The sequence below is a fragment of the Enhydra lutris genome, unplaced genomic scaffold (genome assembly GCF_002288905.1).
Source record: "Enhydra lutris kenyoni isolate GAN:26980312 unplaced genomic scaffold, ASM228890v2 scaffoldscaffold40, whole genome shotgun sequence".
NCBI lineage: Eukaryota > Metazoa > Chordata > Mammalia > Carnivora > Mustelidae > Enhydra > Enhydra lutris.
The window spans coordinates 998,642-1,109,468 of record NW_019154124.1 but is presented as its reverse complement, the minus strand read 5'-3'; the positions used below and the strand labels follow the sequence as shown (position 1 = coordinate 1,109,468).

The 110,827-nt window shown below is 40.8% G+C and overlaps 2 protein-coding genes across 2 annotated transcripts; both read left to right on the top strand.

Annotated features, from left to right (window-relative positions):
• The first annotated feature begins 26,629 nt into the window (after nucleotides 1–26,629).
• Nucleotides 26,630–27,517, top strand: LOC111155205 (probable G-protein coupled receptor 141). Its single transcript, XM_022515302.1, has one exon. The coding sequence runs from the start codon at nucleotides 26,630–26,632 to the stop codon at nucleotides 27,515–27,517; it is 888 nt and encodes a 295-aa protein (XP_022371010.1).
• Nucleotides 27,518–38,495: 10,978 nt separating this feature from the next.
• Nucleotides 38,496–96,306, top strand: LOC111155237 (NME/NM23 family member 8). The gene is made up of 15 exons (XM_022515351.1): nucleotides 38,496–38,528; nucleotides 38,607–38,664; nucleotides 38,845–38,951; nucleotides 50,621–50,692; nucleotides 55,675–55,791; nucleotides 63,196–63,262; nucleotides 64,316–64,389; nucleotides 67,211–67,303; nucleotides 68,278–68,462; nucleotides 75,272–75,447; nucleotides 89,962–90,106; nucleotides 90,803–90,910; nucleotides 92,448–92,599; nucleotides 95,323–95,467; nucleotides 96,051–96,306. Exons 1-15 carry the CDS (start codon nucleotides 38,496–38,498, stop codon nucleotides 96,304–96,306), a joined length of 1,788 nt encoding a protein of 595 aa, XP_022371059.1.
• The last annotated feature ends 14,521 nt before the right edge of the window (nucleotides 96,307–110,827 follow it).

Sequence of the window (110,827 nt, the reverse complement as noted above, 5' to 3'; positions counted from 1 at the left end):
GCCTAACGGCAAATATGGCCCGTCGGCTGTTTTCTGTACATCTGTGGGCTAAGAATGCCTTTTACATTTTTCAGTGGTTAAGAAAATAAAGTATGCTTTGGAACACGTGCAATAACATGAAATTCAAATTTCGATGTCCATAAAAAAATAAAGTTTTATTAGAACAGAGCCATGCCCATTCCTCTATATGTCAAGCAACTTTCAGGCTACAGCAGTGAACGCAAGTAGTTAAAACAGCTTCCTTTATTCTCTTGAGCTGAGCTTGCAATTAAATCGAGGTTAGGAAACACAAAAGTAGCCTGTGCTAGACTGCAACCTCAAAATATTACCAAGACTTGGACTCTTTTCCTTTAAAGCTCACCAGGCTTTAGCACCCTGTAAGATTATTGTAAAATCTTTAAGGAAGTAATTGCATGAACTGTCAAACAGTGGGTATTAAACTGTTTACTCTATCTCTCTTTTTTATAGAGAGGATTTCATATTTATATTTCATATTTATACATGTAAATATATGTAAATATGTGTGTATATGTAAATATATGTATATATAAATTTTTAAACTATGGCAAGGAAGCCATCTTGTTATCTTGCTAGGCTCTTGGGGGCACAGATGGCTGGGTTGTGTACATCACAATGCCTGAAGCACGTAGTTCAGTTATGTTATTTATTTATACGATAGTTAAAAAAATGTATGCAACAAATTAAGCTTTAGAGATGTTTGGAAGTAACTAGTTCTGGAGTGATGCTTCTCCCCATTGTTAAAAAAATTATTCCTACACTTGTTGAAACTATAAGGAAGACCTTATTGAGGGCGATTGCTGCAGGTGTCAAGACTATTGCAGTAGGGGAGAGAGATTAGGCTCAACTACAAATACAACAAAGACAGCTGGAGATGTACAGCTAAAAAGCAGAGTGAGAGGGGTCAGTGGATAGAAAATTAGTAAGAGGGGACATCAAGGGTGGGAATGATTCTTGCTAAACTAATTTCACAGGATTCTTGCAGAGGAGGCCAGTGTAGTCGTACATCCAAGGAGAGGGATGAGGAATTTGATTAGATATCAAGGGTGGTCAGATAGAAAGGGTGGGAGGGTCTCTCCAAACTGACCTAGCAGGATTCTTACTAAAACTGGACTTGGCCAGCCAAAGACAGGGCCCAGGCAGGCAGCCTACCTGAGAGGAGGACTCACAGATGCCTAAAATTTGGTCAAACAGAAAGTCTTTGTCGCTATCTATTCTCCCCTGCTTTCCTTTATTCCTTAACTTAGTCAGCCTTCATGAAATATCTAGATTTTCCTCCTGTGTCAGGAATCTTCAAATAATTCTCAAGCCCTCCTTCTCCTTCTTTGCCTTTCCCTTCCCTCCCTGTTTTCCCGCATGCCTTTAACAATCGTGAAGTCTGATGATTCCTACTGCCAAATCTCTCTCATCTTCCCACTGCTCTGCGCTGCCATTTCCATCGCATTAATTTAGGCTTTAATCTTTAAGACACAATCTTATCCAGACGGGTTTTCCAGGCCATAACTGACCTCCAGCCCAGAGTCATTCTCTTCTGTTCTGACAATGTAATCTTTCTAAAGTACAAATCCAATCCTGTGTTGTCCCTGATTAAAAAGTCTTTGCTCTCACTTCATCTCCACAAAATAAAATGTAGGGCATGGTTGGCTGCCACCCCGCCACCCTTCCAGCCTTAACTTCACCACAGGCCCCTTGCTCTTTACCCTTTTTTCTGTTAACTAGTAAGGTCTGGCTCATTATACCTGTTCAAAGAATGTCTAGTCTCTCTATTTTTCAAGCAAAACTTAACGTTGTAGCCAAAATAAGTGTAGACATATTGCTGGGAAGTATTTCTCCAAATAACTCCAGTGAGGGATATGCCAGGAAATAATTTTAGAACAGTAGGTACTGTGGTAGGCAGAATAATGGCCTCTTAAAAAATGCTTATGCCCTTAACCTGTGAATATGTTATGTTCCCCAAACACAATAGACTTCTCCAAATACCTTGTGCCTTTTTGTACTTCAGTGCCTTTGTTTATGCCTCCTTCAAAACCAGAAACGCCCACAAAACCTAAATGTACTATTACCATACAATCCAGCAATCTCATTCCTTGGTATTTATCCAAAGGTGTTCAAAACTTATATCCACACAAAAACCACACACAGAGGCTTATCGGGCTTATGGCAGTTTTATCCATTATTGTCAAAACTTAGAAACTGCCAAGATGTCTGTCCTTCAATAGGTGAATGAACAAGTAACTGTGATACACCCAAACAATGGAATATTAGTCAGTGATAAAAAGAAGTGAGCTTCAAGCTATGGAAAGATGTGGAGGAACCTGCTTATTACTAAGTGAAAGAAACTGATCTGAAAAGGCTACATATTGTATGATTCCAACCATGACATCCTGGAAAAGGCAAAACTATGGAGGCAGTAAAAAGACCAGTGGTTGCTAAGGGTTAGGATTGGAGGGAAAAAGGAGTGAATAAGCAGAGCCCAAAGGATTTTTAGAACAATGAGCATACTCTCTATGATGCTATGATGGTGACCACATGTTATCATACATTTGTCCAAACCCTCAGAACGTACAACACCAACAGTGAACCCAAACTATGGACTTGGGCTTATTACGATGTGTCAGTGTAGATTCATTAATTGTAACAAATGTACCACTCTGACAGATGTGGATAATGGGAAAGGCCATGCATATATAGGGAAGAGGGGATAAGGGAAATCTCTGTATCCTCCGGTCAATTTTTCTGTGAATCTAAAACTTCCCTAAAAAAATTAAGTCTTCAAAAATTTCAAAAGAAAACCCAGAAAAGGCTTATCTTACTGCTTCATAGAGTAGATCATTCCTTCCATTTGTGCTTGCTTCTCCTAGAGCCCTTGGCTGCCCAGCACTGTATACATTCATTTATATGCCTATGAGTTTCCTGTAGGCGGGAAGTATAACAAATGGATTTATATTTGTATCCTCTGGATCTAGCATAGATACCTAGCAAATAGTAGACTCTCTAAAATTCTGTATTATTGAGGTGCCTGGGTGGCTCTGTAGGTTAAGCCTCTGCCTTCGGCTCCAGTCATGATCCCGGGGTCCTGATCGAGCCCCGAACTGGGCTCTCTGCTCAGTGGGGAGACTGCTTCTCTCTCTCTCTCTCTCTCTCTCTGCCTGACTCTCTGCCTACTTGTGATCTCTGTCAAATAAATAAGTAAAATCTTAAAAATAAATAAAATAAAATAAAATTCTGTATTATTGAATTGATTTTTAATTTTAGTCAACTTACTAGCTAAAAAATTTTGAAAATCGGTGATTCTTTTTTTGTTGGAAAAACTTTTAAAAGAGAATTTCAATTACTTTTTTTCATTTTTTTGAATTTAATTTCTTTTCAGTGTAACAGAATTCATTGTTGATGCACCACACCCAGTGCTCCATGCAATATGTGCCCTCCATAATACCCACCACCAGGCTCCCCCAACCTCCCGCCTCCCCCTTCAAAACCCTCAGATTGTTTTTCAGCTTCCATAGTCTCTCATGGTTCATCTCCCCCTCCAATTTCCCTCCACTCCCTTCTCCTCTCCATCTCCCCATGTCCTCCGTGTTATTTCTTATGCTCCACAAATAAGTGAAACCATATCATAATTGACTCTCTCTACTTGACTTATTTCACTCAGCATAATCTCTTTCAATTACTTTTCAAAAATGTTTGTTTAAAATTTTTATTTGAATTTAAATTACTTTCAAACAAAATAAATTCAGTTATGTGCAAAATAGGAGATTATCTTGTGTTTTTAATAGGAGACTACTAATATTTAATAGGCTTCAGGAAAACCTCATACTTGGAATAACACAAGATACAGTAATTGTGCAACCCCATTTTCCTTTGCTGCTAGATAAAATAGACAGCTGCATTGCTCCTGTATCATTGATTGCCTGTTTTCATTCTACTTACAAGATTTACTGATTGTCTATCTTAGATCTTTCCCTCCTGTAAACCCATAGTCAACCTTTTTTTCTATTAACTAGTAAGGTTTGGTTCATAATACCTGTTCAGAGAATGTCTAGTTTCTTTACTATTCAAACAAAACTTAATACTGTAGCCAAAATAAATGCAGACATATTGCTGTGAGGTATTTCTCCAAATCATCTCAGAAGAATAGGTACTGTGTAGGCAGAATAATGGCCTCTTAAAGAATGCTCATGCCCTTAACCTGTGAGTATATTATGTTACATGCCAAAAGCAATATGAAGAGGATACAGATTTTAAGAAAAGGAAATTATCTCGGATTATCCCAATCTAATCACACATTCCCCTGAAAGTGGAAAACTTTCTCAGGTTGAAAGCAGTAGAGATTTGGCAAAAGAAAAATTGGAGAGATTCATGGGTCGTAGGAGTGGCAGGAAGAAGTGGGGACAATTTAACCAGGAATACAGATGGCCTTAAGGAGCTAAGAGATGTTGTTGGCTGGCAGCCAATGAGGAACCAGGACCTCAGCCCTCTAGCTGCAAGGCACTGAATTATGCTAAAAGCTAAATTGCCTTTAAAAAAAAAAAAAAAGAAAAAGATTTTATTTGTTTGAGAGAGTGAGAGTGAGCCAGAGGGAGGGGAGGGGCCAAAAGAGAGGGAGAGGGACAAGCAGGCTCCCTGCTGAGGGCAGAGCCCCATGGCAATCCCAGGACCCCAAGACCGTGACTTGAGCTGAAACCAAGAGTTGTACACTCAATTGCTCAATCACTCAATTGTTCAATGAACTGAACCCTCCAGGTGCCCTGTAAAAGCTAAATTACCTTTAAAAGCGTGTTCTCCCCCAGAGCCACCAGATAGACGCTGACATCCTGGTTTTCACCACATGAGACCTGGAGCAGAGGTAACAGCCAACCCTATAGGCCTGGACTTCTGACCTACAAATTGTGACGTAATAAATTTGAATTGTTTTACGTCACTAAATGTGTGGTATTTTGCTTCAGCAACAGTAGGAAATTAATACAATTGCCTTTCTATTGTTTGAATTTACAAAAGCAAGGACTTCTCTGTTTTGATCCTTAGCATACAGGCCTTAGCAAGTAGGCATTTAGTAGGTACTCAGTAATATTGGATGGGTGCATCTCGAGTGAATTAGATTCACTGCCTCAACAATTATTTACGGCATGTTTGGTAAAAGCTTGAAGAACCTTCACAGAACTCATGGAGTAAGTTTAGGTAATTATACTACTAATGTGGAAAGAATTCTAATAGAGATATGCACCCGGTATTAGAAGAGCTCAGGGCAGAGAAACTTAGCCCAGCCTGTGGGGCTAGCAAAGGCTCACTTGGGGAGAAGACTTCTGAGCCGAGTCTTAAAAGATTTGTTAGCAAGGCAGATGGTAGTAGTGAGTGGTAAAGGTGTGGAGACAAGGGAGAGGGTTCACAGAGAGAGCAGACATGGTGGTCAAAGATGATAAAATAAGAATCCACATAGTCATTGAGTGCTCACCAGGGCTCGTGAAGGGACCTGCCCTCTGTTCCCTGTTGCTGGTCCTGGAAATGGGATGCAACCGTTAGGTGAGCAGGGAGACCGAGCTTGGCCTTGGTCATCTAGGCAATCAGAATCATTGTCAGATGTTAGCAAAAGAGTAATATGGTCAAATTAAAGTTTTGGCTTCTTGTGTGTGTGTGTGTGTGTGTGTGTGTGTGCACGCGTGTGTTTTGCGAGGGGGCGGTAGAGGGAGGAAGAGAGAGAGAGAGAGAGAGAATCTCAAGCACACTACCAGGCTCGATCTCAGGACTCTGAGATCAAGACCCTGAGATCGTCACCTGAGCCAAAAATCAAGAGTCAGATGTTCACTGACTGAGCCACCCAGGTGCCCCTGGTCGAATTTAAGTTTGAAGTAGATTCATTTTGGTATTGCGAGAAGGCAAAATGTGAAGAAGATGAGGAGCCCTGTTACCTTGTGTTGTTTTCCTGTTTAATCTATTAATAAAATCATCCTTTCTTCACCCCCCCTCCCAAATTGCCTTAAAGAATTTGCCTATCTATGTATGCAGTGAAGACCTCTTTACCAAGCTTGAACCAGTTTATCCAACCTCCTGCTGGGCGATTCCCAGAGTCGCTAAATCAGCTGTATGAAGTAATTTCCTGAGTGAAGAAAGAGTAGTAGTATTCAGAGACAAGTTGTATCACAGATTTTAGCATGAAAGTAATAACACAAAATTAAAATCTTAAGGACATATATAATTACGATTTTAAAATATTTATTTATTTATTTTAGAGAGAGAGAAAAAGAACATGAGCATGAGTGAGAGGGGTAGAGGGAAAAGAAAGAGAGAATCTTAAGCAGACTTTCTGCTGAGCGCATAACCGGACACAGGACTCGATCCCATGACGATAAGATCATGACCTGAGCCAAAGTCAAGAGTCTGACACTCCATCGACTGAGTCACCCACTCATCTCCATAATTATTATTATTTTTTTAAAGATTTTATTTATTTATTTGGCAGAGATCACAAGTAGGCAGAGAGGCAGGCAGAGAGAGAGGGGAAGCAGGCTCCCCACCAAGCAGGGAGCCCGATGTGGGGCTCGATCCCAGGACCCTGGGATCATGACCTGAGCCAAAGGCAGAGGCTTTAACCTACTGAGCCACCCAGGCACCCCATATAATTTTTTTTTTATAATTACATTTTTTAACTTGGTTTTGAACATAGGTTACATTTGACCTTTTACCTAATGCTTTTGTAGATTATTCCCTGTGTTAATACTTATTTATAGGATAGTGGGTTTTACTGCCAATGTTTTGTAGCCAAGTATCAGTATTTGTGTTGTGCAATTCAGAATTAATGCAGGGTTGGAGTGGTTGTGAAACTTTGGGCAAATAACCTGTGCAAGCTTCCCTTTCTCATCAGTAAAAAGTTCTTGGAATCTCAGTTCAGTCATCTAAAGGCACTGTGATCTGTGGCCAGGGGCTGAGGTACTTTGACTGGACATCATGGTCAGGCACCCTCAAACTCAACAGTGCCCTAGGGTGTTGGATCTTTCAAGACAACAGCAGCCCTCACAGAACCACAGAATTTGTCTGGAAGAAAAGTTTATCCCAGAAGCAGAGGAATGCAGGGAAGAAAAGGAAAAAGTTGGGGCCACACAGCAGGCGCAGAAGCTCTGGTTGGAAGGTTGAATGAGTCAGTACCCAGATGGGAGAGAGCATGTAGTTCTTTTCCTTCGGTATTCTTTAGGTAGAGTTGGTCAGGGAGGTTGGTCAGGGACTGATACCGTCTGGGAAATACAGTGCTTGTGGTAAGCAAGGACTCTGAAGTCAGGTAGCCTTAGCTCATTCCAGTTCTAACTTAGCCACCTACTTGAGCAAATTACCTTTTTTTTTTTTTTTTTTTTTTTTGGTAAAGATTTATTTATTTATTTTTGAGGTGGGAGATGGGAGTTGCAGAGGGTAGGTCTTAAGCAGACTCCCCACTGAGCATGGAACCTGGAGTAGAGCCCAATCCCACAACCCCAAGATCAAGATCTGAGCTGAAACCAAGAGTTAGAAGCTCAACCAGCTCATCTACCCAGTTGTCCCAAATTACCCACCTTTAAGTCTTAATCCCAATGCTTGAAAAATGCTTTCTTCTGTTTACAAGGACCTTTTCAAGGGTGCTTGAGTCCAGTTTGAGATAGCATGTCAGTTTTCAAAAGGCATCAATACTTGCTTGTATCATATCATAAAATCCTTACAAGTATGGACTTCAGAGATATATAAACTTTATTGTTTTATATCTCATGACATCTCTATTTCTTCCTCTTTTTTTAAGGTTTTATTTATTTATTTGACAGACAGAGACCACAAGTAGGCAGAGAGGCAGGCAAAGAGAGAGGAGGAAACAGGCTCCCTGCCAAACAGAGAGCCCGATGCGGGGCCTGATCCCAGGACCCTGGGATCATGACCTGAGCCAAAGGCAGAGGCTTTAAACCTACTGAGCCACCCAGGTGCCCCTATTTCTTTATTTTTAAAAAAGATTTTCTTTATTTATTAGAGAGAGGGAGGGAGAGAGAGAGAGAGAGAAAGAGAGCACAAGCAGGAGGGGGGACAGCAGGACAAGCAGACTCCCCACTAAGTATGGAGCCAGATGTAGGGCTCAATCCCAGGACCCCTGAGATCATGACCTGAGCTGAAGGCAGATGCTTAACGGACTGAACCATCCAGATGCCCCTCTCATGATCTCTTTAAATCTTACTTATCTCATCCCAAAAAAAGTGGGTCAAATAATACTGATCTTATAGGGTTTTACAGAGGTATAAATGACATAATACATTTGAAATGCCTAGTATCTTAAAAAAAATTATTGTACACTTTTTATGACCTGATCATTGTGTAGTTTTGAATATACATTGGTCAGTAAAAGAGATGTGGTTCCCAGCCCTTGTGAACTGAGCAATTCAGTAGTATGCACGTGAAGAATATACTAAGTAAATTTTTTAATATTATTAGCATATTAATACCAAATTAATGGGGCTGAAAAGAAGTGTATAGAATTCTAGATATTATCTGAAACAAGAGGCTGCCTGAACCAACGTAGTAGAATGCTTAATTCCATTCAGTAAAAATGACATTTATGAGGGGCACGTGGGTGGCTCAGTCGGTTAAGCATCCAACTCTTGAGTTCAGCTTAAGTCATGATCTCAGGGCTGGGAGAGTGAGCCCCACCTTGGGTTCCACACTGAGCATGGAGCTTCCTTGAGATTCTCTCTTTCCTTCTTCCTCTGTCCCTCCCCCTATTTGCACGTGCACCCATGGGCACAGGGGTGTGCACTCTCTCTCTCAAAAAAATTTTTTTAAATGACATTTATGAGTACTATTTGCAAAAAAGGGAGATTGCCTTCAAAATGTTTGTAAACTTATAGAAGAGGCAGATCTCTGAATTTGCTGCAAAACAAGGAAGAATGAAATATGTTATATAACAAAAGAATTGACAAAATTATGTGACAATTCAGAGGAGGCTGTGACTGATTCCAGAAAGGTGATAGGGATAGGGCCATCAGGTTTGGCAAAATAAATATTGCAGGTGACATACTTATACCAAAAAAAAAAATTTGTTGTCTATCTGAAACTCAAATTTAACTACGAATTCTATATTTTAGAGAATGTGTTGAAGGCCAAAGGTTTAGGTGATAGGATAGAAAATAAAGCTCTAAATGTTATAAAAAGCTAAATCATAAGCAACCTTAAATGGCTAGCCTAGGAATTTGCTCCTTTTGATGATGGTTATTTATACTGGGATATAATTCTGGTGAAATAGAAATGTAACATTTCATTCCATTTTTGAGTATTTACGTTAGGGATATAATGTGACTGGAATAACCAAAAACACCATAGAGGGGGCCAGGTAGGAGGGTGGCTCTGGAAAAGAGGTCCCAAGTGTTTACTGGGGAAGAATGGGACCTGAACAGAAGCTGAGAGTGACTTCAGATTAAACAAACAAACAAGCAAACCAATTGTTAATTAATTCAGATTAAATAATCAATGAAAATCTTCTTCTCAAGGTGTTTTCAGCTTGAACAGCTTGAGAAGAGGAGGAATAGCCCTGTCGAAAAGAAATGGGAAATGAGTTCTCTCCAGGAATATTAGCAAAGGCTTAGCCATGTGAGTTACGGTCTTAAGAATGGGCGAAGCAAGCTCCTATGCAAATTTAAGTAGTCAGAAACCCTAATGCACCTTCCAAGTCCCCAAAGATCAGGAAGTGAAACAATTCAAGGGAATCACAATGCGTGAGTCAAGAGAGCATCTCATCTCAACAAGGAAGCCCAAATGCTAGAGCTTCCTGATATTTTTCAGCCGAACATGTACAAGGCCGGGAATTTGGCAGCATGGGAGAAGGAGGGGCCTCGAAAGCTAATATGCCAACCACCACAAATAGAATTAATGATTTTAAGTTAATTAAACTATAGGAAAAAAAATTCCTCAACTGAAGTAAAATGGTACTCAAAATGTGAAGTATAATATGGAAAGAGATGGGGTGGTGGGCGGGCTATCCCAACAATCACCTGATGGAAACCATATAAGGATATTGGGGTCGGAGAAGGTTTGGAGGAAAGGGAACACTTGTGAACAGTTGATGGGAATGTAAACTGGTGCAGTCACTGTGAGAAACTGTATGGAGTTTCCCCTAAATTAAAAATATAACTACTATTCGAGCTAACAATTCCATTTCTGGATATTTACCCAAAAAAGACAAAAACACTACTGAATGATGTATATACCATGTTCATTGCAGCATTCATTATTTACTATGGTTAGGATAAGGAACGTAAGTGGCCATCGGTAGATGACTAGATAAAGCAAATGTGGTTTTTGCATACAATGAAATTTTGCCATTTGCAGCAACATGGCTCGACCCTGGGGCCATTACGCTAAGTGAAATAAGGCCGAGAAAGACAAATATTGTATCATCTCACTTGCATTTGGAAGCTTAAAACAAAACCAAAACAACCCAGCAAAAATAGCCCCTAGATACTAAGAAGAGATCCATGGTTGCCAGAGGCGAGGGGCGGAGGACAGGGGAAATCGGTGAAGGGAGTCAAAAGGTACAAACTTCCAGTTACAAAATAAATTAGGTCATGGGGATGTAATGTACAGCGTGACAACTGTAGTTAATAATACTGCATTGCATATTCGAAAGTTGCTAAGGCAGTAGATTTTAAAAGTTCTCATTACAAGAAAATAATTTTATAACATAAAGAGAAAAGAGAGAAAGCAATCCATTCAATCTTGGAAAAGGGGAATTTATAGTGTAATGGCTACCTCTGGAGAACAATTAAAAACAAAGGAATAATGTCAGTTCTCAGATCATCTCATTCTATCTGCAAAGAGATTCTTGAGGTGAGGGCTCGGTGTTCAGTACCGGCAAACTCCAGCCCGGACTCTATCTCCAGATAAAGAAAAAGTTTGGTTTTCTAGTTGGGGTGGATAGAGTCTCATGGCTGCTGTTGGTTGGAATAAACAGAGATTGAATCTCACAGAGAAGGTTTAGTTGTGAAGTAGAGCTAGATTCAATACAGTTTTTTCATTCTGTTTTTTTTTTTCTTATGTAAAATATTCCTTAAGTGCTTAACTGAGCATTCTCAGACACAGGACAAAAAAGTCCTAAAGTTAGGATACATATATTCAGTGTTTAAAAGAAGTTATGTTATAATCCTAGGGGATTAAAATTCTTTAAATATTACCTCCTCCCCCAAAACTGTTAGAATAAGGCATTAACCTTGGTGATTATCCTAAGTTGGTTTTCAGAAGCCAAAGTCAATCTGACCTGCTCAGGAGCAGGTCTGAAGCAGACACTGCTGGAGATGCCACCATCTGACCCACTCTTCCCCCTCCATGGAAGATGTCACTGGAGAAGGCCATCAGTGGGTAGTCTCTGCTCCTGGAAAGATGTGCTGGGAGTCACTTAGCATTCTATAGTGTTAAATTGCCACTTGTGAGACATCCTTAGGAAAGTGGCAACAAAATCTCCAACTGCTAATTCCCTAGCCAGTTTATAATCCTAAATCATTAACCAAGACCTTGAAGTGCCAGCTAGGATGCCCCGTTTGACCCAGAACACCCAGAGGCGAAGCCCACCCAGATACTGGAGGCAGCAGCCAGGACTTGGACCTCTCCCAACTCTGGGCATCTGTGTTCTTGGTCCCTTTACTCATGTCTCTCTGTGTGTTCGTGTGGGTGGCTCCCACCATTCTGTCTCATTCTCTCCCAGATGCAACATAACTTTCTTCCACAGAGACATGGGATTTAAAACCAGAAGGGTGGAGACAGACCATCCACATCCCTCCCCTCCATTTCACAGACAAGAGATGGAGGCCCAGGTGGGCTATTTTGTCCCTCTCCCCTGAGGAAGGTGACCCAAGCCAGCATTTCTGACCATCTTTAGGTGCCAAGCAAACTGAAGATCATCAAACCCATATACTTAATTTTTTAAATTTATGTTCTAGCATAGCTATTGTCTCAAATAATGAAACCAAAATCGGCATACAAAGGTCTTGGATGGTTGAGAGTCATACATGCTAGTCTTCAAACATGTATAAATGTGTACTTTGTCCAGGCAGAGTGTTCTCTACATTTGATAAAAGGATGAATGATTTTAAGTACAGCAAGAAAGACTGAGGTTAGACATTAAGAACGAGCTCTAGGGGGCGCCTGGGCGGCTCAGTGGGTTAAAGCCTCTGCCTTCGGCTTGGGTCATGGTCCCAGGGTCCTGGGATTGAGCTTGGCATCGGGCTCTCTGCTCAGCAGGGAGCCTGCTTCCTCCTCTCTCTCTGCCTGCCTCTCCGCCTACTTGTGATCTCTGTCTGTCAAATAAATAAATAAAATCTTAAAAAAAAAAAAAAAAAAAAGAACGAGCTCTAATGAGGGCAGAGAGACATTTACCCTGGCTCTCCTTTCACATGCTCAACCTTGATTCGTATTAACACCATGCTCCATCCCTGGGATTTATTTTTTGTTCCTTCAGTCCATCCAGGTCTTCGTGCATTGTGTCCTTTGCACCTGTGGATCTGTCTGCCAGGAGTGCTTTTCCCTCTTCTACACATCAGACTGCTTCTTACATTCAATTCTCAGCACTGATGCTACCTCCTCGAGAAAGCTGTGCGTGGCTGCCACAGTGATAGGCAAATTCTCGGGGACTATCTAATATCCTGTTTGAATTCTTTGCATGTGACTTCCCATCAGATCTTTTTATTGCTTAATTGGGCATCACGGGTTTATTGTCTGCAAGGATACTCTGCCTCCAGCACCACAGTATACTCCCCTAGCTTTTGGACCTTTAGATCGAACACGCCATCCTGACAGGTGTTTCAAAGTCTTGGTCAATGATTGTTAACAGGCAAGAGAATTCAGATTTGCTGATTTATTTACCACTTCCCTAAAGATGTGTTTCACCAGACCCTAACTAGATGGTTTACGGTTACTTCCCAGTGCCCAGAACAGTGCCTTGTATATTACACATTGAATGAATTCAATATTTGTGGAATGTATAAATGACATGATCTTCTAAGAGTGGCTAGAAAGAATCCTCCTTTTAAAGATAATTGTTCAATCATTTTGACTTCATTTTTATAAGATTTCCGTTTATCTAAGATTTTCTGGAATTGACCTAAAAGGGGCTCTTTTGAATCCACGTAGATCATTTCACAGGAGAAGAAACTGAAGCCAGAGAGGCAGCTAAGTTGAGGCCACACAGATACCCTAACCCAGAGACCCCATTTCCTGACCTTTCCTGACCTACTCTGCCTCCCTGCTGACCATCACCAAGGCCATTACAACTGGAGGTTCCCATATATTCCAAGGGTCTTGTCTCTTTTGAGGTGACGGTGTCACTGAACACTTTGGAAGCACCCTAGAACATGAAGACATTCAATCGAGAACGAGGAAACATTTCGTTCAACATAAACTTGTTCCATAATCTTCTTTCTAACTTCAGACCTCCAGATGCTTTGTATGAATCATCTCTTGTGCTTTAGGGTGCCAATCTGATTCCACTGGAGAAAAAGCCAGTTACCTCTTCAGAGGTTATTAACACTCTGGTTTGATTTTTTTTTCTCTGCTTTATTCTACTTTTTTTATGAAATGAAGATATCATTTCCTCGGAGCACAGAAAAGGAACTGGAGGTTGTACCACCGAAGAATGAGATACAATGCAGGTCAAGAGGTTAAACTCAACTGATTTCTGACATGATAATTATCTGAGTGTCCCAACATCTAGAGGTCATTTCAGTTAGGATGTGGTTAATAATCCATTTGATTAATATGTCAAGGAGGACTTGGTAAAAATTCACAGAAAGAAATTTCTTTAGGTATAATAAGGCCCAGAAGGGGCGCCTGGGTGGCTCAGTGGGTTGGGCCTCTGCCTTCGGCTCGGGTCATGGTCTCAGGGTCCTGGGATCGAGCCCTGCATCGGGCTCTCTGCTCAGTGGGGAGCCTGCTTCCCTTCCTCTCTCTCTCTCTGCCTGCTTCTCTGCCTACTTGTGATCTCTGTCTGTCAAGTAAATAAACAAAATCTTAAAAAAAAAAAAAAAAATAAGGCCCAGAAGCTGCACGAAGATATGCACAATGTCAGTGTAATGCTTTAAAAATGAGTCTTCCAAGGCAATGCTTCTCAGATGTTATTGTGCTTATGAATCACCTGGAGATCTTGGTAAGAGGCAGTTTCTATTCAACAGGTCTGGGGTGGGGCCTGAGACTCCGCTTTTCTAACTGGCACCCAGGTGATGCACTGGCTGCTGGTCCCCGGGCCACATTTCATGTAGGAAGACTCTATACTGCATTGTCCAATGTGGTAGCCATCTGCCACATGTGGCTATTTTAATTAAATTAAATTAAACTTAGATGTTCACTTCTCAGTCCCATTGGTCACATTTCAAGTGCTTAATTACAGAAAGTTCTATTGCACAGATACACTAAAGAAAGCACAACTTATTAAATAATGCCTAGTCCCCGTGATCTCACCTCCTCTCTTTCCTAGATAGCTTCCAGCTTTTAGGTGAAGAATAGCAAGTATTGGTTGGATAAGCAGGTATAGGTGACGAGGGAGAAGGGTGCTTGAGGAATCCAAAGAATAAAGGTATTTCAAGAAAGGTGTGGTCAATAGGGCCAAATGTTGCCAAAAGGACAAATAAGCTAGTGTTCAAAAAGAGTGCGTTGATGATGAAGTTGCAGGGAGTGTAAGAGGGCAATGGTTGGTGGAATACAGGATCAGAGGAGGATTTGTTATTATTTTTTTAAAGATTTATTTAATTAAGAGAGTGAGCATGAGCAGGAGGGGCAGAGGAAGAGGGAGAGAGAGACTCTCCAGCAGATTCCACACTGGGCATGGAGTCCGAGGCAGGGCTGGATCTCACAACTCTGAAATCATGACCTGAGCCAAACTCAAGAGTGGGATGCCTCAACCACTGAGCCACCCAGGCATGCCCAGATGAGGGTTTTTAAAGATGAAGACTCTGCTTACTTCAAATTGATAGAATTTGAAAATTCCCATCTTGGGCCACAAAGGACTGGCCATGGAGATATATCAGTTTTGGATTTTCAAGTCAAAATGGCTCTTGTGTTGACCTGGTTAATCCTTTAACTATTCAAAGAACTCAAATAGATGCCATTAGCCATCGAAGATTTCAGAATCTCCAAGTCTGCAGAGCGCATCTCAAGCCTTCCTGGAAACCTCACATTTCTTTCTGGCTCAGTAAAAAAAATAGTGATTTTTGTCTATTTTCCAGTGACTACAGAACCTATCACTCCTCACATTTTTGCAGGCTCTAGTTAGAATGAAGAGCAATTTCACAAATCACTTTTTACTCAAAATTTCACCAGACCCTTAGCAATAAACTTTTCTTAAGGAGAAGCCAAGCCGTAAGGGATTCTGCTGATCAAAATCTGACACCTTGTTCAGAGTGTGAAAAGCTGTTTTAATTAGATGCCCATGCCAACCTCTTTCTCAAGGAAAGAAAACTTCTTGATATTACAGTAATTACCCTGTTATTAGTAAATTTTAAAAAGAGCACAAAAGCTTATAGAAGTCGGTGATGAGCAAAGCTGAGTACATTTTGCCTATGGTACATACAGGACAAAAGCCCATTCGAGAAGGCTGGGTTGTTACCACAGCAGAGCACAGACAAGGCTTAATTTCCCTGGGGCCGGGCAATACTTCAGTACTGCCTTCTGGATGGCTCCACATTGCTAACAGACTATTGTGTCACTGCATTATGTGGAGGTGAGGGGAGTGGGCATGGTCCTTGAATTGGACACCTGGGCAAGCTAGACACCTGGGATTTAGTCTCAGATTGGCACCATGTGATTCTGGGCAAGCAACAGAATCTTTGATTCCCTTTATTTTTAAAATAGGCAGCATGTAATTTTTTCCCTTTCCTAAGAAGCTTTTGTTTTTTTGTTTTTTGTTTTTTGAGAGGAGCACAATGCAAAACTGACACCTCCATCAAAAGCACCTTGAGTTCCGAAGATATGCGTGCACGCTCCCAGCATCCTCTAAGTTTACAGCTTTTATTTTTCTTTTAAGGAATTAAAAAATGTCTGAGTTTCTTATGATTAACCAATGGATTTCAGTCATGTGGACGTGGGCTCAATGGGGACCTAGGGATGTCATAATTAATGTCGGCTTAGTTATGGGCCCTGGGGAGAAAGTTTGAGCCCCGAAAGGTGAAGCTGAGGGAATGCACTCCACCCAAGGGGCTTGCCTCATGGGGGCGGCTGGGCAGGCCAAGGGCATGCTCCAAGGAAGTGACAGATTCTGACAGGTTCAACCTGCTGTGAAGGACAAAGAGGCAGGAGGAATTCCAGGTGGTGGCTGTGACCCTAATCCAAACAGCCAGAGGCAGCGAAGCCCATATCATGTTGGTTCATGAATGGGCCCAGTGAGAAGGAGGCAGAGAGTAAGGCCCAAGCTTTCAGCTTCAACCCACATCAGAGTCACCGGGGCAGGTTATTAATAGGGTGCTTCAGGCTCCTGTGTGGGTGAAACGAAGCACCCACACTTTCAGCAAGCCGTTGGGTTATCCTGGTACAATCGTTCAGAGGACCACCTAAGGATGGTGAAAGCAGGCCTTATCCTTTCAGGTGTTGGTAGCCCACAGAAGGGCCAGAGACTCCCTCAGGGTCATATTGCTAGAAAGGAAGCTGATGTTCTCAAGAAGAAACTGTAGCCGGGTCACATTCTCAGGGAGCGACCACAGACTGGCAGGTAGGAAATGTCTAACTCAGGGGGTAGTCAAGCGTGTTTACCGCATACACATTGACAAAGCTTCCTGTCACACTTCCTGCCCTGATTATGGTCTGAGAGATATGATCTTTTTTCTTTTTTTTTAAATTTATTTGACAGAGAGAGATCACAAGTAGGCAGAGAGGCAGGCAGAGAGAGAGAGAGAGGGAAGCAGGTTCTCTGCTGAGCAGAGAGCCCGATGCGGGACTCGATCCCAGGACCCCGAGATCATGACCTGAGCTGAAGGCAGCGGCTTAACCCACTGAGCCACCCAGGCACCCCTGAGAGATATGATCTTAAAGGCAGGGCTTATCCAAGTCCAGGATGTGGGGATACGGCACATCTAGACTAGTTTCACTATATGTCGGTAGCCCTGGCTCCCATGTCCAGGTGTGGGCACAAATGTCTGATTAGAGTGCTGGGTCACGTGACTGAGCCCTGGCTATCAGTGCACGGAGGGAGAGGGTCTGGCCACTTATCTATTATAGTGGGAGGCTGGCCCAGCTTACCATCAAAGGCCTATTATCAGGAAATTCCATTACTTCTGAGTAATTTGAGTTATATACAAAACATAGAACCCAGAGTTAAACAATCATATCGTAGGAATTAGTTGCTTCTCCTTCAGAGGCAGTGAGGTGTTGTAGAAAGAGCATGAATTTAGGATGATCTTAGGTGTCGGATATCACACACGAATACGCACGCACACACACACACACACACGCACACACACACTGGGGAACAAGAGTTGTTCAGCTACAACTGGTCCTCCCCGACCTTATGAAATCTCAAGGGTCAGTTAGAGGTAGAGAAAAGAAATTAAAAAAACCAATTAGATTTTCAAGATCTGAAATAAAGAAAAAGGCACAGTATTTCTCTAGCTGCCAAAATGATATCTTCCTTGTTTCTCTGTAAATGGATTTATCTGGCTCCTAAAATCTGTTCTGGCCAGGAAATAATTAGCCATTTAATTTCCCTTTCTTATCCCCAAGTTCTACCCCAAACTGGAACTGTGGTGAGCTTGAAGGTTTTAGACACAAAATCAGATCCCCATGCTTCTCTGGTTCACGTTCCTACCCATCCAGGGCCAAACACAGATGGGGGTTGAAACTCAGCTCTAACACAGAGGCGAGGCTCAGTGTCGTCAGGTTCCCCTCACTTGTCAACAAAAGAGGCCATACTAGATCTGTGTTGCCTAGCCTACATCATACTGCAGAGCAGTAGGATATCGACATTCTCTGTAGCCCCCTCTGCTTCAGAAAGATGGGATATTAACAACTAACTCTGGGGAGGTAGGACAGATGTGGGTGGGGCCTTACTACTAGCGGGTGAGCACACGCGGCCTGGTCAGGAAATGATGTACAAGACATCATCAAGACATCAGGAAATGATGTATAAAGCAAGACGATGTTAGGCAGAGTGACCTACTTTACTCCCTAGAGAGACTGAAGAAGAGCTACTCCACCTTCCTTCATTCTCCCAAAGAGGAGAAAGAGCCTTTGTTCTCAACTGTTGGGTTGGCACCATGACTACCCCTCTTTCTGGGGGACTTCGTACCATCGTCTTGCCCATTTATCCCCCAGTGCCCCAGCCAGAGCCTTTCCCTCTAGGATTCCCCCTTTTATTTCTCTTGAACATTGTCCTCTGCTATCAGACATGTGAGGTCTACCCGATTCTCCCCCAGATGGAACTGTGGGGCTGCAGGTGTGATTTCTCAATTCAGGGTCAAGCATCTTCAAAACAATCAGACCCTTTCACCTCAAAGAGTAACCACCTCTTAGCACAGCCCCGTCTCTGTCCTGCACTTGAACCTGTGTCCCTACAGCCCTCCTTCTCTCATCCTGGTTCGAGATCATCCAAGTCCTATCTGTCCTGCCACATACCTTCCATGGCACCCACAGTGCAAGGGAGAGGCAAACCTGGAAAGACCCCAGTAGGATGGAACCAGACAGGAAGACAGGTCAAGGCAATAAAACTATGATTTGCCATGTGTCCCAGTACTCAGCAAAAGCAGACTAGAGCAGCACGTTGGCATGAGTAGCATGAGGTCCACTCAGGCTAAAATGGGCTTAAAACTACATAAGAAGTAATGTATTAATTATGGGAGGTAAAGTACTCCAAATTGCAAGGACTTGCATATATATATATATATGGTTCCCACATCACAACTGGTGTTGCCACATCACAGCTGAGGATTAAAAACCATTATCATATTGTTTGCAGCATTTGTTTGCAGACTATGATGACAAAGCCCCACATACTCACATGGTTGGAAATACTGATTTTATTCTGGAGTCCCACCCCAGGTCATTTAAAGAATCTCAGGAGTCACTTATAATTCTGTATTAAGTCAGTCCTCCTTCGTGCGTGCCTGCGGCTGCCACCTGTCCTGAGAGCACAGAACCAGCTGTCCCCATCACGGCTGACCTCTACCACTGCTGATTTCTGGAAGCACGGACAGGTGCCGGGCTCGGCAGGCATGCTGTGCTGGCTGAGATCCAGCGCGTGATAAACCTCCTGGACCAGACAGCTCCAAGGCCGGGCTCTTCGAGGCTGAGATATCACCATGGTAACCAAGGGCCCGGCTTCCTTGGAAACAGGGCGCTCTAGCGATCCTGTTTCCGGTGCTGTCCAGTGCTGTTTACAGCTGCTGATCCTGCAGTGTTTCCCTTGACTCTCTAATATACACCCCGTCAGGTGTCACGCAGCAAAAAACACGGTAGACAAACACAACTGCCTCTGGCCTTTAGACGCCAACTCTCTGAGTTTGTACACAGGCATCATCTTCCCATAAAAAGAAACAGTAACAGAAACGGGGTCTGCCTCCGGAGAGGGGTGCAGTCCCAGCCTTGAATCATGTCTCGATTCAGTCCTCCTCGGAGAATCTTTTGGCTCTGGTGTGACAGCCAGATCACCCCCCAGCTGTCCAGATCACCCTGGACAATGCGTTTGCTCTTCGGGTTTCCTGTTGGCTTTTTATGATAGCTGGTTTCATTGGTGACCACTCCAAACCCTCGAACGTGTTTTCTTTAACCGCTTCAAACCTCAAAGAGATATTTGTGTTCCATTTACCTTCTTCCCCTTCTTTGGCTGCTAGAAAAAAAAAAAGTTTAAATTGATGTATGAGGGATAACTTTCACCTATCTTCACAGATCAGAATTTCACCTATCTTCACAGATCAGAATTTTGAATCATGGAAGTGTGACACATTTCTTTCGGAACAGTGAGTACTTGACCTACATCACTAGAAGGGGTCACTGAGAGGACAAGGGTCTATATCAGTAAGCACAGACAACTATAGTCCTCCATCCTGCAAAAATAAAAAATCTGGTTCTCCCAAGCCCTAGGGAGAATGCTACTCTGGAAATGTGAGGGTTTCCATATGTGTTTAGGTTCTCCCTAGCAGACGCTCACTCTGTGTGCTCCCACAGACTCCCTCAGACATGATGAGGGAGCAAAAGGCTAGCTAAGGACAAGGCAGAGGCTGGCACCCTACACCCCTGTCCCCCTGACGTGTGTGACATTCCTCAGGCCCTCCTGGCTGCCCTAATGGTTACCTAATAGAGATCCCTGTCCTGGAGGACAGGAGTCTCCCTTAGTTTACAGATGTCCTAGTGATTTACAATTACCTGACTTCCAGAAGAGTCCCAACTGACTTCATATTGATCCCTCATTAGGAAAAAACAAACAAAACCCCTCCCCACACAGGTTGGCTTGACAATAACCAGGACTCTAGTGTCCTGATAGTCTTCTTTACCATATGTCAGCCCTTCTGAACACCCCCTTTGTCCGCACCTCCCCAGCTCCTGAGTATATAATCAGCCAGTCCTTGGGGTCATGGGGTAGCAGCTCTTTCTGCCCACGGGTCCTGTCCGTATGCTTTAATAAACTACCATTTTGCACTAACGACATCTCAAAAATTCTTTCTTGGTCATCGGCTCCAGACCTCACTTGCATTCTAAAACTTCATCAAACAGGAGAGCAAAGTGTAAAGTTATAGCTATAGCAGAGGAAATGTCTCCCACCCTGCAGGCTCCCTGAGCTTTCCCAACACATTTCCCTGGCTCTCAACCACTGAAGACTTTTCCGTGCCAACTTTGGTTTCATTATTTGAGACAATAGCTATGCTAGAACATAAATTTTAAAAATTAAGGGGGGCACCTGGGTGGCTCAGTGGGTTAAAGCCACTGCCTTCGGCTTGGGTCATGATCCCAGGGTCCTGGTCAAGCCCCGCATCGGGCTCTCTGCTCGGCAGGGAGCCTGCTTCCTCCTCTCTCTCTGCCTGCCTCTCTGCCTACTTGTGATCTCTGTCTGTCAAGTAGATAAATAATATCTTTAAAAATTAAAAAAAAATTAAGTATGTGGGTTTGATGATCTTCAGTTTGCTTGGCACCTAAAGATGGTCAGAAATGCTGGCTTGGGTCACTTTCCTCAGGGGGGAAAAGGGAGAGGGACAGATTGGCCAACCCGGGCCTCCGTCTCTTGTCTGTGAAATGGAGGGGAGGGATGTGGGATGGTCTGTCTCCACCCTTCTGGTTTTAAATTCCACGTCTCCTCGGAAGAAAGTTATGTTGCATCCGGGACAGAACGAGACAGAAGGAGCCACCCACACGAACACACAGAGAGACATGTGTAAAGGGACCAAGAACACAGATGCCCAGAGTTGGGAGAGGTCCAAGTCCCGGGTGCTGCCTCCAGTATCTGGGTGGGCTTCGCCTCTGGGTGTTCTGGGTCAAACGGGGCATCCTAGCTGGCACTTCAAGGTCTTGGTTAATGATTTAGGATTATAAACTGGCTAGGGAATTAGCAGTTGGAGATTTTGTTGCCACTTTCCTAAGGATGTCTCACAAGTGGCAATTTAACACTATAGAATGCTAAGTGACTCCCAGCACATCTTTCCAGGAGCAGAGACTACCCACTGATGGCCTTCTCCAGTGACATCTTCCATGGAGGGGGAAGAGTGGGTCAGATGGTGGCATCTCCAGCAGCGTCTGCTTCAGACCTGCTCCTGAGCAGGTCAGATTGACTTTGGCTTCTGAAAACCAACTTAGGATAATCACCAAGGTTAATGCCTTATTCTAATGGTTATTTGGGAGCAAAGAACTACATCTGAAGAAGAATTTTAACTTTCTAGGGTTTTTAAATGTACTTTTAAGGTTCATCACCAAAATAAGATTCTAGATATCTTAGAAAAGATGGGCATTGAAGCCCTGGATTGTTAATGGGCCTCTCAGAAATGATCTCAAGTTCACAACAGTATCTTGTGGTGTAGTGGACATGAGGGCTTGAAATGAGGTTATGTTTGTCAACCTTACCTACTCCCCAACTGGCCCTACTGCCTGTGGTAACTTTTTAAACTCTCTGAAAAGTGGTGGCTTCATTGGTTAATGAAAACAGTTGTTTCTACTCTTCCGGACTTGGTGATTTCTAAGCTCTCCTATTAAGGTTTTGTTATATATTTTTTGAAAATCTGGGCACCGCCGAAGGAAAATGAGCTGAATTCTAAGTATAGTGGGAAAAATATGGACTGCACAGTGCTGAAAATACAATATACACACATTTTAGTACCTTGCAATCCTTACATCATCCATGTGAGCAATAAATTTGTGTGCTGGCCATAGTCCCAAATTACACCTGAATTTATTTTTTTGTGCAACTCTTGGTCCCGCCTCCCTCATTTCCTGGTTAGTCCTTTGTAGACAAGCAACTCCTAAATATAGCATGGTTTCTATGGGAACATGCTTTATCCTGTGGATTCTAGGAACACATTTTATCTGAAAAACTAGGTCTGCCAGATTGAACCAAACTTAGAAATTAGAGTTTGTAATTTTGAAGGAGAGAAATTTAAAACTGGTTGAAATGTTGGTTCCATGTGAAACTTTTCCAGCTGAGTTGAGTTGGTATAAATTTGCTTTTGACAATAAGAGTTAGAAATCTCATCTTCTACTGAAAGGTTTTTTTTTTTTTTTTAAATAATTAAACATATGGTTCCATTACTTTAGATTCTTTTGTCTTTTATCTTTGGCCACAAGTGCTGTTGGATGACCATGTAGCAGATAGCACGGGTGGGGACAACACTCACTTTTCCAAAGTCAGTGAGAATTTTATCAGTTACCTAAATGTAGGCAGACAGGAACTTGCTATACAGGTGATTGAGTTTTTATCCTTTTGAATTCCTGTAGCTGAACAGTAAAGTGATTCGGGGCTGGATTTGCCTGCCACTGGAAGTCATGTTGGTCTCTTGCATCTTCATATGTCCTAAACCCAATGCTTCCTTATAAATATGTTTTGAGGTCTTAGCACAGCTGAAGATGACTATGAGGGTCAAAAGTGAGGTTGATGTGAGGAAAGGAAATGCTTTCGAGAAAAATGACATAAGCCCTCTTGTGGAAATTACAGCACAGAGGTTTGGGCTTCAAAAGAACCATATCTCTAAATACAGTTGCTGAGGGAAGGGAGTCTTTGAAAATTAAAATACAGAGCTATATTTTGAGCACACTGTTGAAGATATGAATGTGTCTGATAGAGAACTCCTCTAGGTCATTCTTATTTATTTATTTATTTGACAGAGAGAGAGAGAGAGAGAGAGAGAAGACGCTGAGAGAGGGCACACAAGCAGTGGGAGTGGAGGGAGAAGCAGGCTCCCACCTAGCAGGAAGCCCGACGCAGGGCTCCGTCCCAGGACCCTGGGATCACGACCTGAGCCGAAGGCAGAGGCTTAACGACTGAGCTACCCAGGCACCCCTCCTCTAGGTCATTCTTATATTCTTCATGTAAAACATGTGGGCTAAAACATACAAGTATGATAAGAGGCAGCTTTTGAAAAAAAGAAAACCATGGAAGTTTTTCAGGTTACTAAGAAAAATTTCTGCAATAATAACAGTAAAAATGAAAGTCTTGATGTATAAGAATGCTCTTTTATATGTTTAACCACGAGCTGTGGAGACCAACATCTGTTTGTGGCCCTCAGGAGGTTTATCTGGGTCCTCCATCTTGACTGTTCAACTTCGGAAGTCTTCAGTTTGAAGTGTGCTCGTCATTCATAGCTCACCCCAAGATTTCTCTTGATGCTTGTCATTGCTGGAGTCTTGATTCCAGCTACATGTTCTTGTTGCCCGCCCTGATGTGGATGACCCATAAATAAGCAGCGTGCCCTGAGTCTTCCAGCAGAACCAAATCCTAAGAGGAAAAAAGATCGCGTAAGTAGTCTGGGGCGTCGTTTGTTTCTGCCTAGAAAACAAGCAGAGAAATACCTAGAAATTACAGGCTATTGAAGGATAATGTTTGGTGAAGAGGTGGGGGCTGTGGCCTTAAGTCTTGAGGTGGGGCAGGGGGGGCCAGAGGGGGTAGAAACAGTAGAACATAGTCCCCATGCATTTAAATATTTTTAGGACAATACTGAGAAGTAACTACAGAAGAGTGGGATCTTGCTTTTGTGAAATATCCTTGTGTATGTTTCGGAGGGAGAAGAGGCGTTGGTACTTTGATGCCCTATCCTGTGTCAGGGAATCTGTTAGGTTCTTTACAGACACCATGTAACTTCTTACAAAATATGTGTTCTTATTCCCATATTTATAGCTGAAGAGACAGCTTTAGAGCTTAGCATTTGTCCCACAATTAGGCTGCTGGTGAGTGGCAGGGTACACTGTTTCCAAATGTCATACAGCCTGGGAAGGTGTGTGCATTGAAACTGTGCAACTGACAAATAATTTAGATTTTCCTTGCTTTAAAATAATTTCAAATTTGAACCTTGTCTTCTAAGACTTGGAGACTACCAAAATTTTAAACTAAATTGGTATCATATTTGTTCATAAGTTATATGAAACTCTTCTGTTTCACACAAAAATCACATAAGCATTATATATTTTATTTTATTAAAAATTTTTTTTTTAAAGATTCTATTTATTTATTTGGGAAAGAGAGAGGGAGCAAGAGAGAGCATGAGTGGGCAGAGGGAGAGAGTGAGGTAGAAGCAGACTCCCCACTAAGCAGGAAGCCCAATGCAGGGCTCGATCCTACGACCCCCGGAGCATGACCTGAGCCAAAGGCAGACACCCAGCCACTGAGCCATGCATGTGCCCCAGCATTATATATTTTAAATATGTACTTTGTGAAAGTGCATATCCTAGCACATAAAATTTGATAATCACATTTTTGAGTTGTAATAAAATCTTATTTAAATATGCCAGGTCCAATATAATGTTTCACAAACAAAGAAATTAGTTATTCCCTCTGAGGAGATGCTGGAGTAGCAGAAGAAAAATTCTAAAATATCTTAGACATTTGCTGTAGAATAGCTTCTCCCTCAGATACCATCCTTCAAACTGCTTCTGGCCAGGTTAGTGGTAGATACATGAGAAAAAGGGACACAGATCCTTCCGGACAGGGATGACTGACCTGTTGATGTCTGAGTCCCACACTGTCCAATCAAAGGTTTGAAAAAGTTTTTTATTTTTTACTGTCAGATATTCATAAATATCCGACATTCATAATATTCATAAATACTTACTGGTGCCATAACAGTTTTATGTGACTAAGTGTATATCTGCCTAGGTACATAAAGTAAGGAGAAAGGGGTAAATGTCTTTTCATTTCTGATCTTTCATGTTAAGCTTTTCTTGCTGTTGTTACCGAGCTATTTCAAGTGCACTAGCTCATGTAACTTTCCAATAACTGCTTCACGTAGACAGTAGGACCTCTCCCATTTCACAGCTTGAGCTCTGTGGAGCCAGGTGACTCACACACACTCCCACAGCGACCCAGTGACAGATCTGGCACTCGTTTACAGGATGGCAGATTGCTACGCAGTCACTGCTCCTTACACATCCAGCCTGAAAAACTTACATAAAACTTAAACATGGGCACCTGAGTGGCTCAGTCGATTAAGCGTGTACCTTCAGCTCAGGTCATGATCCGAGGGTCCTGCGGTTGAGCCCTGCATTGGGCTCCCTGCTCAGTGGGGAGACTGCTTCTCCCTCTCCTCTCTTTTGCTCTCTCTCTCTCTCTCAAATAAATAAATAAATAAAATCTTTTAAAAAATCAAACAAAAACAGAAAACAAAACTAAACAGAACTCACCCATCAACCCCAAGTTTTCACGGAAATGTAACATACTAGTCTAAGATTCAGGGTTAGCAAGAAGAAGAGTGCAGGATATAGTGTGGGCAGCTCCCTACTCAGAAGCTATTCATAGAAAATATTATATATTTATTTAAAGTAGGCTCTATGCCCATCATGAGTCTTAAACTCATGTTGCCAAGGATGAGAGTCACATGTTCTATGGACTGAACCAACCAGGTACCCCTAGAAGAAAATATTTTAAAATGTCTGATGCATCTTCTTACAATAATTGCACACAATTTATATGATCTTCTCTATGTTATCCCAAATTGGATTTCTAACAATAGAAAAAATGACCTTTGTAGATCTGAGATGAGTGTGACCTGCATGTATGCTGACTCTGCCTTTATTTAAAATTTTGTTATTTTATTCATCATGAGTTTTTTGCATTAATTTTGATTTTTTTAAAAAATTGCATTAAAATACCATTGATTTTAATTAATGAGTTTTTGGCCTTTCTTTAAATTTTATGCCACAGGCTAACATGTCCCATGCTAATTTCAGCCCTGGCATGTGAGCTTAATAGAATGACTGTCTACAGTTATGAATTTTATACTCAAACAGACTTATTTCTGTGATTTTGCTTCACTCTTTTTCTTCAATGTTTTGGTAATTAAGGGGAGTCCCTGACAATATTTATTGGGTCTACAGCTTGAGGTTTATAAACAGTTGGCTAGGATTGTAAAACTCAATATTATTAGTTAGTCGCTGTATAGTTTCCATATATCTGTTATAATTTTGTGAAACTTTTGATTTAGGAGTTTACGGTCTTCTAAGCATTTTATGGTGATACATGGAGTCCAACAATATGACCACCCTGCCAAACGCCTCAAACACAGAGCAAGGCCATTGCAAGGGACACTGCAGGATGATTTTGATAACACTCTACAGCATGGTTTTGCTTGGAGGCACCATGGGGACAGTACTGATGTCACGTATGATGTGCAAAAGGAAAAGCCAATCCATGATTGCCATGATCATTCTCAATATCATAGTGCTACACTCAGTTCTCCTGATCAGCCTCCCGTTTCGCCTCAGCTATTATATCTTAGGGGTGTGGGAGTTCGGATCCTTTCTCTGCCGACTGGTCAGCAGCATAATATACGGTCATATGTACTTCACCTTTGTTTTCTATGTGGCCATTGTCATACTCCGATTGCTCGTCTATTTTAAGACACTCCAAATGCAAAAGTTGCAAAAATACCACATGGTAGTATTAAGCATTGTTATTTGGACCATGGGCAGCCTTGTTTTTTGGCCAATATTACTTTTACAATATGGCATACATCCAAGCTACTCAGAAAAACCACGGTGCTTTGAGTTCTACAAAGATCTCAACCGGGGGGAACTCATTATCTTGAACTACTCTATGATTGTCATTATGATCTCAACAGTTGTTATACTCTTTCTGATAGAGATGGGTGTCATCGTTCAACTGATAAAAGCTCTCTGGCCTGACATGTGGGCACATCAAGACTATAGAGCTCAAATCAAGAGCTTCTTCTTCCTCCTAGTAATAGTGGTCTGTTTTATACCCCATCACGTATTCCGGGTACATTTTATTCAAAATTACTCAGAGATAGACAATTCTGAGTTAGTTCTTTATAATGAAATTTTTGTTGCTTTGACTACTGTCTGTTGCCTGGATATGGTGTGTTTCATAGGTGGGGTTATCCATTAAATACTCCTTGTCCCTCACTTTGTAATTGGTTTTTTACCATTGTGACAAAACAGTTTCAAATGAACAACTGCTACTATGATTTCAAAATTTTTCAAATTCTCAGCTCTTAATTGTCACCGGAATTATTTTTCCATGAAAAGGTAATGAAGACCAATTGTCCCCCTCTTCTTGGGTGATCTGTTCTCCCTGAACTGTATATTCACTTGCCATAGCTCTACCCAAGTTGACCCCAAACATCCTTTCCAGACTCAACTGCTACCTCTTTTTCATGCAGTACTTACTCCCGCTGAGCACAACCACGGGCCTTTCCTACTCAACAGTCCAGCCTGTTCTCTTTGCCTTTGTTATTGCTGAGCTTTGATCTTAGAATGTTCTTTCCCTCCTTCTCCAAACTATCTCTTCTTTAAGGTCTAGAGAATTTGAAGACATGGACTCTAGAGCCTTAACTTGTTCAACTTATGCTCAACCTGATATAAGTGCCTCTTGAAAATGACCGATAGTCAGCGAAGATATGGCAGCTGGCCATAGTATTTGGAGGAAAGAACTAAGTTTAGTAGTCAATAGACTTGACTATTGGAAGGAAACACTTCCAGGATTGCTGGAGCATTAATATGGCTTGATTCTGACTAAGACTTTGTAGATACTCAGGAAATAAAGAATGCCACCCAGATTGACGTTTCCAGATATGGATCCATTAAGCAGGAAAAGAAATTGGAAAAGGTGGAAAGCAGCTGGTCTTAGTCAAAGCATGCTATACTAGACTACATTAGACTCTATTAGAGCCCAAACTTTTGAGAGTGTGGGACTGTTTTTAAGCTTATCCAAGGCACCCTATATGAACAAGTAATATTACATAATGAAAATCAACTCTGGTATCAGTTAAATGCAATAGAAATAACCAAGACAAGCAACCTGGATTGAGATAAATAGAATACAAGTTGGTTGTCTTGGTTATTTTTGATAATAGAATTTATCAAATTATTTTTGATCAATAGAATCGCAGTTGGTTGTCTTGGTTATTTTTATTGTGTTAGTTGATACTTACCTGACATAGAAATTGAAATGCCCTTATTCTTTGCCTATAATAATGCTACCTTTGATATTAAATTTTAATGAATCAAATAACCAAACCCTTACTGGCTAACAAGACAGCATAGTTAATACAAAAGAATTTGAGAGTCATCCACACATGTGGATTCAAAGGTTTTGGTAACTATGGAATCATGGATGAGGTATTTATCATCTCTGAGCCCCAGTATCCCATGTTACAGGGTTTGGGTAAAGGTGAAACAAGATAGAAGCATGTGTTAAGTTGTGTTACAGTGCCAGGCATGTGATCCTCAGGATAACATTACCTATTTTCCAAATCCAGCGACACTTTTTATAAATAATTTTAAAATAGATTCAAAATGTTGATTCATGTAAAAATAGACTTTAGAGGCTCAGATGCTATTCGTCAATGTTAATCTCATGCTTTATGTAATTATTAAGTCAGTAACTTAATGGATGCTTATTCTTATTTTTGCCTATAAACACTTATTATTATTCTATTATTATTTATAATACTTAAAATACTATAGAAGAACCATTTTATAAACCTGCTTATAAAACAGGAACAAGATAAATAGCAGTGCACTTCAATTACATGTAATCACTTTTTAAGGGGATATGATATGTCCTGAGTAACTTCAAGATTGTGATTGATTGTGTAACTTAAGGATGTAGTCATTACTCGCTTACTACTTTGTTGGGTTCCATGATTTCCTTTTAATATTGTGGGCAGTGGAGCTAAGGAAGCCTCTGATAAGCTCTGCCTGATATTCCTGCCCCTGTGCAATCTCCCCTTTTACTACTGACTTCTTATGAATGAAATAGGGCAGAGCAATGAGGTATCATTTCCAGTTTTAGGTTATAAAAGGACTATGGCTTCCATCTAGGGCATCCTTTCTCTCCTTTGTGCTGTCTCTTGGATTGCTTTACCCTGGAGGAAACCATCCGCCATGTCATGGGGCAGCACAAGTGGCAAAGAGTCAATACCTTCTAATAACCACGTGAGTGAGCTCGGGAGTGGATCTCCTGAGACCTGCCAGTAGACATGCAGTGAGCTCAGAAGCAAATCCCCTCCTATTTGAGTCTTGAGGTGATGGCAGCCCTGGCTGGCATTGAGTGCAACCTCACTGAGAGACCCTGAGCCTGAACCACTCAGCTAATCTGCTCTTAGATTCCTACCATGAAACAATGAGACAATGAATGTTGTCTTCACCTAGTAAGTTTCAGAATAATGTATTACACTGTAATAGGTAACAAATAAGTAAGCGAGTTATTTACACCTGTGGAATGCTGCCACATAAGGCACTTGTGTCTGAGATTTACATCCACTTGTTAGTTCCTGCCTGTTCCAGGTGTTCATGATAACAAGAAATATCATTGCCTGTTTTCTAAGTCAATAAGAACTGTGTCTGGTATTGTATAAGCTTTGCTTCTACCCCTAAAGAATAGATGATATTACATGGAAATACACTGGAGTGGTTTTAGGGTGAAGACTGCAAAGGGGACAGCTGGGGAGTGGGTAGGAATTTCTCTTTGTTAGTCATACTGAGGTATGGATTACGGGCGCTCTGAGTGTGGTTCCTAGATCCCCACCTGCAGGAGCAGTATCTGGGACCTTATTAAAAATGCAAATTCTTGAGCTCTACCTGTGACCTACTGATTCAGAAATTGTAGATGTGGAACCCAGTGATTATGCGTTTTAACGAGCCCTCTAGGTGATTCTGATGTGAGAATCACCTAGATTCTCATGATGTAATATCATCTATTCTTTAGGGGTAGAATCGCTGCCCTAGATACCTTGATAGATTAAAAATGGACACAAATTCTTTGGCACGGCTTCCACTGTGAGATGGAATCTCTTCCCCTTCCCCTTCCCTGGGAGTGGAATTTGCGAATGTGCCAACCAACAGAACAGAGGAGAAAGGACCCTGCCATTTCCCAGAAGTGGGCCTTAAGAAACTGGAAACCTTCATTTCCCCTTCCTTGGAACACTTGCTCTTGGAGCCTGAACTGTCATGGAAGAAGTTTGACTTCCCTGCTGGGGAGAACACGTGGAGATGTCTATGATGGATGGCTGGAGATGAAGGGGAGATGAGCTCAGAGAAGCCCAGTCTTCCAGCCAAAGCACCAGGCATGGGAACGAAACTGCTTCGGCTCGCCAGACCACCCCGCTGCCGTGGAGCTGCCACAATGTGATCCCAGTCCCCTTCAGCTAGTGCGGAGAAATTGCCCACTCAGTCCTGCCTGAATTCCTGATCCACACAACTGAGAGATATAATGAAATGATTGTGTTAACCATATTAAAAAATGAAAAAGAAACAAGTGAAGTTGAATTGAGTTATATGATTTATGTGACCCATTCTATCCCAAATATTATCATTTAAAGAAACAATCAACATAAAAATTATTAATGAGATTTTTTTTGCATTCTTTTATTCCTATTAAGCTCTTCAGAATCTGGTGTGTATTTGAGGCTTGCTCTGAGTAGCTGCATTTCAGTGGTCACACATGGCTCATGGTCAATATATTGGACAGCACAGATCGGCATCACCCAGAGATCATTTGGAGATGTATCTGAGGATCCTTTTTCTTACAGGAGACTGGCCTTGTGTCTCTCTGAAATTCACTTTCCTCCCATGTGAAACAGGAATAATAGAACCTACTTCAGAATATAAAAATTAAATGGTATTGTAAGAGTACAGATAGCAGTGCACAGCAAGTACAAATTCTCTGTCTCTCCATATAGATACTATTGGTTCTGTTTCTGCAGAGAACCCTAATGCCTGTGTGAAGCAAGATATCCCTGCTATCACTAGCTTTTGTTTATAGAAAAATGTCATGTATGTTTGTATTAAGCAACTTAGGATTGCTCCAGCCCACAGACCTAAGGGCCTTTGGAAGGAAGCCTTCCTCTTGCAAATCCACATACAGGACCATTAGTGCAGCCACCACATGGGTCTGCCCTGTCCTTCCTCTCTTACTCATGCTCCTAGTTGGCAAAATCTTCTCTCCACAAAGTGGCACAAGATCTCCAATGTCCATGCCCAGATTCTCCCGTTCTTCCAGTGTTTACAGTCATCAAAACACAAGAACTCTGCTGGGCTCCAAGTCCATGGCTGGACAGAATGAATTGTCCCCAGTTCTACCTAGGTCCAGAGTCTCTAAACTGTCTTTCATCCTTCTGTTTCCTCTGGCCTTCATTCCATGTCTAGAATTTTTTAAGTCTCTGGATAAACATCCCTATCTGTCCCTGATCTTTTCCCCAACCCTATATGGAGTTCTCTGCCTGGCCCTGCTCCTGAGCACCAGGAATCCGCCCCTGATGCATGGTACTTTGGGTTTTCTTGTTACTGGGCTCCTGGTTGGATCTGACCACTGGGAGTTACCTGCAGGAGAGTTGGTCCAGAGGGAGGAATGAGGATGCGGCCTTGATTCTCTGCCCCTTCCCCACGTTGTTATCATACATCTAGCAGGGCCTGCAGCTCTAGGCTTCAGCTTTTACTTCACGGCCCTGCTCTCCCTGCATTCCATGGAGAATTCCAAGGTCTTTTCTTCCCTATGTCCCTCCAGGCCTGGACTTGGTGCTGCAATCTCTGTTTACATCAGTATCCCTTGTTGGCTCCCTCATTTCTGCTCACAGAAACGTACCTTCATTAATGCCTTTTCAGTTTTTCCATTGGAGTTGCATTCTGCTTCCTGCAGAGAGGTGGCTGATTCCTTAAGAACTCAAATCCGTTCCTGAAGGTGGAGTGGAAAGGGGAACTCCCATTCTCTGCATTTGCCTCGGTTTCCCCAAGCCAAACGTCCTCTTCCCCGTCTCACAAAAGGAAAGATTTCACAAATATCAACAGATTCAAATAAATAACGAGGTGGGGTGCAGAGGCGGAGACACTGACATAAATATTATCAGGGTAAAAGAGTAAACGTGGCCTTGGATGCATCCATAGAGAGGACTTGCCACGTCTTCCCCATTTCCCTGTGAGAAGGTCAGAGGCTTTAGCTTCAGGCAAGACAACTTCACGCCACAGCACTGAAGAATCCAGCAAGAAGTTCTGATGTGACTCTATTGCCCTCCAACTCATTCTGGATTTTGAAGAGAACTGAAAACCAAACCAAACCAACCAAAAAAACCCAAAAATTTTATAAATGCACACGTGTCTTGAAACTGCCTTTTGAGTTTCTGTTATTTCCACTCAATTTTCCACTGGGCTATTTCAGGTGGAAATGTCAAGTAGATTGCAGGAGAAAAATAATGGTACCCCCTTAAGAAGAAATGCTGCAGGGCTATACCGCGAGGTCAATATCATGCACCTGTGCCAGGGGGATTTTTTTTTTTTTTTAACTTTGTTGCATTTGCTTTAGGGCACTAGCCTCCATTCATTATAACAGTGATAGGGATTTTTGTGGAAAGGTATAGGTTTTAGATAGATGATGCCCACACAGGAGTACTAAATGGAATATTTTAGAGTTTTATCTCTACATGACAATAGATAACAATTATTGAGTACTCCCCTGCTGGAGACTGTTCTAAGCCTTACATCTACTTTAAATCATCCAATCCTCAGAAAGTGATTAAATAGGTTCTATTATTATCTCCAGGAAAGACACTAGACTATGAAGAGGATAAGAAACTTGCCCAAGGTCACAAAGACCCCCCCACTACCCAATACTGCCTCCTCACAGGGATTTCACAAAAAATATGTATGCTGGGGGGCAGCCAGAAAAGCCTTAATGTAATAAGCGTTATATATTCACAAATTACTGATCACACAGAGCAAGGGTGATCCTGCTATTATTACTCAAGGACTTTTGCCCTGTAACTTATTCCCTGGGAGTCACTCATTCTGTGGATCTTAATAATCCTGACTTAACAGTCAATAGTGGTGAGACTCATTGGTCTTCTCCTTCCACTGTGTCATCCTAGAATCCCTGAACTCATGATCTTCCCTCCAGTTCTAATAGTTCTTTTTTCCACCCTCACGTGAAAAATATCATTCACTCAGCCAAATCTTCAGGGTTTTCTGTGGATTCTTCTCCTCGCTCACTCCTATAAAGCACGCCTTCGTAAGTCCTATTGACACTAAGCCCAAGATATCTCATGCAAGTCTTTTTTGCCCTTGGCCTGTGTTCTCTGCCTTCTTGTAGGGCTAACCCTGCCCTCTCCTACTGCTACAATAGCTTTCTATCTTATTATCTCTCCTTTCACTACCCCAAACACATTTACTCCAATAGTCACACTGATGTCACAGCGGATTTTTCTTTCTTTCTTTTTTTTTTTTTAAGAATCAAAACCTTTTAATGTCATCCATCTGTTGTAAATCTTTCCATTTTAAATGCTGAGAAGTTTCCCACTGTTTTCCCATAAAGCCCACACCCTTGATCAAGCTGTGAGATCTTCTGTACGTTATGTAAATGAGGCTTGCGCTCCTCCTGGGGCAGAGATTTTGGCATTATAAGAGGTAAAAGTAGTTGTGTGGCATTCTAGAGATCACTCTACCTTCATTCTGTGCTGGCCTGAGTCAGGAGTTCAGCTCAAACTGGTCTGAGCGGGCTGGGTAGGCTGGAGGTCTGCTCAGCTCAGTTGTTATCTCTGGAAGGGATTTTGCTTTCCATTTGGCTGAGTTAAGAGCTAAGCTGGAAAGAAGAGCTCAGGGAACAATGTGGGACAAAGGTCAGTGAGAGCAAGCAAGTATGCAGTAAAGGTCAGGTCCTGGGAGCTGGGCAAGGTTGACTGGATAAAAATACAGCTTATGGATATAGACTTTTGAATGCTAACAGTTTTAAACCACAGGGAATCTCCAAGATACTTGTGTTGGGTCCCCCAATAATGGGTCCGTGATTAAAGGAGCGAGACTGATACAAAGTGAAGGTCAAGCAAAGCATTATTTTGCACCAAGCATCAAGAATCAAACCGACCCGCCGGGGCCACGCCTCTTACAGAGAGTGCGATCCCTGACCCCTCCCTGCTTCACAGACTAACTTTTATAGAGCAAAGGCCGTGTGCTTGGGCCTGGCCACACACAGGTGGCGAATGAGATTATAACACACAGAGAAAGGGAACAGTCATGCTAGGTCACACATAACTGACCAATTGAATTACAATTTACCTTATAGTAGACATTTGAATTAGCCTATCACCTTGGTGAGAATTGGCCCCCCCAAAAGGCAGGGCCCACACTCCTTGGTAGCTAGGGAGACAGTATGCGCGCTTTACTGATTGGATGTCTCAATCCCGACTCATCCCCGAATTCGGGCTGTTACCTCTACCTGACCTGACCCACCCTTGTATTTGGGCTTCTTTACCTGGGACTGGTTTCCCGGGCTTGCTTTTAAGTAAGTTCCCCGGGGGGGGGGGGGGGGGGGGGGGGGGTGGGGGCAGGGTCAATTTAAGTTTTACTGCATAAGCAACAAAATGGCTGTTCAACCCAGGTGGGGCTGCTCTGGCTGAACAGGCCCTTATATTTGTAATAAAAATAATTAAAGTCACTAAAAGCGTAAGATATTTTAATAACTTCATAAAAGAGAGGAAAACAGGATACAGAAACATGGTCGTATTTCTTTTGCTCTTGCTGGAAGGCGCGCCAGTCCTCTCATCTGAGCCTCGTTCCCTTCTGTGCCCTGCCATCTCTTCAAGCTCTATTTCTCTATTTCTTCAACCTTTGCTTTCCTGACTTTGAAAAATCACCCTTTCAATATGGTGTAGCCAACCTCTTCCACTTTATTGAAAGGTAGTTAAAACCAGCCCACAGTCTTGGGCAACGTCCCTTCTCTTCATCTTTAGGTTTCTGGAAAGAGCTGTTGATTCTCTTTGCCTCTACTTTCTGTCTTGACATTCTCTTTTCCAGCAACTTTCCCCAGAAGACTCCACTGAAAACATTCTCATGACATCAACATTGACTTCTTTGTTGTTTAGTCGACATAAGCAACATTTAATTTGACCTTTGTTTGTTTGTTTTATTTGACCACTTTGCAGCACTTAGCAATATTGACAATTGTTGGCTTTCCATCATCTCATCCTTTGATTTCTGTGACATCACCTGCTCTTGGTTCTTCTCCCATTTTGGCTATTCCTTCTCAGTTTCCTTCATTAGCTTCAATTTCTCTGTTCCTAAATGTTGATGTTCCTAGTGCACCCTCTTGGGGCCTCACTTTCTCAAATGCCATACTTTCCTGGGCCATCCAACTCTACTCTTCTGTCCTTTAAATATGCCAATTATCTGCAAATCTCTATCTCCTGCCCAGTTATTTTGTAGACATCTTGATTTTCTATCTAGTGGTCCCCAATGTATTATGCACACCCCTGAGGTGTGCAAAATAATCTGTAAGCTTCCAAGAAGTGATATTGCTGATTGTGTTTATTTTCTAATCTGAGATATGAGGATATTATGCTTTGTTATTATTTATATATTCATTATCAGCAGTGTCCTTGTTATGGAACTTGGACTGGATCCTGGCGGAAGAACCAAGTGGCACTTGGAGACCTTGGAGGATGGGAGGTTTATTTAACACCGGTGGGCTCAGAGGAGAATGATTTCCAAAGGTCTAAGCCCCAAGCACAAGCAGGGAGGGTAAATTATACCCTTCTACTTTCACATACTTGGTACTTTTGGCGCGAGCAGGAAACGGGGTAGGAAAGAAGAATCCGGAAGGGCTTTGAGACAGGGACTGGAATTCCCTTGCTGGTTTGGTCCGCCATCTTAGGGTACAGTTTTTCTCTTATCATCCTCAATGGCTTCTTTGTCCTCTCATTTCAGTGTTGCACAGTATATGTTTTGTCTCTTGGTTTCAACCACCCACCTATATGCAAAGGCACTGGGATCTCAAGTTCTGTTAAGTGTTTCTTATATGGAGCGGGTCACACATGGGCACGTCCCAGCTATGTGTGGCCATTGATTCTCCTCTCACCTTTCACCTTTAACTCCTGAGTTTTAGCAAATCCTAAGTCCAATTAGTATTCCTGAATGATGATGACAGGCTCACATGTCCACTCTAAAACCACTCATGGACCCATAGTTGCAGAATATCATTTATACTTACTTCATATACTCTGTAGTGTTGGCCAAGAAGTCACTACGGTGCTCCAAGAAGCTTGGGAAACAAGCATGTCATCAATCCAGACCAGCTGAGATTAGGCCATTCTATAGGTGTCACATTACACCCAAGCTGTTAATTTTATTAAAATAATAATAAAAAATCATGATCATAAAATAGGAGAATCTTCGCAATAGAGAGTACCTATGAAAATATTTTTCCCACATAGACTTTCAGTGGTTCTCTCATGGGAAAGCTTATTTTTATTTTGCAAAAAGAAAGTGTTTCAAATTTAAGGACATGCGCTCATCAGTATTTTGCTATCTAACATATATTTTAAAACATAATCAACATTATCTCTTTGTTCAAGATTACAGTGCTATTTTAGAGCAGTGAGAAAATTACTACTTTTTGAAACAACTCATGGTAAGGAGATAAAACTGTATGAAAACCGGTATTTAGACATGTTTTTGTATTTAACATGATTTTAATGGTGAACGTGGCCAAGCATTTATTCATGTTTGGAATCTGGCAAGTCGTGAATGAATTGCATGTATGAATTGGCTATGAATGCTAGACCCCAGCAAAAATCAATGAAAACATTCTGTAAAAATCTATTGGCTTTGTGGAATTTGCAACAGAATATTGTACACTTTATAATTATTCTTTACTTGTTGTCACACATTGTTCTTATTTATGCCAGTAAAACTTATCATGATTCGTAGTAATTTCCAAGAGAGCTAGTTGTTAACATCTACCAGCACACCAGTGATTATGTCTGTTGTCACCAGTCCGGGAGAGCTTCTGTCAACCTGCAGGTGGCAAACGCACCCGTAGCATAGAGGGCTGTCCGGCACTGAGCAAAGAGGTACAGGGGCTCCGGGCAGCGGACTCCCCCACCCTCCCACCCCTCGCCCCGCGCGCGGGAAGAGCAGCCGGACTCTAGCTTAGCGGTCCTGGACCTGCGCCCTGGGGCTTGGGGAGCCTCGAGGCACCGCCCCCGCGGGGGAGGGCCAGATTCACCGCATGGGTGGGGCGGCCGCGGACGTTGGCCCCTCCTCCTGATGTCGGTTCCAGGGTCCTCTTTCTGTCACTTTCCCGGGACCAGCGTGTACCGACGTCCAGACCGTTAGGTTTTTACCTGCTCCGTGCCCAGGTACTCGGACCTCTTGGATCCGTGCTCACAAAGGCCGCAGGCCTCATCCAGGGACTGGTTTGGATCCTCGGGGGCCTCTTCTCTCTCGTTCTTGTAAACGTCGGGGTGTAGCTTGGAGGAGCACCTGCTCTGTGCTAAGCTTGTTGGAGAATCCAGCACCTTTACCCGGGAGGGACTTTGTTTTGTCGTCCCGAATAACTCCTTTGTTTTGTGCTAGGCCCGCTGTCACGCGCGCAGGCCACCACACTGAGCGCCCCCGAGTCCCCGGAATGGGCCGTTAGGGCCTCACTGACTTAACTCTGCGGATCGTTGGTGATGTGCTTGCTCAAGACCACCCTAGGGTCTTCTTGTTCTACTCATTAAACCTCCGTGGAGAGGGACCCGAGGAGGATCCATGAGCTGGTCACAGACAATTAACACGTGTGCAAATGAAAATAGACAGAACACCCCGTGAAGCTTCAGGAAAAGAAAACTTTGTAAGGAACTGTACCTTGCAACATTCTTACCTTGCCCCAGAGTTACTGGGAGAGGAAGATAACAGGGCAGAGCCCCCTGAGGAATCCCTCGGCGACCTGGGCTCCTCTCTCCCTAGAAATGGGGGGAGTGTATATTCTGATACCGTCGAAGGAAATATTCTGTGGGGCATTAAGATACTGCTTGAATGCGTAGGGAATAACATCATTTAAATTTCATCTTAAACGTTTTCTATCTGTCTTCCCTTTTTCCCATGACAGGGGATAAATGGCGGGGAAAAAGCGAGAGGTCCCGTTACAGGTGAGCATGACCTACCAACAGTCTTTACGTGGGGTGTTGGCTCTTGGAGACCCCTTGACAGCGGCCTCCTTTTTGCAGGCAGTCGTCAATACTCAAAGCCTGTGGGATGAGATGTTGCAGAACAAAGGCCTAACAGGTACTGGGGTTCTCCTGGTTGTCCGGCCATTTGGGAACCTCAAGTCTGCCCCGCCCCTACAGAGTGCACCTCACCACTAAGAATGTAAAAACCTCCTTCATCTGCCGCGTGCAGCGTTGGGATGAGCTGCTATTTCAGATTCTTTGACTCTGTTTTTTCATAAATATTATCATCTTCTAGTGATCGACGTTTACCAAGCCTGGTGTGGACCTTGCAAAGCAATGCAAACTTTATTCAGAAAATTGAAAAATGAGCTGAACGAAGACGAACTTCTGCATTTTGCTGTAGTAAGGATTTCATTTCCAGTAAACGGTTATTTTCCTGATACTTCCAAGTGTTTAAATATTGTCTTTAAGGATTGTCTTATTTTGAACAACCTGCCAACTCTTCAAACATGGACAATATTTACTTGGCAGTTTTACTGTATGTCTAGTTCTACCGGATCTGAGACCATCACGATTTTTATCCTGTCTCCCACCGTGTTGAGGTTGTTTACTATGATTGAGAACATCAGAAAGTATACATATGAATGCCTGTTGATCTGTTTTTTTTCACTTGACTGTTCAGTGTGTGTCTTTTAGAATCTGGGCTGTAAATGCTGTTTACTGGATAGCATTGGGAGGGTCTCTGGGCACTTAACCCAGTTACCAGTTTTCCAGTGGTAGTGATTTTCCCTTCCTTTGTCACCGAGATGTGACGAGGGATTAAAATATTATGGCTAAACTTTCTGGGCTTCGTTGTATTGATTATTCAGTTTGTCCACATCAGGTTGCCATCTGCTGAGAGCTTTGTTGTCTGATACGGTGGCCACTAGACGAAAACGGCTTTTGAGCACTTAAGATGTGGCTGGTGACACTGAGGAACTGAATTTTTAACTTTAATTAATTTAAATTTAAATTTAAAAACTGATAACCAATTCAGGAATTATGAAATTTTTAAGTTGTTTGGGACAACTTGGTATGTACATCTACTTTTTTGGACTATACATTTTATAAACTCGAATTACAAATCAGTGATTTCTGATTCAAATTTAGCCCATAAATTGAGATGTACTCTAAATGTAAAATACACACCAGATTTTGAAGATTTGGTGTGAAAAAAAGAAAATGAATTATCTCATTAATAGTCTTTTACAGTGATTACTTGTTGAAATGACTGTATTTTGGACTAAGTAAAATATATTTTTACATTATTCTCACCTGTTTCTTTTTAGCCTTTAACTGTTATTACTAGAACCACAGAATTTAAAAAAATATGTGTAGCCCACATTCTATTTCTGTTGGGCAGAAGCAGCTCCAAACCAGCTAGAACTAAGGTGCAGAAGTGATAACTGGTTTCATATCTTTACTCCTTACACCTAAAATGCATAGTCCATAACGCAAACATGAAACCTCAGCCCCTTGCAGGTTTTCATGTGTAGAATCTCTCTGCGACCCTTCCCAACCCAGACCGTGGGATGAGTTTGTTGGTTGACCTTAACTTGACTGTCCATCCTCTTCTGGACATTCCTTTTTTTTTTTTTTTTTTAAAGATTTTATTTATTTATTTGACAGATATCACAAGTAGGCAGAGAGGCAGGCGGGGGGGGGAATGCGGGCTCTCTGCTGAGCAGAAAGCCCCATGTGGGGCTCGATCCCAGAACCCTGAGATCATGCCCTGAGCTGAAGGCAGAGGCTTAACCCACTGAGCCACCCGGGTGCCCTTACTTACTTTATAGGACTATTTTTCCTTAGTTCATGGTTACAGTTAAGCAGCCTAAGGCTTAGAAAACTCACCTCATTATTTTTTCTCTGCAAGAGAGTAGGTGGCTGTATACAATTATTAAATCTTTTTTTTTCTTTTTTAAAGATTTTATGTATTTGTCAGAGAGAGAGTGAGTGCACAGGCAGGGGAAGCAGCAGGCAGAGGGAGAAGCAGGTTCTCTGTGGAGCAAGGAGCTTATGCAGCATTTGGTCCTACGGCTCTGGGATCAGGACCTGAGCTGAAGACAGACACTTAACGTACTGAGCCACCCAGGCGTCCCTACAATTGTTAAATCTTTTTATCCAGAGGCTGACTTTGTCTTCTGAAGTAAGAGTGTTTCAGTTTTTGAAAGGGCGACCATCTGTAACAGCCTGCTTCATTCTGAGCCACCGGAATGGATCTGGAATATGATTTGAGACTCCATCCTTGGCAGGGAGGATAAATGGAGTTCAGAGGACACAGAATGGGGCCTAATGGAGATTGCCAGATACAGTAGACACAGGGTTGGTATAGAAGTTGAGAAACCATATCAGGAGGCTCTAACAGTTGGCAAATGGATTGAGAATCAAGGTAGAAAATTTTTTTGAGTCCTGGCAGTTGGCATAAGGGAACTTCGTCTGGGAGTGGCAGGAGTGCAAGTTCATGGGCTAGGAGCCATGGGAAAACTCCAGTGTCTAAAAGGGAAATGAGGTCAGTGGGGAGAGACCAACAAAAAGGTAGGCTCCCTGCACCCCTGTCAGGCTACCTGGAAGAGAACATGGGCATAGGAAGGTAAGGCAAGCAGTCCTTAGAGACTGAGAAGGTGTAACTTGATGCTGTGTTCCCAAGTGCTTTAGAGGCATTAAATCCCTCTTTGTAAACCTGGATATTATGTTCAGGCCAGGCACTGCTGTGGTGCTGGAGGGGTGGGTGTGGAAGGGGAATTAGAGCACATGATGTGTGGACACCCTATTTAGCTCACCTCAGAGCTGTGTGAGGATGTAGGTCTTAATGGTGCTCTCTCTCAGCCCAGTGACTTCCGACTGTCCTCCCAGTAGTACCCCAGCGGGACAGAATTCCTCAGTGGACTCCACAAGGAATCTTTTCTGTTACTATAGCCATCCCCCTGGGAAGTGCTAGTAAGTTCTTCCCAAAATATGTTCATATTACTCTCCATAAAACTAGCATCTGTTGAATTTAAGAACAAAGAATTTTGTGCCTCCCTGAATGGTTTCTCTGGTCATGTTTGACTGCACTCAACAATAGCACATTTGTATAAATTGATGCTGTTTTTTTGCTGTGGCCTGCCCATAAAGGATGATAAAAATGCATTTAATCTCAAAACCTCCATTGGGAGCAGCCTATGAGGTTGAAATCGCCCTAGGCCAAGTGGCCAGTATAATTTTTTTGTTGTTATGTGTCCTTTTAAAAGACTTGAACACTTGTATTTTTTTTTAAGATTTTATTTACTTATTTGACAGAGATCACAAGTAGGCAGAGAGGCAGGCAGAGAAAGAGAGGAGGAAGCAGGCTCCCCGCTGAGCAGAGAGCCCAATGCGGGGATCGATCCCCGGACCTGAGCCGAAGGCAGAGGCTTTAACCCACTGAGCCACCCAGGCGCCCCTTGAATTTCAATTTCAGAATATTCTTTATTGCAGTTCTTGTATAATATTATTAAGTGCTCTAATTGTTAATACTTTATTTAATATAAACATTGTAATGATGATGCCTAGACTACTTTTAAATATATACTTTAACTTATGTCCTTAAATATTATAGATTAGTACCTTTCCCCTCCTTCCTTTTTTTCCCCTAAACTATGGAAGCTTGAAAAAAAAAGAAAAAAAAAGCCATGTAGAATCCAATGTGCATAAAAAAGAGAGAGAGAGAGATTATAACACAGCTCCTCTGGCTGACAGGGCTGAGCGACCTTCTCTTGGCTTCCTTACAGTGGTTACCTCCAGAAATGCCAGTTTGAAAACAATTGCCTTAGGTTGCAAAAACAGTCTCTTAGAGAAGACCCTACCAAGTAATCTCTTTCTGACAGCTGGCCCAAAGGATGCTATATTAATGTTGAGGAATACACTATTATTAAGTATATAATTGTTTATAATCAGTGTAGGACAACTTGATATTTGTTTTTTTTTCCCCCAAGTTCATATTTAAATTCTAGTTAGTTGGGGGTCCTGGGTGGCTCAGTCAATTGTCACCATCTCAGGGTCCTAGGATCGAGCCCCGCATTGGGCTCTCCACTCAGCAGGGAGTCTGCTTCTCCCTCTCTCTCAAATAAATAATATCTTTAAAAAAAAAAAGAAAAGAAATTTTAGTTAGTTAACATAAGTGTAATATATAGTTTTGTGTGTAGGATTTACTGATTCATCACTTACAGACAGCACCAGGTATTCTCAGGTGCCCTCCTTAATATCTGTCACCTATCTAGCCCATCCCCCTGACACCAACCCTCCAGCAACCCTCAGTTTGTTCTCTATAGTTGAGTCTGTTTTATGGTTTGCCTCTCTCTCCTTTTCCCTCCTATGTTCATCTGTTTTGTTTCTTAAATTCCACATACAAGTGAAATCATATGGTATTTGTCTTTCTCTGACTGACTTCCTTTGCTTAGCATGACACTGTCTTGCCTTGGGGTGTCTGGGTGGCTCAGTTTGTTAAGCACCGGACTCTTGATTTCACAGGTCATGATCTCAGGGTCGTGAGATCCAGCCAGATTTGGACTCTGCTCTCAGTGGGGGTTTGCTTGAAATTCTCTCTCTCCCTTGTCCCCTCTCCCCTTCGTTGCTCTCTCTCTCTGTCTGTCAAATAAATAAATAAATCTTAAAAAAATACTCTCTACTTCTAGCCATGTTGTTGCACATGGCAAGATTCCATTTTTTTAAAAAAAGACTTTATTTGAGAGAAAGAGCACAAACAAGGGGGGAGTGGGTGGGGGCAGAGGGAGAGGGAGTAGAAGACCCCCCCATGAGCAAGGAGCTCAATGCAGAGCTTGATCCCAGGACTCTGGGATCATGACCTGAACCAAAGGTGAGATGCTTAACCAACTGAGCCACCCAGGCGCCCCAGGATTTCATTCTTTTTTTATGGCCTAGTAACATTCCATTGTGTATAACTTCTTTATCCATTTATTGGTTGATGGACGTTTGGCTCTTTCCAGAATTTGGCTGTTGTTGATAATACTGCTGTAAACTTTGGGGTGCGTGTATCCCTTCAGATCAGTATTTTTGTATCCTTTGGGTGAGTACCTAGTAGTACATTGCTGAATTGTAGGGTAACTTAATTCTAGTTTTAAGTTCTTAGGAACCTCCATGCTGTTTTCCAGAGTGACTGCCCAATCTGCATTCCCACCAACAGTGTAAGAGGGTTCTCTTTTCTCCACATCCTCATCAACATCTGTTGTTTTCTATGTTGTCAATTTCAGCCATTCATGAGGTGATAGCTCATTGTGGTTTTGATTTTTATTTCCCTGATAATGGTGATGTTGAGCTTCTTTTCATGTGTCTGTCGGCCCATTTGTCGGTTTTCTTTGGAGAAACATCAGTTCATATCTTCTGCGCATGTCTTTACCAGATTATGTATTTTTTGGATGTTGAGTTTGACCAGTTCTTTATAGATTTTTGATACTAGCCCTTTAACAGATATGTCAATTGCAAATATCTTCTCCCATTTCGTAGGTTACCTTTTAGTTTTGATGATTGTTTCCTTTGCTATACATAAGCTTTTTATCTTGATGTAGTCCCAATATTTCATTTTGCTTTTGTTTCTCTTGTCCCTGGAGATGTATAAGAAGATGCTATAGCCAGTGTCAAAGAGGTTGCTGCCTGTGTTCTTCTCTATGATTTTGACGATTTCCTGTCTTTCATCCATTTTGAATTTATTTTTGTGTATGATGTAAGAAAGTGGTCCAGTCTCATTCTTTTGCATGCTGCTTGTCCAGTTCTCCTAACACCATTTGTCTTTTTTCCTTCAGATATTCTTTCCTACTTTGTTGAAGATTAGTTGACCATAGAGTTGTGGGTCCATTTCTGGGTTTTCTATTCAGTTCCATTGATCTATTTGTCTGTTTTTGTGCCTGTACCATACTGTCTTGATCACTACAGCTTTGTAAACTAATTTAAAGTCTGGAATTGTGATGCCTCCAGCTTTGCTTTTCTTTTTCAAGCTTGCTTTGGCTGTCTGGAGTCTTTTGTTGTGATTCCATACAAATTTTAGGATTGTTTGTTTTAGCTGTGTGAAGAATGCTGGTGGTATTTCATTGAGATTGCATTAAATGTATAGATTGCTTTGGGTAGTATAGACATTTTAACAATATTTGTTTTTTCCAATACACGGGCATGGGATGTTGTTCCATTTCTTTGTGTCACCTTTAATTTCTTTCATAAGTGTTCTGTAGTTTTCAGAGTAGTATCTTTTACCTCTTTGGTTAGGTTTATTCCTAGATATGTTATGTTTTTTGGTGCAATTAAAATAGGATTGATTCCTTGATTTCACTTTTCTGGTACTTCATTTTTGGTGTATAGAAATGCAACAGATTTTTGTACGTTGGCTTTGTATTCTGCGACTTAACTGAATTTGTGCATCAGTTCTAGCAATTTTTTGGTGGTGTCTTTCGGGGTTTTTTACTAAGAGTATCATGTCAACTGTGAATAGTGAAAGTGACTTATTTCTTGCCAATTTGGATAAGTTTTATTTCTTTTTGTTGTCTGATTGCAAAGTTAGGACTTCCAATGCCATGTTAAATAACAGTGGTGAGAGTGGACATCCTTGTGTTGTTCTTGACCTAGAGAAAAAGCTCTCAGGTTTTCCCCATTGAGGATATTAGCTGTGGGGTTGTTTTGTGTATGGCTTTTATGATTTTTAAGAAGATTTTATTTATTTATTTGAGAGAGAGAGCGAGAGAGCGAGAGAGCAAGAAAGAACAGGAAGCCCACTGCGAGGCTCAATCCCAGGACCTGAGAATCATGACTTGAGCAGAAGGCAGATGATTAACCAGCTGAGCCACCCAGGTGCCCCAGTGTCATAAAGAGAAAAATCATAAATTTTAATAGGCCTTTATTCCTACTTTGTTGAGGATTTTTCTTTTTTTTTTTTTTAAATCAAGAATCAAATGGTTTGTCAGGTGCTTTTTCTTCATCTATTGAGAGAATCTTATGGTTCTTTTCCTTTCTTTTATTAATGTGGTATACCATGTTGATTGATTTGTGAATATTGAACCATCCTTGCAACCCAGGAATAAATCCCATTTGATCATGGTATTCTTTTAAAGTACTATTAGATTCCATTTGCTAGTATTTTGTTCAGATTTTTTGCATACATGTTCATAAGGGATATTGTCCTGGGTTCCCCTTTTTAGTGGGGTCTTTGTCTGGTTTTGGAGTCATGGTAATGGTGGCCTCAAAGAATGATTTTGGAAGTTTTCCTTTCATTTCTGTTTTTTGGAATAGTTTGAGAAGAATGGTATTAACTCTTCTTTCATTGTTTGGTAGAATTCCCCTGTGAAGATGTCTGGCTCTGAACTTTTGTTTGTTGGGAGATTTTTGATTACTGATTCAATTTCTTTGCTGTTTATGGGTCTTGTCTGTTAAAGTTTTCTATTTCTTCCTGTTTTAGTTTTGTAGTTTATATGTTTCTAAGAATTTATCCATTTCTTTCAGATTGCCCAATTTTTTGGCATATAATTTTCCGTAATATTCTCTTATGATTGTATTTCTGTGGTGGGGGTTGTGATTTCTCCTCTTTCATAATTTTGTTTATTTGAGTCATTTCTTTTTTATTTTTTGGTGAATCTGGCTGGGGTTTATCAATTTTATTAATTTTTTCAAAGAACTAGCTCCAGGTTTCGTTGATCTGTCCTACTGGTCTTTTGTTTGTTTCTATATCGTTTATTTCTGCTCTATTCTTTATTATTTCCTTTCTTCTGCTGACTATCAGCTTCATTTCTTACTCTTTTTCTTGCTTCTTTAGGTGTAAAGTTGGGTTGTGTATTTGAGATTTTTCTTGCTTCGTGAGGTAGTCTGTAGTGCTATATATTTCCTTTTAATAACCTCTTTTGCTACATCTCAAAGGTTTTGGACCATCACGTTTTCATTTTCATTTGCTTCCACGTATTTTTTAATTTCTTCTTTAATTTCCTGGGTAAGCCATTCATTTTATAGTAGGATGATCTTAAACCTGCATGTATTTGTCATCTTTCCCAATTTTTTCTTGGGCTTGACTTCAAGTTTCATAGTGTTGTGGTCAGAAAATATGCACTGTATGATCTCAGTCATTTTGTACTTGCTGAGGCCTGATTTGTGACCTGGTATATGATCTGTTCAGGAGAATGTCCCATGTGCACAAGAAAGAAATGTGTATTCTGCTGTTTTAGGATGAAATGTTTTGAATATATCTGTGAAGTCCATCTGGTCCAGTGTGTCATTCAAAGCCCTTGTTTTCTTGATGATCTTCTGCTTAGATGATCTATCTATTGCTGTGAGTGGGGTGTTAAAGTCCTCTACTGTTAATTGTATTATTATCAATGTGTATCTTTACTTTGGTTGTTAACTGATTGGTAGAATTGGCTGCTCCCAAATTAGGAGCATGAATATTTATAATTGTTAGATCTTACTGTTGGATAGACCCCTTTATTATGCTATAGTGTCCTTCTTCATTTCTTATTACAGTCTTTGGTTTAAAATCTAATTTGTCTGATAGAAGTATTGCTACTCTGGCTTTCTTTTTGACTTCCATTAGCATGACAGATATTTCTCCATCTCCTCACTTTTATCTGCAAGTGTCTTTAGGTCTAAAATGAGTCTCTTGTTTTTTATCCATTCTAACACCCTATTGTTTTTGATTGGAATATTTAATTCATTTGCATTCAGGGTAATTATTAATAGATATGAATTTAGTGTCATTTTATTGTTTGTTTTGTCCTTGTTTCTGGAGATTTCCTGTATTCCTTTCTAGTCTTTGTTGCTTTTGGTCTTTCTTCCCTACTCAAAGAGTCCCCTTTAATATTTCTTGCAGGGCTGATTTAGCAGTCATGAACTCCTTTGGTTTTCATTTGTCTGGGAAATTCTCCTTCTATTCTGATTGATAATCTTCCTGGATAGTACATTCTTGGCTGCAGATTTTTCTCATTCAGTACATTGGGTATATCATACCACTTTATTTTGGCCTGACAAATTTCTGTGGATAGGTCTGCTGCTAACTTTTTTTTTGTCTTCCCTTATAAGTTAGGGATTTCTTTTGTCTTGTTGCTTTTAGGATTTTTTTCTTTATATTTTGCAGATCGAACTACAATATGTCTTGGTGTTGGCCTATTTTTATTGATTTTGATGGGAATTCTCTGTGCCTCCTGGATCTGTAAGTCTGTATCCATCCCCAGATTATGGATGTTTTCAGCTATTATTCCTCAAATAAACCTTCTGCCCCCTTCTGGACTCCTTTGGTATGAATGTTACTATTTTTCATGGCATCACGGGATCATGCTTCCATGATCCAAGATTTTTCTTTCCCCCTTTTGATCAGCTTCATTATTTTCCATAATTCTATCCTCTGTATCATTTATTCATTCCTCTGCTTCTTCCATCCTTGTGGTCATTACGTCCAGTCAGTTTTGAATCTCAGTTCTTGTGTTTGTCATTTAGGCTGATAGGTTTTAAGTTCTTTTATCTCTGTGGTAAGGGACTCCCTGATGGGTTCTGTGCTTTTCTGAAGGCCAGCTCGTATCCTTATGATTGTTGCTTTAAATTGTGTGTCAGGCATATTGCTTATACCTGTTTCAATTAGATCCCTAGCTGTGACCTTTTCTTTTTCTTTCTTTTGGGATAAATTCCTCTGTCTTGACGTTTTGTCTAGGTTTCCGTCTTTGGTGTGTTAGAAAAGCTCATTTTGTTTCCAGCCCCTACGAGTAATGGCTTTATGAAGAGAAGGGGTCCATACAGTGTTCAGGACTGGTGTCTCAGGAAGTGACTCTGGTATATGCTGTGTGCACTTAAATACTGTTTTATGGCTGCTCTTTCCCTCAGGTCAGCTGTCTGCAAAGGCTCTCTTAGCCTGCAGTGAGGAGTGTTTGGATCTTGGTCAGAGTGTGGTGAGTTTTAACTAGGTGTGCTCCGGTCTGCTTGTTAAAAGAGACCGAGGCTCCACTGGAGCTGAAGCTTTGCAGAATCTGTGGTCAGTAGTAGTGTGTGTGTGTGTGTGTGTGTGTGTGTGTGTGTGTGTGTGTGTGTGTTGGGGAGGGGGTGTTGTGCTAGTCTTCTGGGGGAGGGACCTGCTGCCCTTGTTCTCAGGCGCACTTGCTCAAGAAAGCAGTAGCAGCAGAATGTAGGGGGTAGGGCTGGGTGTAAGCAATTTAGGCAGCCAGTGTTAGCACAGCTGTTTACTGATGATGGGTTATGCTGAGAGACAGGGGAACTAGCCAGCTCCTTTGTCCCTGAGGAGGAGAGTTCATGCTCACTGCTGTCAGGGTAGCCCTCCCAGAAGAGCAATAATTTCCCCCGTGTGTCCTGGGTGTTTTTCAAATCACTGTTTACACTGTGTCTGGGTTCCTTGCCTGCTTGGACCAGTGCAGTGCACTTTGTGTTCTATCGCAGCCAGGCTGGCTGAATTTTAAAACTCCAAACTTTAGGGACATGGTGTGACGGGGACCTGCACTGGTCTTCTGGGGGAGGGTCTTGCCACACTGGATTGATGGTTTGACCCAGAAGGGCTCACAAGCTTGGGGCCTGGGGCAAAGCACACAGAAGAGCCAGTGCCCACATTAGCTGCCTCAGCAGGTGTCTCTGCACCATGCTGATGGGTGGGGGAGGGAAATGGTGCCTGCTGGTTCTTTTGTCCCAGGATAGGCAATGCCCAGGATAGGCAATGCTCCAAGAAGGGGGATCTTTCTCTCCTGGTATGTCTCAGGTGATCCGTGGATCATGCTGTGGGTCCCTGGGTGACCTGCCTCCCTTCTCTACAGGAAAACTGCAGCGCCCTCGGGCTCTATTCCAGCCACAGCGCGGACCTCTAAAACTCTAGTCTTTGAGCCCTCCTGGTTGTAAAACTCAAAAAAATCAGCCTCTCTCATTTCCCAGCCAGTGGTTTTGGGGAAGTGTTCTCCCTGTGTGACCCCCTGTGTGCTCCTCTGTCTTTTTCTCTCCTCTGTCCAAGACCAAGACCTTTTGCAGCACCTGCGATCATTTTTTTCCCCCAGATCACATCTCTGCACCTCCTACTTTCTGCAGTGTAGCCTCCTCTCTTTCTCTCTAGTTGTGCAGTTTGTTCTGTCAGTCCTCAGCTGGATTTCTTGGGTATGCAGGATGACTTGATATTTATCTGGCTGTGTTCAAGGGATGAGGCAAACCTAGGGTGTGCCTACTACCTACCATCTTAGCTCCCACCAGGACAACTTGAAATTTGTGAGAAAAATTTAAGAAAATTGCAAACATTAAAAAAAGAAGGCCTTGAAATTTGACAGACAGTTCATTCAAGATGCATGTAAGATAAGCTCCTTTTTTTTTATTTTAATTTTTTTTCCTTTGGAGCCTACTTTCTCTCAAATTTTTATATAAGTATGGCCCCATGACTAATGCAGAAGGAGGGTGACATGCAAAGGGGAATATGAAACAGCATAGATCTGATCACAAGAAGTGAGATGGGGGGCGCCTTGCCTGGGCGGCTCAGTTGGCTAAGTGTCCAGCTCTTGATCTCAGCTCAGGTCTTGATCTCAGGGTTGTGAGTTCAAGCCCCATGTTGGGCTCCATGCTCAGCACGGAGCCTACTTAAAGAAAAAAGGAAGTGAGATAGGCCCATATGATGGTGGTACAATACTGAAAGGGACAATGGAGTCCCCAAGGGAAGGGCAGTTAAAGTTCCATGTGGAGCAGGAGAGGATATACAGTAGGAGGGAGCAAGACAGTTATTGGAGAAGGGAAACCTGACCTGGGTTGGAAAAGGAAGGACAAGAGCAGGTAAGGAGGGGGGAAAGTGTGGGGAACCAGAAGTAGATAAGTTTAGTTGCAGGTTTGGGTACCACAAAGGTGAACAGTGAGAAGTAAGTTTGAGGTCAAATGATGCATGGCCTGAATCTCCAGTGTATGCAGTTGGATCCTTAGAACAATTATAACATACTCAGAAAACAGTATAGTAAACATAAAAATAAAAATTTTATCTGATCTGCATTTTTTCAGCATAATGTATGTAGTGAGCTGGGTATAGTTTCCTCTATTATTATATGAAATTTTTATTTTTTTTTCAGGCAGAAGCTGACAACATTGTGACTTTGCAGCCATTTAGAGATAAATGTGAACCTGTTTTTCTCTTCAGTGTTGTAAGTATAATATTTATCACCTCAAATATGTGATCAGATTCTAATTTATAGTTAAATAGCAAGTAGCATTGTAAAATTACCATGGAACTATTTTCTGATTGTAGTAATCATAGATTTCTTTTGCCTTATCTTTGCTTGTCTATTTTTTTAAAATTTAATTTCTTTTCGGTGTAACAGAATTCATTGTTTTTTGCACCACACCCAGTGCTCCATGCAATACGTGCCCTCCTTAATACCCACCACCAGGCTTCCCCAACCTCCCACCCGCCGCCCCTTCAAAACCCTCAGATTGTTTTTCTGAGTCTCTCATAGTCTCTCATAGTTCATCTCCCCCTCCAATTTCCCTCAACTCCCTTCTCCTTTCCATCTCCCCATGTCCTCCATGTTATTTGTTATGCTCCACAAATAAGTGAAACCATATGACAATTGTCTGTTAATATATTTCATAACTTGTCCTCTAGGAGCATGTAATGGGTGCATCATGCACTGAATTGATCAGAGAAAAGAAAAATAAAATGGTATTTAGCTTTTCTGAGGAAATAATCAGAGATTTGTGTGATGAGTTGTTATTTACGGGAGTGAAAAGTTGGAAATTTCTTCACTACTCAGTAGCAGAGAATTGGTTCTAAGTATTCATGCATGCTAATACAAGGACATAGCTGTCTGATTACTATTAGTAATATATGTTCCTCCTGTCTCTGCATGTACAAATGTGTAGAAAGAAGAGAGGAAGAGCAGTTCCCAGATTATCAGTAGTAGCTTTCTGTATATGGGGAAAGGATGTAGTAGTTAAGTTTTTTTCTTGATACTTTTTTTATGTTTTCCCCAAATTCTGTGATGAATATACAATCTTCATAATCAGGAAGACATAATAAGTGCTATTTTCCAGAAGGAGAGTATTTACATTTCAAAGCTATGTGACACAGAGTGTAGCTGCTCTATAGAGCTAGAGAGTTGGGTATAGTAAGGAAAGGCTTCCCAGACAGGGCTTGGGCTCTTCTTTTACTATTGGATACTTGGATTATTATTTTTTTGTACTGGAAATCATTACTTTATTTTATTTAAAAAATTTTTAAGATTTATTTATCTCTGTCAGAGAGAGAGAGAACAAAAGTAGGGGAAGCAGCAGGGAGCCCAATGTGAGACTCAATCCCAGGACCCTAAGATCATGACCCTAGCCATAGGCAGATGCTTAATTGACTGAGCCTCCCAGGCATCCCTAGAAATCATTATTTTAAAAACACTTCTTGGATAGAACATTTTGCTTCTATGAAATAATGATTTTGCAACAATTTCAAGGAATTGAATTACTGGGTTAATTGAGTTTTAAAAATTGCATTGCAGGTTTTGCTCTAAGTCGGACATGTAGAATTTGGTGATTTAGGTGAGGGGTCATCCAGCTCTTTTGATAAAGGGCCAGATAGTATTTTCAACTTTGGCAAAATATAGTCTCTGTGCTGGGTCATTGTTTTCTCACCCTTGGCCTAGACATAGTTTAGGGAACCAGAGTGAGTAACATGCAAAAATAGGCTTGGTGGGCTAATATTAGGAACAGTGAGGAGACTAGTAGCAGTTAGGAGTGTGGGACTGAGGAAGAGAGACGGGGCAGGGGGACTATCATGTAGAGTCTGGAGCTCTGGGACCACCATCACCCTGCCTGGTTGGGTAGCTCTGATCAGGAGACCAAGCCCACCCTCCTTAACTGGCCCATCCAGTCCGCATTGTCTTATCTGCAATCCGTGCCTGGACTATAAGTCCTCCCTTCCTTCCAGCCCTGTATAGTTCATCCTTCTCATGCTCAGAATATTTTTTTCCTGACCAGTTCTCCCAGTTCTCTACCACCTTGCAAAGCCTTTCACTGTGTTACTTCTGTAATTGAGACGAGCAATTAGCACACTTTCTAAGATCTTTCATTATGGCTTTTAGCCTTTTACTCCATTTTGTTGACTTTGGTTAAGTGTCTTTACTTAGAACATACTTCTTTGGAGCCCAGAGTGATGACTGTTTTCTCAGATTGTGTGTCTCAAGGCCAGGAGTAGAATTATATTCCCTTTATTTCTTCTTACTTCAATAACTTTTTTTCCTGCTAATTAGAGGTCTCTTCCTTGCTAACTTAGCTATTCGGCTAAACCTCCTTCTCTCCCCCACCTCATCCCTGTCATTTACTGGTCTTTAGATCAATCCTATCGATGACTGAGGACTTTGGCATGAGGACTCAAACCCCTTTGAAAAACCCTGTCCTGCCATCCTCCCGGGGACCCTGGCAACCCTCCCACATCCTGGCCTCTCCATCCTGGCCTCTGCTGCCAATGAACTTTTCTCCAGGGCACCTTTCAGCCAGTTGCTCACGCAGTCATGCTCCATATCCACTTTGCTCCATATCCAAAGTCATTCATCTAAGAATCTCAGTCTGTGCCCACAAAGCCACCAGCAAGCCCATCGCTTGTTTATATGGATATTACCACAGTGGCTCTTGGTATTGCTCAACACACAGAGCTGACGACAAATTCATCCAGCAAGTTTCAGCAGGAAGAGCTTTTTCAAGGGACATTAGAAAGTCTCCAGAATTGTTGGAAGGTTCCTTCTGGTGGGAAATGGTAAGTAGATCGCAGTATTGATTCAAGCCTTTCTCAACTGGATCCTTCTCATTGCCCTTTGAAGGTGATGATCTATTTCCAGTTAAAAAATAATGCTTAAAAAAATTTTTTTTATTTATTTCTTTTCAGTGTTCCAGAACTCATTGTTCATGCACCACACACAGTGCTCCATGCAGTATTTGCCCTCCTTAATACCCACCACCAGGCTCACCCAACCTCCCACACCTTTCCCCTCCAAAAGCCTCTGTTTCTCAAAGTCCATAGTCTCTCGTGGTTCGTCTCCCCCTCCAATGTACCCCAACTCACTTCTTTTCATCTCCCCATGTCCTCCATGTTATTCCTAAGGAATAATGCTTCTTTTGGATGCCTCTCTCCAAGTACCACCCATCTCTCTCCTTTGTCTCACAGCTAAATTTCACAGAAGAGTTTGAATATTTATTTTTACTCCATTTTTTTCACATCCCATTAATGCCTCAACCCATTCCATCTGCCTTCTGTCCGATTATTCAAGCAGATTTGCTGTTGCTAGTGTACCCAATTACCAGCCTATTATTACATAAATGGCCACTTTTAGGCCCATCATGCTATACCTCTCAAGTGTATTGCATGTGGTGGCCATGCCCTAGGAGGGCATGAAACATTGGTTACTTTTGATTTCGTTACTTGGTTTCCCTGCGCCTACCTAGATGTTATTCCCCTCCATCTCCTTTGCAGATTTACCTTTCTTTATCCAGCCCTTAAATATTTATCTTATCATGCTATACATGCCCCTTAGAAAATTTCCTCCACACAGTTTCAGTTGTCACCACCTACGTATCGAGAACTCAACTTTATCTCTTCAGCTAATTCCTATACTTTGAGCTCCAGACTTGTATATCCAACTGATGCTTTGACTTCCCCTCTGTTGTCTGAAGGGCCTTTCATAAAGGATTGGTCCAATACCAGACCCTCCCCCCTCCGCCCTGCCAGGAAATGTGGTCTTCTAAGTGTCACCACATTGGTTGATTAATATCTTAATTTATCCACTTTCTTGACAGAAACAGAAAACTCAGCCTAGTGACATCTCTGTACATCACACCCAATCCATTCCAGACCTCAGACTTGTCAATTTCACCACCCAAGTCTTTCTCATACTCGTCTGTGTCTTTCCATTCTTTCTATCTCCATCACCAGTGCCACAGACTGAGCAACCATCTCTCTCACAGTCATCTCTAGAATAACTCCTAATGTGTATACAAGTATCTTCTCCCCTCTAACTCTTTCTAAACATGGTAGGTGAAATGATCGTTATTTATTTTTTAAAAAATATTTTTATTTATTTATTTGAGAGAGAGAATGAGAGAGGGAAAGAGAGCATGAAAAGGGGAAGGGTCAGAGGGAAAAACAGACTCCCCATAGAGCGGCAAGCCCAACATGGAATTCCATCCCGGGATTCCAGGATCATGACCTGAGCCCAAGGCAGGTGCTTAACTAACTGAGCCATCCAGGTGCCCTGAAATGATCTTTGACAATTAACAGTTCAAATTGTGGTCACTGGCTCTATTTAAACATGCCTAAGGCTTCCCACTGCAGTTAGGTTAAAAGCTGTATGATTCCGAGACCCACAAGCCTCTGCATGGTCTTTCTCCCCCTCGCAATTAGGCTTCATCTCATACCACGCATCCCCTCACTTTCTTGGCTGGTCTTCTCATTTGCCATATTCCCTTCTGGGGAATTCCTCAGGACTGTTGCATCTCTATTCCTTTTGCCTGGAATGTTCTTTCTTCTCCATTTTGCCTTGTTATCCCTTACCCATCCTACATGTTTTAACTGAAGAATCCCTTCCTGGTATCGATAAGCAACTTTGCTGATCTCCTTGACCAGGACACATTCTTGTAGATGCTCTCAGTGCTTTGTACTTGGTGGTACTTGTCAAGGTTGTTATATTACATATGTTTGTCTGTGTTTTTTTTTTTTTTTTCTCCTTTTTGGTAATTTAATTACGCCACATACCAGGATTGCTGTTCCATACCATCATGCTTGGAACAGTGCCAGTAAACAGGTTTTTGTGAATATGTGTTGAAAGATGGACAAAAGGGGGCATAGTGTAAAAAATAATTAGGGAAGGTAATATTGGGCGGCCTGTACAGAACCATCGAACATAATGCAGGGATGCTTTGCCTTTGGTTGTAGGAGAACAGATATCGTGGAGGGAGAATTCAAAGAGCTGGGTTTTTCAAATCAAGATGTAATTTCCTATCACTAATACTTTATTTTAAAATGGCTAATTATAATAGCTAGAAAGGATTGGTGGGGTGTAGGGCTGGGTGGGATGACTTCGTCAAGTTGAATACCAGACTTTTCCTAAAAATGGAAGTTTCCTTCATGCTTTCTTTTCCCGTATAGAATGGCAAAATTGTTGCAAAGATCCATGGTGCAAATGCACCACTTGTTAATCAAAAAATTATTAACTTGGTCGAAGAGGAGAAGAAAATTGCAGCAGGTGAAATGGTTCGACCTCAGGTAATTCTTTACAGTTTTATTCTTAAAAAAGTGCATTACATATTTTTTGTTGTATTTTCCCAAGTTTTATAACCATCTAGGTGTCTGAATGATACAGACTTTCTGGTAGGTATTTTGGCAATATGAATCAAAAGCCTTAAAAAACTCCTGTGTTCTTTGACTGAACAATAACACTCCAATAATTTTTCCAACAAAGATAATAAGACAAATATAGAAAACAGCACTTATAGCACAGTTGTTTGTTATTAAAAATTTGGTATCAGTCTAAATGTCGAGCCATCCCCAGGTGCCAGGGTGTTTCAGTTGGTTAAGCATCTGTTTTCAGTTCAGGTCATGATCTCAGAGTTTTGGAATCAACCAGAGAGCCTGCTTCTCCCTCTCCCTTTGCCCCTCTTCCCTGCTCGCGTGCTCTCTCTCTTTTGCTCTCTCTCAAATAAAACAATAAAAATCTTTAAATGTCCAGCATTGCTGAGCAAGTTCCATAAGATGTCTGTAATTCTTGTCATAAATTATACAAATCCATGCAGTGGAATATTATTTAGTGTGTTCTGGCTCAGTACTTACTGTTATGGAAAGAGGACCAAGATCGATTGGCAAATGAAAACAAGATATCACTTTGCTAGGACACTTAGAATAAGATCCTGTGTGGGAAGTGTATCATTTATGTAATGAAAGATAAACTATTTAAAAATTAAGAAAGAAGCTACAAAGCATGTGGAGGTATGAACACAATAGTATTAGAAAGGAAGCCACAGAGGAAAGTGATCAGAAATACAGGCAGATAAGGAAGAGCTATAGGTGTTAGGGAAATGAACACACCTGAGCTTGTGCACGTGCTCATGTGCACACACACAATACATCTGTGCACGCCAAACCAACCACAAGAGCAAGAAGGGAAAGTATGAACTTAAAAAGTGGAAAGTAGAGGCAAGAAATACTGAAAAATAGAAAGAAGAAGGTACAGGTTCAAGGTTGTATTAAGTATTTGTTATAAAAAGTTTCAGTTTAAATAAGGAAAGGATTAAAAAAATTTGATAAACAGACTTAGGAATATTGGGTTAGATCTTTGCATAAGAAATGTGTACCATTTTCTCATATCATGTACATAAATTACAGAGTTGGTTATGAAGAAACAAGCATGAAAGTATTAGAAGAAAGTACTGGTGAATGTTTGTATTGCTGTAGGTTGAGGAAGGCATTGTAAGCATAACACAAGAGATATCAAAAAAGGTAAAATTGATAGATTTGATTATTTAAAACCTTGAAGTGCACCCTAAAATGTAAAAGGAAAACAACAAACTGGGAAAAATTCTTGTACTCTATGTCAATGTGCTAATACCCATACCATGCACAAAGTACTTTTTGGGTTGAGTGTTAAGAAAAAAATGAACTTTTGGGGAATTTACATTTATAATAGTGATTTTTCATATCCAAAGACATTTTTCTTTGCTTTTCAGGTTTTCTTGTCAGGGAATCTTCTCCCTTCCCTTTTCTTTGTCTGTGTCTCCCTCTCACTGCTGCACCCCTCACCCCATTCCCACTTGTTTGTGAAAATTGTAATAACTAGGAATTACTGAGGAGCTGTTGCTTGCCAAGATTTTAAAAGAGATCTCCTCATTTAATTTAGACAGAAATCTTTCCTTCCTAGTTATATTGAGATATAACTGACAAATAACATTGTATTAATTGAAAGTATATGACATAGTGATTTAATATGTCTATACTGTGAAATGATCACTGAGTTTAACATGTGTCACCTTCCCTAGCTACAGTTTTTTTTGTTGTTGTTGTTATGATGAAGACTTTCAAGATCTACTCTCTTAGCAGCTTTCAAGTATACCATACAGTATTATTAGGAATAGTCACCATGCTGTGTGTTACACTGTCAGAACTTACTTATCTTATAACTAGAGGTTTATACCTTTGGGCACCTTCACCCAATTCCTCCACTTCCCACCCTCTACCTCTGGTAACTGCCATTCTGTTCTTTGTGTTTATGAGTTTAGGTTTTTTTTTTAGATTCCACATATTAGTGAGATCATATAGTATTTGTCTTTCTCTGTCTGACTGGTCTCATTTAGCATAGTGCTCTCTAGGTCCATCTGTGTTGTCATAAATAGTAGGATTTCATCCTTTGTTATGTCTGAGTAATATTTCATTGCATACATATGCCACATTGTCTTTATCCATTCATCCATTGATGGACATTTAGGTTGTCTGCATATTTTGGCTATTGTGAATAATCCTACAGGGAACATGGGTATGCACATAATTTTTTTTTTTTTTTTTTTTTTTTTTTTGAGAGAAAGAGACAGGGGAGGGGCAGAGGGAGAGAGAGAATCCCAAGCAGTCTCCAACCACAACTGCCTGGAGCTCCTGTGGGGCTCTATCCCACGACCCTGAGTTCATGACCTGAGCTGAAATCAAGAGCAGGATGCCCAACGACTGAGCCATCTGGACGCACTCACACTCTTTGAGATAGTGATTTCATAGTTGATCATAGTAGTCTCTTAAGATCCTTTGTATTTCATGTGGTATATCTTTTTAAATGTCTCCTCTTGCTTATCTTTTTCTTTTAATTAATTAATTAATTTTAAAGATTTTATTTATTTGACAGAGATCACAATTAGGCAGAGAGACAGAAGAGAGAGAGGGGGAAGCGGGCTCCCTGCTGAGCAGAGAGCCTGATATGGGGCTCGATCCCAGGACCCTGAGATCATGACCTGAGCCAAAGGCAGAGGCTTTAACCCACTGAGCCACCCAGGCGCCCCCGTCTCTTGCACTTCTAATTTTATTTATTTGAGTCCTCTTTTTTCCTTCACAGTCTAGCTAAATGTCGTTTTATTTTTTTAAAAAGCCAGCTTTCAGTTTCATCGAGTTTTCTATTATCTGTGTAGTATCCATTTTATTTATTTCTCCTCTGAACTCTGTTATTACCTTCATCTATTAACTTTGACTCCATTAGGTCTCTTTTTCTAGCTTCTTAAAATGAAAAGTTAGGTTGTATATTTGAGATCTTTTTTTTTTTCTTAATGTAAGCATTTATCACTATAAACTTCCTTCTTAGAACTCTTGTTGCACTTTGACAGTTTTGGTATGTAGTATTTCCATTTTCATTTGTCTCAGGTGCTTTCAAATTTCTCTTTTGATTTCTTCTTTTACCCATTGGTTGTTCAGTAGCCTGTTTAATCATCACAGATTTGTGAATTTTCCAGGTTTCTTCTTATAGTTGGTTTCTAGTTTCATACTGTTGCAGTGGAAAAAGATGCTTGATATGGCCTAACATGTGGTCCGTCCTGGAGAATGTTCCATGTGCACTTGAGAAGAATGTGTCTTCTGCTGCTTTTGGGTGGAATGTTTTGTAAATGTTAAGTCCACCTGGTCTAACATATAGCTTAAGTCCACTGTTTTCTTACTGATTTTTCTGTATGGGTGGTTTATCCAAATGTAGCTGGTTGCACTGAACCCAACAACTGAACCCCTCTGATGGCCGCTGTAGTCAGGCTGTAAGGGATGTGTCCTTTGGGAGCACCCACAAAGGCTGGGGTAGGTTGCCAGATGTGTGCTCAAGCCATCTTCACATGGACATCACCCACCTTCTGCAGGGCAGAGGGAAGGTGCCAAGATAGTGCTTGGTACCTGTCATCCTACCTGGTCAGAGAGGACTACAGTCAGCCCTAGATCTGTGTTCATTTATGAGCTTGCCTCTCAGCCTACAGCTTTTAAGAGTTTCAAATAGGCTTCTTTCAGAGAAAACTGGGCATGTCAGTGAGCTGCCTGTGCACTGAGCCCTGATGGGATAGCCACAGCCCGTCCTTATCAGCCTGTTAAGAACTGTTTGTTTACTCTAGCCTCTTGGGACTCATGGACACAAGCCATATTTGGCTTTCAGAGGTAGGGATTTGGAGGACCTAGCTCTCAAATGGAAGTCTTGAAATTTGGCACATTATAGGGTGAGTCTAAACCCAAGTGTGTGTCGCTGTGGTGATGGTGAAGTTGATGGTGAAGTTGTGTCTGAAACTCTTCTACTCTCCTACCCGTTTCAATATGGGTTCCCCCCCCCCCCAACTCATTTGCCTGACATGTGGGAGTTGCTTAGCCTTTCTCCGGATTTCTTTCAGGGGAAATTTTTTTTATATAGAGCTGTGGATTTGGTGTGTTTATGGGAGGAAGTTAAGTTCAACCTTTTATATTGCCATCTTGAATGGGAATCTCAAGAAATCTTATGAGAGATGGGGCACCTGGGGGGCTCAGTTGTTAAGCATCTGCCTGTGGCTCAGGTCATGATCCCAGGGTCCTGGGATCAAGCCCCACACTGAGCCCTGTATCGGGCTGCCCACTCGGTGGGAGGCCTGCTTCTCCCTGTCCATTCCCCTTGCTTGTGTTCCCTCTCTTGCTGTTTCTCTCTGTTAAATAAATAAATAAAATCTTTAAAAAAACCCCAAATCTTATGAGATAGTTACAAATAATAAGACAAGGCTTTAAAAACATTAAGTCATTTCCCCAAAAACAGACAGCTGGTAGGTGTTGAAACCAGAATTTGATGTCAGGCAGAGTAACTCCTAAATATATACTCCTAATTGCTATATTCTATGTACCTTTCTCTGTGTATACTCTGTTCTCTGGTTATGTTGTTGTTCTGGTTGTTCTTACAGAATGATATCCAGTTTTAATTAATAACAATTGAATGTAAGAAATGTATTAATATGTTTATTTTATATTACTCCACTTTGTTGAATGCTTCTGTTGTTTAACTTTCTTATTTAATTGACTGGTCTAGCACAGCCCTGTCTGATAGTAAAAAAAATACAACTCATGTTGTGAGTCACATACATAATTTAAAATATTCTACTAATCATATTAAAAGCAACAAAGAAAAAAGGAAATTATTATTATTTTTTCTTTTCAAATATTTATTTAAATTCTAGTTAGTTAACATATAATGTAATATTGGTTTCAGGAGTAGAATTCAGTGATTCATCATTTACATACAACACCCAGTGCCCATCACAACAAGTGTCCTTCTTAATGCCCATCACCCATCTAGCCCATCCCCCGCACACCTCCTTCCATCAACCCTGTTTGTTTTCTATCGTTGAGAGTCTCTTATAGCTTGCTTCCCCCTCTCTCTTTTTTTAGAAAAAAAGTGAAATTAATTTTTAATCCTATATATTAAAAAGATTCCCATTTAAATATGTACTCAATATAAAAAATAAGAGGGGAACCCTCTTACACTGTTGGTGGGAATGCAAGTTGGTGCAGCCACTTTGGAAAACAATGTGGAGATTCCTCAAGAAATTAAAAATAGAGCTTCCCTATGACCCTGCCATTGCAGTACTGGATATTTACCCCAAAGATACAGATGTAGTGAAAAGAAGGGCCATCTGTACCCCAATGTTTATAGCAGCAATGGCCACGGTCGCCAAACTGTGGAAAGAACCAAGATGCCCTTCAACGGACGAATGGATAAGGAAGATGTGGTCCATATACACTATGGAGTATTATGCCTCCATCAGAAAGGATGAATACCCAACTTTTGTAGCAACATGGACGGGACTGGAAGAGATTATGCTGAGTGAAATAAGTCAAGCGGAGAGAGTCAATTATCATATGGTTTCACTTATTTGTGGAGCATAACAAATAGCATGGAGGACAAGGGGAGATGGAGAGTAGAAGGGAGTTGAGGGAAATTGGAAGGGGAGGTGAACCATGAGAGACTATGGACTCTGAAAAACAATCTGAGGGTTTTGAAGGGGTGGGGGGTGGGAGGTTGGGGGAACCATGTGGTGGGTATTGGAGAGGGCACGTATTGCATGGAGCACTGGGTGTGGTGCAAAAACAATGAATACTGTTACGCTGAAAAGAAATAAAAAATTAAAAAAGGAATAAGGTATTCTGCAATCATTTTTTCTTTCTTTTTTTTTTAAGATTTTTATTTATTTATTTGACAGACAGATCACAAGTAGGCAGAGAGGCAGGCAGAGAGAGAGAGGAGGAAGCAGGCTCCCCACTGAGCAGAGAGCCCGATGTGGGGCTTGATCCCAGGACCCTGGGATCATGACCTGAGCCGAAGGCAGAGGCTTTAACCCACTGAGCCACCCAGGTGCAATCATTTTTTCATACTAAATCTTCGGAATGTACTGTGGAGCTATCGCTTATAGCACTTCTTAATTTGGACTAAGTTCATTTTCAAGTGCTGAAATAGCCTTATGTGGTTAGTGGCTGCTCTATCAGCCAGCACATGTCCAGCAAATATAAAGTCAGATCGATTTGAAGTTATAGCTGTTATAATTATCTTATTCCTGGTTATAATAAGAATGAGAGCTTCCAGTATAGTCATTTCCATACATTTTGAAGTCTTTATGTCATCGAGACTCTGAAATTATGCACTCTCTTGCCAGAAAAATGTATATATGTAAATATATAAACCTTTCAGATAGTTAAAACAGAATCACAGAAGCACTTTAAGGGCTTCTCAAGAAATTAAGGAACTCCCATCCCTATCCTTCCCAGTGTTTTACTTTATAGTAGAAAATTGGTTATTGTTTTGAGCAAGACAGTTTTTTAAAAGTTAAGGAGGTATTTTTCTGTTTCTAGTTTATTAAGGGAAATGGTCAGGATCGGATCTTGAAACTCATTGAATGCCCTTTTGATCTTTAACATGATAATTATGTATCTGTTGCTTTCTTTCTATTTATTTATTTATTTGAGAGAGAGAGAGAAAGCATGCAGGGGAGGGGCAAAGGAGAGGGAGAGAGAGAATCTCAAGCAGACTTCCCACTGAGCATTGAGCCCAATGTGGGCTTGATCCCATGACCCTGAGATCATGACGTGAGCCGAAACCAAGAGTTGGATGCTCAACGAACTGAGCCACCCAGGCGCCCCTAATTTATTGCTTTGTTATTACTTTCTGCTTCTTTCTTATTTTATTCCTTGTGCTCTTTCTAAGTTTTAAGGTTTTTTTTTTTTTAAGATTTTATTTATTTATTTGACAGACGGAGATCACAAGTAGGCAGAGAGGCAGGCAGAGAGAGGTGGAAGCAGGCTCCCCACCAAGCAGAGAGCCCAATGCAGGGCTCAATCCCAGGACCCTGGGATCATGACCTGGGCCGAAGGCAGAGGCCTTAACCCACTGAGCCACCCAGGCGCTCCAAGGTTTTTGGTTTTTAATCAGTTTCCATATGTATTATTTCTGATAACCTTACCATCCTAATCATTTTAAACATTCCTTTTTTTTTTAAATTTCAGTGGAAAGATGGGGAAAAGTAGTGTTAGATATATGTGGGCACATTTCCACTTTACCCTTTATCCCTTGGATTATAAATATTTATTAGAACAAAATTTCTAAAAACTCTTTTCCTATCATATTAAAATGTAACTTCTACTTGCATTTCTCTTCCACAGTATCATGAAATTCTGTTTGTAGACCCAGATGAGGATAATGGTGGGGATGCACCCAGTGAAAGTGTTGGTAAGTAAAGTTCCTGCAGGGTAACGGCAAAGGATTTGTGTACAGGGATGTTCAGTAGAGCACTAGTTGTAGGACCAGAAAAGCTGGTGGTGACCGCAATGTTATTGTTACGGGACTGGCAGGATAATACTAGACTCTGTTACTAACAAGCAAACCTTTTGCTCCCCTTGCCTTCCCTTTGGTCTCTGTGCCTGCAGCCTTCAGAGGTTACCCAGGACCAGGGGTTCCTGTCTCCTGTGACTAATGAGACAGCAGCCTCCTCGTATTTCATCCTTCATCTTCTTCTAAAACCTTGTGAAAATAATTTCTTCCTCAATGACCCACATGTCAGTTTACTTTACAGTTTAAAACTTTCCTCCTGGATTGTCTGCATAGATGTGTGAGTGTGTGTTCTTACTTAGGAGGGAGCAGAGATGGTGTCCTCAGTGGGCTGTCGTGCACTAAAAGCTCATCATAAGAATGTGTAGATAGGGGTGCCTGGGTGGCTCAGTGGGTTAAGCCTCTGCCTTCAGCTCAGGCCATGATCTCAGAGTCCTGAGATCAAGCCCCGCATGGGGCTCTCTGCTCGGCGGGAAGCCAGCTTTCCCCTCTTTCTCTACCTGCCTCTCTGCTTACTTGTGATCTCTCTCTCTCTCTCTCTGTCAAATAAATAAATCTTAAAAAAAAAGAATGCATAGATAAATGTAGATAAATCTGTAGATGGTGAAATCCATCAGTCTGTTGTGTTTGCTTGTGTTGAAACTCCACTCATCAGTGAGTGATACTATGATTTTAATGCATGTGAATTATATTAAAATAACTAGTGCCCATCTAACTCTTTTTTTTTTTTTTTTTGCCTCGGGACCACCAATTTTTGTGAATGTTTCTCCTGCATGCAAATACAGGAACTGCACTTTGATTCTAAGGAGAACCTTTGGTAGTTGGAGTGCCGTAATAACAACTAAGCTGTCAATGAAAAAAAACTCACTGCACCTTAATAATTTACATTTCTAATTGCCAAAACCTTCATTTTCTAGACTTCCAAGAAAATGAAATTCTCTTTTTTTCCCCTAGATCAACTCTACTGTATTGCTATTATCAAACCTGATGCTGTGATTAGTAGAATATCTCAAGAGATTAAACAAAAAGTAAGTGATATTTCCCCACAATACTTTAAATTAATTGCAACATAACAACGTCTGGACTGTCAGTTTGGAGACAAACTTATCATTTAGAGTGAAATGGAACATAACAAATTTCTGGTGCTAGGTACCTCCAAAGGCTTGGAATGTTTTGTCTTGACAAAAGTCAGACTTACTCAAGTATCTTTATTTAAAGAACTCTGCTCTACCAGCGTCTAATATAAATGATAAAAATTACAGTTGTTATATTGGATTATAACAAATGTTCTTCCTGCTTAGTTGTTAACGATGGAAACTTGTTATAAGTTTACACTGGCTTGTTTTGTTTTCTGTATGTTGTGACAAACGTATGGTCTTTTTTAGATACATGGTAGAGTAAGGAAGCATTTAATGTTTTGGCTTGCTTTAGAGCTAAAATAAATTTTTGTAAGAGGAAAACTGTATTCTACTCCAAAGATCCGCAGACTTTTCCTAGAAAGGGCCAGAGAGTAACTGTTTTCAGGTTTGTGGGGCATATGATCTCTGTCACCACTGCTGAGCTGTCATCACATTGAGAAAGCAGTGTAGGTAGGACGGAAATGAATGGGTGTGGCCACGCTCCAATAAACTTCATTTCCAAAGGCAGGTGGTGGGCCAGATGTTGACTGCAAGCTGTACTTTGCCGACTCTTTAGCAATGACTTTGTGTTGACGCAGCAACAGTAAATTGAAATTTGAAAGACTGTTGCCTGGAGAATAGAGGAGGTCACCTAGGGAGATACCAGGAGGGGTTGGCCATCCCTTGATGAACTTCCCATCATGCACTCCTTCTTTAGCTACAGCAGCACGATCACTGATTAACCTATGAGAAGGTCGTTGGTTCATGGTCATGGGATGTATGGTCTCTTCTTTTTGTGCATTGATTTAATAATATCACTCTCTAAGGATAGCCCTTTTCTTCCAGATTTTGGTGTATGTGTGGGGGCATCAAACCGCACCCCCACCCCCTATGGATTACTTATACTTTATAAACTTTTTTTTTTTTTTTACTTTATAAACTTTAAAAAAGTAGTATCACATAGTCATGGTTTACTGTTCCTTATTCGAGCACATTTTGATTAGCTAGGACAGTAAAGCTTTTCAAAGTTATATAGTTCTTTCAGTTGGGGCAATTCTATTAAGCGTAAGTTCACCTGCAACTGCCCCTCAGAACAATGTATTACTTAAAATATAACCCATGGGAAATTTTACTAGTTACCAAGCACATTTAGATATGGCCGTGAGAAAAACACATACTGGCAACAGGCCTTTGGGGGAGAGGACGATACACGGCCTTGAAGCTGAGCAGCTGGGAACGCCCGCCCGCTCAGGGCGCAAGGCCGCCTGCTTCAGTTTTCCCTTATCTCCCCTTTATGCCCGGAGAGCACCAGTGGCTAATTAGATAAGTCCTTTAAAGGTGCTTGTTCCACTATAAACTTTATACTGCTTGTAGAGACATATTTTGCCCTCCTTCTTGTTTATCTACAAGGCCTATGACCAATGTTTGTCTTTCTTCGGCTCTTCTGTGGGTTACCGACCATTTCTATCTAATAAAAGCGAGACTGAGCAATTGTTCAGGGCAACAGTCTTTTCTACTGTCGTCCCCTGCTCCCTTTCTCTTGCAGCTGACTTGTTTGTGCCTCATTCTTCTCCCGTGTGCCGACAGGAAGTGGCATTCATCTTAATATTTTTGTTTTGAGATAGAAAATAACACTTCAGAGATGTAAATTATGAATATCTCCTGAATATCTCACCTCTCTGGAATACGGTAATGGGCTAACAGCCAACAGGACAAAAAAAAGGGAGAATATTTTGAATCGAAATAAATGAACACACTACATATTTAAATTACAGTAAAGGAAAGCTTATTGAGTTTAAATATTGATTGTTTGGGTTTTACTTTCTGTTGTCAGACACTAAGTAATGTAAAAAGACATGATTTGAGTATTTGGAAATTATTCAAATTAGACTGGCAGGAGAGGGTTCAGAAGGATGTACATAGTGCTCTGCCGTATCAGAAGACCAGTGGAAACCAGTACAGTATTTAGTTTCATAACAGAAGCAGGAGGCACCTGGTGCTGGATATGCCCGTCAAGCTGTAATTACTGAGTTGCTTTGAACCTGGATTATACTTACATTATATTATTTGGTACCTCAGTAGACTTGTCATATTTGCTTCAAACTTCTCCTTGTTACATTTTACTGTACTTGACATGCAAACTGGATTTGTCTTTACGTTTTTTGTTTTTTTTTTTGTTTTGTTTTGTTTTTTGAAGATAGAGCATGGCTAAATCTTAAATTCTGGCCTTTCCCATAGTTTGGATAGTGGTTTTTTTTTTTTTTTTGGCGATGAAGTGTAAAATATACTAGATTATGAGTGACAGCCTCAACAAAGGAAAGCTTTTTAAGAACTAATGTTAAGAAAAAATAAAGAACTAATGTTAAACCAATTTTGAAGGTAGATGGTTAAAAGCGCTTATAAACGTGTCTTTGTGACTGATTCAGAAAGTACGGTATCTTCCCTTGGAATTTACTTAGTTCTTTCATGTTTTGGGGCAATTCACTTAATGGAAATACTACAGAGTCTCTGGTTTGAGCTTTGAAAACTTATAGACCAGGAGGTATGATGATGACCTTCTTTGTTTACGTAGTTTTGAGCCTCTTCAGACCTAGTGCCCTATGGGTCGTGCTGAAGTCATTACCTGAAATGTGTTCAAATCTGGATGGTTTGTTAAACACAGGGAAGAAATGTCCTTGCCTTGTCTTACATGTGCTCCCCTCTGCGCCTGGATCCGACTCTCTCTGTGAAGATCATCAAGGCAGGCTTTGTCATAGAAATGGAGGATAAGAGATTGCTCACTGAACAACAAGTAAGGGACTTCTATCATCGGATAGCAGACCAGGTAAGGAAATTAGACACAAACGAAAAGAAGCTGCTGTGTTTTCAAATGCAGCCGCAAAACAAGAGCGGATGGTCCGACTGGTCTTTGTTGGAGTGAAGCTCTGTTCGGCTTACGTACTCTCAGACTCCCTGCATCAGCCCCTGGACGTGAACATCCAGGCCTTTCCTATAGATTTTTATCCCCGGATGAAAGCTCCTTCTCATAACCCTCATAGGGAAGTCTTCATCCTTTCCTTACCTAAAGGCCTATGTCCCAAGTTCTGTTCTTTTCTGCCTCGGGGAGTATAAGAAAGGAGTGCTGTGTATTGGAAAGGGCAGTGGTTTGGGGGTCAGAAGACAGAGTTTCTGGAAATCTCCTGCCCAGTCTGGTAGCCATCAGTTACGCGTGGCCATTTGAATTTAAATTCACTAAAATCAAATCAAGTAAAACAAGATTGAGAGTTTTCGGTTGCACTGGCCACGTTTCAGGGGCTCAGTAGCTGCACGTGGCTACACGTGTTGGAGAGCCCAGAAAAGCATATTTTTCATCAGAGAAAGTTCTAGTGAACGGCACTGTGTCAGCTGGCTGTGAGACTCAGGCCGCCTCTGTTGGTCCCAGGAAAAGGTCGGACCCTCTGGCTCAACATCATGTGGGAACTTTTGAGTCAATCCACTTCCAAAGCCCTCCCCTCAACCTCCATGGTCCTGAACTCTGGGATTGGGCTTCTCAGTTCTGTGTTTTAACAAGCCCGGCAGAGGATTTGGAAGCATCCTGAAGTTTGAGAATGGTTATTAGACCATCCTTAAGGTCAGTCCCTGTGAGCTCTGAATTTCCATCCTTCCAACGTGCGACTATTCACTGGGGGCTGATAGAGCGAACATTCCCTTGCCTTGTGGTTGGGAAGGGGACGATGTTGCTTGGGTCGGGGAATGGCTGCCTTTTTAGTCTTCTATCTCAGAAGCCTGAAGTAAGCAGTTTATCATCTTATTTTGTAGCCTGACTTTGAAGAGTTTGTCCTTTTTATGACCAGCGGTCTGAGCCATATTCTAGTTGTATCTCAAGGAAATGAAGAACAGCCCACCCTGGGAGAAACTAGGCCCAATCCTGAGACCGAAGATGAAATACATGAGGATCACCCTGATGTGGTCATACCTCCAGGGATGAAGAAGAAGAGGGACAGGTAGCTCGAGACCAGGAAACCTACCAGTAGACATTGGGTTAGTAGGTAATGAAGTGTAATATCCAAATGTCTCAAAATCCAAGAACGCACTTTTTAAAAATATTTATTTACTAAAGAGAAAAAGAGAGATCACAGAGGGAGGGGGAGAAGCAGCCTCCCGCTGAGCAGGGACCCAGATGCGGGACTCCATCCCAGGATGCTGGGATCATGACCTGAGCAGAAAGCAGACCCTTAACCAACTGAGCGCCCCCCTCAGGAACTCCCAAGAACACACATTTTTACGTTGGATGCACAAGTGTTTCTTCCTGTTGATCTAAAAAACCATATATACAGCAAAGCTGAGATTTCCCTGAAAGTTTATGTCAAGAGGATTAGAAAGGGAAAAATGTGTCCTGTTTGTCTTTCTAAAGCTGGACACACCAGTCTGGCCTCCCAGCCTGGGGCCCTCCAATAGATTGGGACCATGTGTTATTCCTGCCAGGTCTCTCTCCTCTCCCATCTCCCCACATTCACTCCCACCTGCCTTGCGTCCTACTAAAGACATTGGAAGTACGCTCTCCCCTTTTTTACTTAAGGCAGTTAGTGGTTATAAATTGCTAAGAACCTAGTGGTTGCATATTTTCACTAATGGGTTTTTAAATATTTGAAAATGAATGTAAGGACTAGACATAGTGCTGGTTTCATGCACTGCCATTGTGTCTTTTATTCCTCGGAAGACTCAGAAAGTCCAGTTTACCACAAGAGTCATCAGGGCTATGCCTGAAACGAAGGTGGGTGAGTAGGAAGCTGAGAGGAGCGGAGTCTTGAGAGTCCATCATGTGTCTCTTCCCGATGGACAGTGCATCTTCACTGGGTTTTCTGTCAGGCATCTCCAGAACTTTCCTTGTGGTCTTATTAATGTGTGTAGTGGCTTTTCTTGAGCTATATCTGCTATATAGCTATATAGCTATAACCAGCTATATCTGCTGGTTCCTACTGGTGTCATACGTTTTAGGTAGCAGGGTGACCCTACAGTCATTGGTTCCAGGTTTTAAGTGGGATTGAGGGGCTTAGAGTTACATCAACTGCCAACATAGGGCTTCGTGAACAGTAGTACTTCATTTTACAATCTTAAAGGGGGATGATAGTCAGTGGTCAGAGGGAAGGTTTGGGTGGGGAGCGTCGCACTCAGAAAGGTACCAGACTTTATACCGGAACTTTTGAGCTCTTTAAAAGATGTTCCATGAAGCATTCATTGAGGCAGCTTGCGTAAGAGAAGTCAGCATCCCGCCCGTGCCATCGTTCGGTGAGTCTTCATCACACCTGACCTTGAAAAGCAGTTGTCTCTGGTTGTTGAATACCAACATAATAACATGAAGAGTTTAGGCCATTGGTGGAGTGGGTGTGGAGTGAGATGTGTTAATCTTGCTTTGGAAAAGTCTGCAGTATTTTTTTTTTTTTTTGAACTTAGAGACTTAGAGGCTCCATTTTCCTTTGGCCCATGTTTTTCCTGAGCAGTGGCCCCAGGCAGGCAGCATGGAGTGGTGGGGAGTGTGTTTGTCTGGGAATCTGTTTGCACAGCTTGCGTTCTGGAAGCACAGTATAACACGTGTCAAGCACTCCTACTGTCGTCTTTTAAGTAAGCCCAGAACCCAAAGGATCAAGGACAAGAACTCTCATGAGTGATTTACCTGTCTGTTCACTTTCTTTCTTTGTGGCTGCCTCTCCGCTATCTCAGAGCCTCCTCACCTTCCTCCCTGGGTGGTGGTGGGGCTGGTCCGTGAGGAAGAAAGGAAATTAAAAGCAGGGCAATTAGAGTGGGAGGGGGAGGTGGCTCCTTCTGTGAACAGGAGCAGAGCTCCCCTTCTTGGTCAGGGTGGTCGTCCCCACAGAGAAAAACTCACATGTGAACACACATGGTCTGGGAAAACTTTCTGTACATCAGAAGTAGCCCACGGGACTCAGTGGCTGGCCGGCAGGAGGACCCAGGAAGACAGGACACAGGCAGCCGTAGTTTTCATCCAGATCCCAAATTTGTCCATGATGACTTTTGATCACAGTCTGTTATCTGTTTGCTTGTCTCCTTAATCAGGCTGCGTATTAAGAACTCAGAGGTCAGAGTCTTTTTTCTTTGCTTTCCGGTGATTCTACAGAAGAGGAAGGTGTGGTTCTACTAGCTATGTTGTTGGGAGTCAGATAAGCGGTTACTGGAAATCTTCACTCACTCGCTCATTCACTCATTCACTCATTCATTCTTTACGCATCCTTCTGTTTACTTAATATTTATTAAATCCTACTATGTGCCAAGTCCTGGGCATACAAAGATGGGAGGAAATGAAATGATCTCTAAAGTTCCTTTCAGCCCGAATCTTTATGACTTAGTGAAGATGTCAGTGCCTACCCACTATAATTTATTGTGTTTCTCTCTCCATACAAAGTGTATATTCTATTCTTGGTAACCAATTTATCTCTATACATGTCATAACTGTAGAGAGCAAGTTTTTCTTTTATAAAACTCTCATTTAGATTGAAGATAATAGATACAATTCCTAAAATAAAACTCTCATTTAGATTGAAGATAATAGATACAATTCCTAAAATAATCTTTAAAAATATTTCTGGGTTCAGAGCAGTCTGAATTGTATACTTTTACTTTCTACTCCCATCTCCAGAGCTTCTTGCCTTTCTAGCATCAAAGAGAACCTGTGCTCATAAGCATCTGGCCCTAGGTGAGACCTGGAGCTCTGTTGGTTCAGAACTAAGGAGAAAGGGAGGGCAGTGTCGTGCTTTCTCCACTGACAGGGAAGTGTCTGAGCTCAATCACTGGGGATAAGAACCTGGGGATAACCAACAAACAGACTTGTAACTCCTCAAGGCCAGGTTGATACTGGACTACACTGGGCCATCCTGAACCACCCCCTACTGAAAGCCCAAGATGGAGCTGAGCAGAATTACAAAAATTGCCTGCCTTTGAGGACCAGCTCTATAAGGGCTCTTACCATTTGTTCCCACAGGGGAGTGACACCCTGCTTGCTTGTAGTCTAGAGGCCGTTTTTGTCTTTCAGCTATACGGTTTCCAACACCTCATATACCAAAACCCAGATGTAAGCCCCAATAAACCAACCAAAGAAAATGGCTGTCCACCTGAGGGAGCCTAGCAGCCAGAGAAAGGAAGCTCTACACAAAAACAAACATAAGCCCAGTGAAAAAGAACTGCTCGGGCTGGAAAAATCTTTAAGTAAAATAATAGTACTAGTACCACTACTGCTACTACTAATAACATATAACTAATAGTATATAACTACTACTACTAATAATACTTGAGATGCAAGTGCTACATACACGTAAAAAGAGACGTTCAAATTTGAACCATAAAATAGTGATTTGAACTCTAAATTCAGTGGAGAATTAGATGGTGTGATAGTCGTTTGAGACTTGATTTTAATGACTTAGAAAATCAGATGAAAGAAATAGCTTACAGTACAGAAATGAGACAGACTTCATGAGAGCAAGAGAATAAGCAATGTGGAGAACATACTGGGAAAAACCCATCTGCTAGTAAGAGAAATTCCATACAGAGAAGAAAGAATAGATGAACAAGCTATAATTCGACAAAGAATAGGGGGAAAAATTCCCTGAAATGAAGAAATAAATGCATCTGCCAATTGAAAGGGCTTACAGTCACTCAGCCTGGACTGATGCACGAAAACAGACGGGGGGATATCCTGGGAAAAAGCACTAAATGCCATTTCCAGAGAGAAAGAACAGACAGTGATGTGCTTAGCATGTCTGAAACCCCAAGCAGGTAATTGTCTTAACACCCCTCTCCTCTATATGATAGTATTATTTTTAGGGCTAATTATTGAACAAGGAAAATAATGATGGCCAGGAAAAAAACATAAATAATGAAAATTGTCCTTTGTGAAACATATAAGCAAAAAAAGAAAAAAAAGGAATATTCTAATACCAAAAATGAAACAAATAATAGGCTAATCCTGTTTAATTACATTAATGTGTTTTCTTAGAAAGGAAAAAAGCATTCATACTTATATACGTATTAGTCTATCACAGTAATAAGGTGCGAATTTTGTCTGTTAGCCTTAAATTTTGAAGATTTGTCAATGGCTTTCTCAAAATTGATCTTTACTATATATTCATGTTAAATAGAGATACATAAAATTCCTGTTTCACAATAAACTCCAGAAACTGCATTCTGCCAATAGCTTTGTTGTTTTAGTATTGATTCTTACATGCAGAGTATAAGCTACAGTACACTGTTGATTAAAGATAAGGAATGAAAATATGCCAACTTGAAGCCTACACATATATTATTAAAATTTAACGCTAACCACAGGAATTATTTAGACAAAGTTTTTTTCAAGGAGGAGTAAATTTATCACTAACGTTGTTTAGAATCACTGGTGATGCTAAAAAACAGCCCAACTTTTAATTTAAAATTGGGTTAAGATTTGTTAGAGGCAGTGCATCCCCCAGTGACTTGCACTTGGTTCCCTTCCACCAACGGCATGGTTGGCAGCATTTGAGAACAAGTTTCTTACAAGGAAAAATTCTCCCACTGGCATGGGACTTGTCATCAGACCACTGAGAGAAACCACATATGCCCTGCATCCTCATGAAGCTGGTATATCCTATCTACCTGGAGAAGTGAAGGACGATATGCTCAAGGACATGCTTAGGAATATGTGGCCTGAAAAATATTTGAAAGGAGACTTGACCAAACAAAAAATGAAAAGAGACACTTCAGCATGAGGGAGAAGAGGGAAGGGAAATGGTTCTTCTCAGAGTGGAGAGAAGAGAGCTGAAATGAAGAAGTGACACAGTATTTTAAAGTTCTTTTTCAAGTTTAGAGAAGTGGGGATGGGTAGGATGATAGAGCCGAGAAATAGTGTGCCAGAACGTTAAGAAATATTTGGAACACATGTTTTTGGTTACAGAAGCCGCTAAAAGATGGTGAACATCAGTGCCATGGGTAAGTATAATAGAACTTCTACATTAACAAGGGGAACACATGGGATGGATAGCAACTTGCTCAGACCAGAAAAATAAGGGAAAGAAAAAAAGAAAAAAGTACAATTTAAAATAAATAGTGTATATATAAAGTCAGATGGAAGGAAGGTAGTTAAGTATATGGCTATTATACTAAATATGAAAAGGTTAATTATCCCATTAAATACAGAGATTACTATTAAGGTTAAGGTAAAAAAAGGTACATTAAAAAACATTATAGTAACAATGGATCATCAATGGGTACTAAAACCATTGCATGAAAAATATATACAGTTTCAAATAGTGTTCTCACAGATTTCTTTTTATTTACAAGGTGGACACTGTAGCTTTCCAGAGGAGCAAAGAGGAAGATACCACTTTAACCACATTAATACCATTAACAATGGGAAAAACTTAAATTGTGTACATCATATTGTGGTGTATGAAGGTTACAACATCACTTAAATAATACTCCTGCCAAAGATTTTATACCCTGAAATTAATAGGAAACTACCGGTCTGTCTAATTGTTTGAAACCATCCTAAATGAGGAAAACTCTGCAAAACAGCTAAGCTGGACTTTACAAAATGTCAGTATCATGGAAGATGAAAAGGCTAAGGCCTTGACAGAGACTCAAGGAGACTAGGGAGCTAGGACAATTACAGGCAATGTGTGGTCCAGGATTAGGAAAAATTACTATTGATGGGACATACTGTAAGGTTGGTGAAATTTGAATATGAACTATTTATGAGATAATAGTTTTGTATCAATGTGAACTTTCCTGAAATATTTAGGAGGGTGAATGTTTAAAATATCTGCAGCCTGCTCTTAAATGGTTCAGTCGACATACACATAACACACACACACACACACACACACACACACACACGCACACGACAGGAGAGGAAGTGAGAGGGACAGAGAGAAGAAATGTGGCAAAATGTTAACAGTTGGTGAATCTAGAGTTCATTATCCTTGTCTTGCAACCTTCCTGTCAATGGAATTATTTTCAAAATAAAAAGTTTCAAAAACTGCACTTATCTATATTCTGTTCAGAAGAAACACACAAAAGAAATAAAATAAAAATAAAGGGATGGCAAAAAAAATATAACCAGGCAAAATAAAGTACTAGAATTGAAAACACCGAAAGTACTAAACGGGGCTGCCTGAGTGGTGCAGTTGGTTGAGCATCTGACTCTTGGCTTCAGCTCAGGTCGTGATCTCAGGGTCATGGGATTGAGCCCCATGTAGGGAGGGCTTCATGCTCAGTGTGGAGTGTGCTTGAGATCCTTTTCCTCTGCCCTTGCTTCCCTTGCCTTTGGCGATGTTCCTAGGAAGAAGTTGCTGCGGCTGAGGTCGAGGAGGTTGCTGCCTGTGTTCTCTTCAAGGATTTTGATGGATTCCTTGAGAGAGAGAATCTTAAGCAGGCTCCCTGTCCAGCCCAGAGCCTGATGCAGGGCTCTATCTCATAACTCTGAGCTCATGATCTGAGCCAAAATCAAGAGTCAGGTGCTTAACCAACTGAGCCCACCCAGGTGCCCCAAGAAAAACATTTTTAACTGCATTTTATGTTGGTCTTCTTTATCCTCCCATGAAGTCAAGCATACATGATTTCATGTAATTGATTTTTGGATTGGTTCAACAAAAAGTTAGATACATATTGTCTGATTTGACAGAAAAATACAACTTATCTTTCTATGACATTCAGTTTTTGTTTATTAAATCACAAAATATTTGTGAACTTATTATCAGTTTTAATTTTTTGGCATGGTTATTAAGCTTTACCTTACATTAATCTTAAATTATATTTTGGATTTCCACAGCTTACAAGAATATCTGGAAAGACAACATATATCTCAGTTTTGTGATGTTGAAGAGACTGTAACTAATGTTAACCATTTCATTGATGTGTTCTTCCCTGATTTTAAAAACATGAAAAATCTCAAATTAGAAAAGATCCTGGCATTACTTTGGCCAGCTATCTTTCAAGAAAAGAAAGGTAAGAAATAAATATAAATACACCCTAGTATAATTATTTTAAAAGATACTATTTTAAAATTTAACATTGAAGAAAAGCACCTGTTTCTTCATGTATGAAATTCAGAAGATTAAAATGAGGGGTGCCTGGCTCAGTCAGTCAGTGGAGCATGTGACTCTTGGTCTCAGGGTCATGAGTTTAAACCCCATTTTGGGAGTAGAGCTTACTTAAAAAAAAATGAGAACATAAAGTGCCTGGCATCTAAAGAGTGCTAGTTATTTTTAACCTTTTCCCATGTTCACATAGCAGACATACAGACCATAAGTTCACATTATAGATGGTATATGGAAATACAATTGATACGTGTATATTGACCTTATATTCTTTGACTTGCTGAACTCAGTTCTAGAAGCTTTGCTGTAGTTCCTTGGGAATTTCTATGCAGACCAAGGTTTCTCAATTTCAGACCTACTTACATTTGGGGCTAGATAATTTTTTGTTGAAAGAGGTTATATCTGTGGCACCTGGGTGGCTCAGGCAGTTAAGTGACCGACTCTTGATTTTGGCTCAGGTCATGACCTTAGGGTTTTGATACTGAGCTGTGCCTTGGGATCTGTGCTGGACGTGGAGCCTGTTAAGGTTCTCTCTCTCCTTCTCCTGCTGCCCCTACCCCCTCTAAAAAAAAGAGGCAGTGTCCTGTTGCATTGTAAAATGTTTGTAATATCCTTGGCCTTTACTCACTACGTCCTCCACACCCCCAGTGTGATGACCAAAAATATCTCCAGACGTTGTCAGTTGCATCCTTGCAAGACAGAATGTCAAGCTGAGAGCCAGTGATGTGAGCAATAAGTATCACCTGCAAATTGAGAGAGTTTTTCCTCTTTCTTTTGAATTGGTATGCCTTTTATTTCTTCTGCTTGCCTCATTGAACTGGCTAGAACGTCCTCTATGATGCTGACAAGAGGTGACGCGCCTGCTTTGTTCTTGACCTTATAGCAAAATAATTCAGTCTTTTCCCATTGAGTACAATATTAGCTCTATAGACCTTTATTTAAATTTTTAAAAATCTGATCTATTTCTAGTTTGAGGAGTTTTTTTTTTTTAATCATAAATAGGAATTGTATTTTCTCAACTTTTTTCCCCTGTATCTAAAGATAATGATTATGTTTTGTTTTCTTGAGTTTGGTAATATGGCAGTTGCTTTGATTTTTTAATATTGGACCAGTCTTACTTCCTCCAGATAAGTCACATTTGGTTTTATATTGTTCTTTTTACATATATCTGGTTTTGATTTTTTTACTGTTTTGTTGCCTTTTGTGTCTATATTCATGAGAAATATTTGTTCTTTTCTTTTCATGTCTTTATCTGGTATTGGTGTCAGGGTAATGTAGGCCTTATTGAATGAGATGAGAAGTAGGTACTCCCATTTCTCTGAAGAAAGAGTGTGTTCATATTCCATCTTCCTTAAATGTTTATTAGAATCTACCAGTGAGGAGGGAGGAGTCAAGATGGTGGAGAAGTAGCAGGCTGAGACTACTTCAGGTAGCAGGAGATCAGCTAGATAGCTTATCTAAAGATTGCAAACACCTACAAATCCAACGGGAGATCGAGGAGAAGAAGAACAGAATTCTAGAAACAGAAAATCAACCACTTTCTGAAAGGTAGGACTGGTGGAGAAGTGAATCCAAAGTGACGGGAAGATAGACTGCAGGGGGAGGGGCCAGCTCCTGGCAAGTGGCAGAGCAACGGAGCACAAAATCAGGACTTTTAAAAGTCTGTTCCACTGAGGGACATTGCTCCAGAGGCTTAACCAGGGTGAAGCCCACGTGGGGTCAGCGTGGCCTCAGATCCTGCAGGGTCACAGAAGGATTGGGGGTGTCTGAGTGTCGCAGAGCTTACAGTTAGTAGAGAGGGGAAGCCGGCTACAGAGACAGAGCCAAGGAGTGAGCTCTCAGCTCAGGGTTACCTTGAACCGGTCACAGGCTTGGTCAGCTCAGAGCATGGCCGAAGGCCAGGGTGATGGGAGTAATTGGGCGCTGTTCTCTGAGGGCGCACTGAGGAGTGGGGCCCCGGGCTCTCCGCTCCTCCGGGCTGGAGACAGGGAGGCCGCCATCTTCATTCTCGTCCTCCTGAACTCTACGGAAAGCGCTCAGGGAACAAAAGCTCCCGAAAGCAAACCCGATCGGATTACTCAGCCCGGCCCCTGGTAAGGGCGGTGCAATTCCACCTGGGGCAAAGACACTTGAGAATCACTACAACAGGCCCCTCCCCCAGAAGATCAACAAGAAATCCAGCCAGGACCAAGTTCACCTACCAAGGAGTGCAGTTTCAATACCAAGGAGAGCAGCGGAATTCCAGAGGAGGAGAAAGCAAAGCATGGAACTCATGGCTTTCTCCCCATGATTCTTTAGCCTTGCAGTTGATTTAATTTTTTTTCTTTTTCAATTTTTTTTCTCTTCTTCTGCCAAATTTTCTTTAACTTTTACCCTTTTCTTTTTTAACGTTTTTTAACTAGTTTATCTAATATATATATATATATTTTCCTTTTTATATTTTTTCTTTATTCATTTTCATTTTTTTTTAATTTTTTTTTTTTCTTTCTGAACCTCTTTTTATCCCCTTTCTTCCGCCTCACAATTTGGGATCTCTTCTGATTTGGTTAAAGTATATTTTCCTGGGGTTGTTGCCACCCTTTTAGTATTTTACTTGCTCCTTCGTATACTCTTATCTGGACAAAATGACAAGGCGGAAAAATTCACCACAAAAAAAAGAACAAGAGGCAGTACCAAAGGCTAGGGACCTAATCAATACAGACATTGGTAATATGTCAGATCTAGAGTTCAGAATGACGATTCTCAAGGTTCTAGCCGGGCCCGAAAAAGGCATGGACGATATTAGAGAAACCCTCTCGGGAGATATAAAAGCCCTTTCTGGAGAAATAAAAGAACTAAAATCTAACCAAGTTGAAATCAAAAAAGCTATTAATGAGGTGCAATAAAAAATGGAGGCTCTCACTGCTAGGATAAATGAGACAGAAGAAAGAATTAGCGATATAGAAGACCAAATGACAGAGAATAAAGAAGCTGAGCAAAAGAGGGACAAACAGCTACTGGACCACGAGGGGAGAATTTGAGAGATAAGTGACACCATAAGACGAAACAATAGAATAATTGGGATTCCAGAAGAAGAAGAAAGAGAGGGGAGCAGAAGGTATATTGGAGAGAATTATTGGAGAGAATTTCCCCAATATGGCAAAGGGAACAAGCATCAAAATCCAGGAGGTTCAGAGAACCCCCCTCAAAATCAATAAGAATAGGTCCACACCCCGTCACCTAATAGTMAAATTTACAAGTCTTAGTGACAAAGAGAAGATCCTGAAAGCAGCCCGGGAAAAGAAGTCTGTAACATACAATGGTAAAAATATTAGATTGGCAGCAGACTTATCCACAGAGACCTGGCAGGCCAGAAAGAGCTGGCATGATATATTCAGAGTACTAAACGAGAAAAACATGCAGCCAAGAATACTATATCCAGCTAGGCTATCATTGAAAATAGAAGGAGAGATTAAAAGCTTCCAGGACAAACAAAAACTGAAAGAATTTGCAAATACCAAACCAGCTCTACAGGAAATATTGAAAGGGGTCCTCTAAGCAAAGAGAGACCCTAAAAGTAGTAGATCAGAAAGAAACAGAGACAATATACAATAACAGTCACCTTACAGGCAATACAATGGCACTAAATTCATATCTCTCAATACTTACCCTGAATGTTAATGGGCTAAATGCCCCAATCAAAAGACACAGGGTATCAGAATGGATAAAAAAACAAAACCCATCTATATGTTGCCTACAAGAAACTCATCTTAAACCTGAAGACACCTCCAGATTTAAAGTGAGGGGGTGGAAAAGAATTTACCATGCTAATGGACATCAGAAAAAAGCAGGAGTGGCAATCCTTATATCAGATCAATTAGATTTTAAGCCAAAGACTATAATAAGAGATGAGGAAGGACACTATATCATACTCAAAGGAACTGTCCAACAAGAAGATCTAACAATTTTAAATATCTATGCCCCTAACATGGGAGCAGCCAACTATATAAACCAATTAATAACAAAATCAAAGAAACACATCGACAATAATACAATAATCGTAGGGGACTTTAACACTCCCCTCACTGAAATGGACAGATCATCCAAGCAAAAGATCAACAAGGAAATAAAGGCCTTAAATGACACACTGGACCAGATGGACATCACAGATATATTCAGAACATTTCATCCCAAAGCAACAGAATACACATTCTTCTCTAGTGCACATGGAACATTCTCCAGAATAGATCATATTCTCGGTCCTAAATCAGGTCTCAACCGTTATCAAAAGATTGGAATCATTCCCTGCATATTTTCAGACCACAATGCTCTGAAGCTAGAACTCAATCACAAGAGGAAATTTGGAAAGAACCCAAATACATGGAGACTAAACAGCATCCTTCTAAAGAATGAATGGGTCAACCAGGAAATTAAAGAAGAGTTGAAAAAATTCATGGAAACAAATGATAATGAAAACACAACGGTTCAAAATCTGTGGGACACAACAAAGGCAGTCCTGAGAGGAAAATATATAGCGGTACAAGCCTTTCTCAAGAAACAAGAAAGGTCTCAGGTACACAACCTAACCCTACACCTAAAGGAGCTGGAGAAAGAACAAGAAAGAAACCCTAAACCCAGCAGGAGAAGAGAAATCATAAAGATCAGAGCAGAAATCAATGAAATAGAAACCAAAAAAACAATAGAACAAATCAACGAAACTAGGAGCTGGTTCTTTGAAAGAATTAATAAGATCGATAAACCCCTGGCCAGACTTATCAAAAAGAAAAGAGAAAGGACCCAAATAAATAAAATCATGAATGAAAGAGGAGAGATCACAACTAACACCAAAGAAATACAGACAATTATAAGAACATACTATGAGCAACTCTACGCCAACAAATTTGACAATCTGGAAGAAATGGATGCATTCCTAGAGACATATAAACTACCACAACTGAACCAGGAAGAAATAGAAAGCCTCAACAGACCCATAACCAGTAAGGAGATTGAAACAGTCATCAAAAGTCTCCAAACAAACAAAAGCCCAGCTCCAGATGGCTTCCCAGGGGAATTCTACCAAACATTTAAAGAAGAACTAATTCCTATACTGTTCCAAAAAATAGAAATGGAAGGAAAACTTCCAAACTCATTTTCTGAGACCAGCATCACCTTGAACCCAAAACCAGACAAGGATCCCATCAAAAAAGAGAACTACAGACCAATATCCTTGATGAACACAGATGCAAAAATTCTCACCAAAATACTAGCCAATAGGATTCAACAGTACATTAAAAGGATTATTCACCACGACCAAGTGGGATTTATTCCAGGGCTGCAAGGTTGGTTCAACATCCGCAAATCAATCAATATGATACCACACATTAATAAAAGAAAGAACAAGAACCATATGATACTCTCCATAGATGCTGAAAAAGCATTTGACAAAGTACAGCATCCCTTCCTGATCAAAACTCTTCAAAGTGTAGGGATAGAGGGCACATACCTCAATATTATCAAAGCCATCTATGAAAAACCCACCGCAAATATCATTCTCAATGGAGAAAAACTGAAAGCTTTTCCGCTAAGGTCAGGAACACGGCAGGGATGTCCATTATCACCACTGCTATTCAACATAGTACTAGAAGTCCTAGCCTCAGCAATCAGACAACAAAAGGAAATTAAAGGCATCCAAATTGGCAAAGAAGAAGTCAAACTATCACTCTTTGCAGATGATATGATACTATATGTGGAAAACCCAAAAGACTCCACTCCAAAACTGCTAGAACTTGTACAGGAATTCAGTAAAGTGTCAGGATATAAAATCAATGCACAGAAATCAGTTGCATTTCTCTACACCAACAACAAGACAGAAGAAAGAGAAATTAAGGAGTCAATCCCATTTACAATTGCACCCAAAACTATAAGATACCTAGGAATAAACCTAACCAAAGAGACTAAGAATCTATACACAGAAAACTATAAAGTACTCATGAAAGAAATTGAGGAAGACACAAAGAAATGGAAAAATGTTCCATGCTCCTGGATTGGAAGAATAAATATTGTGAAAATGTCTATGCTACCTAAAGCAATCTACACATTTAATGCAATTCCTATCAAAGTACCATCCATTTTTTTCAAAGAAATGGAACAAATAATCCTAAAATTTATATGGAACCAGAAAAGACCTCGAATAGCCAAAGGAATATTGAAAAAGAAAGCCAAAGTTGGTGGCATCACAATTCCGGACTTCAAGCTCTATTACAAAGCTGTCATCATCAAGACAGCATGGTACTGGCACAAAAACAGACACATAGATCAATGGAACAGAATAGAGAGCCCAGAAATAGACCCTCAACTCTATGGTCAACTAATCTTTGACAAAGCAGGAAAGAATGTCCAATGGAAAAAAGACAGCCTCTTCAATAAACGGTGTTGGGAAAATTGGACAGCCACATGCAGAAAAATGAAATTGGATCATTTCCTTACACCACACATGAAAATAGACTCAAAATGGATGAAGGACCTCAATGTGAGAAAGGAATCCATCAAAATCCTTGAGGAGAACACAGGCAGCAACCTCTTCGACCTCAGCCACAGCAACATCTTCCTAGGAACTTCACCAAAGGAAAGGGAAGCAAGGGCAAAAATGAACTATTGGGATTTTATCAAGATCAAAAGCTTTTGCACAGCAAAGGAAACAGTTAACAAAACCAAAAGACAACTGACAGAATGGGAGAAGATATTTGCAAACGACATATCAGATAAAGGGCTAGTGTCCGAAATCTATAAAGAACTTAGCAAACTCAACACCCAAAGAACAAATAATCCAATCAAGAAATGGGCAGAGGACATGAACAGACATTTCTGCAAAGAAGACATCCAGATGGCCAACAGACACATGAAAAAGTGCTCCACATCACTCGGCATCAGGGAAATACAAATCAAAACCACAATGAGATATCACCTCACACCAGTCAGAATGGCTAAAATTAACAAGTCAGGAAACGACAGATGCTGGCGAGGATGCGGAGAAAGGGGAACCCTCCTACACTGTTGGTGGGAATGCAAGCTGGTGCAACCACTCTGGAAAACAGCATGGAGGCTCCTAAAATGTTGAAAATAGAACTACCCTATGACCCAGCAATTGCACTACTGGGTATTTACCCTAAAGATACAAACATAGTGATCCGAAGGGGCACATGCACCCGAATGTTTATAGCAGCAATGTCTACAATAGCCAAACTATGGAAAGAACCTAGAGGTCTATCAACAGATGAATGGATAAAGAAGATGTGGTATATATACACAATGGAATACTATGCAGCATTCAAAAGAAATGAAATCTTGCCATTTGTGACGACATGGATGGAACTTGGGGGATATCATGCTTAGCGAAATAAGTCAATCGGAGAAAGACAAATATCATATGATCTCCCTGATATGAGGGAGAGGAGATGCAACATGGGAGGTTAAGGGGGTAGGAGAAGAGTAAATGAAACAAGATGGGATTGGGAGGGAGACAAACCATAAGTGACTCTTAATCTCACAAAACAAACTGAGGGTTGATGGGGGGAGGGGTGTTGGGGGGTGGCGTTATGGACATTCGGGAGGGTATGTGCTATGGTGAGTGCTGTGAAGTGTGTAAACCTGGCGATTCACAGACCTGTACCCCTGGGGATAAAAATATATTATATGTTTATTAAAAAAAAAAAAGAATCTATCAGTGAAACTATCTGGGCTTAGAGTTTTCTTCTCTGGAATGTTTTAGTTTTGTATTATTTGCCTTCTTAATGCTTCTAAAATATGGATATATTTTTTAAGTGAATAGACCATATTTTAGAACAGTTTTACAGAAAAATTAAGGAGGATAGTGGTTTCCATATGTCTGTCCCCTCCACAACAGTTTCTCCTATTACCATATTATGGTGATATATTTTTATAATTGATGAACAAATATTAAAATGTTATTAACTAAAGTTCATAGTTTATAGCAATGTTGGCTCTTTGTTTTGTATATTTTATGGGTTTTAACAAATGCATAATGTTGTGCATCCCCTTTACAGTATCATACAGAATAGAATCACTGCCCTAAAAATCCCCTGTGCTTCCCCTGTTCATCCCTCTTTTCCTTCCTCCTAACTCCTGGCAATCATTGATCTTTTTGCTGTCTCTATATTTTGCTTTTTCTAGAATGTCATATAGTTGGAATCATAGAGTATGAAGCTTTTCAGACTGACTTCTTTCACTTAATTATTATCAAGTGATAATATTTTAAGCATTTAAGGTTTCTTCCTGTCTTTTGTTGATATTTATTGATGGTTCATTTTCTTTTATCACTGAATAATTTTCCCGTTGTATGAATGTACTTAGGCGTGTCCGGTTACCTATTGAAAGGTATCTTGGTGGTTTATAGTTTTTAGCTACTATGAATAAAGATGCTATAGGCATTCATATGCAGTGTGTGTGTGTGTGTGTGTGTGTGTGTGTACATGTTTTCAACTCAGTTGGCTAAATACCTAGGAGCATGATTACCAGATCTATGGTTAAACCATGTTTAGCTTTGTAAGAAACTGCCAAAATGCCTTTCAAAGTGGTTGTATCATTTTCCGTTCCAAACAGCAATGAATGAAAATTCCTGTTGCTCCACATTCTTTTTTTTTTTAAGATTTTATTTATTTACTTGACAGAGAGAGAGATCATACGTAGGCAGAGAGGCAGGCAGAGAGAGGAGGAAGCAGACTCCCCGCTGAGCAGAGAGTCCGATGCGGGGCTCGATCCCAGGGCCCTGAGATCATGACGTGAGCCTAAGGCAGAGGCTTTTACCCACTGAGACACCCAGGCGCCCCTGTTGCTCCACATTCTTGTCAACATTTGGTATTTTAGATATTTTTTCCTGTTCTAATAGATATATCATGTTATCTCATTCTTTTAATTTACAATTCCTTAGTGTCATGATGCTGAGGATCATTTCATATGCTAACTTGCATCTGTACATCTTCTTTGGTGAGGTGTGTTTTCAGTTCTTACACCAATCTCTTTCTTTTTTTTTTTTTTAAGATTTTTTATTTATATATTTGACGAAGAGCAAGAGAGCACAAGCAGGGGGTGCAGCAGACAGAGGGAGAGGGAGAGGCAGGCTCCCTGCTCAGGGTTCGATTCCAGGACCCAGGACCCCAGGATCAAGACCTGAGCTAAAGGCAGATGCTTAACTCAGTGAGCCGCCCAGGCTCCCCTTTTTGCCCATTTCTTAATTAAGTTGTATGTCCACTTATTGTTGAGTTATAAGAGTTCTTTGTAAATGTTGAATATAACTCTTTATGTAAATACAATAATATATAATCCTTTATATAAATATAATATAAAATATTTATACAAATGTTTTTCCAGGTTTTGGGCTCTGCTTTTTTTTTTTTTAGCAGTATTTTTCACATCAAAGTTTTTATTTATTTATTTATCTATTTTAAAGATTTTATTTATTTGACAGAGACACAGCAAGAGTGAGCACACAAGCAGGGAGAGTGGGAGAGGGAGAAGCAGGCTTCCTGCTGAGCAGGGAGCCTGATGCAGGGCTCCATCCCAGACCCTGGGTTCATGACTTGAGCCCAACGCAGATGCTTAACTGACTGAGCCACCCAGGTGTCCCAGGAAAGTTTTTATTTTTAATATAGTCCAATTTACCAGTTTTTGGTTTCGGATTCTTCTTTTAGTGTTGTATCTAAAAAATAATTTCCAAACCCAAGGTCACCTAGATTTTCTCCTCTGTTAATTTCTAGAAAGTTAATGATTTTGTGTTTTAAATTTAGGCCCATAATCCAATTGGGCTGATTTTTGTGAAAGGTGTAAGGTCTGTCTAGAGTAATTTTTTTTTTTTTTTTTTGCAGGGGCGATACCTCATTGCTGCAGTGCCATTTGTTGAAAATGTGGTCATTGCTCCACTGCTTGTCTTTCCTTATCTGTCCTAGATCAGCTGAGCATTTTTGTGTGGGTTTTTTCCCGGGTTCTCTATTATGTTTAGTGGATGTTAGTGTCTCTTTTTCACTAGTTCCACGCTGTCTTGATTACTGTATCTTTATATAGTAATGTAGTATCCATCTTCCAACATGGTTCTTCTCCTTCAATATTGAGTTGATTATTCTGGGTCTTTTGCCTTTCTGTAGAAACTTTACAATCAGTAGAACTGACATATTAACAATGTTGAGCCTTCCTATCCGTGAATAATGAATAATGTCTATGTCTCCATTTATTTAGATCTCTGATCCCTTTCACCAGTTTCGTAGTTTTATCTATCTATCTATCTATCTATCTATCTATCTATCTATCATCTTAGCTTCTATTTAAATTCCATTTAGTCTGGGCACCTAGGTGACTCAGTGGTTTAGGCCTCTGCCTTCAGCTCGGGTATGATCCCAGGGTCCTGGGATCGAGCCCCACATCAGGCTCTCTGCTCAGCGGGGAGTCTGCTTCCCCCCCCCCATCTGCCACTCTGCCTACTTGTGATCTCTGTCAGATAAATAAATAAAATCTTAAAAAAAAAATTCCAGTTAGTTAACATACAGTGTAATATCAGTTTCAGGTATACAATATAGTGAATATACAATATAGTGAATCAACACTTCCATACAACACCTGGTGCTCATCAGCACAAGCACGCTCCTTAATCTCCATCACCCATTTGACCCATCCTCCTATTCCCCACACCTCTGGTAACCAACAGTCTGTTCTCTACAATTAAGAGTTTGTTTCTTGGTTTGCCTCTCTTTCCCCCCACCATATACATCTGTTTTGTTTCTTAAATTCTGCATATGAGTGAGATCATATGGTATTTGTCTTTCTCTGACTGACTATTCCTTATTTAGACCCTATACAGATTTTGTTGGATGTCTACTGATGTAGTTCATTTTTTGTGTGCTCATGTAAATGGTGTTGTTTTAAATTTCAAATTCGTGTTCATTGCTGGTATAGAGGAAAATAATTGATTTCTCTATATTAATTTTAACCTGAAATTTTGCTACAGTGGTCTCTTATTATTTTCAGGAGTTTCGTTGTTATTGTTTCTTTGGAATTTTCCGCATAGATATTGATGTCACTAGAAAACAAAGACAATTTTATTTTCTCCTTCCAAATCTATATACTCTTTTATTTCCTTTTCTTGTGTTATTTCACTAGCTTGGTTTTCCAGGATGATGTCACATGTCAAATTGCCTTCTTTCCAGTCTTGGAGACAAGCATCTAGTTTCTCTCCATTAAGTATGATGTTAGCAATAGGATTTTTGTACATGTTCTTTAATAAATTGAGGAACCCTCTATTCCTAGTTTGCTGAGAGTTTTAATCATGAATTGTTGTTGAAGGGGCACCTGGGTGGCTCAGTTGGTTAAGTGTCTGCCTTCTATTCAGGTCATGATCCCAGGGTCCTGGAATTGAGCCCCATTCTGGGTTCCCTGCCCAGCCAGAAGTCTGAGTTTCTCCCTCTCCCTCTTCTTCTTCCCCTGTTTGTGCTCTCTCTCTGTTAAATAAATAAGTAAATAAATAAATAAAATATTTTTTTAAAAAAGAATGGTTGTTAGAGTTGTCCTATGCTTTTTCTGTATCTATGATAGAATCATATGATTTTTCTTCTTTAGCATATTAATATGCAAGTTGTGTCATTGGTTTTCAAAATTTGAACCAGTCTTGTATGCCTGGAAAAAATCCTGCTTTGCTGCAATGTATACTTTTTTTAATACATTATTAGATTTGATAGATAATATTTTGTTGAGATTTTTTCCCATAGTTCATGAGACTATCTTATGTGACAGCTAGTATGTGTTTCTACTCCCCACCCTTTTCCAGGACTCATAAGAAACTTGAAGTATGCAACAGACACATTCTGGCTAATCCATTTGCTAGCACTCTTACTACCAAGTCACTAGAAAAGAACATCCCACCAATAAGAAGTAATAACCATTAAATCCATAGATGATATATGAGAATTAAAATTGCCTGTCTTCAGTATGAGTTGGTAGATGGCTGTTGCCTCATTCATATTGGGTACAGATATGAGATGAGTTTGCATCGGGGGTCTGACTGGCCTCTACTGGATATTATCTCAGGCAGTTTTCCTGGTTCTTTCATGTGTCCGGAAGCCTCAAAAGAGTGGATCACCTCCAAACAACTCTGTCATGTAAGGCAAATCCTCAGACCAGAGCTTCCTTGGAAATCAGACCCTCGTACCTTTTATTCATTGTTTTTATCTCCTCTGGGACTGGTTTAGTCATCTTCTCTCAGTTTGCATCTAGCTTGTCAGAATCATTTCCATTGTTGCTTAAAGTCTCTCTTTTCCAGTGAGCACAGAATATCGTCTTTTCAAAAACCCATTCTGATAATCTTTATCTTCTAATTGCTATGTTTACACCATTTACATTAAATGTTATTCTGGTACATTCTGTTTTCTCTTTCCTGCTGTCTTTTGGAATTTAAATGCTCTTTCAGTGTACCATCTTAATTTACCCATTGGCTTCTTAAGTATATGTATTTTGTCCATTTCTTTTAGTGGCTGTGCTTTGGGATAAAATATATGATGTGCATAACTTTAAAATTGTTTAGAGTTAATATTTTGCCACTTCCCCATACAGCCCCACATATCCTTTTCCCCTTTGCCCTATGCGGTGTAGTCACTGGTGTATTAAATCTACATGTATTGAGAACTCCTGCAGACTATACTGTAATTTTTTTGCTTTTCAACAGTGATGAATTTTTTAAAAAAACTTAAGAGGAGGAAAACATTTTATTATATTCACCCGGATTTACTATTCACCCAGATTTATTTACTGTTATCTTCTATTCCTTTCTGGAGTTCCAGGTTTCCCTCTGATATCATTTCCCTTCCACCCAAAGAACTTTTGTACTTTTTTAAGAGCAGGTCTGCTGGCAACAAATTCAGTTTGTTTTCTTTCATCAAAGGATGTCTTTATTTTCATTCCTGAAGGATATTTGTACTGATACAGAATTCTGGTTTGCCAGTTTTTTTCCTTTAACACTTTTTAAAAAAATTTTCAGCGTAACAGTATTCATTGTTTTTGCACCACACCCAGTGCTCCATGCAATCCGTGCCCTCTCCAATACCCACCACCTGGATCCCCCAACCTCCCACCCCCCACCCCTTCAAAACCCTCAGATTGTTTTGCAGAGTCCATAGTCTCTCATGGTTCACCTCCCCTTCCAATTTCCCTCAACTCCCTTCTACTCTCCATCTCCCCTTGTCCTCCATGCTATTTGTTATGCTCCACAAATAAGTGAAACCATATGATAATTGACTCTGCTTGACTTATTTCACTCAGCATAATCTCTTCCAGTCCCGTCCATGTTGCTACAAAAGTTGGGTATTCATCCTTTCTGATGGAGGCATAATACTCCATAGTGTATATGGACCACATCTTCCTTATCCATTCATCCGTTGAAGGGCATCTTGGTTCTTTCCACAGTTTGGCATCCTTTAACACTTTAAAAATGTTGGGCCACTACCTTCTGGCTTTATTGGTACCTAATGAAAAATCCAGCATCATTCAAAGCATTTTTTACCTGATATGTAATGTGCATTTTTATTTGTTTATTTATTTGGGGGGTTGCTTTCAAGATGTTTTTCTTATCTTTGGTTTTTAGCAAATTATTATGTGTATAGGCACACTTTAAAAAAAAAGATTTACTTATTTATTTGAGAGAGAGCAAGAGAAAGCATGAGTGGGAGGGGCAGAGGGAGAAGGAGAGAAAATCTCAAGTAGACTCCACACTGAGTGTGGAGCCCAAAGTGGGACATGATCCCAGGATCCCAAGATCACAACCCAAGTGGAAACCAAGAGTGGAATGCTCAACCAACTGTGCCACCGACGTGTCCCTCAGTATACTTTTCCTTGAGCCTATCTTTGATTTTGGGGTTCCTTAAACTTCTTGAATCTATAAATTAATATTTTTCACCAAATTTGAGGAATTTTCCACCATTATTTCTTTAAATTATTTTTTCTGTGACAGCTTTTTCTCTAATCCATCTGGGATTCCAAAGGTATAAGTATTAGATATTTGACATTGTCTCACAGGTTCCTGAGGCTTTGGACACTTCTAAATTTGTTTTCTGTGTGTAATTCTAATTGGAGCATTTCAATTGTGTTAGTTTTAAAACTGAATTCTGTGATTTCCTTGTTGGCATTCAACCCATCCAGTGAATATTTTATTTTGGTTGTAATGTTTTTTCAGTTTTACACACCTTGTATATGTATAATAAAAGTTGGAAATAACATCATAAGTCACAATTTGGTATGTGAAGAATATTATTCACCTTAAAATCTAATAAGCTATTTTTGAAAACTTCTAAATTTCAAATAAGGATGAAATGCATAATAATACATTCTGTATGGTATGTATAGCCAATAATCTATCAATTTAACACTTGTTATGTGGCTTTTTATTTAGAGGATGTTTTGAAGATTATTGAAGATGAAGGCTTTAAAATACTGATGCAAAGGCAAATTGTATTATCAAAAGAGGAAGCACACACACTGTGCAAGGAATATGAAAATGAAGATTATTTTGGAAAGCTTATAGAAAAAATGACCAGGTAAAGTAGATTTTCAGGTTTAGAAGGCACAGTCTGATTTAGTTTTTAATCATTTAGGTGTTCTTTGAAGACCTAATGCCATGTGGCAACTGCCGTGGTCAAGTTGCCACACTTCTCAGTTCTGTAAACATGTGCTGAATCTACTTCTTGGCCTGTCTCACTCCTATCTCAATTCTCTGTTCAACTGTCCATCTTCTCTCATCCTCTTGGGACGTTACTGGAGCAATGGAAAGGCCTGGGTGAGTTCCTGGGGTCCATTGAGTTGAATGCCAGAAATCTAAGTTGTGTAACATTAAATCCAAGTGGAGAACATACGGACTCTCAAGTGTTTTGGTAATGCTGAAGATCACTAGTCCTAGGGGAAGACTGAGGGGCTAGAAATCTGTCAGGTTTTTTAGAAGAGTAAGTGAAATAGCAGCTGTGACAGAAATCCAGCAAGGGTGTATAAATCAGCAGGAATCTGGGAACAAAATAGGAACTGATCTATCAGAATAAAGGCCCTTCTCTTCCTTTCCTTAAACTACTTCCATCCTTTTATAAGGTGTTTAAAACACTCAAGAATACACCAATGGGAATTCATCTTAGACTTGATAAAAGGATTATCTTGACATGTTTTTGTCTATTTAACAAAACTACTTGTATTATCTATATATAATTAGCTACTGAGCCATACTTTTGGTCTTTTTTTTCTAACAGCGGTCCATCTCTAGCCCTTGTTTTAGTAAGAGACCATGGTTTACAACACTGGAAAGAGTTAATTGGACCAAGTAGTGTTCAAAAAGCCAAAGAATCTGTTCCAGAGAGGTAGGATTCATATCATGGGTCCCAAACTTTTTTCATGGGAGACATTTTAATTTCTTTTTGGATGTGGGTACAGGAACCACAGCTCTAGTACGAGGAAAGCTCTCAGGAGGAGGAGGTCCTTTCCTTTCACACATGCTTTTCCCCCAATAATCATGTCTAACAGCACCACAGAGGGGCAGCTTGTAGTTCTCTCCATTGAGCAAAGGTAACTTCTGGTGATACCTTTGCTGTGCAAATCCCACACCCCTAGCAATCACAGGCTCCAGGGGTCTTGGGCTACAAAGGTCTTCAAGTCAGAGATATGAGAACCATCAAGGGTCAAGTGGAAAGGTCAGATTGGATAAGGCAAAAAGGAAATCTGGGAATGCATCAGCAAAAGCAATGAGGTGAGAAAGGGGTCTAAGGAGAGAAAGCCAAGTTACCAGTGAAGTCAGTTTATGAGCAGGAAAGCAACTTATTCACTATGGCAGGATTCTGTGGATTGGCAGTTCAGGACTATGCGTAAAGGGCAGAAAATGAAATAAGTGGAGAGTATATCCTCTACTGAAATTTATGTGGATGAAGAGACGGGGGGAAGGGCTACTGAAAAAAACATCAAGGAACAACTGATTTAGGAAATTTTATGTATTCATCTATTGTAGAGGAAGCAGAACCAGGATAAACTGCCTAGCCCAGGGGCCCGTGGGTGGCTCAGCTGCTTAAGCGTCTGACTCTTGGTTTCTGTTCAGGTCCTGATCTCAGCCTCTTGGGATCCAGCCCTGCACAGGGCTCTGGCTCAGGGGGGAATCTGCCTGAGATTCTCTGTTTCCCTCTCCCTCTAACCCTCCTCCTACTCACACACTTTCTAAATACATAAAATCTTGAAAAAAAGAACGTGCCTAATGCAACATGTCCAGTATCAGGCTCACTCCTGCCCCTTTACATGTGGCCAGCCCGTGTGCTCCACTCTTAGCTCTCTGCTCGCCCTGCTGGAGGGCTCCTTTGCAGTGTCTCCCGGACTCAGTGTTTGTCATTTGGGTTCTTTGGTATAGAGTCAGGTGCCATCTCTAGTGCTTGGTAATATTTAGTAATGAAGGAAGGGATAGGAGTATTTACTGACAACTTAATAGGCACCATATATTTCAAATGTATCATCTGATTACATCCTCAAAATCTCCTTCCAAAGCAGTTTTATTATCTTATTTATATCTGACACAACTAAAGCACAGAGAAGTTTGGTAATTGCCCAGTGCAGTAAGCATTCTACAGTCTGTGCTTTCTCCCTGTACCAGGGTACAGTTCCTTCTTTCAGAATTATCTGTCGATAGTCGCATCGTAATTATTTCACTGTTCATGTTCTTCCTAATGGCTGTGAAGCTTCCTTGTAAGGAAGGAGTATGCGCCAAGCCACTCTGTAATTATTGCCTTTTACACAGTGTCCAGATCAGGAATGAGCTGTTTGATGACTTTTGGACAATTTATTCAGTGTTCTGTTGTCTTAGATTATACTACATTATGTTACACTCTAACAGTGCTTACCTTGACTTCTTTTTCAAAGTTTGTGCGCACGATTTGCAATGGAAGGTTTGCCCATCAACCAGTTGTATGGAAGTGATTCATTAGAAGCGGCTGAGAGGGAAATACAGTATTTCTTTCCTCCTCAAAGCACTTTAGCACTGCTTAAACCTCATTTAACACAGGAACAAAGAGGTAAATATTTAGAAATAAAAATTAATGTGTACATTTCCTTCAGATTTTGTGAAAACTTTCAAACTATGGAAAAGCTAGAAGAATAATTCAACAAATGTCCACATCAGTCTAGATTTAACAATGAACTTTTGTCATATTTGCTCTCTCGTCCTACTTCCCTCTTCTTCTCTCTGTCTCTCTTATAATCAAAATGAAATTGAATTTTGTTGAAGTCCTTTTCAGAGTTGATGGAGATGATAATGGTTTTCTCCATGGGTATATTAGTAGGAAAAATCATGTTCATGATATTTCTAATATCAAGCCGTTCTTCCGTTCTTTTATAAACTTCACTTAGTCCTGAGGTATTTATTTTTTTTATTTTATTTTTTTCAGTGTTCCAAAATTCATTGTTTATGCACCACACCCAGTGCTCCATGCAGTATGTGCCCTCCTTAATACCCACCACCAGGCTCACCCAGCCTACCACAGCCCTCCCCTCCAAAACCCTCAGTTTGTTTCTCAAAGTCCACAGTCTCTCATGATTTGTCTCTCCCTCCAATTTCCCCCAACGCAGTTCTCCTCTCCATCTCCCAGTGCCCTCTGTGTTATTCCTTATGCTCCACAAATAAGTGAAACCATATGATAATTGACTCTCTGTGCTTGACTTATTTCACTCAGTATAATCTCCTCCAGTCCTGTCCATGCTGATACTAAAGTTGGGTATTCATCCTTTCTGATGGAGGCATAATACTCCATAGTATATATGGACCATATCTTCTTTATCCTGAGGTATTTTTTAAATGTGCTTTTAGATTCTATTTGCTTGTATTTTATTTAGGATTTTTCGCATTGGGACAGTGAGATTGGTCTGTCCTTTTCATTTTTTGTGCAAGGTTTAGATAACAGTGTAATATTTCATTAAAAAAGGTGCATGTCTTCATTTGCGGTACTCTGGAGGAGTTTAAGAAGCAGTGGGATTGGTATTTGAAGATTTGGTAGAGTTTTCCTGTGAAAACATCTGGGCCTGTTGCCTTTTTTTTGGTGGGATAATTCTTTGACCACTTTCTCTGTGGAGAAAGTCTTCTATGGAAAACCATCTATTTAAACTTTTTACCTCCACTGTGGTTAATTAGAGTTAATTTTGCTAAGCTGTATTTTCCTAGGAAATTATCCATTTTGTCTGTATAGAGTTCATGGTCTCTTATTATCATGTTTAATTTCTTCATTCAGTGGTTATTTCCACCCTGCTATTTCTTCATTTGTTGTCTTTCAAACAAACAGAATTTGATTTATTTATGAGTTTTATTTTCTGTTTTAAAACTCATTACTTTCGTTTCTTTTTAAAAATTTTTGCCTTTAAGTCTCTAATAGTTTTTAAAGTGTTCTTCTAGCTTTTAATTTTTAAAATTATTTATTTATTTATTTATTTATTTTTAAGATTTTATTTATTTATTTGACAGAGAGAGAGAGAGAGAGATCCCAAGTAGGCTGAAAGACAGGCAGAGAGAGAGGGGAAATCAGGCTCCCTGCTGAGCAGAGAGCCCGATGAGGGACTAGGTCCCAGGACCCTGAGATCATGACCTGAGCCGAAGATAGAGGCTTAACCCACTGAGCCACCCAGGCACCCTTCTTCTAGCTTTTTAAATTGGATATTTAATTCATTTATTTCCATTATTTTTGTCAGTATAGATTTTTGATTACTGCTTTAATTTCTTCTGATTACCCCATAGATTTTAATGCATAGTGTTTTCATTAACATTATTATTATTATTATTATTTTTATTTATTTATTTATTTATTTATTTATTTTAGAAATTCTGCACTGTGCCTACAATGTTGTTTCTCTATTTGTCTGCTTGGTGATCATATCTTATTTTTACTGTACTGAACACAAAGGTTGGCCTTTCTGGAAATCATATCTGACCTTCCCGGAGCATTAATAGTTTACTTGCCTGTGGTTCTGGGAGCCTTTTGCATTGTTCTTTATAATAATGACAACCTTTTCAAGCTGTGTTTCTAGGCCGGGCCCTCTAAGCAGACAAGACCTGGAAGAAATGGTTAATGTTCCCTTCATATTTGTTCCCACAGCGCCTCTCATAGGGTGCATCCTATGATGCATTGCTGGACTTTGCAGAAGTCCAGCCTTCTTCAGGCTTTCTATGGGTTATGCTCAAGGTTGATCTGTAAAGACCAGCAGGGCAGCACAGCACTTCTAAGTGCTTTTGGTCTGGACCAAAGAAAAGACTGTTTTACCAGAAAGCTCCTAATCCCTCATTCGATTCCCTGAATGTAGCCTTTAACGTTTAGGCTGTTGTGAGATTTTGACAAGATTTACTTTAATTCCCTCAAATAGTGCCTTGCTCTGTCAGGGAGCAGTGTTCAGATAGGCTCTCCCCTTCAATCCATATCTAGCAAGGACTTCCTTGACGTTTGCTGTGTGGATGTGAAAACACGTCTTCACTTTCAGCCCAGAAGCACACCCCTCACAACCTCCTTATAGTCAATGAGACGTTTCCAGTGGGTTCTGGAAAGGTGCATCTCAGAGACTGATCATCTGTGTTAATGTATTCACGTTGCTCTGAATGTTGATCTGATGCTTTTCAGTTCAATTTAGTTTAGCAGAGTTTTAGCTTTTTAAGCCACAGTAGGCAAGTAAAATGACTTTCCTTAGTTATTTCAGTCTATTTGAATATGGAACAAAAGTGGAGGCACTCTGCAAGGTTACCAATATCTGCTTTCCCTAGAGGAGATCCTGAAACTTATTAGAGAGGCTGGCTTTGAAATAACACAGATGAAGGAAATGCTCCTAAATGAAGAAGAAGTAGAAAAAATTTACTCAAAAATAAAAGGAAAAGACTTTTATCAAGACGTAGTAGAAATGTTAACTGAGTAAGTTTCTGATACATAGTTCTTTGCATTATATAAGTAGCAAATATTCATTATAGAAAATGAAAAATACAAAATGTAATTTAAAAAATTCCATTCATTAAGAGACACCCTATTAATATTTGGGGTTCGTTTCTTTCCTATTTCCTTCCTTCCCTACCTTCTCCTTTCCTTCCTTCCTTCATTTATTTAGGTCTTCACATTAGATACAGAGGTGATCTGGGTTCTAATCTCTGCTTTTAAATCCCTGCTCTGTCAACATACTTAATCTGTGCCTCAGTTGCCTCATCTTTAAAATGGAGATAATAATAGTATCTATCTATTTGTTTGTTGTGAGGGGTATATAATTGATACATTAAACATACTTGGAATAGTGCCTAGCATATATTTCTAGAATTAAACTATAGCACTCTTCTAGCACAACAACCTGTTGGAAAGGGAAGAAATGGAAAAACAGAAAGCACAAAAACACACTGATAAGAACAGAGAATAAAGACACCCAAGCGTGGTATTCCGTCCTTAGCTGTATATGTAATCTCTATAGGTATAAATAGCCCAGATAGTCTGAAAGCATTCTTATTTGCAGGGGTCCATCTTTGGTCATGGTTCTGACCAGATGGAATGCTGTTTCAGACTGGAGACGATTGATGGGTCCCGTAGAACCAGAGGAGGCAAAACTACTGTCCCCAGACTCTATCCGAGCCAGGTTTGGAAGAAGCGTTTTGAAAAATGCTGTCCACGGGTCATCTAATACCTACGAAGCAATGGAGAGCATTAATAGAATTTTTGAAGACTTCGTTCCTGAGAATCCTGAGAGAAACTTAAGTACAGTACCTCTTTAATTATAGTTTTCTTTTCTTTGCTTATTATTGTGACTGTGCCCAGGACAAGACTGTCCCAGAAAGACCAGAACTTTCCCCATATCCATGAATCAAACTTTATTTCTTGCCAAAGCAAGAAGCAAAGCTGTTCCAAAGCAAGCTTGAAGCTACATAATATGTATATGGATTGAGTTGATTTAGCTGTTGATAGAAAGTTTGGAAACTTTTCTGTCCTGGGTGATGTGGGAGACAACATGAGCAAGGTGGCTTTTCCCATTAAACCTACTTTATTTTCAAAGAGCACGTTCACAAATGTGTATTTGTGAGGCTCTGACAGCTGACTGGAATATGAGGAGCTTCTTCTCAAGGTGTCCCCACCCTGAGCCAAACTGAGAATCAGTACCCAGAGCATAAGGAGAAGGTGATATTAAATGGAGAAACCCCTCCACGTCCACCCAGGTTCCTAGGGGAGAGAAGTGTATGTTGTTCCCTTAATATTATCATTTAGGCTGTGATGTCTGCCAGTATAAGAACATTGTAGCGAAATATCAAGTCATAAAATAAAAATAAACGTGGGCACTGCTCATTCCATAAGTGTCACTCAAGTATAGACAAAGGCATGAGTACACAACCCATAAACATTTATGTTGGGAGACTACGAATTGTGTGGCTGCTTGGACTGCAAATTCTTGGTTAATACAAAAGTGGCTGAATGGAGGTTGTTGCCTTCAGAAAAGTGCAAATTGAATGTGGAGGCAAAACTCAAAGAAACAACATCTAATTATAATCAATATAAGACAGTACATTATTAAACATGCCAGTGATACATGACTAGTGGAAAAGGAGGTGAGTGGAACTACGTTCTGTTTATAGCATCATTTAGCAATATGGTATAGATACATGCTAACATCACACAGACACCCCCCCCCCGTTTTTGGTGAGGGGAGCATTATGAATAATTTGGGGATTTCACATTAGTGTGTAATTAAGTGCTGAATTGATAGGTATATGTTTGATGGTTAGGCACTGGAGAAGGTAAGGAATGAAATCGATCTTGGAAAGTAGGGAGAATTTTCAAAATCAGAGGTAAGGAAGCAAGAAAGAGAAGTCAGTTTAAAAGCTTTTAAACCATCACATACATATATGCTTGATGCTTATCTATAATTATATATCTATTGCTGGTTTCTTACTATGGCTATAGTGCTGTATCTACTATACTCTACCATATCAGTTTAAGGTATTGTTGGTCTGTTTCAGACACTCAGGAATCATTTGTTCAGCTCTTGCTATGTGCCGAACATTGTTGCAATACTGAATATACACAGTCCTTATTCTAAAACTCTAGAACTCTAAAAGTAGGATATAGAAAATTAACATGTGTTCTAGGGCTTTTAGGGGTAAACACAGAGTGCTTTGACTGGATGCATATAGGAGGAGGAGAAGGAAAATGAGAGGCAGCTATCCAGGCTGAAGGCATTACAACAAAATGAAAGATTACAGCAACCTTAACTAATAATAGAAATGGTGAGTTGGTGATAAGTGGAATGATGAGAGGATTCTTAGAAAGCTACCTTACAGAACTTGATGACTGACAACCAAGTAAGTGGGAAAAGATAAAAATTCCTGGCTTGACGCAGCAACGTCTTCCTAGGAACATCGCCAAAGGCAAAGGAAGCAAGGGCAAAAATGAACTATTGGGATTTTATCAAGATCAAAAGCTTTTGCACAGCAAAGGAAACAGTTAACAAAACCAAAAGACAACTGACAGAATGGGAGAAGATATTTGCAAATGACATATCGGATAAAGGGCTAGTGTCCAAAATCTATAAAGAACTTAGCAAACTCAACACCCAAAGAACAAATAATCCAATCAAGAAATGGGCAGAGGACGTGAACAGACATTTCTGCAAAGAAGACATCCAGGGACGCCTGGGTGGCTCAGTTGGTTAAGCAGCTGCCTTCGGCTCAGGTCATGATCCTAGCGTTCTGGGATGGAGCCCCACATTGGGCTCCTTGCTTGGCGGGGAGCCTGCTTCTCCCTCTGCCTCTGCCTGCCTTTCTGACTGCCTGTGCTCGCTCTCTCTCCCTCTCTCTCTGACAAATAAATAATAAATCTTTAAAAAAAAAAAAAAAAAGAAGACATCCAGATGGCCAACAGACACATGAAAAAGTGCTCCACATCACTCGGCATCAGGGAAATACAAATCAAAACCACAATGAGATATCACCTCACACCAGTCAGAATGGCTAAAATTAACAAGTCAGGAAACGACAGATGCTGGCGAGGATGCGGAGAAAGGGGAACCCTCCTACACTGTTGGTGGGAATGCAAGCTGGTGCAACCACTCTGGAAAACAGCATGGAGGTTCCTCAAAATGTTGAAAATAGAACTACCCTATGACCCAGCAATTGCACTGCTGGGTATTTACCCTAAAGATACGAACGTAGTGATCCGAAGGGGCACGTGCACCCGAATGTTTATAGCAGCAATGTCTACAATAGCCAAACTATGGAAAGAACCTAGATGTCCATCAACAGACGAATGGATAAAGAAGATGTGGTATATATACACAATGGAATGCTATGCAGCCATCAAAAGAAATGAAATCTTGCCATTTGCGACGACGTGGATGGAACTAGAGGGTATCATGCTTAGCGAAATAAGTCAATCGGAGAAAGACAAATATCATATGATCTCCCTGATATGAGGGAGAGGAGATGAAACATGGGGGGTTAAGGGGGTAGGAGAAGAGTAAATGAAACAAGATGGGATTGGGAGGGAGACAAACCATAAGTGACTCTTAATCTCACAAAACAAACTGAGGGTTAATGGGGGGAGGGGGGTTCGGGGGGTGGGGTTATGGACATTGGGGAGGGTATGTGCTATGGTGAGTGCTGTGAAGTGTGTAAACCTGGCGATTCACAGACCTGTACCCCTGGGGATAAAAATATATGTTTATAAAAAATAAAATTTAATAAAAAAATTTTTTTAATTAAAAAAAAAAAGGTTAAACATAGAATTACATCTGACCCAGCAATTCTACTCCTAGGTATATATCCAAGAAAATTGAAAACAGGAATACAAACACTTACTTGTACACCAGTGTTTGATAGCAGCATAATTCACAATAGGTGGAAACAACCCAAGTGTCCATCAATGGAAGGATAGATAAACAAAATATGGTATATACCTACAATGGGATATTATTTAGATGTAAAAACGAAGTATTGACAACATGGTAGAACATGGGTGAACCTTGAAAACATTACATTACGTGAAATAAGCCAGACACAAAAGGACAAATATCATATGATTCCACTTCTAAGAGATACCTTGGATAGACAAATTCATAGGGACAGAAATTTGACTAGAACTTAATAGATACAGTTTCCTTTTAGAGTGATGAAAAGTTTTGGGAAAAGATTGTAATGGTTGCAGATCATGTGAACATAACTAAGACCACTGATTTGTACACTTGAAAATAGTTAAAATGGTAAGTTTTATGTTATATATATTTTACCACAATAAAAATATTTTTAAAATAAAATGAAGAATAGTTCCTCAGGAAAGCACAGAGCTCTCTCACAGTAGAGTTCTCCAAAAGCTCTCCTAAAACTATATAAAATTAGGCATGTCTGATAGTACATTTATTTTTATTATTTTTTTAGATTGAGTATAGAGCATATGCTTATTTTTTTCTTCATTTTTATTTAAATTCCAGTTAGTTAGCATACACTGTGATATTGGTTTCAGGAGTAGAATTTAGTGATTCATCACTTACATACACCATCCAGTGCTCATCACGAGTATCCTCCTTAATCCCCATCACCCATCCAGCCCATCTCTGCCCCCCCCACCTCCTGTCTAGCAACTCTCAGTTTGTTCTTTATAGTTAAGAGTCTGTTTTATGGGGACACCTGGGTTTCTCAGTTGTTGAGTGTCTGCCTTTGGCTCAGGTCATGATCCCAGGGTCCTGGGATCGAGCACTGCATCGGGCTCCCTGCTCTGTGGGAAGCCTGCTCCTTCCTCTCCCACCCTCCCTTACTGTGTCTCTCTCTGTCAAATAAATAAATAAAACCTTAAAAAAAAAAGAGTCTGTTTTATGGTTTGCCTCTTTCTCTCCCCCCCATGTTCATTTGTTTTGTTTCTTAAATTCCACATATGAGTGAAATCATACGGTATTTGTTTTTCTCTGACTTATTTCACTTAGCATAATATGCTCTAGCTCCATCCATGTCATTGCAAATGGCAAGATCTCATTCTTTTTTATGGCTGAGTAATATTCCATCATGTATGTATAACACGTCTTCTTTATCCATTCATCAGTTGATGGACACTTGGTCCCTTGCTATAATTTGGCGCTTTTGCAACACATTTAAAAAAAATGCATGCAATTCAAACAGTAAAATCCATAAATGAAAGTAAGCTTTTACTAAAGTTTCTTGAAGAGATACTAAATAAAGGAGGTTTTTTTTTCCCCAAACAAAATATAACACAACACCAAGAAATTCCTAAAACTCTTCATTGGGCACCTCTGTCCTCAGAGTCCCCCTGGACACCGCAGCTCCTTCCCCAGTCATTCTGCCACAACTCCACCTCTAGCCTCTCCCATCATCTTCCGTAAAGTGCTGCACTCTCAGTCCTGTGTCTTTCTCAGTTCCTTCCAATTCTATTCCCCATCTTTGGCTTGACTAGCAATTCTGAATCCTTGAGAGGATTGAGTAGGAAGCTGTGGTTACTTAGAGTTAATATTTTTAACCGTGTCAAAAGAATTTGTTCATTAACTTATTGGGTTGTAAATCCTTGCTGATTACTTACTTGCTGAACCAGGCAGTATTATCTGTAAAGAAAAGAGACCATCTCCCAAGCTTGGTGATTCTACCATATGTCAGGGATTTGTGTGCAAAATGGAAACTCATAACTGCTTTAAAATTAGCTTTGTAATGTATCTTATCAACTGTATTCTTTCTTTTCTTAGAACTTTGAGAAGATAATCTGTGTAAGTTCACACTGGCATATAACCACGTGGCACAGCTTTCCGGGAGGAATAAAAGGAAGATATTCTTTGGAGGAAAACTTGGTGTTACCTTAAGTTAAAAACTCACCTCAAGGTGAAAAACATGGCTGTGCATAATAATAAATAATAATAATAATAATAATAAATAATTAAAAATGTGACCTTCAAACAAATCTTAATGTTTCTTTTTACCCTGTCTTTCAGAGAGGATTTAGGGTGGCTTATTGATTGATTGAAAAGATTGAACAAAATAATTGGGGAAGAACATGGATTATGTGGAAGAAGAGTGTGGAATGGGTCCAGGGAAACCAGGAGGGGAGTTATATACAAAATGCACAGAAAGCCCTAATGTGTATTTATAGGTTGGCCAAAAATTTGACTCTAACCATTTCAGCAATAAACTCCGAAAAGGTGTCATATTGATTTACAGAATTTGCAGTCTAATTCCAGGACGAGTGCAGGCTATGTACTTCCTATCCTGACACTAAGACAATGCAAATCTCTCCAGGGATGAAGTTGATGATAAGCCAAAGTTTGCACTGGCTTTGGCATGTTCCCCTCTCAAGATGTAATCTGAGGATGTTTACTACAGTGAAGCCTTTCAGCTTTTAGCCAGAGTTCTGTGTAACTCCCAGCATGTTGGCTATGACACCTCCTTTTCATCCCACGCAAGAGAACATACTGGAACGCACGCGAGTGAGAATGATGCTCTTGTATGATTAACTTCCCATCCTAATTTCTAAACTCTAATGTTAAGGTACTCACGAAATTTGATTATTTATCTTATTGTGATATGAACACTGAACGCCGAGCTCAATTCTCTTAACAATTTTTAAGGGTACAAGGCTTTATTGTTGACTCTAGGCACAATGTTGTATCACTAGAGCATATTCATCTCACTTAACTGAAACTTTGTGTCTATTGATGAATACTGTCCCCTCCCCCACTCCCCAGCACCTGGTAACCACCATTCCTGTCTTTGATTTTATGAATATGACTATTTTTTTTTATTTTTTAAAGATTTTATTTATTTATTTAACAGAGAGAGAGATCACAAGTAGGCAGAGAGGCAGGCAGAGAGAGAGGGGGAAGCAGGCTCACCGCCTAGCAGAAAGCCCGATGCAGGGCTTGATCCCAGGACCCTGATATCATGACCTGAGCTGAAGGTAGAGGCTTAACCCACTGAGCCACTCAGACTCCCTGAATATGACTATTTTAGATACCTCATAAAAGTGGAATCATGCAGTTCTTGTTTTCTGCGTCTGGCTTATTTCACTTAACAGAATCTCCTCAAGGTCCATCCATGTTGTCACATTTTATAGAATTTCCTTCCTTTTTAAGGCTGAATCGTATTGTATTGTATGCCTACAGCACATTTTCTTTATCCATTCATGTCAACAGACATCAGGTTGTTCCCATATGTTTATTATGGTGATGAGTGCTGCAACGAATATGTGAATATTAATATTAAGATCCTGTTGTTAATTATTTTGGATATGTACCCAGAAGCGGGGGTCCTGGATAATCTAGTAGTTCTGTATTTTTTGGTAGCTCTGTTTTTAAGTTTCTGAGGAGCCGTCATACTGTCTTCGGTAGCAGCCACGCCGCTGTGCATTCCCAACAACAGAGCGCAAGGGCTCCATTTTCTCTGCACCCTCACAAACACATACACATCTGCCACTCTGACAGCTGCGAGGTGGCATCTCACTGTGACTTTGCCGTTTTCCGGATGGTGAGTGATGATGAACATTTCTTCACACACCTTTTGGACATTTGTTTGTCTTCTTTGGAGATGAGTCAATTCAAGTCCCTAGCCCATTTTTTAAGGGAGTTACTAGGTTTTCTTTGTTATTGAGTTGTCTGAGCTCCTAATGTATTATGGAGATTATCTGGCTAATTAGATGTATGGCAAATATTTTCTCCCATTCTACAGCTTGACTCTCTCCCTAAAAATTTTTAAAAGATTTATTATTTCAGAGTGCATGCATGAGAGCACGCAATTAGAGGGAGGGTTAGAGGGAGAAGGAGAGAGAGAGAATCCTCAAGCAGACACCCGGTTGAGCACAGAGTCTGACACGGGGCTCGATCCCAGGACTCCGAGACATGATCTGCGCTGAAACCAGAGTCTTTTGCTTAAACAACTGAGCCACCCAGGCGCCCCTACAGCTTGACTTTGCACTCTGTTATTGCTTTCTTTACTGTACAGCACCTTTTTAGTTCGATTTAGTCTGCTTGTTTAGTTTTGTTTTTGTTGCCTGTGTCATTAACGTCATATCTATGAAATCACTGCCAAGACCAATGTCATGAAAATCTCATGAAGATCCCCTCCCCCTTTTTTTGTTTGTTTTTTAGTTTTGCTTTTCTTTCTTTTTTTTTTTTTCTGGGAGTTTTACATGTTTGTGTCTTATGTTGAAGACTTTGTTTTTGAACAGGCTGGACCTGGGCAGGGTGTGGCTCGCAGGTGCCCTTGCTGGCACCTCAGCCTGTTGTCTCCACCATGCACACATGGGGCTGGGGACCTGGGCTCCCTGGATACTGACAGTCACGTGGCATGTGCTGTGCAGTTTGCTCCCTGACACCTGGTCTCAGGTACCCACGCCCTCCAGGCCTGTGTGACCAGGGCCTCCCCCCATGCCTCCCCCTTAGCGTCTGCCTGGGGCAAGTGGTTCCCCCCACCATACCCTTGATATAGAGGCTGGGTAGATTGTTAGGGCCAAGCCCCATGTAGCACCAACTGCTTTTACCAGATGCTTCTCTGCAAACCTGGACGTTCTCATCTTCACTCCCTGCACTGGGAAGAAGGGGAAGCTACAGTTTCTGCCATCTCAAGCTGCCATGTCCGCCCTCACCTGGTTGTTGGGCTGTGGTTGATCCATCCAAGCTCTGAGACCCAGGTTTGTCCTCTGAGATCCCTCTCAGGAAAATTGGGGCACTGGACATGCAAACCAACTGCTGGGAGAAGCCAGGCATTAGGGGGGGTTCTTTCTGATTGTATGGTGCTATGCTGGGGGCAGGGACTTGGGTCACAGCATGTCCCAAATCTCCCTATTGGCATCACTTGAGACTGGCTTTCATGGTCACCTAGAGTGGGAGCTTTTCACTTAGTTTCTGGATTTCTTGCAAAGGAGTCTTGTCCATGAACTCTTGTTGAGTTGGTGAGTTTGCAGAGGGAGGGCCCAGGGCTTCTTACTCACCATCTTGTTGACATTACCTCTTGATTTTTTAGTCTTAGTAACACATTGCTCATCTCAGATCTCTAGTGTTCCAACATTATGTCTGAGAAGCACCTGTAAATTATCAGGAGGGATATTTCTCAATTTTTCTTCAGAATGCATTAAAAAAACACTAGGGTAAATCAATAACTGGTTATTGTGCAGAAGACTAAATATAGTAAAAATCTTTACCTTACTTTCTTCACGTTCCTCACTCCTTCAGATCAAATACTATTATCTGCCGCTTTATATGTCTGGTTGTATTTGGGTATTTGTAATAGAATTATGTCCAGTGGCACACTGGACCCCTCAGAAATGGTGCAGAACTTCTGAAGCATGAGGAGAAGGGAGTTGAGGGAAATTGGAAGGGGAGGTGAACCATGAGAGACTATGGACTCTGAAAAACAATCTGAGGGTTTTGAAGGGGCCGGGGGTGGGAGGTTGGGGGAACCAGGTGGTGGGTATTAAGGAGGGCACGTATTGCATGGAGCACTGGGTGTGGTGCAAAAACAATGAATATTGTTACACTGAAAAGAAATTTAAAAAAAACACACACCAAAAAAAACCCCCCAAACTCTCTTGAAATTGATAACACATTTCACCAGCAGATGGCATGTTTCACTCAGTTGTCCATATACGTGTACCTATCTGTATCACGATTTTATAAGCAAGACTAGGGAAAGGCTATTTCCTTAGGATTATAGAATTAGTTTTGAGCTAAATCACCAGAAATCTGATAACCAATGTCCAAAGAGATATATTGAATTAAACCTTAATTTGTGTTGGTGTTGGTCTCGAGATTGAACTTAGTGGGTGGAATGTGGAAGCACGAGGCAGGACATGGGAGCCAGGGTTGGCAGGACCAGTGAATGTCTTTTCACTCCTGGGGAAGAAGGTTACAGAAGAGGTTAGCACCTTGTCAAGGCCCCAGCTAAGTGGGCTGGTCTTGAATCTCAGCTGGATTTACAGCAGAAAACACATGTCTTGAGCCACTGTGGCCAAAGCAACTGAAGACTACAAAATGGGATTATGAATTCTAAAGAGGATGTCCATAAACAACTTCTTTTCTTTAGGACTGCGTCACTCGTCCATCTTGAAGCCAGTTTTTTTGTTCGCTCCATTTAGTCCCCGTAGCCACCTTCCAAGACCTGAAGCATTCTTGGTTGGAGCCCAATACTTTGCAGCATCCCCTCCATGGATCCAGTTCTCTGTAAACAGATGCCCTGAAGAAAACGGACAGATTTCCTAAAAGACGCTTTGCCCTATACTATGGCTCTCTTCCTGGATTCTCTTGTTGCCCTTTCTGCTCCTGGAGTGGATGCTCCGACACTGATTCTTGCCTGAATTGTGTTTCTACTTGCTCATCCCTTGGAAACTACTTTGGATGACCTCCAAAGTCAGTTTCTTAATCCTTTTAATAAAGGGAGAAAGTTGACTAAGCAATTGTCCATGTGATTTTCAGCTGCTGAAATATTGCAGAGATATAATAAATATTTGATATTATTTGAAGACTAAAAATGTTAATGAACTTTAAAATGCATCACTTTGATTCAATGACAGCATTTTAGATATCCCTCGATACATGACGGAATCTTATTCATAATAACATTTTTTGCTTCATCTCAAAGTTCTTTACGCCACATCATGTTATTCATGTTATTTCAACTTTGTTACACTTAGAGTCAGCCCTTTGGTTATGAGTCTTCTCTGTTAGCTAAATTCAATTGCTAATAAATTATGCTCTTTTTCCCTTTCACAGTACATCACTCATGTGATCCAAATTCGCCATTATAAAGTGGTCTCACCTATATATTGCAGCTACATATTTTAGGATTATCCAGTCATAAAACTGATCTCTTAAAAATATTGAGCTAGATATGCCTATGCTTACACTGTGTAGACCTTTAAAGGCAAAATTACACATCAGGGAATTGATTCCTGCCACGAATGGCCTCATTAACTACCTCATCACTGCCATTCCTTACACTCTAGTACAAAGAGACCTCTCTTGGGTAGAAGGGTAAATACCGTTATGATCGGTGCATTTTCTCTTCAATAAATTTGAAATAAAACAGAAAAGACATCAAGAAGACATGAAGAGGGGCGCCTGGGCGGCTCAGTGGGTTAAAGCCTCTGCCTTCAGCTCAGGTCGCAATCTCAGGGTCCTGGGATCGAGCCCCAAGTCGGGCTCTCTGCTCAGGGAGCCTGCTTCCTCCTCCCTCTCTCTCTCTCTCTCTCTGCCTACTTGTGATCTCTGTCTGTCAAATAAATGGAAAAAATCTTAAAAAAAAAAAGACATGAAGATATTAAAGTTTTGGGGTTTCACAGATTCAAATAGTTTAGAGATGACAATTACAGAAGTTGACAGACGTCGCTGCTTGACACCAACCACAGGAATCGTGACTAACCAGGTCTCCAGACACTACAGTCTGAAATGCATTGTGAGCGTTGTGCCAAGCCAAGGCTGCCATGGGCTGCTCCCCTTCCGTGGCTGAGTATGGTAGGACAGGAAGGCAGAGCTGCCCCTGGGAGATGAGGGACTGGCTTGTCTCAACACTTCCCCCACAGCCTTGCCCAATTCTCCTTAAGACATGAAGGAAGTCTGAAGTGGTTCCCCCCAACCTTCCTTCCCTCACACTGTCCACCCTACCAGCCCTGTTTACCTCTCTTCGGTTCTCTCTCACAGGCATTTCCTCAAACGGAATCCTTCCACAGTTAAGTCCGTTTTGGTCTTGCTCATCAGTTAAGCCACAAAGTTGACAACGAGCTAAAGTTTTTGGTTGGCATGTCTGTCCCTGTGACACAATATATCTTCCAGCGTAAGATGCTTTACAAACAAATATTTTCCCATTAGGAACTATGGTCAATATTGGCATATATCATGCTATGACCAGAAGAGCTAATTTGTTCTCTTATTGCTCTTTCTGTGGTGGATAACATGAGGCTTCCCTCTAACAGCCTGGGTTTATGTTACTGACAACGCAGAGCCCTTTGATCTGTTAAGTTAAAATTGAGTAACTTTGGGATCCCAGATCTTCCTCTGACTACACATGAGGCATCAGGCAATCCCTGGTGTAGGTTTCTCCTGAAGGCTAGAGTATGACTTCTTTTTTTTTTTTTTTTTTTTTTAATTTATTTGACAGATCACAAGTAGGCAGAGAGGCAGGCAGAGAGAGACAGGAGGAGGCAGGCTCCCTGCTGAGCAGAGAGCCCGACGCGGGACTCAATCCCAGGACCCAATCCCAGGACCCCGAGATCGTGACCTGAGCCGAAGGCAGAGGCCTTAACCACTGAGCCACCCAGGTGCCTCTAGAGTATGACTTCTAAAGTACCATTCAATTTTTGCGTTCCACAATTCTGAGTAACCACTTTTGTTTTTTGAGTCAGTGCTAACAGCAGGTAGAGACTTGTGATAAAAAAAAAGTACCCTTATTTTTTAAATTCAGGGACTGCTTCCACCAAAACAGATGTACCCTACAGCTAGTTCAAGAAAAAGGGTTTTATTGTAAGGTTGCAATAGATAATTCTATAAGCATCCAAGGACAGGAACCAAAGGTGTGTTCACACTGCATTGGTTTCTTCATTTTCATTTTCTTCCTTCCTTCCTTCCTTCCTTTCTTTCTTTCTCTTACTTTCTCTTTCTTTCTTTGAGCAGGAGCGGGGTGGGAGAGGGGCAGAAGGAGAAGGGAGAAGAAGACTCCTCGCTGAGCAGGGAGCCCGACATGGGGCTCAACGTGGGGCTTGATCCCAGGACCCCGAGATCATGACCTGAGCCAAAGGCAGACGCTTAACCAACTGAACCACCTGGCACCCCTACACTACATTGGTTTCCAACTAGAAAGGAAGAAACTAAGGTTAACCTGTGTATCCAAATTCTCATGTGTCTTAAAAAGAAGGCTGGACTGAGGGGAAATCTATTGGCATGTCTGCTACACCCTGATTCTTTGGTGTCTCTAGCTGACCAGTTATATTAATAAATTTGATTCATTAAAAAATTGAGGAGGTTGCACAGGCTTTCCTCAGAAGTCTCTATCTTATCTATCATCTGTCTGTCCTCTCTACCCTCTTTGAGGGGCTTCATCACTTAGCCTCCAGCTTCTGAGCGTTTGCAGCGTTGAGAGTGTTGTCAGGGATGGTTCACAGAGGAAGAGCAGAGCTTTGTCCAAGGCGACATCCAGTTCCCAGCTAAAATTTATACAGAAATACTGACAGGGTGAAACAGTCTTAGGATTTGGAAAGCCAGCATTTTCGCCCATTTATGGCCCCACACCCTGATGGATAATTGACACTATAATCAAGAACTTTCCTTGGTGGGCATATCCCTTGGCCCAGCAATGCTATTTAAACTGACTTACCCCAAAGAACTAATTAAGGCTGTGCACAGATATGAGTTATCAAGACATCGATTCAGTTATTCAGTACGTTTAGTTAAGAAACACCATGAATCCCTAATAACATCGGGGTTTGTCGAGTAAAGCACACCATAGAAAACAACAGAGCCATTATAAATGGGGTGGCATCAGCTTTATTGACACGAGAACTAGTCTGAATAAGAGGCTGAGTGGAGAAGAAAGGTTAATCAACAGTATGCATAATAAGCTCTTGGGTGTTTTCCCCCCTCAAATCATTATATGAATGCATAGGAAACATGTGGAAAATTGTATACCAAAATACAGTGATTACCTCTGCATAGCCATGCATAGGATTAGCTAGGATTTTAATTTCACTCTTTTTACTTTATGCATTTATCAAATACTTTATAGAAAATACATGTTTACCATCTTATTGAAAGGCCAACACAATTATTGAAAAAAAATGCATTTGTCCTTAATTATGAGATTTGCTGATCCAAATATTGCAAAATAAGTTATTTTTTTCTCACTAAATAACCCAACGCTCAAACAAGTCTCATTTCAATGTTTCAGCTTTCCTTTCCATATATTTTTATTTAACTCCTCTCACATGTATTTCGATAGAGAAAATATTGAAGGGAGAGAAAGAAATTTTTGGTTCTCACACAAAGGCCACCATCATCCTTGACATGTTACTCTCAGTGTGGGCTGATGTTCATTTTTGACTTTATCAAAATAAATAAACCAAGTGGCCTGGTTCATCTTTTGTCAATTAAGCAAGTGGATATATGTGCACAGTTACATATTGTCTAACGTATAAACATGCTTAGTTAAGAATTGTGTAAGCTGTTAATGTTCCTAATGAAGTACTACATTTCGTCTAATATTCAGTACATGATTTCAGTTAAATATTTAAAGTAAACAGTGTTTAAATATGTAGCCCTCTTCAAACTCTTAATCCCTTCAGTATTGTACTTAAAGTGTTGACTTTTTCTTACATATGTGTTTTGTCTCCACTTCCGTGGAAAGTTCCACTTCCGATTCCCCTCCCTGGAGAATCCCTACAATGCTGAGGAGGTAGGCTAGGCTGCCAATGCGTCATAACAGCCTCAGGTGGGTTTCTTTGGTGTGGTGCTACGCTGAACCTTCTCCAGCTTTCCTTAAGGGCCAGAAAAGTTTGACCTTTAATGGAGCAGCAACATACACTGAGTATACTGTTGGTACCCTTGTGTGGGTGCCTCTCCTGGACTCCTTTAACTCCACCACCCTGCAGTGGTGACAACGGAGAGGGCAGCCCATGCCTGCATTCTTATTAACACCATTTCTCCACTTTCTCCTGCGTTTACGCAACCCCCTGTCTTCTGTGTCCCGATGGCTACAGAGATGAGAGGAGATTGTGTGTCTAATGATCTTGTGTGAGCACGATATGTCACTTCATGCCTTCTCTGGGAAGCAGGGACATTGGGAAAGCTAAATGAGATATTATACTTCAGCTTTCAGATTGTTCCTCCACCTCCTCGAACGGAGAAGTGACTGTAGTTGCCTTTCCGAGCACAGAGCTGGTGTGTGGCTGGGGTACCAGCATCGGCTGAGAACCAGGGACTTTGGAGTCCTGGCCCCCAATCCCCCGCCCCACCCCTGCCCCCACATTGGGCCCACAGCACCTTTGCAAGCACCGGCTATCTGCAGACAGAATATTTTCTCAGGCTTGGCATCAAGGTACCTGAGATGTCCTGGGAGATGACATGAGCACCACATCCACGGATGTGAAATTCTTGGGGGTTGAGTCACTGGTACATAAATCATAGTAGGAGAAATGAACTCTTGTTTCTGGTGCCTCATAAGCATTGCTAATGAGAAACATCATGAAAGTGAATTCAGCACCTTTCCACCCACGGCATGGCAGCCGGAAAACAAAGATCCAGATGCACTGTGCCTGCCTTTCCCTTTTATTGACTTA

Bases quoted from the DNA above. Each gene is read 5' to 3' on its own strand.
- LOC111155237 (XM_022515351.1), top strand. From the start codon at position 38,496: ATGGCGGGGAAAAAGCGAGAGGTCCCGTTACAG. The intron at 90,107-90,802 runs GTAAAGTAGATT...TTTTTCTAACAG, and splicing joins CTTATAGAAAAAATGACCAG to CGGTCCATCTCTAGCCCTTG. The intron at 95,468-96,050 runs GTAAGTTTCTGA...TCTTATTTGCAG, and splicing joins GTAGTAGAAATGTTAACTGA to GGGTCCATCTTTGGTCATGG.
- LOC111155205 (XM_022515302.1), top strand. From the start codon at position 26,630: ATGGAGTCCAACAATATGACCACCCTGCCAAACGCCTCAAACACAGAG.